Source organism: Sorex araneus, chromosome X (genome assembly GCF_027595985.1).
Source record: "Sorex araneus isolate mSorAra2 chromosome X, mSorAra2.pri, whole genome shotgun sequence".
Classification (NCBI taxonomy): domain Eukaryota; kingdom Metazoa; phylum Chordata; class Mammalia; order Eulipotyphla; family Soricidae; genus Sorex; species Sorex araneus.
The window spans coordinates 290,234,447-290,357,271 of NC_073313.1; the positions used below are offsets into that span (position 1 = coordinate 290,234,447).

Genomic DNA, 122,825 nt, shown 5'->3' on the forward strand with positions numbered 1-122,825 from the left:
CACTATACAAATTTAATGTGGTCCCTATCAGTATACTTATGACATTCTTCAAGAAATAGACAAAACACTCCTGAAATTCATATGGAACAATAAACCCCCAAGAATATCTATAGCAATCTTTGGAAAAAGAAGATGGGTGGAACCACCTCCCCCAACTTCAAACTCTACTACAAAGCAGTAGTAATTAAAACAGCATGGTATTGGGCTAGAAATAGACCTGCAGACCAATGAAACAGAGTTGAATATCATGTCACGACCCCCAAATATATGGCCACTTAATCTTTGACAAAGGAGCGAGAAATGTGAAGTGGAACAAGAAAACCCTCTTCAACAAGTGGTGCTGGGAAAACTGGATAGCTACCTGCAAAAAAATGAACTCTGACCTCTGTCTAATGCCAGGCACAAATGTTAGATCAAAGTGGATTAAAGACCTCAAGCACAGACATGAATCTATAAGGTACATATAGGAAAATGTAGGCAGAACTCTCCGTGACATTGAAGCTATAAGCATCTTTAAGGATGAAACAGCACTGACCATGCTAGTGGAATCAAACATAAACAGATGGGACTACATCAAACTAAGAACCTTCTGCACTTCAAAAGACACAGTGTCCAAAATAGAGAATGAGCCCACAGAGTGGTAAAGAATATTTACCCAATACCCATCTATTAAGGGATTAATATCCAGGATATACAAGACACTAGTAGAATTGTATAAGAAAAGAACCTCCAACCCCATCAGAAAATGGAGAGAAGAAATGAACAGAAGCTGACTCAAAACAGAAATGCAAATGGCCAAAAGGCACATGATAAAATACTCCACATCGTAGTCATCAGGAAGATGCAAATCAAAACAACAATGAAATATCATCTTACATCACAGAAAATGGCACACAATCAGAAGAACAGAAGCAACCAGTGCTGGTGTGGATGTGGGGAGAAAGGGACATTCTTTCATTGTTGGTGAGAATGCCAAGTGGTCCATAGTTTTTGGAAAACAATACGGACAGTCCTTCAAATACCCCGCAATGCCACTTCTGAGAATATATCCTGAGGATGTAAAAAAACACAGTCGAAATGACATCTGTACCTATATTTTCATTGGAGTACTGTTCACAGTAGCCAAAATCTGGAAACAACCCGAGTGCCCTAAGACAGATGACTGGTTAAAGAAACTTTGGTACATCTACACAATGAAATACTATGCAGCTGTTTGAGAGATGAAGTCATGAAATGTGCTTATAAATGGATAGACATGGAGAGTATCATGCTAAGTGAAATGAGTCAGAAAGAGAGGGACAGATATAGAAGGACAGCACTCATTTGTAGCGTATAAGATAGCATCACATGAGGCTGACACCCAAGGACAGTAGATGCAAGGGCCAGAAGGATTGTCCCATAGCTGGAAGACTGCTTCATGAGTGCAGGAAAGAAGGCAGATGGAATAGAGAAGGGATCACTAAGAATATGATGGCTGGAGGAATAAGTTGGGATGGGAGATATGTGCTGATGGTAGATTACAGACCAAACATGATGACCTCTCAGTATCTGTGTTGCAAGCCATAATGCCCAAAGTATAGAGTATGGGGAATATTATCTGCCATGGAGGCAAGGGGGACGGTGAGCAAGGGGTGTATACCGGTGATATTGGTGGTGGGTAATGTGCACTGGTGGAGGGATGTGTGTTTCATCATTGTGTAATCGTAACCCAAACATGAAAGCTTGCAACTTTCTAACAGTGATTCAATAAAATTAAAATATACACATATATTAATTTTCCCTACATCAGAGGTTTTACCTCTGGTTCTCATTTCTGTTCAGTCTGCCAATTTTTATTTTAGTGTTTTTTGTAGTTTAAGATCACCTGGGGAATAGAACCCCATATAATGCTTTTCCCTCAGGATTGCTTTGACTATCTGGGGAAGCAGTATTTATCATTCCATATAAATGGCGCATGTTTCAGGTCCTCAAAGAATACCATGAAATTCTTTATCCGGATGTTACTAAATCTGTTTGGTGTCTTTGATTATTTCAACAATGATAATTCTTTCTTTTCATGAACAGGAATATGTTTCCACTTTCTTGCATCTTCTACTTTTCTCTTTTTTGTTGTTTTTAGGGCCACACTTAGTAGTACTCAGGGAAACATCTTGGGTGCTAGGGTTCGAACTCAGGTTGGCTGCATGCAAGACAACTGTTATACCTACTGTACAAACTCAAGTCCTTCTTCCACTTCCTTTAAATGGTATATAGTATTCTTTGTATGTCTTTAACTTTCTTTGTTATGTTGATTCATAGGCACTTGACTTAGGAGGATGTAATTTCAGATAGTTTTTCGTATTTCTTTTTCTCCTACCCTATTTTTGAAACAGATTTCTACATATGGATTTTGAAGCCTGACATTTCACTGCATAGGTTGTTTCTAGGATATTTTTGTGGCATCTTTAGGGATTTCAGTTAGACTGTTATATGTTATGTGCTCTGAAAAGTATGATAGATTGACTTATTTTCCAATTTGAGTCCCTCTAAGATCACTTCCTTTCCTGATTGTTGTGTGAGATTTCCAACACTATGCTGAGTGGATATCTGAGCTTTGTGCCAGATCTTAGGAGAAAAGCTTTCATTTTTATCATTGAATATGATGTCAACTATATGTTTGGACCTGGTGCAGTTTCACAAGGCTCTCTTCTGGACCATCTGGATTCCCTTATATCATAAAACTAAATTCTCTCTCTCTAGTTGAGAGGAAAGGGAAACTGAAAAATACAATTTTATGTATTCTATCTTGAGAAATAACATCAATAGGTGGGAATGGAAATAGGATGGAAATAAGGTGGGAATTTTCAAAAGTATTTGGACATCCCTGAATGATAAATGATCATCATTCCTGCACCATATGTATATATAGATACATACATATCTATATATAAACATGTATATATATACATATATACATTTATCATAAAGGAAAAAAACAAATGCTAAGTATCCACTAGATTTTCATGTAGATTACAATTCTCATGAATTTTCTTGGGAAGTTCTAAATCAAACTTGATTTTTAAATTTTAAATTAAGGATGTTTACGTATTTGAGTTGTAGTGTTTGGTAATGTAATCAAAGTAGGCCTCTAAAATTATGCCCTTCAAAGAGACCAAGTGTCTCAGGAATTAGTTGAGTGAGTGGTTTTTTAAATAATGATATATGATCAGTTGTTCATGCCTCTTTCTTATGTTTTCAAAGAAGAGCTTTTGTTATATTTTTGGTACTTTCTTCAATATTATTTATTTTTATTTAATATAGGCTACTTAGACATCATGCGGAAGACCTGGGTTCAATTACTCCGTCCCTCTCAGAGAGCCTGGCAAGCTACCCATGGCATATTCAATATGCCAAAATCAGTAACAAGTCTCACAATGGAGTCGTTACTGGTGCCTGCTTGAGCGAACTGATGAACAATGGGACAACAGTGCTACAGTGCAGTGCTACTTAGATTTCACATTTTGTGATAAAACTTTATCAAAAATATTATCTGAAGGGTTTTTTAAACTGATACTTCATCAATAAAGAGATTGTCTTCACTAATTTAATATTATCTCTTTCATTTCCTACGTGTTAAGCTACATAAATTAAATAGTATGATAAAAGAGAGAACATTATATTTCAAATAATTTTAACCAAAGAATCATACCAGCTAGTATACTATGCAGTAGTTAGGAAAAATGAAGTCATGAAATTTGTTTATAAGCATGATACATGGAGAGTATCATGCTGAGTGAAATGAGTAAAAAGAAGAGTGTACAGAATGATTACACTCATTTGTGGGATGTAAATAAACATAATATGAGACTAATAACCAAGAACAGAAGAAAGAAGAGTTAGGAGGACTGGTCCATGATTGGAAGCCTGCTTCAAGTGCTTGGGGAAAAGGCAGTTTAGAGAAGGGACTACTACAACAAAGATAATTGGAAATTATTACTCTGGATATAAACTGTGTGCAGAAAGTAGGGAAAGGAACAAATACCTATGTTGCTGACCATAGCATCCATAAGGGGAGAGAGAGAGAGAGAGAAAGATAGAGAGAGAGAGAGAGAGAGAGAGCACAAAGAAAAGTGCCTCTCATAGAGTCATAGAGGCAGGTTGGGAGGGTAGGGTAGGTGGCAGGAGATTAACTGGGGTCTTTGGTGGTGATAAGTGTACACTGGTGGAGGAATGGTTATTGGAACATTGTATGACTGAGACCTGATTGTGAACAGCAGCTTTGTAACTGTGTATCTCACAGAAACTAAATAAAAAATAAATTAAAAATTAAATGAAAAAGAATAAAGACAATCATGCTGATAAAATATTGCTCTGCAATATGGTCTTTCCCATTCAAAAATGTTTAATTTCTGTTTTTCCCAATTATATGCTCACAAGTGTAACTTTGACCTTATCATTGATTTGTAACCTAAATAAGATTTTTTTGCAGGGGGAGGTGGTGGGAGCTACACCTAGCAGTGCTCAGGGCTTACTCCTGGCTCTGTGCTCAGGGATCCCTCTTGGTGGGCTCTGCGACCATTAAGTAGTAAAACAGATTTTTTTTCACTATGGCATAAAGTAAAACTGGTAACATGATTTTTGGTTCTGAAGAATATTGGTAAAATGGAATTGATAGCATCAATGCATGTCCTGTATTTTCTTCAAGAAACATGGCATAACTATTAAACTTTGCTAATTTTTGAGATGGAAAATTGCTATATTATTTTGTTTTTTAGCGCCCCATTTTTGGGGTCACAAACAGTGGTGCCAGGAGCAGGGTTGCGTGGGATTTGACTTCCAGCTCTGTGCTTAGGGATGGCTACAATGGTGGGGGTAGTAGTGATGGGACACATGTGGTATTGGGTGTCAATGCCAGGTGTACCCCATACAAAGCATTGCTTAGCCAACTGAGCTAGCTCTCTGTTCCAAGTTTCTTTTAACTCCTGTATTTTCCCTGTTAACTAGACAATAGTGTTCTTCTTGTAATCAGGGAAATCTGTCTGATTCACCTGTATGGTTCTATAGGCACTGCCAAAGATAGAGTGGCAATCACCATAAGCATATATTTAAGGCCAGTCTCATTACATTTTGTACTTCTCTGACTCTCCTTACTCTTACTTTTCGAAGATTTTGAGACATAATTAAAGCCGAGTCAGTAACTTTATGTTTCTGTGTGCTGAGACAGCTCTGACTCCAGGAAAATAGTTTCTCTAATTTTATCATACATCAAAATCACCTGGAGGTGACATATATTGAAGAAAGGCTGCCCCAATCTACAATTGCTGAGTCAGTAGGTGCTAGATGTGACCCTACAGTTTGCATTTCTAACATGTTTCCAAATGTTTCTGATGCTGTGAGTATAGCAACAACTAAGTCGAGACCAGCCTAAACCTCCAGTGACTGACTCCCTTGCTACGTGCAAAAAATATGCTCAGTTAACAAATGTCATGGAATGAAACCAAAGCTCAAAGAGATGGGAAGGGAGAGGAGTGATGCAGTTATGAGATAAAGAAAAATGATGCCACCATATAAGCTCTGCATATAGCTGCTACTGTCTGGCTTCATCTATTCCTCCCTCAGTTATATAAATCATAAAACGTTCTATCGAGTTTATTACAATTTGAAATGGCTTTCTATTTCAAATTTCTTACAAAAATAAGAGAAATTTAATTTGATAGCATCATGCAATAATTTCAACTTCATATAAGAACAATCTCAGTTAAATGCTATGGACAATGCCACATTTTATTTGATAAGGTGCCAGAAATATTTACATATAGTAATATTTTATATCGAGGTTGTTTGCAAAATAGCTTTACTCTTTTCATGTGTTAAAATCTGGAATATATTAGATAGCATGGATGATAAGTAACTTGGTGACTTTCTTAAGAGAATCACATCGTTATTTAAAATATCACTTAATATGATATTTAATTTGAGCCCAACTCTCTTCTAGCTGTCTTACTTCACTTAATTTTGTGTTTGTCAGCAAAGTTTAAATTATGAATAACATATAGGAACATCATAGTTTTTCACTTATAAACCTATTTAAGTATCTCCAGCTTGGAAAATACTCTCAATAAGGAAAGAACTTATTGTTTTTAGAGTATGACACTGTTTTATTAGTTCTTACAGAACCTGCTCACAAGTTTAAGTTCATTTCCAGAAACAAGAGTGAAAGGGCCTACGAGAGTAGAGCAGAAAAGGAGAAGAACCAGGTTAATCTTGCGAGGTAATTAACACAATAAGTAATGCTTTCTTTGCATGAGTCCTCAATTCCCCCGCGGAGACAAATCAATGTCTTTTTATCTTTTATTTATCCCCATTTTAAAAGGTCTTTTCTTTATAATTCACTGAAAAGTCCTTCATTTCTCATTAATACTTTAAGTACAAAGCTAGTTCTGGTGATGATATACTTTTCCCAAAGTCTAAATTAGATTTCATACTGAGCATTACAAAGTCAAAAGGCAGAACTCACGCTGTTCTGCTATTTTGCTTACTGTTTATATGAAGGAAAAAGCATGGAGTTTTGGAATTTTGATTTTTATTCCTTTCATTTTTTTTAAATATGTAGTTGACCTCATATTTGTTGAACCAAAAATAGAAGTTTTGATTATTTCTATCACTTGCCCAGGATTATTCTAATCCTTGCCCAGATTTCAAAAGGATGCAGCTTCACTCAATAGAGAAGATTCCTCATGTGATACACATGAGGTCCTACCAAACTCATCTCCCTGGTACTATAGAAACCCCAAAGTTTCATTGGTTTCTTGAGATATTGATTAATAAGAATCAAAATTATGACATGTTCTTGGATTCTTAGGGAGTCTTTATTTTTGTCATTTACATTATAAATCGCTCCAGCCTTCGAGCAAATCGATGTACAATGGGACAACAGTGTTACAGTGCTACATTATAAATAGATAATGCTTCAAGAGCCTGGTTTCCTATACATACTCTTCTCAGAGCCACTGGTATATTGTGTGCATAGTAGAAAACTGATTGGCGAAAATGATGTTAGGACCTCATCGCCTGTATCTGTCTGCACTGGTCTATGCTATTGTGGTGTACTGTCTGGATCTAGGCATTATTATTCCTCTATTCACTGAGATATCCTAGACACTATCAATCTCCAGTTCCTTCCTGTTTTTGTTTGACTCATAGAAAATTTACTTTTGCTATTTTTCTGTCTCTGCTTGGTAAATTGAAACCTTTCATTTGTGAATGTTACTCTAGTCTATGAGAGACAGTGTCATATCACTTAGCATGTATAAACATAAGCTCATGATTTCATCTCTTCATCGTCCATGTTTCAGAGAAGGAATTATACTACTATGAACCCAGCTGATCAAGGGGGAAAATAGAGCATGATTACAAATATACTTGCACATTTCGTGTCTTCTCATTTTTTAAAAATCTCCCACTCCTGTTATCACCCTAATCTCAGATCTCGTTAAATCTCCCCTGGGGTTGCTGTAATAGCTTGTATATTGATTCTCTCTCTTTTAGTTCTCCTCACACTATTTTTCAAATAATATTTCAGTGATAATAGTTGTTCAACTGTTAAATTATGAGCAAAATCCATGTTATTTACCAAGGCCTCCATAATCCACAAGGACTCTGGTATTTGGTCTCCGCTGCTTCTTCAAAATCACCTTGATTCAGTTCCCTATCAAATTCTATTCAAATCCATTTTGCTCTAGCCAGTTTATCAGTACTTTTTACAACATCAAAAATATTCTTGGATCAGAGATATACTACAGTAGTTAGACCACTTGCCTTCCACAAGCTGACCTGGTTTGATCCCTAGCATATGACCTGATCCTCTGAGCACTGCCAGGAGTGATTCCTGAATGCATCGCCTGGTGTGACCCCAAAAACAAGTTTAAAAAAAACAAAAAGAATATTCCATTCTTCCTTTTGGTAAAACTCTTTTATTTTCCTAAAATTTTCTTTCTTTCTTTGCCTGTCTGATTTTGTTATACTTTGTATTCTAGATGAGACCCCATTCCTCAGTATTCTTTGCTCACTTACTCTTTCAGTCTAGCCAGATTATTTTAATGATTTTTAAAAGTTTATTTTCTGTCAGTTTCTTTGTTCTTCTCATTAGGCTGATGATAGAAATTGTGTCATATTTTTTTATCCCTCTATGCCTATTAACTATTCTCAATCATCCTCAATAGGGAATACAGCTCAAAGATATATGTTAAATTAGATAACAAATAGAGACGAGCCCTCAACAAACTGACTTTTCTCTTCCAATATTTATTTCAAGGTCAACTTCAAGATGTACTGGAAATTCTTTCTGAAATTTTACTAGGTAAAAATCTTTAATTTTGTTTACAAAATCCAAAATCCAAACCCTAGAGTCATTCTATAATCCCCTCTCTAGCTCATTTATCATCATTGTTCCTCAGACACCCTAAAGATCTTGATAATTTTTGCTTTTACTTCCCTTATCTAAAATATTACCATCACTTAATTAAGATTAATAGCCAATGGCTGAGTAGTATCCTTCTTTGGTCTTGCCTTCCCCAAATCTAATCTCTAACCACTCACCAAGGTAACTTTTGCAATTATTTTACCATTTTTGCATTGCTTTTTGGATAATCAAATATCCTTAACCATATTCAATGCTTGCATTTTTATTATTCTTTCTGCCACACTTGCTCATTTAAAAAAGTTTCCACTTGAGAAAGTATTTTCTTTTAGACCTCCCTAACACATTATCACTCTCAACCTTACTTTATCTTCAGTATCTACCTAAAACTTCTCCTAGAAGTAGCCTTCATCAGCACAGAAATATATATATGTATATATGTATGTATGTATATACATATATATATTTACAACCACAGCTTTTAGTCCTGTACAAATTTCATTAAAATATATGTAATATATAGCAATTACTATTTAAAGTTTATTTGCTTTTATTCCAGGCTAAAAATATTTTTAAATATCCTCACATGGTACAGGGTCTAGTAAAGAGCAGGCCTTTCATAAATTTATATTTAAATATGAACTAAAAAGGATATAAAAAAGAAATTCTATTTCCAAAGTTTCAAATAGATGGTCTGTATACATCAGTGTACGTGTGCATAAATTTGTACAAAAATGTGTGTACATAAAACAGAAATCAAATACAAAGGAGTACCATTTAGATTTACAGCAGACCTGTCAGAAGAAACCCTCCAAGCCTGAAGACAATGGTGGGATATAGTGAAAAAAACTCAATGAAATGAACACTTCATCAAGAATACTTTATACAACTAACTCTCACTGAAACTCAAAGGAAAAATACACTATTTCATGGATAAACAGCAGCTCAGGAACTTCATATATTCAAAAGAAGGAATAAAGGGGCTGCTCTAAGACAAGAAAAAACCCTACAAGCATAACAAACCCTTACAGAAAGATGGCACAAAACCTCATGACAATAATGTCTCTCGATGTCAATGGTCTAAATGCACAAATCAAGAGAAACAGAGTGGCAAAACAGATTCAGAAACTGAACCCAACATTCTGCTGCCTGCAAGAAACACATCCGAACAGTAAAGGCAAACACAGACTCAAAGCCAAAGGATAGAAAACAATTCTGCAAGCAAACAAATCCCTCAAAAAAGCTGGCATCACCTCAATAGTATCTGACGACATAGATTTCAGGTTGAAAAAAGATTAGAAGGGACAGTGAAGGCCATTTTTTTATTATAAGGGATATGTACAGCAGGAAGATATCACACTCCAAAACATATACACATCCAAAGAGGTACCAGCTAAATATATACAACAACTGCTTACAGACCTTAAGGAGGACATTGCAAGGAACACACCAGTAGCTGGAGACTTCAACACCACCTTATCACCTCTGGATAGATCAACAAGATTTAAACTCAGCTAGGAAACACTGGCTTTGAAGGAAAAAATAGAAGAGAAAGGGCTAAGAGATCTATAGAGGACTTTACATCCCCCAAAAAACTATACACATTCTTTTCCAGTGCACATAGAACATTTTCCAGAATATACCATGTGTTGGGCCACAAAATGTACCTCAACAGAATCAGGAACACAGATATTGTATCAACTATCTTTTCAGACCATGATGAACTGAAGATAGAAGTTAATCATGTACAGATGCAGAAAACCAAATCAAACAGCTGGAGCTTAAACAACTCAATGTTGAACAATGAGTGGGTCAGGAAGGAAAAGATACCTGAAAACAAATTAGAATGAAGACAGGAGCTACCATAACATGTGGGACTCAGCTAAAGCCTTATTCAGGGGAAAATTTATAGCTGTGCAAGCATTTCCCAGGAAAGGAGAAAGGTTCCACCTAAATAAGTTGACTTCACAGCTCAAGATCTTAGAAAAGGACCAACAAAAGAAACCAAAACTTGGCAGAAGGAAAGAGATAATAAAAGTTAGAGCAGAAATCAACAACACAGAAATCAAAAAAAATTCCAAAAGATCAATGAAACCAAATGCTGGTTCTTTGAGAAAATAAACAAGATTGATAAACCACTAGCAGGACTCACAAAGAGAGAGAGAACCCTAATAAGCCAAATCAGAAATGAAAAGAAGGACATCATAACAGAAACCAAAGAAATTCAAAACATCATCAGAGACCATTTTGAAAGTCTGTATGCCACAAAACAAGAAAACCTAGAAGAAATGGATAAATTCCTGGATTCCTATAATCTCCCAAGGCCGAATCAAGAAATATTGAATCCCTGTATAGTCCTATTAATATCAAGGAAATTGAAACTATAATCAAAAGTCTTCCCCAAAACAAAAGCCCAAGTCCAGATGGATTCACTAGTGAAATTTTCCAAACATTTAAAGAGGATCTATTGCCAGTTCTTCTCAAAATTTTCCAGGAAATTGAAGAAACAGAAACTCTCCCAAACAGTTTCTATAAGGTTCATATCTCTCTAATACCAAAAGCAAACAAAGACACCACAAAAAAAGAAAACTACAGGCTGATATCCCTGATGAACATGAATGCAAAGATTCTCAACAAAATATTAGCAAACAGAATTCAAAAACTCATCAAAAAGATCATACACCATGACAAAGTGAGATTTATCCTAGGGATGCAAGGATGGTTTAACATTCAGAAATCAATCAACATAATCCATCATATCAACAAAAGAAAAGATAAAAACCACATGATCATATCAATAGATGCAGAGAAAGCGTTTAACAAGATCCAGGACCCGTTTATGATGAAAACTCTCACAAAAATGGGTATAGAAGGGACTTCCCTCAATATAGTCAAAGCCATCTACTACAAGCCTATGGTAAGCATCACCCTCAATGGGGAAAAACTAAGAGCATTTTCTCTAAGATCAATGAGACAAGGATACCCACTCTCACACCTCTGCTCAATATAATACTGGAAGTACTTGCAATAATGGTTAGGCAAGAAAAAGATATGAAGGGCATTCAGGTAAGAAAGGAAGAAAACAAGTTCTCACTATGTGCAGATGATACGATATTTAGAGAATCCTAAAACCTCTACAAAGAAACTCACCAAAAAAATAAACTCATATAGTAAAGTTTCAGGCTATAAAATAAATACCCAAAGGTCCATGGTTTTCCTATATACAATTAATGAGAGAGAAGAAAATGACATAAAAAAGCAATTCTATTCACAATCATGCCTCAGAAAATCCAGTACCTCAGAATCAGCTTAACTAAGGAGGTAAATGACCTATACAAAGAAAACTACAAAACGCTACTTCACAAAATAAAAGAGGAAACAAGGAAATGGAAAGATACCCCCTGCTCATGGATTGAGAGAATTAACATTGTCAAAATGGCAATACTCCCAAAAGCACTGTACAGATTCAATGCTATCCCTGTAAGGATGCCCATGAAATTCTTCAAAGAAATGGAGCAAACACTCCTGGAGTTCATATGGAAAAATAATCCCCCACAAATAGCTAAAAAAATTACTGGGAAAAAGAATTTGGAAGGCATCACCCTCCCTAACCTCAAACTCTACCACAAAGCAATAATAATTAAAACAGCATGGTAGGAACAAAGGCATATCCGCAGACCAATGGAACAGGGTTGAATATCCTGATACACACCCTCAAATACATGATCATCTAATCTTTGATAAAGAAGCAAGAAATGTGAAGTGGAGCAAGGAAAGTTTCTTTAACAAATGGTGCTTGCAAAACTGAACAACTACATGTAAAAACATGGGCTCAGATCTCTACCTAACACCATGTACAGAAGTTAAATAAAAAATGGATTAAAGATCTCAACATCAGACTAGAATCCATAAGAACATTGAAGACAAGGTTGGCAAAACCCTCCACGACATTGAAGCTAAATGTATCCTCAAAGATGACATGCCACTGATCAAGCAAATAGAAACAGAGTTAAACAAATGGGACTGTCTTAAAATAAGAATCTTCTGCACCTCAAAATAAACATTGACCAAAGTACAAAATACAGAATGGAAAAGGATATTCACCCAATACTCATCTGATAAGTGGTTGATATCAAGGATATACAACTCACTGGTTGAATTCTACAAGAAGAAAACATCCAACCTCATCAGAAAATGGGGCAATGAAATGAACAGAAACATTCTCAAAGAAGAAATCCAAATGGCTAAAAGGCACATGAGAAAATGGTCTATATTACTAATCATCATGGAGATGCAGATCAAAACAACCATGAGATATCATCTCATACCACAGTGACTGGCCCATATCCAAAAGAACAAAAGCAACTGGTATTGGCGCAGATGTGGAGAGAAAGGGACTCTTTCACTGCTGTAGGGAATGCTGATTGGAAAACCGTATGGACAATTCTCAAAAAATTAGAAATTGAGCTCCCATTTTATCCAGCAATCCCACTCCTGGGAATATATCCCACAGAGGCAAAAAAGTATAGTAGAAATGACATCTGCTCTTGTATGTTCATGGCAGCACTGTTTACAATAGTCAAAATCTGGAAAAAAATCCAAGTGCCCAAGAACAGATGACAGTTTAAAGAAACTTTGGTACATCTACATAGGAATACTATGCAGCACAATGGAATATTATGCAGATAAGATGAAGTCATGAAATTTTCATATATGTGGATCAACATGTGCAGTATCATGTTAAGTGAAATGAGTCAGAAAGAGAGGGATAGACATAGAAAGATCGACATAGAAAGATTGCATTCAAATGTGGAATATATATAGCAAACATAATGGGAAACTAACTGCCAAGAATACTATATATAAGTACCAGGAGTTCTGCTCCATGGCTTGGAAATTGGCCTCACATGCTGGAAGAAAAGGGATCTCAGATAGATAAGGGAACACCAAGTAAAGGATGTTGGGAGGACGCATTTGGGTTGAAAAATGCATGCTGAAAGTAGACTATAAACCAAACATGATGGCCACTCAATACCTCTATTACAAACCACAACACCCAAAAGGAGAGAAAGAGAATGAAATGGAATGCCCTGTCATAGAGGCCGGGTGGCTTGGTGAGGGATGGTGTGGTGATGGTGCAAGGGATACTGGGAACATTGTTGGAGGAGAATGGGCACTGGTGGCGGAATGTGTAAATGATCATTGCATGACTAAACTGAGGACATGAAAGTTTAAAGTTTGTAACTGTACCTCAGTGATTCACTAATAAATAAATAAATATTTTTTAAAAAAAGAAAAGGAACAACTAAGCACCATAAGTATAATTAAATTAAGAGCAAGGTCCTGGGACACACTCTGTCATCACCCAAAAGAAAGTAACAGAGTAAAGGCCCTGCCAGGGTTAGGAAAGATTAGCCCGGCCTGAGGACTGGGGTCTAGCGAGATGTCTCCAGGAAAAGCCAACCTTAAAGTTTAATATATCTCTCACTGTGTTCATACAAAATGACTAGAAATTTATAAGAAGTAAATTTACTATGATTGTTTAAATGGATTACTGGCTAAGGAAAGGATAAAACAATCCACCCTGAATAGAATCTTGCCCTTGAATGGAAGATGAGAACTAGAGGAGGACTACAAGGATGAGGATGATGGAACTATGATGACTGGGACTACAACCAAAACTATGACTACAATTCTGCTGTAAGGGAGAGATCAGACTACGAGGGGGAGGAGAGAGAAATAAACTGACTACCGACCAACCTGGGGCCCTGTTTCTCTCTCTTGCATCTGCATCTCACTTGTCCGTCTCTATTTCCTTGGTTCTATCTTCTCTGGAGAAGCCCATATTCTCTCTTGAACACCCAATTCTCTCTTTCTCTTTCCTCACATCTTTTTTTGTCTTTTTGGGTCACCTGGCAATGCTCAGGGGTTACACCTGACTCATGCCCTCAGGAATTACTCATGGCAGTGCTCAGGGGACCATAGGGGATGCTGTGCTATCGCTCCAGCCCCCTTCACATCCTTCTAAATATGTTTCTATAAAAGCTATCTTTTTATATTCCCACCCAAATCGCACATGTTTAGATAGCTTCTAAATTATATAGTTTGCATATCAATATATTAAATCACTTTACATTTAATTCGTAAACTTATTGAGTAGTAATAATCTAAGCATATACTAGAGCTGGAATTGACAAAACAAGTCTAGTGGTGGCTATTTAGAAAATGTGGGATTTGGCCGAGTAATTATAATCATAAATGGCCAATAAAGCTAACAGTTAAACTACGAATGATACTTAGAGTGCACAGTAGGAGAAAATGCTAAAATTGGAACAGAACAGCTCGAAAGTCATGAGCTAAGTTCCCAATTAACTGACATTCCTCTGGAAAAAAAAACAGACAAATGGCCTAAGAGCTTATGAAAAAGTGTTCCTTGTCACTTATTATAAGGAAAATAAAAATTAATATGACAATGAGATATCACCTCATACCAGTGAAAAAGGCATATAGCAAAAAAGAAGAGAAACAATGTTTGGTGTCAAAGATTTTCCATCAAAGAATCCTCATGAATTTCTGGTAGGTTTCAAACAAGTTAATTACAGCTATGAACTTTCTGGTTCATCCCAAGGAAATCAATATGGAAATTCATCAAAATTTTACACCTAGAGCTCCATGTGACTGTCCAATTCTGATTCTTGGTCTCTATCTGCAAGATATTAAAAAACATTCATTTGAAAAGACTTTTGCACATGTATGTTCATTGCAATGTTTCGTACAATAACCTGGATATGGAAGCAACCCAGCTGCCCAATGGTAGGTGAGTGAATAGTGAAACTGTGACTCTTATACTCAATGCTGTACTTATGTAGCCACAGGAACTATGAAATTGTGCAATGTGCTGTAACTTAGATGAAACTGGATTATCTGATGTTATGGGAAGTAAAGCAGAAGGACAAGAACAAATAGATGAGTGTTCTTATGAATCCGAGTATATAGAATATCATGATAAAGGAATGAAAGCTATACCAAAGGTCAGCATAAACTTGGCCCTAGATTACATAAACAAAAATGCCAGGAAAGGAGCACAAAGAAGGGGGAGGCAGGAGGAGAGATGTGGATTAACATAGGGCAAGGGTCAGGGGCTTGAACTCAATAGTGAGATGTCTGTCTATTTTAACCACTAATGCCATCAATAGCATAAGCATGAGGCCCAAACTGCAATGATTAGCCATGAATATGTGTCATTTGGTGGCTGGAGAGATAGTGCAGCAAGCTGGGTGCTTGTCTTGTATGTGCCCAACCTGGGTTTGATTCCCAACAGCTCTTATCACTCCCCCAGTCCTGCCAGCAGAGATCCCTGAGAGCAGAGCCAGGAGTAAGCTCTGAGCACTGCTAGGTGTGGCCCAAAAACTGAAGAAAAAAAAAATCAGTCAAGGAAACAAACCAGGGTGTGGGAAGAAAACTGGGGAAATTGGTGAAAAAATATGGGCACTGGTGTTAGGATTTCTGTCTTAAAATTGTGTGCCTGAAACTATGTCAAGGACTTTGGAAATCATAGTGCCTAAATAAACAAATAACCAGCAAAAAAAAGGTAAAAATTACCAGAATAAATGCAAAGAAGATAACAAAAATGAGAGGGATCCTTAAAAAAAAAACAAAGGTACAAAGAAAATATAAATACAGTCAAAAGATGTTTTCTTTTATTTTGAGGTCACACCCAGTGATACTAAGAAGATCCTCCTAGATAAAGGCCTGGTAGTGCTGGGGGGACATGCAGCGCTGGGGATTGAAACTTGGTCTCCCACTCAGCCAATTAAATTATTTCTCTGGCCCCAAAACATGTTTCAATAAAAAGAGAAGTGAAATGTTCATTTATCTAGTAAACTTCAAGAAATAGAATGCATAAATTAAAAAATAAATTATACCAAGAAAAAAATGTGAGATATAAATCTAAAAATATTTAAATGATTTTAGTTCTCTGACTTTATATAACATAAACCAATTATTCCTATAATAGGAATACATGAAATACTCTAAAGTTCTCTTTAGAGAGAACTTGTGGAGAGAATGTGTACAAGTATTTATATATACATATATGGAACTATATTTTCCTTTTTTGCTCATGTTCTCTGAGTTTTTAATAAAATTATCTAAATTTCATTTAGCAGATATTTCACAGTTAATGCTCCTGTACTTTATGAGCTTGAATTATATTTTTATAAATAATATGTTATATGTAAAAAACTTTATATGTTCTACAAAACTTATTTTATATAATTATGAAATTGATAATGCACATTGTATACCAATATCATTAAATATATAAATAATATGTAGATATATATACTATTAGAAAAGAATTATATAAAACAGGTATTGTTGCATTACATAACAGATATTCATATATAATAGTGGCATACACATATATAATTACAATATAAAGTTAATTTGTGGACAATATTAAAATGAACACATGTATATTTATATATAGGTATATATCTGTTAAAACCATATGTGTTTAATAAATTTTCCTACATGAAATTTAAAACACTATTCAAAGGCATAGTAAGGGAGATGAAAAGATAAAGCAGATGATGAGAAGATAGCTTATAAAAGTAGCAAAATTTTGACACTAGCATAGAAAAAGAATACCAGCAATGATTAAAAAAATGAGTAAAGTCTTGATAAAAATTAAATAGAAAACCACTAATAAGCATTTCTTAGAGCAATAACAAATGCTCATCATATGAAAATTTCAACTTTGTTAGAGTCAAGCAAATGCATATAAGAACATTATAGAATGTTATTTTGTATCTGGGAAATTGCACCAGGCTGTTTTCACTCGGGGCACCCCAGAGGGGGCTGGGTGAGAGCCCTCCCCCGCCAAGGGACCCAGCCCTGGCAGCCGACCTCTACAACCCAACCACTGCCACGGTCCAGGCTGCTTCCCACACGCTCAGACCGAGCTTCACATATGAGTGAACATATTCCTGGACTGAGCGGCTGTGACCACATCATAAGACACTCCCTACTCATTTTTCATACCTCTCGGAGAGCCTGGCAAGCTACCAAGGATATCCTGTCCACACGACAGAGCCTGGCAAGCTACCCGTGCCGTACTCAATATGCCAAAAACAGTAGCAATAACATGCTCTTCATGTTCCTGGAGCAAGCAGGCACCATTGGGCTACACTAGCTTGCAACAGAGACAAATGATGTTACCGGCACCCACTCAAGCAATCAATGAGCAATGGGATGACAGTGTTTCAGTGATACAGTGATTTTTGTATCTAAAATAATAGAGAACATTCAAAATTATATATATGCTTATTTAGTGTGAATAAAAATCAGTGATAACTTAAGTATTAATTGTGGGAATATAAAACTATGAACTGTAAACAATTTGTCATTGTAAGATAAACATTTCTTTTTTAACCCAGGGGTCTTACTTATATGTATCAGCAATTCTTAACACCGGTCATACACTAAAACCACCTGGAGGACTCATTACAAGTTTTTTTGGTTTTCCCTCAAAAATAGATTCAGTTGTCCAGGATGGGGTTCATGTATTTGCATTTATAACTAATTTATGTATGTTTGTTAGTGTTCCCAGAACAATCCTTTGAGAACGACTATACTTGAGAAACTTATTCATGTGCTTCAAGAGACATATTTATGTATGAATATTCCTGATAGTGATTTTATAACTGCAAAGAAAACTAGAATTAAACTAAAAATTTATTGGCATGAAATAGCATAATGCACTAAAAAGAGATAAAAAGTATAGTTGCATATCACAAGGGTAAATCTTAGAAAATTGTATATGATTGTGTACTGTAAGATTGTAATTTTGAAGCACTAGAAAGGTAGAATGAAGCTTTTTATTATCTAGGTGTTGAAAATAAGTAATAAAACTATGAGAATAACAAACATAAAATGGGGTATAATACTTCTTTCTGAAACAGGGCAAGGTAATTAAAATAAGTAGAGAGTGACAATAATGGTGAAAGGGGCACTCGCGATGGGAGATGTGGACTGAAAGTGGATAAAAGACCAAACATGATGGTCTCTCAGTATCTGTACTGCAAACCATAAGCCCAAAAGGAGAAAGAGCGAGAGTAAGTGAACAAGCAGTAAGCGAGCAAGCAAGCAAGAGAGAGAGAGAGAGACAGAGACAGATACAGAGACAGAAGAGGAGAGACACAGAGAGAGAGAGAAGGAGAGGGAGAGTGAGAGGAAGAGGGAGAGGGAGAGGGAGGGAGAGAAGGAGTAGTGAGGGAGGCAGAGAAGGAATGAGGGAGGAAAGCGCCTGCCATAGAAGCAGACTGAGGGAGGAGTGGGTGGGAGGGATGATATTGGGAACATTAGTGGTGGGAAATTTACACTGGAAGGAGGGGTGGATTTTGGAACACTGTATGACTAAAACCCGATCATGAATGCTTGTAATTTGTCTGTCTCATGGTGATCAAATAAAAAAAGATAAATAAGTAAAATAAAATAAGTAGAGAACCCAATTTGATTACATTTATCTTCAAAATGGTTTTACATTTCATTGGTATGGTATTTGCTATTGTGCTATTGTGGTATGGTATTTGATATTGAGTGCTGGCCATTATGTACTTATAAGTATTAGATTTGCATTATGATTTATATATACTCTACATTTCATAAAAAGTTTTGAAGTCTACTTCAAAAGATACTACAAAATATACTTAATATTGGCCAGTGTAAAGCTTTTCGTTTTTGTTTGTTTGTTTTTTTGCTTTTTTTCTTGGGTCACACCCGGCGATGCACAGGGGTCACTCCTGGCTCTGCACTCAGGAATCACCCCTGGCGGTGCTCAGGGGACCATATGGGATATTGGGATCCGAACCCTGGTCGGCCGCGTGCAAGGCAAACGCCCTACCCACTGTGCTATCACTCCAGCCCCAAGTGTAAAGCTTTTCAATCACATTACAAGAGATATGTTTTTGCAGTGAAAAATGAATCTTATTTAATGAGAAGGGGAATTGGAACCAATAGAAACAAACCTGGAACTTCATTTGACAAATCATCCATGTGGCTCACTAAAAGTTAGAATCACAATATCAAACCTATATCAAAATAAGATTCAGTTCTTCAGGTTATATATATATATCATTATATATTATATATTTTATATATATATACTCACACACATATATATGTGAGTCCAGAGACTAGGCAGAGAATGTCTTGGATTTATCAGAATCCCACCTGGGATTGAGAATTAGCTTTCTCTGAGATTTGAGATGTCTACTAGAGATACCATTCATTATCTCACTCCCTGGATGAATGCTTGCAAAAGTTCTAAGCCTGCAAATTTATCATTGTATACTCCAGATTGACTGCAATCTAGAAAAGTTGATGTGTGTTCCTATGTTTGGTTCTTTGTGTAAGATTATAAATTCAGATACCAAAATCTTCTCCTCACATATTTCTGCAAGTGTGAGAAAAGTTTGTTTGGAGCAGCTCTGACAGATGGTAAAATGAATGCATATCAAGAGAAACAAGATTGACCCCCCCAATACACACACACACAAACACACACGGAATATTATACAAGTTAGAATGAAATGGTTCGACATACACTTATTTTTATTTCACAATAGTGCAAAAAAGAGATACATACAGTTTTAGTGGAAACCTAATTATAAACTTGCTCTTTCATACTCCACAGATATGCTTCCCAGGTGCTGGAGAGCAACTGTGAGCCACAGCTCCTATCGTCTGACCAGGAGAGAGAACAGCTGATAAGCTACAAACTGTTTCTGTCAGTACAGCATTCACTAAATTACACCAAACACTCAATACTTTCTTGTAAAATAGGTTGTGTGTTAGATTGCTTTGTGCAACTATAAGCTAATATAATGCTCTCAGCATATTTAAGATAGGTTAAGCCACATTATACTGTTCAGTTTGTTACTCGTATTAAATGGAGTTTTGATCTATGATAGTGCCAACATATGATGGATTCATAGGAATGTGAACTTATCTTAGGTCAAAGAAGATCTTAATACTTCTAACAGTTTCTCTTGTGTCTAATAATTCCAAAGCCTACCTGAAGTTGGTTCACCGCCTAAGAAAACAGATTGCTAGGGTAAGGAGACACTGAGATACGAGGCTACAGGGTAGGTTGGTGTGGACAGGAGCTGAGTGGGGAATTGCAAGAAATAAGAACAGAGGGAGACTAGCATATATCTATATCTATATCTATATTTCAAGAAACTACTGAAGACAGAGGTTCCTGTAGAATCACTAAAAAGTAGTATTTCAGTGTCCAATGAATTAGCCAGCACTCAGATTTGTTATCAGTGGGCACTGGCTGAGCCAATTAAGAGACAACAAAACAGCTAAAATTATAAAATAATAGTCATTTTCTTTAATCTTTGTCCCTACCTTTATCCTTTTCCAATTTTACTGCCCCTGTCTTAACCCTGCAAGTGGAAAAAGCAATAAGTAAAGCCAGTAAGAGATATAGTGCAACAGGCAGACTGGGGTTCAATACCTGGTACCCTCCATAGGGTCCCTTGAGCACTTCCATGAGTAAGCCCTGAGCTCTGTTGGGTGTGACAAGGAAGGAAGGAAGGAAGGAAGGAAGGAAGGAAGGAAGGAAGGAAGGAAGGAAGGAAGGAAGGAAGGAAGGAAGGAAGGAAGGAAGGAAGGAAGGAAGGAAGGAAGGAAGGAAGGAAGGAAGGAAAGAAGGAAGGAAAGATGGAAGGATGGAAGACCGAGGCATCATTAAAGAAGGGAAGAATGGAAGCTGCCCAGCGTCCTGTGATACCTGCAGTCAGACCCCTGGGTCGTCATGGGTGAGGGAAGTTGGGTGTTCCTCTTTATGCTATTTAGCCATTGGTGGTTTGTTGTAGCATCTCAGCTTGATTTTGCCATAACAAATATAGAAAAATGTAGAAGGAGCTTTGTAACTAAGAAAGGGGAGGAGGTTGAAAGTATAGTGAATAAGGTGCTTCATGAAAAATACAAAACATATATTACAAGAAAAATACAAGGCATCTATTACAACACTTCACACTTTATTGGCTATTATCTTTATCAGCCCTAATGATCAGCAACAGGGATGATGCCCTTCAAACGAGAAGAATTAACATATGAGAGTTTGATATTAAAATAGAAGTTATAGGTCAATGGCTTGTACAGTTTTAATATTCTTGATGCAGTGATTTGAATACTGCCAAGTATGGACAGTGTCAGAGCAGACAGTTATTATACTGAAAAAAAAACCACCTATTAATGCTAGTCACTGAACTGAAGAAAAAAAAAGTGAGTGGTCTAGAAAGATAATAGCTTAGTCATTAAGTGAAAATTGTCTGTAACTTACACAGCAGAGGACTGGAATTAATAGTGGCTTAGACTCTTGCTAAGTACCCGGTTCCACCTTGATGATCACTAAGGGATTGCTGACATTTGTGCTGGTGATACGTAGAGCCTATAGTATGGCAGGTATCATACTAAACATCTTGCAGATGCCCACTCAAATACTACTCAGAAGAGCAGGAGCTATGAGGATTCATAACATATATAAACACGTTTAAAATTCAGAAGCTAAGTCTCCATGACTATAATTTGTTTACTTAAGACTTCCGGCAACTATCTTGCTGCCACTTAATAAGACCCACCTGGAAAGCGGCTATTTTCTTGGGGTGGAGATAAAGGTCCATTTTCCTTTTCATTATTTTTGACCATGCCCAGCTGTGTTCAAGGTTTACTAAACTTGCTGTGTGCTCATGGATCACTCCTGGCCAGTTCAGAGGACCATGTGAGGTGCATGGGCTGTAACCTGGGCCTGCTACATGCAAAGCAAATGCCTTACCCGCTGTACTATCTCTCCAGCTCTGGCGAAAGGTTATGTGGAATCAAACTGCTGAGACCTCCAGATAACGAGAAATTACTGACAGTAGCACTCAAACTCCTAGAATAAATTATGTCTAATGCTGTATCTCCTCTTTGTCATCTCTATCTTACAGCTCACTGCTATTCCCTTTGAGCTTAAGCTACTTCGACTTGGAGCTCTCCTCCATAATGGTCTAGTATTATCAGCTGGGTACTCACAATATTTTTTAGATGTGTCATTTACAGGTAATATTGTTTTTTGTCATTTGCTAAATTAATTCAGATGACTTTTGAAATAAAGATCACTGTAATCTTAGGCTTCTTAAAACACTGTTCACTGAAGCACGAAAATTTTTTTAACATTAGTGGAAATAATACACCAGAGTAATTGACTCTGTGCATCAGGGCACTTCTATAAGGCATGCCACACTGATGTAAGCTTAACTGAATTTAGTCTAAATTTAAAAAAGCACTCTCATAATGGCACCAAAGGGATGGATAGATAGACAATCTATCTATCTATGGATAGATAGACAATCCCCACTCTGTGTCAACTTCTCCCTATGAGATGATTATGGGGCTTATTCAAAATTGTATCTTGGGCAGTATATTCTAAAGTGAGTTTTTTATAGAGTTACTTGGGAAATAAAAGAGTGAGGACTAGACCGTATGTCGTGTTTGGTCTTGCACCATCCAGTAGCCAGTACAGCAGCCTGCACAGAGCAGGCATATAGTGAAGATGGACTGCTAGGTAATGTAATTCAGTGAAAGTCTTAGGAGGAAAGGGTTTCCTATATGCAACCATTGCATATAGTTTAGCATGTTTATTACAAAATTAACTAGTCAAGATGAGGGCTGAAAATCATATTTTTCTATTTTTACTTTAGGATTTCTAGTGGTCTAAATGATGAATCTTAACCATTATGATCATAATTCATGATATATCTTAAATTCTAGATAACCAAATGCCTTCCAATTTATAATGTTCATAAGACACAGAATTAAGCAGTTCATCTGAGAGAGGGAAGAAGTTGAATTGTTGATACGGAGAGAGTTGGTGCTATTCTCTGAGTTATGAGGCTCTTGCTCTAGTCTCAAAGGAGACATTCCACATCATTCAATTTACCTGTGATTTCTAAGTATCTCTATATGAATATGAAAGCAAAATTATGTATTGAAGAGCTCCTGGCTGAGAATAAAGGACCTTTTGACCTTCATTCAATCCCCTCATATAGAACAGTACCCAGTTTCTCCCCTTCTCATATTACCTTCTCAGGAGATAGATGTCTGTGTTTTTTAGGACTCAGTTTTGTTTTGTTTTGTTTTGTTATCCAGTGGCATGTACTGATGTTTTTCTCTCTTGAGACATGTGATTAAAACCATGGTTTGTGAGATACTACTCAGTTTTTCCTGTTTTTGGTTTGGGGACCACACCTGCCTGTGGTCCAGGCTTCCTCCAGGGTCCTTGCACTCAGGGATCACTCCTGGTGGACTGGTGCCCACATCAGCTCTGTGCATGTCTTACCCACCTTATTATTCTCTGGCCCTCTACTCATTGTTTGATTCTTTTGAAGATGCAACCTTCTTTCACACAAAGGAAACTAAATGTTCTGAGATCGGACTATCACAATCCTTCTGACAGGAAATGCTAATTAAAACATCATACAAAGTATGTTGAAGCCTTTCTGTGATAAAAGTGAGAAAAAATTAACCTATGTAGATTGTGATACATTTTCAATATGTATATTGAATTGAAATAACTTAAAAACCAAGCAATACAGTATGATGGTCCTCAGGTTTGCTTGAGTACAAACAGCACTAAGTCCTTCTTCTAATCAATCGCTGAGAAGTTTTTCCTTCATGTAGCCATAATTTTGAATATTTATATGAAACAAAGCAAAAATTTCCTTACTTTTTGTTTGTACTTTCATTCCTCATCCATATCCTACTTCCCTATGTGTCTAATAAAGGTACCCAGCAGCTTAATTTTGTTCTACAGTAAGCCAGCAGAGTCAACCACTGAGAACCACCAATGAGAGTTTGAGGGGAAAATCCTCATTGCCTCCTGCCTCAGTTGTCAAATTTGGCAGCACCTTATTTTCACAATATCAACTTCCACCAGACTTCAGGCTACCACAAGGAAAACAGCTACCCTGAGACAACAGTAACCCACATCTTCCCTTTGTCCTATCAGTCAAAAGATGATGCCAGATTATTTCTCCCTAATGCCTTCTCAGCAGATCTACTGGCTCAATACAGATTCAGTACAAGCTCTCTGCAGCAAGCATTTTCTCATATTAACCATATAACCAATTGACTGTAAAGCAATTTCGCCATTAAAAAAGATTTGTGAAAAATAAGAGGGACATCAACTTAAAGGATATAGTGAAATTATGTGTCTTTATTAAAAAGGTTCATCAATTTTTCAAGGTTCATTCCTTCATTACTTCCAAATTAAGGGTGCATATTTGCGACCGAGGTTTATTTTTGCACTGTGAATGCTTTCCTTCTATATTGTTTGATATATGCAGCTGACAGATGCTCCTACTCTCATTGTAAAGTACAGAACTGTAAGTACATATCTGGAACTGCCTTTAAATGGTCTATAATATGCATAGTGTTTACATTTTCTCATATCATCTCAGTAAGATGCTGTGCAAAATACAAAAACTCTGGGGCTACCCATGGGTCAAAAATGTCACCATCTTTAAGAAACTTATCTGCCATCATCTAACCACCTCACTGGGGCACTAGGAGGTGCTTGATTCTCCTTTTGCCTCCAAATTCTAATATTTGAAAATAAATTTGCTAAAGGCAGAGTTACATAACAAGTAGATACATCTAAATTAACTGATAATTGGTACTCTTAAAAACCACTGTTTCTCATCACCTCCATTATTTGCCTTAGATTGGTAAACTGGATTTTGATGGGTAGGAGAGGAAAGAATGTTCACAGGAACATTTGAAAACTGATCTGTTATCATTTTCTAATATAGCATGCCATCTGGCTTTAAACTATGCTATTTTCACTTTCAGTAAGTTTTATCATTTCATTTCCTATCTATCCAGTAAATGAATTTGTTCCTGTCCACTGTTTTAAGACTCCCACATCTATTTATCATTGGATAGACCAAATTCAAAATCAAACTGTCAAACTCCTCCATCAGTCAATCATTTTATCCTTTACACAAAATTGCCTTACGACCAGTTAGTTAAGTTGCATTCATGTTTTTGGAAAAAAAAAACACTTCAAGAAAATCCACCCAGGAGTATAGCAATAGTATGGTGGGTAGTGTGTTTACCTTGCATGGGGCTGACCCAAGTTCTAACCCCGGAAACCCTTATGGTTTCCCAAGCATACCAGAAGTGACCCCTGCATACCACTAGGTCTGATCCAAATAGAAAAAAAATAGTAAAGGAAAAAGAAAATTTACCAGGCATTTAAGCATGTCTCCATCACATATATAACCAATTCAACCAATTCAATCAATGCCTTCATTCCACTTTATGTAAATTCTTTAAGCTCTACGAACTGAACCTAGGATGTATCTCATACAAGCAAGGTGAGTGTTCAACCACTGAGCTATATTTCTCATCCCCTATTTTATAAATTTTAAAAGAAATATGTGACTATTCACTTTAGAAACTTAGGGAAGTACTTTCATTGTTTAGAGCAAAGTGACTAAGACATAAACATTCTGAAATAGAAATAATTCAAGTCTTTTCTACTCCTTCATTATATACATTTCCTAATCACATAGAGAGAGCATTGTTCAACTGAATTAAGTGACCTAATTTTAACTAAATATTCTATATCAGGATTACTATTTTGTCTTTTCCCAGGAAAAACATAGTAATTAGTTTAATGGTACAAAATAATAAGCTTCCACATATTCAGACAAAAAGTACTGAATACCAATGTACCAAATATATGGCCTTTCCATGGTTCAATCTGTACAGAGACAAGCAGGGCTTGGCTTCCTCCAAGGAAGCTGTGCTATAGAAAATTCTGTAGTCATCAATAAAACCAATTTTTTAAGTAGTTACTTGGTCCCTAGATGCTAATAAACTTTCTGAAATCTGATTCAAAGATTCTGTTAAGTTTTACAAAAGTTCTTTAAAGTCATAAAAATGAAAAAGAACATCATTCAAAGTGAACCACCAACTCAATAAATGTCAGGAATATATTTCTTATTGTATTGGCATATTTCTGTCCTAATTTGTTCTGCCTTGTCCTTTAAATTAGTGCTTCTCATTTTTTTCCTAACCTTGGCCAATTTTAGGGTTTATTTCTTCCTATGACCCTTTCCTACTAGTTGGCTCCCTTCTACTCTAGTTTGGCAGCCCCTCAATTATGCAATTTTCACCTATGGCCCCTTGAATACTGCAGAGACCCACAGGAGGACACATGACCCCAGTTAAGAAATGCTACTTTAGAGCTTAATCTATATTTGGAGGACAAAAGCATTTCTTCCTCTGAAACGTGCTATTGTAATTCCTTTTTGTTCACCTTCAGGATCAGTTTGTCATGAAATTAAAAAGAATAGGAAACTATAAAAGAACAGATTCTACATCCACAACCTAGACTCATAAACCAAAATCTGAAAATTAATCTCCCAAATTTAATCTATTAGCATAGCAACAACAAAACTGGATCAACTTAATTTCACAAATGTTTTTATAAGTTTTGCTACACCATTGATGATATATCTACATTATCTCACCTATACCGTTTCCAAGGATATTATCTTGAGATCCAACTTCCAGAAGCTGTATGTTGTTATCTGCCTTTGCTTATTTCTTGACACTGGAAATTGATTTTCTTCCCTATGCCAGTCCAGAACCATTAAGGAATTCAACAGACCCCCAAGAGAAGCCAATATATCTGAGACAAGTATTCTACTGGGTAGTGCTTGCTAAGTCACTCCTCTGCATCACTGTCTCACTCCCTTCTCTGTGTAATTTTCAATTCCTACATATTTACCCTCACATGGGCTGGAGCATAGCACAGTGGCTGGGCGTTTGCCTTTCACGAGGCCGACTGGAGTTTGATTCCTCTGCCCCTCTCGGAGAGCCCGACAAGCTAGCGAGAGTATTGAGCCCTCTCGGCAGAGCCTGGCAAGCTACCCATGCATATTGGATATGCCAAAAACAGTAACAATAAGTCTCTCAATGAGAGCCGTTACTGGTGCCCACTCGAACAAATCGATGAGCAACGGGATGACAGTGACAGTGACATATTTACCCTCAAACTCTTGTCTTGGAAGCTGCTTCTAGAGAACCCAAACTGAGATCTAACAAAATTATAAGCTTCTGGGGGACCTAATCTCAGCAGGGTGAATCATCCTTAGTTGTGTTTTTCTGGAACAGATCCAAGTATGTAGCTTCTTCTGGTGAAGCAGCAGTCATTCATGGGGGAAAGAAGGGCTGCAACTCTTCACCTTTTGTAACCTGCTTTCTCAAATCTTAAGCATTAGATTTTCCAGGTTATTTTAATAAGAGCATCTGTGGTCACAGCAACATAGAAAAAGCCAAATTTGGAAAATTAAGATAACAAAATGCCCAGAAATTAAGGCATGGATAAAGCCCCCGTTGGATTTATAACAGGTCAGATTCACATAATAACTACTCAGCTTTGCTTCTTCATTTGTTTGTGATTTAAGGTGCTAGTAAATAATTAAAAGAGTATATACAAGCTCTTTAATGATGGTACTTTTATTTCTCTGACCTCAGAGAACTAAAATAAAAATTAGATGCAAATTAATACCAAATTAGCTTTCTTGGAATCTCAAGCAGTGAACTGTAAAATGGTTGTGATAAAAGTATATTTATTCTTTCTGAATCAGATCATCAAAAAGATGGGGTACATGTGTTGTCTTTCCAAATACAGTGTGCAACTGATTTTAATAGATTTTACACACAGTGTATTGCCTTACAGAAATGGGGCTGTGTACATTTCAAGACTATATAGTTCTTGTAAGCTGCTAAGTTTTTCGCCTTGCTTGCTGTCTCTACATCCCAGACCATTACACAGTACCTAATAAGCAGTTTTTTCTGTGGAGAGTTACTCTCTTTTGTTTGCAGATTATGAGTTAAATTTAGGCATATAAAAAGAAAATGTTAACTTTTGAGAAAAGAAATTAATCATCTATTTTCATTGTTCTCTTGACAAGACATAAGCAAAGTTTAAATTAAAAAAGCATTAATTGGTTGAAAAAAAATCATACAGAGGGTAAACCGGTGAGTTGCTACTGCTTTTTCTTATTTAGAGTCCTCCTTACTAAAGGGAGAAACCATGTCATTTCTACACCCTAATATCAAGAAGATTTAATGCCAATCTTATCACACAACTGGTGACCAATCAAAATACAAAGATGTTGTCAAAATAAAAATTTTTAAAAATCAGGGAACTTTAAATTCATTTAGCTGCTCTACTGCCTTCTAATGTTTTTTTAAATGTACTCATAATATAAAGCAGAAGCAACAACACTGGGTGCAACAAGAAAACAAAGTCATTGAGATAGTAACAAGGTGAAGAGACAAATCTTCTCTGCTGCAGAGAACCTCATGATATCTTGTTTCAATTTAATGGATTACTTCAGTGCATGGCCTTGTAGAAATTTAATGCTATGTTATGGTACATCTGAACTTGTCAGTTGGCCCCAAGCTGCAATAATCAACTTTTCAATGTCAGATTCATTTACTCCTCGAAGAATCCTGAAATAGCCATTCTCTCCCCATGAATTTCCCCAGGAATTGGCAGCAATCTGCAGGAAAAAGAAATAAAAGAATTATGAATATCATACTTGGATATCTTAATTTTTCCCATTAAACCACAATAAGCTCATGTTTATCTTTGATTTGTTGGAGTTTGAAATTCTTAAGACCTAATTTGTTTGTTTGCTTGTTTGTTTTGGGGGAACACTTAGTGCTGCTCAGGGATCACCTCTGGCAAAACTTACTTGGGTCTTCTTAGGGGAACTTACTTGGGTCAGAGATCTAACCCAGGTAGGAAGTGTGCAGGATAAGCACTCGCCCACTCTAAGCCTCTGGCACAATAAATAAATATTTCCTACATATGAACAAAAATTATATTATTCATCAGTTAGTTTAACGTTCATGTATGCACATGTTGGTAACCACCAGAAGTAAAATAATACAGAGTCCCTCCAAACACCCAAAACACAGTTAACTTATGAGACTTTAGGATACCACATCAAAAGTAACCATAGCTATAAAGGGTGTATTCTTGAGACTGCCTCTATGAAAGGTACTAAAAGATACATAACATACAACCCTATCATCTTGGAGCTTAAGAAGATGACAACTACTAGGCAAATAAAGGGTAGAACTATGTACAGGATACAGTGGAAATTAATAGAGAGGCCTCTCTTTCATTTAGATGATTAAGGGAAGTTGCAGTACATATTATAGTCTGAGCATAAATTGACCAGGGATTTTAAAAAAGAAGAGAGGAAATTCAGGTAAAGGAAACTTATAAAAGCATAAACACTAAAGCATACTGCAGTATGCTGTAATGAAATGAAGCAATTAAATTGTAATTAGGTCATAAAACTGAAGCAGGTTGGTGCGTTGTAAGGCTAGAATGGAAGTAGCACTGTAGCACTGTCTTCCTGTTCTTTATCAATTTGCTAGAGCTGGCACCAGTAGTGTCTCCATTGTGAGACTTGTTGTTATTGTTTTTGGCATAACGAATATGCCACAGGTAGCTTGCCAGGCTCTGCTGTGCAAGCAGGATACTCTCGGTAGCTTGCCGGGTTCTCTGAGAGGGACAGAGGAATCAAACCCAGGTTGGCCATATGCAAGTCAAACACCCTACCTGCTATCTATCGCTCCAGTCTGCAGAATGGAAGTAAGGACTTCAATACTGAGAAAATGTCAGTGGAAATCATGGAAAATTATTGAGTTTCTACCGGCATGAGAAAAGAAAAAATTTATATTTTATTATGTAATTCTGCGTGAAAGGACGATGACAAAGATGGATGCAAAGGGCATATAGACTAGTAAACTAGAGTATGGGGGAAACAAAAACATTAACAGTTTGTCAAGAATATCAGGGAGGCAAAAATGTCATCCAGAATCAACTTTACTGGCCACCAAAAAGTGCATGCAGAAAATCTTAGTAGAATAATTATTTATAGTATTCACAAGACTTAGTGAGCTGGAGATATCACAATCACTTCTACAGTTGCTTTACCTTGTTCCTACTGAGGCCTGAGATGGAAACTTTCTCGGTCATGAGCTGCCCTGCCAGCCTCCAGCTGGACAGAGCTGCCTGACCGCTCACTGCTCGCAGAGTGAGCCAGATTCCTCTTAGCACTGAGCTGTAATACCACCAGCTTTGAAAATTAAGCATTTATTTTTGTTTTTCAGTCTTTTACCTCTCTCTTTTCCCCTTTTTATTGACATTATTGACACAGTACCTCAAATGATTTTACATGTGTTTTGTGGCTAAGAAACCAATTTTTTTTATTTGAGAAGAAATTATTATAGCACTTCCTTTGGCAGACTTCAAAAATCCAGATATGAAGAGGAGTCTCTCTCGGAAAAGCTAATGAGAATATTTTGGTGTGCATTTGAATTTAGATTTGTAAAAGGGTGTATCTTACACAGAAGAAAAAAATTGTCAGTCCAGCCAACCGCTGCTACAAATACAACTTCACTTTCTCAATTGAAATACAACGGTGTCATCACAGTTAAACGGTGACTAGACTCTGTGCCTCAAATATGGATTATATATTTTGTGACACCATTTATTTATGTTTCCTTAGGCTAACAAATGTAACATAAATTACTACAGCTTTATAAGAAGGCTTGCATATGTATTTTATATGGTAATCTGGACACAGGAGACCAGTGTTCTTCAACTACCAGTTCCCCATCCAGAGGCACAGAGAGGTGGTCCAGGACCACTATACAGGACAAGAGCCTGCTCTCCTGTGTCAAAAGGTTGAAAAGCAAAAGAATACTCTCTGAGCTGTACAAAGAATGATGAAGTTGCACCGCCCACACCAATGTGAGGTGACAGAGAGACACTCGACAGGTTATGGACACATTAAATATGGTGAGGTGAGTAACTCTGTACTTAAATGTCATAAATTTTAACACTACTTTAACAACCCTAAAATGAAACACTGAAAGTTTTTTTAAAGAGCAACAATGCTGTACAAGATTTTTTTTCATGTTCCTGTATAATGTTTAGAATCATCTTTTCAGTATAGCTCATTATGTCATCAAAAAACTCAGATAGAACTACATCTTATTTAATTTTTAGATAAACTTCAGAATGTTAACCCAAAGCCTTTATTATTATGAGTAAATTTCTCTCTTCCTTTTGCTAAGTCTTCTTTGATGTCTTTCAACAAAAAAAATCTAGTGCAACTTTCATTAAAATATTTTCTATGTATATTTTTCAACAGTTCAGTCATTTTATTTCATGCTTATTTTGTTTTTAGCTTGTCCCTTAAAATTTTTATTATATTTTAGGTAATATGGCTACAACAATGTTAAATTTATAGTAGCTATGCATAAAGTTATTGTATACCACCAGTCCCAACACTGTTCTTATGCCAATATTCTTGTTACTGTATAAACACAATTACTATATTTTATGTTTTTATTATAATTTTTAAAATTTTTATATTTGAAGGCACCATGATTTACAAAGTTGTTCCCACTGGAATCTCAGGCAAACAGTGTTTCAGCACCCAACCTACCCAAAGTAACCTTTCTCCCACCCACCAGTCAATTTCCTCCAATCCCAGCCCACCTCTCTGGCAGGCACATGTTTAACTTTGGTTATATAATTGATTTAATATGATCTAATATCTAGAAATGTCTCTACACATGATTCATATTTCTAATTGCATGTGTCTAGGCTTTTTTTCCCTTGATATAAACATATAACTTGTAAACATCCTGCTGCTTTTCTTTCTGTACTCCCCATTAATTTTCTTATTCATTGCAAGAGTTGAAAATCCATAAAATGTAAGACAAAGTGACGACAATGAATATTTAATTTTTCAATAAGGAAAAAATATTCACCATTTTACCATGAATATGAATTTAATTACCATTAACATAAAGTAAAGGTAACTCTTGAGGATAGACCTTACAAGCTAAAAGTATATAGCTTATATTTCTAAAGTATTAAGATTTTAGACCATATATGAGATCTGTGATTTAATAATGATCCCCATGGTCCCCAGCCCCAGCAAATCTGTTCTGTGTAATCTCTTCCACTTGTGCAGAATATGAGCATATAATGAAATGTTCATCAGAGGTTATGTTAACAGGATGAAATTAATGATTTTGAATATATGATTAAATATCTAACAAGACTGTGAATTAATCAAAAGGGAGATTATAATGCTAAGACTAAATAGGTGAGTCTTCTAATATTTGTGCTGGAAGTCAAACTGTACTTCCCAATCCTAGTACAGATATGCTTCAGATATGCTGTTTATGAGAAGATTTTGGAAAATGTTATTATGAGTATTCCAATTATTTGATTGCAACCTTCTGAGCTTGTCTCTGCATGATGAGCAGAGAGAACCAGATAAGTTCCTGGGCTCTTGATCTAAGAAAACTTTGAAATAATAAATTCAGCTGCAAAGTTTCTGGGTGGCAATGAACAACTAATTCAGGCATTAAGATATACAAATGTACTTTTGCATTAATTTAGATAATCATGGGATATTTTCCTTCCTTTATTCTGCTACCATGATGAACTTTTAAAATTTATTTTAATATTTAAAGCTACTTTCATGGTTTAAGGATAAAATTTCACTATATCATGATGGATTATTTTGTTAATTAGTTACTTAACTTTATTCTTTGATTTAGAATCCTATTTTATGAGGACAATTAGCCTGTAATTTAACTTTCTTTGTCAAGTGTTTGTAATGATGTTTTTGCCAATTTATAAAATGAGTTGAGAAAAGGTTCTGATTTCGCAGTTCCCCATCTGGATTTAATACAAAATTGATTTCACTTGTTCCTTAAATATTTAGATAAATTTAGGGCCAGTGAGAGAGTACAGTAGGTATGGCACTTTTGATGACCCAGGTTCAATCTCTGGTACTACACGTGGCCCCAAAACACTACCTATGGTCCCCTCAGCACCCCCAGAAATGGTCCATGAGCCTGAGAATAGAACTAGGAATAAGCCTAAGCACCACCAGGTATTCCCCCAGAAATTAAAAAAAAAAATAGATGAATTTATCAATGACATTATTTGAACCTGGTGTTTCTGTGAAATATTTTTTAATACAAAATCAACTTTTCAAGGAGCATCATAGTATCAGATTTTCTGTTTTCATCTTGTGTGAATTTAGTGTGTTTATTAATTTTGTTTTGTTCAGATCCAGTGATGCTCAGTTTACTTTCTGCCAGGTGTGATCAGGGGTCACTCCTGGAGAGACTCAGGGGATGCTATCTGGGGCCAGGGATTGAACCTGGGTCACTCGCAGGCAAAGCAAGTACCTCACCCACTGGGCCATCTCTTTATCTTATTGTGTGAATTTTAACAAGCTTTTCTCCTAAAAATTCCATAGACATACCTATAATTTCACATATATTGCCATGAAGCTTTTTATAAAGTTGTATTACCTACTTTATGTCTATGAAACTCTACCAACTTCTCTTATAAAATATCAATGCTTTATTTCTACTCTATTTTAAAAAATAAAACTTTCTACTTAAAGAATGAACTTTGTTCTATATTATTATCTGTTATATGTCTTTTTTGTTTATAATTTTTTTCTACTCTTTGTCATTGTCTTCTTTCTTTGCATGTATGAAGAAGGGAAAACAGCATTGTGTAACTGAGACTTAAGCCTGAAAGCTTTGTAACATTCCACATTCAATAAAAAATTAAAAAAATAAAAATAAATAAATAAAAATATTGTCATACTCCTCTCTCAAAAAAAAAAGAAGGGTAAACAATTCCTATACATTTTAATGGTTTACTTTACTACTTTCAACCTTTTAATTAAAACAATACATGGAAATATATTTAAATCAATTTTAATGTTTTTCTAATACACATATTTTCTACTTAATTCACAGTTTTTGTCAAATATTAAATTTATTACTAAGTTCTAGTCTTGTAAGAGCTGTGGGTTTGGCCTTATACATGGCACTCTGGGATTACTACTGCTGGCTCTGGGGCCAGCAATCACTCCTGGCAGAGATTTGGGACCAGATATGATGCCCAGGATACAACTGGGGTCAGCCACATTCAAGGCAAGTGCCTTAAGCCCTGTACTATCACTCCGTTCCCAGTTACCAACTTTTCTTAGCATAAGAAACAACACTTGTGCGTGTGTGTATGTGTGTGTGTGTGTGTACATTGTATCTTAGTTTTAATTAGTTATATCAGTTCTTTTCCTTTAAGGCATACTTTATAAAACTACAATTATTCCATTGTGTTAAATTCGTCTATGTCCCAGAATATAATAAACTTGGCAAATATTTCATATGAAGTAAAAAAGAATAGGTACCCATTAATAGCTTTGTAAATTAAAATTTAATATTTTTTAAAAATATTTTTCTATATCCATATATTTATATTTTAGCTTATTTTGTCCCCATTAAATGCTAAGAGGTGTTACAATACTAACACAATTTTATGTTTGTTTGTTTCTGTAATTTTTGCTTTTTTATATTTTGAACCTAATATTTGAATCATGTTATTGTGCTTTGTTTGATGAAAACTATGACCAGATATGAAATCAAGTCTGACATGCAATCACATCATTAGTATCATTAAATTCCAATTTTAGCAATATCTTTTTATTATCTCTGACTTTCCTTTTTTACTTGCTCTGGTAAAATTGGTCAATAATCCTTTTTCTCTCCAGCTTAATAGAGAGTAAATTGATATAAAATATCCTATTAGTTTAACACATACAAAATGATAATTCACATGGTTATATAGCAATACAATTACCAAAATAGCACATTCATCATCTCACCTAACAACATTTTTACATGTATTGAGAAACTTTTAGCAACTTCTAGGCATTTAGTATTATTGACTATAATTTCCATTTTATCTATGAAATTCCCAAAATACTATTCTTTTACTAGAAGTTTGCATGCTTTGTCTAATTTGCCCACATTTTCCCCAATACCACCCACAGTCCCTGGAAACAAATCTATTCTGTGAGTTTAACTCTTTTAGATTCCACGTATCGTTGAGATAATACAGTACTTATCTGAATTTTTCATTTGGTATTTTTGTCCTTGATTTATCTATAAGCAAAAAAAAAATTCTTTTCATAAAATGAATGAAAAAAATTCCATTGTGAATATGCATGTGTATATTATTTGCATGTGATATAAACATATATATTCCTATATAACTTTGTGATGGCGATATATTTTAAGAAATTTATTGTCAGGCAATTTAATCATTGTATAAATGTTATAGTCTATTTACAAAAGTTCAGGTGGTATAGCTCAGTACACACCTAGGGAATATGTATAGACTATTAAGACCACTGTCTTCTATGTGGCCCATTATTAAGAAAAGCATATTTAACAATAACTGTCACACAATTCCTTCTTATTGTGGTGGGAAGGTGTTTGGTGGTGGGATTGCTGTTTGAATATCATCTGTAATGAACTATTGTGAACTACTTTTATGAAAATAAAATATATAAAAGTTTCAAAAAAAAGAAAAACATATTTAAACAACATATGACAGCATGATAGTGATAGTAATAGTAATGACACTATCACCTTATATTATCCATTTTTCTGTTGAAATACTCTTATTTCCAGTTCTTGGCAGTAATTAATACTACTGAAATGCATATATAGATGCAGTAATCTTTAATTAATTATTTTGTTTCATCCATATGTAAAGAGAATAATATACTAGATCATATGGCAGTGCTATATTACTTTTTGTGGACGCAATCCCAATGAACATAGTAGTTATAAAAATTCTCATTTTCAACAACAGTATACAAATGTTTTATTTCTTTGCATTTTCTCTCATAGTTGTTAAAATGACTTTCTGACAATAGGTAAGTTATTCAGGTAAATACCTTTTTACATACTGATTGACAATTTGCAGAAAACAATTAGATCTTTTATTTTTAGCTGTGATGTTTTCCTACTTTGGTGTTTATATTCTTCAAAAATAAAATATTATTATTTGTATGTTCTTATATTTCTAGACTTTAGAAGAGAGTCTCTTGCCCACACGCCTGGCCCTCTTCCCCGGGGCCCCTAGGAGGGGATGGGCTCTAGCTTCTTTCCCTGCCCCAAGCAGAGCTCCCGACGGCCAAAGACCACCGGAATCTAGCCACAGCCATGTTCAAGGCCCCTCTCCACACATTCGGACAAGCCTCACACATGAAGGTACTGGCAGAGGAACCCCAGTGTGTGTGATCCCATCACATCTAACATCCAGAGACTTAAAAGCAAGCTCCCAGATATCTTATAACCTACTTCTCCCTCTGGGAGAAACTAGCAAGCTATTGAGAGTTTCCTGTCCATATAGGAGAGCCTCGAAAGCTTCCCATGGTGTATCCATATGCGAAAGCCAGTAACAAGCTGGATATCATTCCCCTGGTCCTGAAAGAGTCTCCAATGCGGCATCATTGGGAAGGCTGAGTAGAGAGAGGCTTCTAAAATCTCAGCGATAGGACGAATGGAGAGGTTACTGAGACCACTCGAGAAATTCGACGATCAACTGGAATTCGTGATTCGTGATATATGTGATATATAAAACATTTTATATTTCCATGTTTTTTGTATTTTCACCATTACATGAGTAATTTTTATGAGGTTTATTTTCCTCTGCAGAGGCCTTTTAGTTTTATGTAATCACAGTTGTTTCTCTTTTTGTTTTTCATGTGTTTAGTTTCATGTCAATGAAAGAAAAATCAATGCAAAGCTCAATATCAAGGGGAACTTTTTTTGCTTTATTCTAGATGGTTTATAGTTCAGGTCTTACATTTACACTTTTCAAAAGAAAAGTATATTTAAACCAAGAGCAAATTGTGTTAACATAAAATATTTTAATAGTTTAATATTTAATTTATGATTTAATTTTATTTTTTCTCTTCAACTATATAACTATAAAGTACTGTTATGAATTTTTTTATTTCTTCTACTGGGAGTTTAAATTGCTTCCTAAATTGCTGAGTTAATGTCTTTTAGTTTAGGAAGTATCTTTTTTATCATGTCTTTTGTCATATGATAACACAATTTTATGTCTATCAAAACATTTTATTGTTCCACCTGTCTCCATTGTTCTAGATGTTTTCTGTTATTTGATATTTTATGTGTTCTATAATGTTAATATATTCTGAGTCTTGACATTGCTAATTCTAATTATTGGACTAATACAATGAGTTCTTAGTTTCAACAGTGCCTTCAAGAATTTGTTTGTGGAGTTAGAGGGTTAGTGCATGTGTAGCTTGATCCCTTGTTGCTAAATTGGCTTCAATTCCCAGCACCCCATATGCTCTCCTGTAACCCACCAAGAATGACACCTGAGCACAGAGCTGGGAGTAGACCCTAAGCCAGCAGTTATGAAAAAAATGGAAAAGAATTCATTTATAGTATGTTGAAATTCTTTATAAAATTGTATGTTTTTATCAATATTTTTAATTGATTATTTTAAGTCTCACAATGTAGAGCAGTGTTCAGGTATTACTTCTGGGTCTGTACTCAGATCACTCCATGTAAGCTTAGGTGACTATAAGGGTGACAGGGACTGAATTGGGTCAGCCGCATAAAAAGCAAATACTCTTCTCACTGTATTGTCTCTCTGGCCTCTTCCTTTTCTTAGTCTTTTGAGAGTGGGGACTCTTCATACATACTGTGCTATGAGTAGCTTTTCCAAAAATACTTTAAAAGCCTAGAGTTACAAAGTCAGACAGGTAATACTTGTAAGAAAAAGGTCACTTAGCTTAACACTGAGCATTAAAGGAATTTAATTTTTAGATATGACAGAGCCTGGCAAGCTCCCTGTGGAGTGTTTGATATGACAAAAACAGTACCAATAATGAGTCTCATTCCCCTACCCCTGAAAGAGCCTCCAAAAAGGCGCCATTGGGAAGGACGAGTAAGGAGAGACTGCTAAAATCTCAGGGCTGAGAAAAATGGAGATGTTACTGGTGCCCGCTCAAGCAAATCAACGAACAATGGGATGACAGTGATACAGTGATTTTAAGTCTACATTTAAGTATAAGCTGTTGGTTCTATAGAAGCTATTTTTCCTTGTTATTGGCCACATTTTCTTGCTTTGTATGCCTTATAATTTTCATATTTTGTCATAATACTTGTAGAGGCTGACTTTGAGGCTATGTTTCAAAGATGGTTAACCTTTCATTTTCCCTCAGAGAGATACCATGAAAGATTAACCACCTTGGTTTTCTTTCAGCAACTGAGTTGTATCAGACTGGAGTTTTTGTTAAATTTAATTCCTACTTGATTTCACCCCCTAATTTATTTACTACCCCAGTGATCCACACTACTCATATTAGTCCACGCATACAAAGAAAAGAGACTGACTATGGGATGACGATTCCTCTAGAGGAAAATCTGACCAGATTCTCTTTCTCCTAGATATGTTTCTCTGCCTAATGCAAATCCCACAGTTCGCTTTTGCCAAGACCTAGTAAAAAGTCCCAAGACAAAAACAAAACAAAGCAAAACAAAACAAAAACTTTCTGGTTTGAAATCTCATTTATTTATTTATTTATTTATTTTTTAAGGGTGGGCAGAGAGATAAGGCCTGCACAGCTGATCCAGCACCTATAGTCCCTAAACTCCAGTTGGTGGCTGCCTGAAAGTCTCCGGGGTAGCCCAGATAACACAAAACCACAGCCCCAACAAAGTGGAACACTTACACAATGTTGGGCTGATGTGCATTTGTGGTCTTCTATAGAAAACAGTATGAAGATTCTTTAGCAAACTGAAAAATGAAAGTATATGAACTAGCAATATGAGACTAAGACATTTCCACAAAAGACAGAAAAAAAAAGACCTAATTCTATAGGATTTGTATCTCTTTTCCAAGCAATCAAGAAAAAATTCAAAGACATGGAATTAACCTTATTACTCACCGATAAGTGACATACTTGGGGGTGGGTAAATATATACTAAGTGAAATACAACTCAGCTATTAAGAAATGAAATTGCACCCTTTTAACAAAATGAACTTGAGGTTATTATGCTAAGTGAAAAAAGTTAGGAAGTGAAAAACAATTAACTGACAGTTTTAAACTTGGAACATAAATAACCAAAGCAAATAAATTGCTAAAATACAATAAAACTAACTTAGTTCTGTGAAAAAATAAGCTGATTACCAGAGGAAAAGAAAATGTGGGTAAGGGCTGCGTGAGAGAGAAATAGGGCAAAGGCATCATTTTGGTAGTGCAATAACAATAGGACACTGGGCAAATGCAATGAGGTGTATACAGTTATAGAGGTGAGAGGCTGTCCTCCCCAAACATTTTCTGTAAACAACAGAAAATCAGTAAAGTTTATTTTTCAAATTAAAAAATAAGAGGGCCAGAGAGAGAGAGAGAGACAGAGACAGAGAAAAGGACACAGAGAAAGAGAGAGAGAGAGAGAGAGAGAGAGAGAGAGAGAGAGAGAGAGAGAAAGAGAGAGAGAGAGGTATCTACCATAAAGACAGGGGGGACAACTGGGGGCATTGATGGTGGGGAATGTGCACTGGTGAAAGGATGGGTATTGAAGCATTTTCTGATTCCTCTTATCTAAAAAGAAAATTCTAAAAATAAATAATATGTTAAATTATACAAAACAAAAAAGTAAGAAACTGAGTACTGGAAATAATGTTCCAATTTCTTTAGGTTAATTTTTATATATGATTTTAGTATATTTTATGCTGAACATTGCCTCTTTATCAGTAAAGAAACACATATATGTGTGAGTGGAAATGACCAAAATATTATTGATAAAATTACATACCCAAAACTTTTCTTTCTGCCCTTGAGCTCCCTTCAGTGTTCCCCACCTAAAAATTAAAAAGATAGTAAATATTGATATAATTAACATTTGAATTGCACTTTGACAAAATTCAAATTCTTTCAGTACTATGTTTCCCTTCTATTTTCCTTTGTATCACACTATTTTATGATGGAACTCTCATTATTGCTGAACAGAAATATGATTGTATATGTATTTTCATTATGACCGTAGAGTTACTTATCTGTACAAAATATAGTCACCTATATCCATATGGCTTGAAATCATTATTCAAAGACAGTAGGTTTTGAGGGCAACTTTGGTACAAGGTTTTTGAAAGTTGCCTCTCCTCTTTATATAGATAGCTTTCTTAAACTACTTTAAATAACGTAAAATAAAAATCTCCAAGACTATCAAAACTAGGAAGCAAATATAGATATATGCTGAAGGTTACATAAAACCCACTGCTGTGTGTTATATAAAAATATATGTACACATTATTTTATAAAGTGGCTACATGTCTAACATTAAATTTCTATGCACATATATACATAAAAATCACTTTTTGTAATTTTTATTGTAGCACATAGATTTTTTTAATAACTTAAACCTACAATACTTTATTTTTTCTATTGAATAAAACCAATGAGGAAAATATGATAATATTTTATTCTATTTACTTATGAAAAATAAGATGTTTAAGATCATATATAGGATATCATTGGTTTGTCCTTTTCCCTTGCCACAAAGAGTTTAGGCATATCTGGTAATAATCTCTAAACATTTTAAGATAACATTGGTATGTCCTGTTCTCCTTGCTACAGGGAGCTTAGGTTTTTCGGGTCACACCCATCAAAGTGCTCCCGAGTCACTCCCATTCCTTTGTCTATCTGTAACCACTTCTATGCTCTCTTCCCCAACCAGTTAATCAGCTTTTCCCTTAATCAGACTCTGTTAATTTGTAAGGTCAGACCTTTCTAGGACGTATATGTGTGAGTGGAAACACATATATGAACTTGTATTGCAAGTTAATATTGCCTTTCTTCTCTCCTCGTGTCTTTTGAATAGTTTACTTTAAAGCAATGTCCTTTTTGTATGGACAAAGAAAGACAGTGTTAATATGCTTTGGTAACATGGGGTTTAATTGGCTTCGAATATTATTCACTCCCGGGCATCTGCTTTCTCGACTTAAGCCTCAGCTGCCCTTACTTCCTAGCACCCCCAAAAGCAGGGTCCCGATGAGGGATGGGACGGACCCAGGGCAATCGGTGAGTTATGTGCTACCCTGGCATCGAGATGGGCCTGGCCAAAGTGCCTAATGCTTAACTATATGTTAAAAGCTTGGTCATGGACATGTCATGTCATGATCCAAAAGTAACGATGAGACTAGGGCCCTGCTAGGGATAGGAAAGACTAATCTGGCCTGAGCACTGTAGTCTGAGATCGAGATGACTCCAGGAGAGCAATACCATAAGCTTAATGCATCTCTTGCTGTGTCCATACAAAATGATTGATATTATGAATGCTTATATGTTAGTTGGACAAGAAGAGGAGAAACACACTCATGGTATTCCGCTCTTTTGTGGGTGTCCTGCTGAAAGAGAATCTGTCCTAGAAGAAGCATCCCCTGAGGGAAAGAAATTTACCCTTATTGATTGTGACCACATCTATGTGTAAGCCCCAACCCCTCATGCTGGGGGATTTAACTAGGCTGTAAGAGTGGGCTGGGGGCCAGTTGCAGTGCTAGATCTAGAGAAGTTAGATCCAGATCCAGATCCAGATCCAGAGAAGAATGAAGTAGGATGGGGGAGGAAGAAGCAGGAGGAGAATCAGAAGAGAACGGAGATGGGAATGGAATAAACTGCAACTGAGACCAACCAGCCTGGCCCTCGTTCCTTCCTTCGCCTGCCTCATCATCGCCATCAACCTCCCCTGGGTGGGGGAAGCCGTTGGAGACTACCAAATGTGGGTGGCGGGAGAGATAGAGTGCTGCTGCCCTGTGCCCAGTGGGGTGCACCCCCCCTCTTTTGTGCGTGTTTACACAATCATAGAAAATGACATATTGAGATAAGTCCAAATTCTACTCCCTTCTCAATATATTATATTGTTTATCTCATATAAAAGCACAATTCACAAAGGTAGTATGTCCTGAACATTAGTTTTATATTCTAGAAAGCATGACTACAACTTTTACAATTTATAAGAAAAATAGCTTTGCCTATTTATTCCATCAAATCATCCCTGTCATCAGAGTTCCTTCAAACTAAATCATGACCTCCCATTACATAATGAACATTTCTTCAAAGAGATACAAATTTGTTGTTTAATTATGTTTAAAGTATCAATTTATAGAACGTTGTCATCAAATAGAATACAGAATATAATGATAGCATCAAAGTAGGAAGGTATCGTCTAGAGATGGCCAGCATCTGTGCCAGGGGCTTTGGGCATTCAAGAAAACGCATTAATACACTTGAATCTTCCAAAATGGAAGGAGAAAAGAAAAGTTGTTTGGAAGATACACGATGGAAAACAACTAATCCATTTTCTTCCTCTGGTTCCTGATAGAGGCTAAGAGTAATAATTTTGCTAATTTTCACTTCTCTTCTGCTGCATACTGGGGCATTATGAAATACTTTTAAGATTCTGAATAGTCCAAGAAGACTAATGTTTGAGTTTAAGATGGTATGATTTTTCAAATACTCTTGCGATTTTATAATTGCTTTTATATCGCTTCTCGGCCTTTTGGCTAAGATCAAGTGTATAATTGCTTTTATACCCATGTCACTTTTTATTTTAAAAATTCGTCTTTGAAAAAATGTACTAATCATAACATGTGACAAAAATATTAAAATGTAATATATACTTTCAATAGAAAATCACACCTGAAACTTTATGTCACTCACTTTTATCATGAGGAAATTGCATAACGATTTTTAAAATTCTTTACCACTCAATCAAATTTCCCTTCGGTTGGACTGGTACTGGTTACTTCTATCCATACATAAAATACAAAAGACTAAGAAGAATCTATGAAATCATCATTTCTCCAAAATCAAAGCAGAGGAACTTCATAACTTAGATTCCAGAAATGGTGGAAAAAATCTAGGTGATTACGCTTTACGGTGAAAAAAGGTGATTTTGTGACTATGCTTCAGACATACAAGAAAGAACCCTCAACCAAGAAAGAGGCAATGGGGGCTGGAGCGATAGCACAGCAGGTAGGGTGTTTGCCTTGCATGCAGCTGACCTGGGTTTGATTCCCAGCATACCATATGGTCCCTTGAGCACTGCTAGGAGTAATTCCTGAGTGCATGAGCCGGGAGTAAACCCTGTACATCGCTGGGTGTGACCCCAAAAGAAAAAAAGAAAGAAAGAGGCAATAGGTTGGCAGTTAGGATAGAGAAGGGACCAGTAAGACAGCAGTAATCGGAAATGATCACTCTGGAAAAGAACTGGGTGCTGAAAGTAGGTAAAGTGATATGCATAATAACTTCTCAATACCTGTATAATCTCCAGGGCAGCCAGGGAAAGCCCCAGTGACTCTCCCCCTCGCCGAGCGTGTTCACGTGGTCTCGGGCTGCTTGCCCAGCTGGGGCAGCCCGTGCCATGGGGCAGATGGAGGAAGAAATGAGAGCCAAGACTGTTGGTTGATCAATTGCACTTATTCCATTCTCCCCAAGTGCTTGTTCCAGTCTCTCTGAGCCCCCCACTCTAGCCTCACACTATTCCTCATTCCTGTCTCCTCTTGTATCTCCCGCTCATCTCTCCACACTCCATCTTGCTCCCTGCTCTGTCTCCTCTCCTCCAACTCTCTTTTCTCTCCTACTCTCTTTCCTCTCCACCCCCAGCACTCTGAGCCAACGCTACACCCAGTCCAGTAGCAAAATCAACATAAGAAAGCCTTTCCTAACTGCCCATCAGGCTCAAGGGCAGAAACACCACCTATGGGGTACTCCTCCTCAGTCCATAACTTAATTAACACCCTGATTAATATCTTAATTATACTTCTTAATATTAGTTATTTTGTATGGACACAGTAAGAGATACATTGAGGCTTGCAGGGCAGCTCTCTGGCAGCATCTTGCTATAGACTCAGACTACAGTGCTCAGGCCAAATTAATCATTCCTAACCCTAGTAGGGTCCGAATCTAGTTATTGCTTTTTGGATCATGACAGCATTTGTCCGTGACTAAGCTTTTAACTTAAAGTTAAGCATTATGGTACTTTGGCCAGGCCCTTTATTTGCCAGGGTAGCATATACTGCTTACCCTGGGTCCATCGAGTCCCTCGTCGGGACCCTGCTTTGAAGGGTTATAGGAATTAAGGGCAACTGAGGCTTAAGTTGAGAGAACAGATGCTCAGGAGGAAAATATCATTGAGAGTCAGTTAATTCCCATGTTACAAAAGCATAGCATTTACTCTCTTCCTATGCCCATGCAAAAAGGACATTGCTTTGAATTAACTAAGCCAAGGATTTAAGGAGAAGTGAAAAACAATATTTACAAGTCAACAGAGCACAAAGAAAAAAGTTACAAATAAACACAGGGGAATTGGAGCACTGTGATGGGAATAACCCAATATACTTAAGCTCTCTGTGGCAAGGTGGAAAGGACAAACCCATGTTATCCTACAAATACCTACTTTACAAACCATAATGCCCAGAATGAAAGAGGGAGAGAGGGAGAGAGAGAGAAAGAAGAAAAATGCCTGCCATAAAGGCCAGCTGGTTTTGGGGGAGGGCAGGTGGATAGGATGGATGGAAGGAAACTGGAGACACTGGTGGTGGGAAATGTAAAATAGTGGAGGAAAGGGTATTAGAACATTGTATGACTGAAACCCAGCCATGGGCAACTTTTTAACTCTGCATCTCATGGTGATTCATAAAAATTCAATAAAAAGATAAGTTAAAAAAATAAAGTGGTATCCAATATGACAAAGTTGATCCAATAGTGAAGCCTTGATGAAAAGATGATGAGTGATTAAAAGCATAATATGTTCACTGTCATTCATATCTGTCAAAGCTCAGCTATCACATTGGGCTCAACTAAATTTGAAGTTGGAAAAGAGGTTATACATGCATATTAGTAAAAGTGAAACAAATGCTCTCAAAGCTCTGCATAGGCTAGGTGTCAGGGAGTTGGCTCAAATAGTGGCAGACATGCCTGGGGTGGGGGAGGGGGAGTGAGCAAGGTTCTGAGTTTAATCTCCAGAACCTCAAGCTCCCCCAACTCCATAACTGATAACTGTAGACCTAGGATTACCTCTGCACTCCAAATTGTGCATATTCTATTAAAACATAAGTATACTCAAAGAAATCACTGTCACTGTCATCCCGTTGCTCTTTGATTTGCTCAAGCGTGCACCAATAATGTCTCCATTGTGGGAGTTGTTACTGTTTTGGGCATATGGAATACTCTAAGAGTAGCTTGCCAGGGTCTGCTGTGCGAGTGAGATACTTTTGGTAGCTTGCCAGGCTCTCTTAGAGGGGCAGAGGAATCAAACCCATGTCAGCCGCATGCAAGGCTAATCCCTACTTGCTGTGCTATTGTTCCAATACAAAGAAATCCCAATACTAATTAAATGAATAACAGTTTCTTTCCCACATAGCAAAATCTAACTTTGGGGCTCCAATATGTTGAGGATGGTGCATGGGGGGGACAAAAAAGCAGAGAACAGAAGGAATTCTAAAACATACAAGTATAATACCCAATGAAATAGTAACTAATACTTCACATATTAATATTATATTAGATACACCAAGAGATTCTCAGAAATTCTGAGCAATCATATGGTAACACAAAAGCCAACAAAGGCAAAGGAAGTTAGTCTTTAGCCAAATAATGGCTATTTATAAGCCCATTACTAACAGGAGAAGGTAATTCTGAGAAAATAAAACTTTTCCTCACATGGGAGAAGAGTCAGTTCAGAACACAGATGCATGTTTTGCTAATTTAGTATTATCAAATGAATTAAATATGAAATAAGATAGTTTAGAGACAAAATCAAACTTTTGTACAATTGCTTATGCTTTTCATATATTCTAATACAGCCTAAAATTTAGTAATATAATAGCAATAACTCTTACCTTGAAAATCTATCAAATCAATAAAATTACTATACATTTCTTTTCAGGCAGTATTATTGTTTATTATGATTTTAAGATGCATTTTGTAAAATGCCAGTTATTTTTAAACTGGAGAGAATGCTAGGCTTCACATTAATTAAATATTCTTGAAATGGAAAGAAATAAATTAATCAAGTCTTAGAGATAAGAGAGAAAAAGAACAAAGTCACTGAATTGGATAGTTTCGGTCTAATAATTCTGTGAAAGAAAAGTATAAATAAAGAACACTAACCTTTATACAAAATTCTGTTGGAAAGACAATATTACACCTCACCAAGGAGTTATTGTGCAGTTGCCTTGTGTTGCACTCTTTGAGTCAAAATAACAAGCACGGTGCATCTATCACAGGCTATAATGTTTGCTCTGTGACCTTCAGCTATTTTTCCTCTGTCTTTTTTAGACAGTTCCTGATGGTAATCAAATATCCCATAGAGTCACAATGGGGTGCTGTGAAGAAGACCTGTAGCTTGTTTTCTAAATATCTATGTTGTGAAAGACTGGTTGGAAATTCACTTTACCCCAGGTAATTTCCCATTGACATTATAGCAACTGATGTCACTTATTTAATTGGTGTAGTTAATTTTTGTATCAATGCCTTTATCAAAACAATTTAAATTATCTAGAACAAAATAAGAAAGCTAAAATAGTCTTCACATTTGTTTTTATTTTATTTTTTTATTTTTTATTTTTTTTACTTTAGAAACAATATCACTTTTATTGCTGTCATTGGAACTTCCTGAGTATTTCTTTTTTAAAGAAAATGCCAATCACAAAACTATCTTCTTTCCTACCCCACCATCCTTAGGAAAAGCATTTCAGACACAGTCCTTGGTGAAACTGCAAGGCATGCAAGGAGGTTTGTGGCTTTGTTCTGCTGGAGTCTGCAGTCTGCCACCCCATAGAATTCCCAGCTTTCTTGCTCTTCTCAGAGGCACTTTGCCCCTTAACTTATCCAGAACAAAAATAATTCCTCCTGAACTACTTTCCCCCATGCTTCCCCGTCCAGACTTCACTGAGTATTGCAGCTTGCTCTCTTGTTTATCCCAGTGTATACCCTCTTATCTTCCCCAGTCTTGCAGTCTCCACACATAGAATCACCTTGAAATCATTTTCTAAGAAACTTGGTGGCCTCCTTTGCATTCCTGAGAAAAACAGGCAGCAGGTCCACCCTTCTTAGCATACAGTCTGTAAATTATGCCCCTGGAGCTGTGCACATTGATCCCCAAGGATGAGGCTCACAGATCTGGAAAGTCCAGATTTTTCCTTCTTTGTTCTTACTGCTTTCAATATTCTATCTCTAGCTTTTATCATTACTATTATGATGTGTTTTGAAGTATTTTATTTTGATATCTTGAGTCTAGGTGCCTAAGTGCATATGCTTCTCAGTTCTAAGGACTTCTCAGCAATGATTTCTTTGATTAATTATTCTTTATGAGAATTGCCTCCCTGTTTCTCAGGGATTCCATTCACATTTGTTTTTAGATGAGGGTCCTCTTCTGAAACTATGAAGAACAATTTGTCCTATGTATGTTCAAGAATTGTGGTTCCAGATTTTGCTTGCCATTCCATCAGCTGGGAATGAGAGAAATATCTATTATTTATATTCTTCATTCCTCACAAAGCTTTTGCTTTTAAAGACTATATACAAGTATTTATTTAGAAAAAATATCCTTAACCTTACCTTTTTGAGATTCTTTCTTTAATCTTGCTAAAATTAATTTGGAGGCTTTTAATTGTGACTTTAGTTGCCTCAAGGGATTCCACTTTAGAATATTAGACTGTTTCTCTCTCTTCTAAGGTTGCATTAGATTTTTGTCACTAAGTTACCATATAATTCAGTGGTGGTCAATTTAGATAAGATAAATAAGAGAGATAGAGATAAAGCTTTCTAAATGTTTATATTTCAATAAACGTTACTTTTAAAAAGAAATCACTATATCTCTGGCCAGCGACACACCTTGCATAAGACTAATCCCGGTTTGATCCCTGGTATCACATGGTCCATCAAACATCTCCAGATATATCCACATAGGTCATTCCAGACTAGCCACTCATATACTGCATCCATTGGACCTTCACATTGTTCTACTGGTCCAGTTTGCCCAGAACTAGCAGGAGGGGCTCTGGGTTTCCTAAGAACTCTTTGGGAGATCCCTCCCCGTCAAAGAATAATTTCTAATTCATCTCTAATTCTTCCTTTATTGAGAAGTATTACTGTTTAGCATAAAACTACATGTTTTTTCCTTCAAGGCAACAATCTAACAGGAACAATGTTGTGAAATGAGAAACAGGCTCAAAGATAATTAAGCTCTTGAATGACTATTTTTATTAAAAATGTTTAAGATTGTCTGCGTGTTACTCTTGGAGAAATTAACTTATCTGCAGAGGATGAAGATAACACCCTTCACAGAGTTAAGTAGTAATTCTTCCAGTAGAGATGCAATGCGAAACATAAGGTACAATAAATAGGAAAAAAATCATATGAGAACTTTGGAATTCTATTTGTGGCCAATGTTAAGAGCCATACTCGGTACGGGACTCTGAAGAACGTGGATGCAAGTATCAGGAAAGACAAGAAAGAGCCAAATCTAGCATTTTACAAAGTTGGGAATTGACAGTCACATACAAGATTACAAGATATATTTGACCCTGATAGTCTTTCATGGCCACACTCAGTGTGGAGAACAGAAGAGAGAAACAGAAGCTCTATGGGGAAGAGGTTTAAGATATATGTTGTAGTTAAAGAAAGAAATAATAAAACTCTGATTATGAATTTAGACATGTAAGTCAAATAGTATTCATTTAATAGCTATACTCCTAACATCTTGAATGACTGTCATATACTGACTCGAAGTACAGGAGCAGTGACAATGCATATGAAAGCATACAGATTGGAGAGCTATTTGAAGAAAAAGAAAGTGATAGGATTTGTTGACCAGTTTATTTTGACAGGGTGGAAGAAGAGAGTGAAGGTTAACTCCAGTTCTTCAAGGTTGCATGAGTAACACATCAAACGTGCCTTTAGTTCAGGTGCACTTGACATACACAGAAATATGTTCCTATTTATCATTGCCAAAGATTATAATTACAGATTTGCTTCATCCATTTTTTTTAGTTCTATTTGAGAGTAGTAGTTCTGTACATTAACTTCAAATTCATGCCTTTTTAAGGTTTTTGACAGGTAAACACTTCCAGTTAAAGAAAGTTGATCATTAAAATAAAACTGTGAAGAATCTTTCTGCAGGGTGAGAAACTCTTCTCAGACAAGAATAATTATTTTCTAATTCATGTCAAGACACATTTGCTTGAAAATCAAGGTCCTTAAAAAGTGTCTCAGATCCATCTGAGAATATAGAATTAGAAGAAGAAAAAAAATGATTTTACACTGATAGATACACTACACTATAGCAGAATCACCTGGACTAACATGCTATAATTTTTCAGTTATTTTTATTTCTAGGGTTCCAACATGTGTCCAATATACTACAACTGGGATTCAGGAATGCAAACTCAAGTTTTCTGGACATACTAAACCTGTATTAGTAAATATAGATCCAGACAGATAAAACTAAGTTTCTAAAGTGAACATAAAAGGAATCTTATGCAGGACATCCTACCTGAACAGGAAATTTTGGAGGAAAACAGGAAACAAACATGTAAGAAATACTGATATGGAACACCAACTCTTGTTTTTAAGGAAATGAAAATCAGATAGCATGCAAGTATAAAGAAAGAGCAAGCTGAGTCTCAAGTCAATAAGAATGATAGGACTACTTTGAATATAGGACTTTTCTTTTAAAGGTGAGACTGCTGACAGACTGTGCTCCCCTTTCACAAAGATTTGAAAGATTATTGCAGTAAAAATGAGGAAAAGATGTGCAATATTTTGTGGCCTTATGAATGCACTACCAGAGGTATTCAATAACTTAATTAAAAAATGATATCCATACCTAGTCATTGTGGCCGTGTTGGATATGAAAGAATGCTACCAGATAGTGGAAATTAATGGCTGATCAAAGGCAAGTAACGATAGATTCCTTAGGAAAGTAAGAACAGAGGCCATTCCTATCTACTCTTCCTTTTCTGCTTAAGCAAAAATTGTAAATCAAACTTGGGCACCAAATCTAAGATTTAATACTTTTATTGACAATAATTTACCACAGAATGATAAATTTTTGTCACTGATAAAGAAGCAGATGGAGATTTCTTAATGAACATTTTCTATGTCACAGATAAATATGTACAGCTAATATAAATTAATTTTAACCTTACACTGTTAACCTTGTAGCATGTAACTTGTACTATTTAATTCTGATATTTTAGAAAGTGAAAAATATTCTAATTAAAATATCATAAAGACTTTTGACCTTAAAAAAAGAAGAGTAAAGAAAATAGATTACAAGACTGTATCCAATTTAAGTTTTCACCACAGCTATTTTCTGTAGAAGTGAAAGAGCTATGGTGTTGCATTTATTTCATTGACATAATACATGCTAAGATGTCTACAGCCATGTGAAATGTACTGGGTAGAGAGTATAAGAAGCTATTCATAATCATCAATAACTATTAGGATGATCTTTAAATAAGATACACCTTGAAGGAAAACTTCAGACTTCTAAAACAGAAATAAAAATAGTTTTTTTCCATAAAATAATAGAAACTGACTCAGAGCCTATAGCATACTGTAAAAATAATCCAACTTTGGCATCTAAGCAAAATTTGATCAACTGTCTATGCCAATAAGGTTTTTTTTACAAAATAGACAAATCGTTCATTTCTATATCTACCAATGGCAGAGCTGAGTTGTAAAAATCTAGTCCCCTAAATTAACCTGACTCTAATAAGATTTCTTTGCTTCCTAGATTAGGCAGCTAAGACCCAAAGATGTTGTTATATTTCAAAATGATATGGTAAGTGGTTAAAGTGATAATGGTGTCAAGGAACAATAAAAGGAAGTTTTATAAAAGGGCAGATGAGTGAAATCATTTGCAGCTGTATGAGAGAAGGTATTATATGGTTTTAAATAAAGCATAGACAAAGCCAAATCAAAATTTGGGCATGCCTGACAGAATGTGAAACAAAAAATGTCAGGAGATAACTTTATATATACAAAAGAAATAATAAAAGGTTTAATAGATAGCCACAAGACTCTAAAGCTAGTGTTGATAAAAAAATGTATTAAAATGGAAAAGCATGAGATTGGAAGCAGGAAAGCATAGCTTGGCTATTATAGAAATATTCTAATCAAGTAATTTCCCAATCATTCACACCTAATCATTCAATGATATGCAGAAGTAAAATAAAATACAATCATTATAATTATGGGTATGAAAAAGAATGATGTATGCAACTATTTTGAGAAGAAAAATAAATCCGAATTCTCAATATCAAAAGTAATACTCTTTCATCTGAAAGATTCATTTTCTGCAGAATTTTTTTAACTTAGCCTGACCTCTCTTTTTTCTTACTATAGTACTGTTGTCCTTCCTTCCTTCCTTCCTTCCTTCCTTCCTTCCTTCCTTCCTTCCTTCCTTCCTTCCTTCCTTCCTTCCTTCCTTCCTTCCTTCCTTCCTTCCTTCCTTCCTTCCTTCCTTCCTTCCTTCCTTCCTCTCTCTCTCTTTCTCTCTCTTTCTCTTTCTCTTTCTCTCTTTTTCTCTCTCTCTTTCTCTCTCTCTTTCTCTCTCTCTCTTTCTCTCTCCCTCTTTCTCTTTCTTATTGAATCACCATGTCACCATGAGATAGTCACAAAGCTTTAATGATTGAGTTTCAGTCATACAATGTTCCAGGAACCATCCCTCCACCAATGCACATTTCCCACCACCAGTGTCCCCAGTAGTACTCCTGATACCCACCCCCAGAAAAGAAAATGTCCAATGAACAGTATAGTAGTTGGGGGCACTCATACAGTTAAAAATCCATGTATAACTCTCAGCGGCCCTCTGCCAACTGTGTGAGCCTGATGTGGTTCAGTGTTTGTTGTGGTAACGGGCAGGGCTAAGGGGGTTGCTTCAGTCCAGGGGTGCTGGGTTGGACCATGCAATATCAAATATCTAAATAAACTATTGATAGTCCACTTTCAACCTCAATGTTAGCACAAATATTTTATCAACTCATATTTCATATATTATATATTACATATTGCATTGTTATAATAAAGTAAGCTAGATAAAGTAAACTGTTGTTTAGAATATTGTGAGGAACAAAGTCTATAACTGTACTGTGTTTACCAGTACTTTAAGTTTACATCATCTGTTTAAAACATAAATCATCAGTACCTATATCACTTTGACTTTATATGAATGTTATAAACACTGTATCACTGTCATCCTGTGACTCATCGATTTGCGCAAGCAGGCACCAGTAACATCTCGTGAGACTTGTTACTGTTTTAGGCATATCTAATACACCACAGGTAGCTTGCCAGGCTCTGCCATGCTGGCGAGATACTCTTGGTAGCTTGCCGGGTTCTCCGAGTGGGACAGAGGAATCGAACCTGGGTTGGCCATGTGCAAGGCAAACACCCTACCCACTGTGCTATTGCTCCAGCCCAATATAAACACTAGTCATGAAATATATATTATGAACAGTGGATATTATAAATGAAAACATAAACATAATGCAAAAAATAGCCATATTCATTTAAGATAAAAAACAATTCATGAACTAATATTTATTTCAATACATTAATAAATGGGCCTGCACAATTCAAACTCAGGCTGTTTAACATTTGCTTATAGCAATATCCTACAGGATTCTAATCAGAGAAGATATTGTAAATTGCCATAGCAACAAACAACTTTTTTTATCTATCTGGGTCACACCCAGCGATGCTCAGGGGTTACTCCTGGCTTTGCACTCAAGAATTGCTCCTGGCAGTGCTTGGGGGACCATATGGGATGCCGGGGATCGAACCTGGGTCAGCTGCATGCAAGGCAAACGCCCTACCCGCTGTGCTATCGCTCCGGCCCCCGAGCAACAAACAACTTTTAACCAAATCTCCTAGCTCAGTCATTAATGAGAATTGTCATATATCATAATATTAGAGCACAGAACAAATCATGATTCTGGATGCTAGTATGATTTACTTGCATTATTTGCAATATTATTTACAACATTGCCATTTCTGAAGATGTACAATGATTATTGTGGAAATGCTTTCTTTTTCAAGGGCTATCTACTCACACTCAGGTTAATAGAACTCCATTTTTCAAATGTCTCTCTTCCCACCACATATCTCTAGGACTTTTAAAACATATATTTTAGCCTAATCTTTATATTAATTCTATTATATTTAGAAGTTTTTGAGCAACATTGCCAAGCACATATTATAAAATGAAATTGCCAAAAAATATTCCAGCTAAATTTGAAAGAGAGTGCTACTACCAACGGTTATAAATATTTTGTCACGGGGGCACCCCAAATCTGAAGCAATCACAAACATTAAAACTCATTCAGTGAGAAAGTGTACTTAGTCATGACAATGCAATATATAAAGATATGACAATTATATGTTGTACATATATGTGTAACATAGATCAAACTACATATGTGAAATTATAATGCTATACACTTGACATATATTTAACATAAGCAATTGTATATGAGCTAAAAATATTAGCAAAGGTAAAGATACTTTGCATTGATTAAAACCATTCCAGTCTTGGCACCACCCTTTGCCCTCACTTCTCTTTAAATACAAAGAGATTTTGTATTTAAATACAAATAAATATAAAAAATTGTCTACAGTATCTTCCTAAATTTGACCATGTTTTCCATTCTCTCATCTTGACACTTCCCATCGAGGAAACTATTTCCAGCAGCATTTATCTATACAGACCACTAGGGTGAAAGTATATGTGATTAACTACATATATGGCTTTCTCAGTGCAAACAGAATCACACTATCTAATATCATGACAATTTAATGCATTTACCAAAGAAATTAATTGCTTCATCTTAGAGTCAAATACATCTTTTCCTTCTCATCCTTATCTATGTTTGTCTCCTCAGAATAAATCACAGCAAAAGTTAAATATAAATAAATAATTGAAATAACAAGTGCAAACATCTATCAAATTAGAGATAAGTATCCATGAATGTATTTAGAATGCGGTCCAAATAAAACCCTTAACAAATAATCCCAAAAGCAGGTTCAAAGTATACAGAAAAAATTAAAGGAAATGTGATATTTTAAATGAAATTAAACATCAATCTCATACTAGGTGATAGTCTCACTAAATCCTTATAAGATAGTGAAGAATCTATTATTATTTGACTCAAGATAGATGAGGCAATAGGGATAGAGATTAGTCTTTCTGAGATCATTCAAGGAGAAAAACAGAACTAACATTTAGACCTAAACTTACTCAAAAATTTATGCTATTTGTGCCTTAAAGCAGTATTTGTATCATCTAGATTAGTACTGCATTGTACTAAAATGAAAAAGCTCTTAGGCTTCATCAATCCCGGACACTGCAGTGGATCCGCAGGCATTACCAGGAGTGATCTCTGAGCAGAGTCAGGAGTGAGTTCTGAGCCTTGCTGGGTGTGGCCCCCAAACAAAATAACAAAATCTTAGAGTTCTTTTGTTCATGCACATAAGATGCTTATAGGTGCATGTGATTGTATGTTTATTATGACCCATTTTTCCCCAATGGACCTCAAGGCATTTTTCAAAGAATTATTTAAAAATCAAAACTTCATCCAAAAAACTAAGAATTTTTTCTTTTTTTGCTATGGGAACTGTTTCGTTTTGCCAAGACTGATTTACAATAACAAATAGCAATGATAAACTACAATGAACCTGGCCAAATCTGAGAGGACAAATCAAAGATGAGGTAACTTCAAACAAGAAAAACAAAGGACACAGAGTATTCTGTCACTTTCATTCTGTTCCAATGGACAGGCCCTGTGGTTCCATCTGCACTGAGAAAAGTAGCACCAGTGACCAGTTTTGCCCTCTCAGATGCCTCGCACCTCCACACTCTCATCAGGAAGCTAAATGGCAAAAGTCAGCGGGGCCTCTCCTGGCTTCATTAAACGATTGATGAATTGCTTTTCATAGTTGCCTCAATGGGACCTGGAAGCAGAGATCCTCTGCCTGCTATCCCCCAATGTGACCCAGGGATCACACCCATAAGCCACACCCTGCCACACCCTGCCAGCACCAGATAATCTCATTGGCCACCCTCCAGATCTCAAAGGCTGCTCCTCCCAGATGGGAGTATAAAATGAGGCCCCCATAGCCATGCCACTGGACTCCATGCCAGGCTGTTTTCACTCGGGGTGCCACAGAGGGGGACAGGTGAGAACCCTCCCTACCCCAAGGAACCCAGCCCTGGTAGCCGACCTCTACTACCCAACCACCCCCATGTTCCAGTCTGCTTTCACACACATTATAAGACACTTCCTACCCATTTTTCCATAATTACCACACCATATTTGATGGAGTTCAGGTAGTAGGCAACAAATCATAGAGAGTATATATATATATATATATATATATATATATATATATATATATATATAACTCAGAGAGCCTGGCAAGCTACCAAGAGTATCCTGCGCACACTCACGGGCAGAGCCTGGCAAGCTGCTCATGGCATATTCAATTTGCCAAAAACAGTAACAATAGGTCTCATTCCCCTGACCCTGAAAAAGCCTCCAATCATTGGGAAAGATGAGTAAGGAGAGGCTGCTAAAATCTCAGGGCTGGTAGGAATAGAGACATTACTGGTGCCCACTTGAATAAATTGATGAACAACGGGATGACAGTGACAGTTGCCTCAAATCAATGGGTCTTAATATTAATTAATATTTATTAAGTTTCTTGGGTTTTTCACCTTTCTATTCCCTGCATCCAGTACATCACTGTCACTGCATCAAATTTGTTAAAAATTTTAAGAATAATTTTTGAGGGTTACCTACATATTTTTATCTTTTTGTATACAGTTCATATATTTCTAAAAGTCGTTTACCACAAAGGATTCCCTTAGCCTTTCTATAATCTACATTAATTAGGTTCTTCTCATTAATTCCAACTTATACACATATGAAACATATGACTGTCAAGTAAATTTACATAAATCATTTTGACAGGTCATAAGATAAAAAAATTAAAATAGAATTAAAATGTAATTAGCCCCTATAATTTTAACAATGGATACAAATGCAAAACCTTAGCAAGGAGATTCAACTGTCTTTTTTTTTAAACCGCTATTGTAAGGCTCAAAGGACATTTCCCAGTATCTGTTTTGTGCTCACTGGAATCATTCCTTGCAACATGGGCATATCTTGTGACAGCAAACCCACTTCCCTCTCTATAATCGCATTAGAATGGAACATTAGGAAACCTATTAAAATTATGCTTATTTCAAAACATTACAATTTTCAAGTAAAATTTTAAAAGCCTCACTTGATCAGAACTTGTTAGAAGACTAAAATTAGGAGGATGATTATAAAGACAATCTATCTTGATTTATGAACCAATGCAGAGTTAAAAGTAAATTTTGTGGACATTCAGTTTACGGATGAAAAGAATAGAGACTCAATTTCAGTTAGAACACTCTAGAAGTTCTACCCAGGCCCCAGAGCAGTAGTCTATGATTGGGCAGGCCAGCCTTGAAAGCACATGGCATGAGTTGAGACGCCCAGTCTCACCAGGAACCTGAGGGAGATCCTGCCAGTTCAGCTGGTGGCTGTGCTTTCTTTACTTCCTGATGCTGAATCTCAGAACACACCATCAGGAAGATAGAAATACCATCAGGGCCTCAACCCTCATTGGATTGGCAATGGATGTGTCTCCCCCAGTTGGGTGGTCACAACTAAGAAGATGTAACCATCACGGCCAGAAAGTGCAACCCTAGCCAGTGTGTGAGCACAGCTGAGACCCTGGGTGAGCACTACTCCCATAGTCTATGAGTCTCAATGGAGAGCACAAGTCCCATACACACATGGACACACATCACAACTAACACAGCTCAGGCTCAGTGAACACCATAGGTCAGGGTGTAAGCACTGAAACCTCATGTGCAATTGTCTCCCATTTCAGCACCACAGTTTAAAGTGTGCAGGTTTTTTCAGCACAACCAGAACGTATGTGTGTGAGCGGCAGTTATCACAATAGCAGCAGCAACGGCAAGGGAAGGAGAGGGGTACTTGGACTCGGGATTCTTTAGAAAATCCTCTGTAAAGCAACAGGCCTGAATAAGCCTTTGTTTTGCCCTAGAGCTGTTCTGGTGTGTATAATAGAAGATCTCCTATGCATTTCAATACATCAAGGTTAATTTTATTTTTAATTTTTACTTACACAAGTATGTAATGTCAACTTTCACACAGAAAAAAACATTCATGGGTTGTTAAATACTTAAGGACAAATGAGAGAAATAAAGGTAGCAATGTTCATGAGGAGAAATTTTGTAGTGACCTTGCAAATATCAGCTCTAATAGCTCATAATTTATATTTAAGTTCTAGAAGCATTACCTATTATAATCAGTATGTATTATAAACGTATTATAAACATTATATATTGTAATTTTAAAGTAGGGTGAAAGAGAGGCCGGCCAGAGTGATCATAGTACAAGGCACTTGCCTTGCATTTGGCCAACCTGGGTTTAATCCCTGGTGCCCCATATGGTCCCTCAAGCCTGCCAGGAGTGATCCCTGAGCACAGAGCCAGAAGTAATGACTGGGCATCAATTGATTTGTCTCACCCAAGGGCCCTCCCTCCAAAAGATCCAGAGAAATAGTATATAGGTTAAGGTGCTTGCTTGGTACACTGCTGATGGCAGTTGATCCCTTACAGCACTTATGCTCCCCTGAACACCATCAGGAATAATCCTTGAGTACAGATCCAGGAATAAGTCCTGAGCATGCCATACGTAGCCTCAAACCAAGATGATAGGTAGATGTTACTGTATCTTTGACTAAAGAGATACCTGAAGGGGTGGGGCGCATGACTTGCATTCAGTGAGGTTCAGCGTTCTCCCCAACACTGTATGAACTAAGCCCTACCAAGAATAGTGCACTGGCCCTCAGAAAGCACATATTGGATGTGGTCCTCGTGGCCACCAAAATAACCACATATGGCCTTGATGTTTCCCAGCACCACCAGGCTGAGCATTGCTCAGCTGAGTATTGCCTAGTGTGATTACCAGGTCCCAAATATTGCTGAGATACCACTATGAAATGTATATTTACATGTAAATATGTTATACATAATAGATTATATTATGTGTTTGTATTTTAAATGTACTTCAAATTACGATGAAAATGTACAATTTTAAATCTATTTTGTGTTTGTATAAAGATATCTTTATTTGCTTTACTAAATTTTCTTTTGTATTTTCTGTGTCACTTCTGGCAATGCTCTAGGCATCACTGAAGATAAACTCTCTCGCACCCATATGCAAAGCATGCATTCCAGCCTTTGGGCCATGTCTTAAGTACTATTTATTTGTAACAGCTTTGTAGATATATGGTTGATACTTATTTGGCATAAACAATTTTACATATTTAGGCATATTTATATCTGTGAAACCATCACTACAGTCAAGGTAATAGATATATTTATTACTGCCAAATAATTGCCAAGTCCCTTTATTACTATTTTATATGTATATGTGAGTGTAGGGGAGGTCTCCATCCTCTTAACAGATTTTATTTTACAGTTCCATTTTATTGACAGCAGGTATAACCCTACAGATTCCTGTTTTGTTATTATAATAACATTAACATTTATAAATAATAATCTATTGAATTATTTTGATGTTGCAGTTATCTTGGTTCCACGTTTGGTGGTGCTCAGGGCTCACTCCTGCCTTTGAAATCAGGAATCACACCAGGTGGGGCTCAGGGGCCCACGTGTAGTGTCAGGTATAGAACCTGGATAGGCTATATGCAAGACAAGTGCCCTACCCACTGTACTATTGCTCCAGCCCCAACTTATTTAATTCTTACATCAAGCACACAGGTGCTATTTCTACATGATTCTATTTATTTAAAAAAAAATTATCCTTTATCCCAAATTACAGAAGACTAAACTTAGCTGAGTAAGCGGCAGCAACAGGTGTTTGATATGGAGTGGAGGTGTCTGAACCAATTCAGTACTCAGTGCTGTGTTGCATCTGAATGATTTGACAAACATGATAAGCACAGACATGGCTTGGGCTCAGTATTAGTTCTGCAACTGTCATGTAAAATTGTAAAATGTGACAAATCTCTAGCACTACATCCTCTTCTTTTAAGAATCGCTTTATTGGTACTTAAAAATTCTGTATCTTGGGCTGGAGAAAGAGTTCAATAGTTTGGTCCAGGGGCTTGGCCATCACGGGGCCTGCCTGCAGGCTGCCCAGCCACACGGGCCTTGAACATTCCCAAGGTGACCCTTGAGCAGAGAGCACCATGAGATATTCCCTTCCCCAAAGTAATCCTTCAAAATATCCTAGATTCAAAATATCTTGAAACATAAAGTATTTAACCAGTGTAATCAAATTGTCATTTTACACTTGGTTTATTTGTAATATTGTTTACTATTGAAATACTACTCCCTGCTAACATATGTGAAATAAGAACATAGCTAAAAACAGTTCTTTCTTTCATAAGGATCTTACAGAGAAAAGACAATTCATTGCATATTATAGAAATACAATCCTTGAAAAACATCATTTCTCTATTTTAAAAAAAGCATTACTGAGTATTTTTCAAAAAGTAAAAGCTGGGCGACAGAGGTAAAGTGGCTGCCAGGTTTGACTCCTAACAGAACGCCACATGCTAACATGCTAAGTGTGACCCAGGCAGTACTGGGAACCCTGACATCACAATAGAGAGTGCAGTCTCTAGCACACCACAGCCAAGTATGTGTAAGCACCAAGCAAAGAGTGTGTGAGCTCCAGTGGGCACACAACTAAAGTGTGTGACCTCCAGTCATCATAGCAACAGCAAAGGAAGATAAAGGGGGATATTTTTTAATGCATGATCTAATCTTCTTGGTTCTTGATTTTAAAAGTCTTTTGGGGAGAATATAACTAGAAAAAAATGTTGGAAATAACGATAGCAATTAAAAAAAATATAAATATCAGTAGAGCTGGCCGGGTGCTTGTCTGACCAGAGATCGATTCCCAACACTACACATGGTTCCTTGAGCCTTGCCAAGAGTGATCCTTGAGAACAGAGCCAAAAGTGATCCCTAAGCATCTCCAGGTGTGGCCAAAAGAAACAACAGCAAAAAATCTAAAGATTACCAGGAATTAAAGCTAAAAGCAGGAGTTACTGTCACTGTCATCCCATTACTCATCGATTTGCTTTAGCAGGCACCAGTACTTCTCCATTGTGAGACTTGTTTTTACTGTTTTGGGCATATCAAATACGCCATGGGTAGCTTGTTAGGCTTTGCCGTGCAGGCGAGATATTCTCTGTAGCTTGTCGGGCTCTCCAAGAGGGGTGGGGAAAATGAACCCAGGCCCGCCGCATGTAAGGCGAATGCCCTACCCACTGTGCTATCGCTTTAGCCCAGCAGGAGTTAAATAATAAGTAATATATATTTTTTAGGATTTTTTTATAATTTTTTTTTATTTTATTGAATCACTGTAGGGCCGGAGCAACAGTACAGTGGGAAGGGTACTTGCCCTCCACACAGCCAACCCAGCTTCAATTCCTGGCATAGCACTTGGTTCCCATACCACTGCCAGGAGTGATTCCGGAGTGGAGCCAGAATTTACCCTGAGCATTGTTGGATGTGGTCCCCAAACCCAAACTAAACAAAACAAAAGATAATTCTTAATGTGAACAGGATAGCCCAGAACCAAATCATAAAAGATGTACATGAGAAATCAATAAACATTGAAATGCAGTAAAAAAGGGAGGAATGTGTAGATTACTCAGTAGTTATCTTGGCAATTGCTCTATTTGAAAGGAGGAAAAAGAGGTCTTCACCACAAATTATTCTAAATGTTTCTCAGATTTTTAAAAATGACTTTAAATATAATTTTAAATATGTCATTGATTTATTTTGATTTGGGGACATACCCAGTGTCTCTAAGGCCTACTCCTTGCTTTGTGCACTAGGATGGCTCCTGGCAGTTTTAGGGGAACATATACGGTGCCAGAGGTTGAGCCCGGGTTGGAAGTGTGCAACACAAGCACCCTCTCTCCTGTGCTATAGTCCCAGGCCCAAATATAGGTACTTTTATAAATGCAAGTTAAAGTTAAAGTTTTGACCATGTAAGACCATTAAAATAAATTTAAAAATTACAAACATAATTGAAATTTTGTTAAGGAGGTAGTTGTATACCAGGTCTTTGAAGATTCAGATTTCTATCAAAATGAGTATAGGTGAAAAACTTAAAACAATACCACCATAAAGGAAACAGAGAAATACATAAAGAATGGAAACATTCTTTGCCCATGTATTGAAAAGATTAATGTCAAGTTGATCAGGCTGTCAACACTCTAACCATAAAAAATATCATGACAGGTTTTGGAGATAAAGACCAAATGCTAGTAAAATTTATACAAAGCAATAAGAATCACAAATAGCCAAAATAATCCTGGGGAAAAAAATAAGATAGGAAGCTTCTTCCCCAATTTTAAATTATACTATAAAGCTATAGTAATCAGAGAGAATGTGTTACCAGGATAGACAAGTTATCAGGCAAAGTAATTGAATTGAGAATCCAGACAGCACCTCAGGTAGACGACAAAGCAAATCTTCAACAAAGAAGCTGATATTTTGAAGTGGAATTAGGAAATTCTCTTCAACAATTGATGTTGGACAAAACTGGTCAGCGATATGTAAAAACATGAACACATACACGGATCTAACACCTACACAAAAGTCAATTCAAAATGAATTAAGACTATAATTATACCTCAATCAATAAATAAAATTGACAGGATCATTCCTACTCTTAAATCTAGTGGCATCTTTAATGATTCAATGCCATTGGTCCAGCAAAGAGAATGAAATAGAAACAAATGGGCCACAACAAATTAAGAATCCTTTGAAGTACAAAAGAAGGAACAATGAGGAGAATAAAAAGACACCCAAGCAGAAAGGTAGAAAATATTTTCTCTCCACTCATCTAAAAAAGGTTTAACATTCAAGATATCTTAAAACACTTGTAAATTAGCAAAAAAATAATAATAATGAGAAGAAAAGAGATGAACAGACACTCCCTTAAAGAAAACATAGATGGCCAACAGGTATTTGAAAAAATCTCTACCTCAGCTGCCATCAGAGAAATGTAAGTCAAAACAACAATGAGATATCACTTCATATTAGTGATACTGGCATAAAACAAAAAAGGATAAACACGGTCAATGATGACAGGGATGTAGGGAAAACAGAATAAGGATTACATGATAACATTATATTATTCTAAAGATAATTGTTACCATATATGTTTATATTTTTTTCAGTTTTGTAGGCTATGATTCTTTAACTTTTTAAATAAAGACTTTTTATAAGCACAGGGGAGTGAGATGATATATACACAGCTTCCTAGAAACTCAAAATGTATGTCTGTTTTTTCCCTTTATTACACGTAAAAATTTAGAATTAAACTCTAAGATGAAGATTTAATAATTCAGATATGGAAGTATTACTGCCAGATTTTTACATTTCCAACCATCTTTGCAGTTGGCTGGGGTGAAATATACAACATTCAGACCAAAGGAAGTATAAATAAAATGGTACAGGTCACTTCAATATAGAATTCCAAAGAAACTAATTTAAGAAATCCTTCTATACTCATATTCATTTTTCATAATCCAAATTAGATCATGTCATGTGACTCTAAGTTATGTCCGATCAACAAAGAAGAAACTTGGATATACCCAAAGTTAAAATCACCCATCTTGAGCTGTTATGTAAATAAGTAACAAATTTCCATTAATATTTTAAATGAATAACTATTTTGAGGCCCTTTGCTGCTACACCTATTTTTAATGAAAGTGCACCTCTTTCCACCAAAGAAAAACAAACTAAGCATTCAGTAGTTGAAAGCTATCCTACCACCCAAATTAAATGTCATGTTTTGTCTGTACTAATTATCACACATTTGTCTGTGTTTTCTAAATAAGTGTAAAACATATTTCTTCAACTGTCTTAGACTTTGTCATGTATTAAAATCTCTAATTAAAACATCTATTCAGAATTTATAAACTTTCCAAGAATTAAACAAAACATAGCATGGAAGTTAAGGCTTAATACCTAGATGTTATTCAGAAGAGTTAAAAATACTATGTTAGCTAGGCTGCTATAAACAAGTATTTATAAAGTCTTTATATGAGTAATGTGCAAAGGTAGTTTATAATGACTACTAGATTCTTGTTATTTATGTTATGTATAGAAAATATGAGAAGATATTTTTTAGAATTTTAACTCTAAATCATTATTTTAATAGTCATAGAGTGCATGTATTGTTAAATATATTCAATGGATGGGTATGTAAAATATTAAAAACATTAAAAATCCAACAAGACGAGGCAGAGAGATAGTAGAGATAGTACAGGTTGTGCTTTCCTTGCACACTGCTGACCTGGATTCAATTTTTGGCAAACCAAGTGGTCCATTGAGCCAACCAGGAGTGATTCCTGAATGCAGCCAGAAGTAAGCTGTTAGCACTGTCAGATGTGACCCCAAAACAAATGAAAAATAAAATAAAAAAGAAAAAAATCGAGCAATCATTTTCAACAAATATGGTCATAATGGATCCTCTTCTATCTTAACTACCCTCCATCTCCTACACCATTGACCAACCAATGAACAGTCCTCCTGGCTCTTTATTTCTGGCCTTGAATATTAAACTAATACTGTATTTTTTTAAATATCCACAAATAAATGCAGTCATTCTGTATCTTTCCCTTTCCTTTGGACTCATTTCACTTAATTTTGTTATGTTCTATCTCTCAGTGATTCAATAAAAATAAATAAATAAACAAATAAACAAATAAATAAAATGTAAAAAAAGTAAAAAAAATCTAATAAGAAAAAGAATATAGAAAATCATTCTGGTAACTTACTCTCCTAACTCTAGATGACCATCACAAGCCATCTTTATCTCTTCGAATTTAAATATACTGCTTTTACCACTTTTCCATTCTATAGAAAACCTTTTGTAGCATTTCTGAATATTTAAAAATCAAATTGCAACCTGATAAAAATTGTTCTTAGGGGATGGAATAAAGTACAGTTCATGAGACAATTGCCTTCATGTAGCCAACCTGGGGTGCACTGCCTGGAATATTCTTTCAATGCAGAATTGGGACCAAGCACCAAGCATAAGTGGGTGCAACAAAAACAGTCAGAAGCAAACAAAAACTTTGTTGTTCACAACTTACCACTTCTTCAGCTTCTAGAATGTTTTCATCTAATCTCTTAACCCTGCCTTCTCTTTACTACGGGTTGCCACAAAATATCTGTGAAATCTATACGTACACTGGATCCCATACCTACTTTCATATCTTTCTAGCTTGCTTAGAAGTGGTTATACTACACACTTGACACAGAAGGATTTCAGAGGTGGTAGTGAAACCCAGTGTCTCATGCATGCAAGGCCTTTTCAGTCTCACTAGCAATGTTTTTTCAAGCTTTGCTGATCTTAATAGATTCACTCATACCTAAACAGTCATTAAATATTAGATTTTCTCATGGTTCAGTTTCAATCACTTTTTCATATTTACTTACTCTCATTTATCTTAAATAACTACCTTTCCTATTACCCTGAGCTCCGTAAAACTCCCTCTGTGCTCTGATGTCTACATCAATGTTTTAATCTCACCATTATTAGTGAACTCCTCTGTTGCATTCTCCAACTGCATCGTGTCAGTCAGCATTTCTTCTTAAATATTTCTTTACCTATTAAAAGTTCCCTAATTTGTGCTTCATATTACTAAGCTCAGGCTGATGCTATTTACCTGGCTTTGCCTTTCCATAGCACATTCTTATATATCACTGTATCATTGTCATCCCGTTGTTTGTTGATTTACTCGAGCGGGCACAAGTAATGTCTCTATTACACTCATCCCTGTTTTTAGCATCCTCTCCTTACTCGTCTTTCCCAACAAATGGAGGCTCTTTCAGGGTCAGGGGAATGAGATCTAACATTATTGTTTTTGGCATAGTGAATCCTTATATATAGAAGAATTATTCTGAATGACAAATGAATATCATGACACTTTCCTCTTTCTAAAATTGTCACTTATTTTTGGCCCATAGATTATATACCAAAAAAGTATTTGACATATTCACTAAGTTCCATAAAAAAATGGCTGCTTTGGGCATTTTTTCCCAAGTGCCTTTTATTTCTTTGCTTTCTCCTAAACTGAGCAGGAGGTCGTTACCAAAAAAGCTGTTCTTTTTTGCTTATTTCAAAACAACTCATAACTCCTAGCTCACACTTTCCTTCTTTATGGAGATTTCTCAGCTCCCCAAGACTAGGACAAAGTCTATTGTTTATCTTACTGTTTGCCTTCTTGCCTTTACATATGTGCCTTGATTTTACATTTTATGCATTTTTGTTTAATATCTATTTCCACTATGAAATCAAGGACACTTTTGTTCTCTTGTTTTTGTTTTCCTCATCATGCTTCCTACTGCAAATTACCAGAAACCCCATGAGCTCTCTTCGATATTCTTTGCTGGATAAAAGTGAGATACTCAGGAATCACCCTAATTGTGATGGGTTGTACGACAAGTAACAAAACTGCATCAGATTTAGCAGGAATCTTAGACTTGGTATCTTGTTGATTAATTCAAACCAGATGTTCTCACAATAACCTACTGGAAAAGTGCCCAATTTCCATCACACTTTTTGTATATTATGATTTGAGGGATGGTGATTCAACTTAATTTTTAAAAGTTTGCAACTGTCGTGTCGGAGCGGATAGTACAGCATGTGGGGCATTTGCCTTGCATGTAGCTGACCTGGGTTCAATTCCCAACATCCCATATGGTTCCCCAGAGCACCTCCAGAAGTAATCCTGAGTGCAGAGCCAGCAGTTAGCCCCTGAGCATCATCGCTGGGTGTGACACCCCCCAAAAAAACAGGTTTCCAACTGCTCATAACTGATTTGAAAATATATTATTCTTCATATGTCCATAGACTCTTGGTGTTTGCTTTCACTTTACTGTCCATTTCACAGCCATGTTTGTCTCTCTGTTCTTATTTAATATTAATAAATTAAGGAGTTCATACTCTTGACCCCAGACACATATATGAAAAGTTAGTGCCAAAATTAAAACTCTTCTAAAAATTGTATTTGCCCAATGTATATTAGTTAATGTTTAATTTGTTTTCCTAACAGGGTGGTTAATTAAAATTTGATAAAACAAGCTTCATTGTTAAGTATGTTCACAGATATATCTTCATTTTGAAAACATGAGCACCTACAGGTACTCAATAATTAACTGTTAAATAAAGTTCTACGTAACACATTAATGGTAATTGGAAGACTCTTTCTGAGCCAAGGTGGGATAGAGGCTGTGGCTTGAATTGCTCCCAAGAGAACCTAGGGAGCCAGAGAACCCTGCACAGTAAGAGCCCTACAGCTCAGAATGATTCACGGCTCCCTGTTCCCCGAAAAGCCTGACACAAGCTGAAGAGGACATAGGCTCCAGACAGAGTTTTATAGTCCTGGAAATCTCTGACCACTAGGGCAGGACTTTGGGGGTGAGATGTGTCAGGTCAATGGGGAAAAGGACATACTTTATTGGACTGAAGTGAGACAGAGGCACGTGGAAGCTTGGGCTGTGGGGGAGTAGCCTGGAAACAGCAGCAAATGAAGCTGTGCGCAGCATCCATGCAGGTTCAGGTGAAGCCCATAAAAAGGAGGCAACTTACTTCACACATAGGAGAACCACACAGAAAAATACTCTAGGTGACATTTTCTTCCTGACCCTTCAAGAGAAACTTACTGAAGTACACCTACTGCACACCAGCTGCCTTGGAACAGCTCTGGTTTCCCAAAGAGGTAGAATATCAGTATTACCACAAACAAAAAACGGCTCCATCAGGATACTCTTGGCAGTGATTGAGTCCTTCTAGATCTCTCCTCTGACCTGCTGATATGGCAAACCTTTATTTCCATAGGAGCCAGCATATGCAGAAAATACAATTAAATCTAATCAAATTCAGTGTTATTTGATAGAAAATAAAAGTACTTCAACTTATTAATTACTAATGCAGAGAGATTAAAAATGAACTAATAGAAAAACAAAATAGTGAAAACAGGTAGACCAAAAATACACATGGAGACTTGAAAATTCAAGGTAATAATATGACATCATCATAGAAAACAACTCTCCAGAATCCAACCTCAGAGAAATGGCAGATTATAGCTCTGTATCAGATATAAAGTTCAGGACTCATAGTAAACTCAGTGAGGTATATGAAAATTCAGAAACATTAGTCAAATGATACAAAGAAACTCAGAAAAGTTCACAGAGATAAGACAAAAGTAAAAAAATTATTGATCTCAGAATTAAAATAAGCAGACTTAAAGCTAAAAAATAACGTAGCTTCAGTATGTGAAGATCTAAAAGAAATAAGTGGGCTAATAATCCAGATTAAAAAAAAAACACTATGAATACAGAGTCCTTAAATGATAAATTTAGTGACAGACTCAATAAATACAAAATATTCCACCCCCAAACACCTAAATACACATTATTCACAAGTGCTCATGGAACAGGTGAGGCCAACATTACCCAGAATTCACAACCAGATAAATTTATGGCAATTAAAAATTATAAAAATACCCAATAAATTGATGTGAAAATTCCCCTATAAAGACACTGTCAAAATGACTTCAACAGTACATGAAAATAATATACCACCATCAAGTAGAACTTAGTAAATGGATAGAAAGATGGCTCAAGAAAAGAAAATTAATGGAGCAAACACTCCTGAAATTCATATGGAACAATAAGCCCCCACGAATAGCTAAAGCAACTCTTGGGAAAAAGAATATGGGAGGAATAACCCTCCCCAACCTCAATGTCTACAACAAAGCAGTAATAATTAAAACAGCATGATACTGGAACAAAAGCAGAGCCACAGACCAATGGAACAGGGTTGAATATCCTGACACACACCCCCAAATATATGATCATCTAATCTTTGATAAGGGAGCAAAAAAATGTGAATTGGAGCAAGGAAAGCCTCTTCAACAAATGGTGCTGGCAAAACTGGACATCTACATGTGAAAAAATGGGCTTAGATCTCTACTTAACACCATGTACAAAAGTCGGGTCAAAGTGGATTAAAGATTTCAACATCAGACCAGAATCCATAAGGTACATGGAAGACAAGGTTGGCAAAACCCTCCATGACATTGAAGCTAAAGGTATTTTCAAAGATGACAGGCCACTAGCCAAGCAAGTGAAAACAGAGATAAACAAATGGGACTACCATAAACTAAGAAGCTTCTGCACCTCAAAATAAACAGTAACCAAAATACAAAGACAGTGTACAGAATGGGAAAGAATATTCACCCAATACCCATCTGATAAGGGGTTGATATCAAGGATATACAAGGCACTGGTTGAACTCTACAAGAAGAAAACTTCCAACCCCATCAAAAAATGGGGGATGGAAATGAACAGAAATTTTCTCAAAGAAGAAATCTGAATGGCTCAGAGGCACATGAGAAAACGCTCTAAGTCACTAATCATCAGGGAGATGCAGATCAAAACAAGAATGAGACTGGCCCATTTCACACCACAGAGACTGGCCCACATCCAAAAGAACAAAAGCAATTGGTACTGGCCCGGATGGGGAAAGAAAGGTACTCTCCTTCACTGCTGGTGGGAATGTCAATTGGTTCAGCCGTTTTGGAAAACAATATGGACGATTCTCAAAAAATTGGAAATTGAGTTCCCATTTGACCTAGCAATAACACTCCTGGGAATATATCCCAGAGATGCAAAAAAATATAGTAGAAATGACATCTGCATTTGTATGTTCATTGCAGTACTGTTTACAACAGCCAAAATCTGGGAAAAACTGGAGTGCCCAAAAACAGATGACTGGTTAAAGAAACTTTGGGACATCTACACAATGGAATATTTTGCAGCTGTTAGAAAAGATGAAGTCATGAAATTTGCATATAAGTGGATCAACATGGGAAGTATCATGTTAAGTGAAATGAGTCAGAAAGAGAGAGACAGACATAGAAAGATCGCACTCATCTGTGGAATTAAAATAACAGAGTGGGAGACTAACACCCAAGAGTAGTAGAGAGAAGGACCAGGAGGTCTGCCCCACGGCTTGGAAGCTGGCCTTTCATGCTGGGGGAAATGGCAGCTCAGATAGAGAAGGGAACACCAAGTAGAGGATGTTGGGAGGACCCATTCAGGTTGGAAGATGTGAACTGAAAGTAGACTATAGACCCAACATGAAGGCCACTCAATAGCTCTAATGCAGGCTACAACACCCAAAAGGAGAGAGAACAAAAGGGAATGTGCTGCCAAAGAGGCAGGGTGGAGTGGTGAGGGATATGGTGTGAGTGGTGAGAAGGATACTGGGATCATTGGTGGAGGTGAATGGGCACTGGTGGAGGGATGGGTAAACGATCATGAGTGAAATGCAAATAATAAAGTTCATAAATTTTTAACTGTACATCACAGTGATTTTCTAATAAAAAAATTTTAAAAAGAAATGAAAATTAATATAACACATAATGCATCATACCAAAAAGGAAAGGTAAAAAAAATCAAATGATCATCTCAGTACATACAGAAAAAAGTCTTTGGCAAGAGTCAACATACTTTTATTTTAAAAATCCATCAAAAAGTGGTGTAATGGAAAATGATAAATGCTACGTGTGACAAAACTATAGTCAGCATCATATTTAATGACAAATTTCTGAATGCATTTCTTTTAAATATCTGGAATAAAAAGCAAGTTTGTCCAATATAACCGGTAATATTCAGTTTTTCTTTTTTTTTAATTTGGGGGCCAAAACTATCAGTTCTCAGGGCTTATTCCTCAGGGATGACTCCTGGTGGGGGTTGGAGGACCATATAGGTTGTCTCTGATTAAACCCAGGTTTCCTTCATGCAAGGCAAGAGCTCTACCCACTTTACTATCTCTCTGGCCCCATCATTACTTTTCAGTACAATATTGAAAGTCCTAAAAAGAACAACAATAAAGAAAAGTATATGAAAGGAACCCAATCTAGGAAAGAAAAAACTTCTTAAAATTTAATCCCATTATTATGATGACATAATAATATACACAGAAAATTTCAGACTGTAGCAAAAAGTTGTTTTTAGGAATAATACACTATAAAGTTACTGGCTACAAAATAAATATTTAAGTATCTGTTGTACTTTAATATGCAGGGCTGTTGAGGCTGGACTGAGCTATCAGGGCGAGCCCATGTATACTGTACCGTACTATGGACAGGAACATAGGGACCCATGAAAATGGGGGAGATTTCTCGTGTGTCCTGACTGGTTTGGATGATCAAGCTGCCTTCAGAAAAATAATTTCAGAATACTGAAAAGAGCAGTTTTTCCTTCTCTCACAGAAGCCTGGCTGGTCTTTGACATGCAGATGGTGTTAGCCAGGCCTGACCTTTGATATTGTAAATTGTAGGCTCTGGCCCAGCATAGTCTTTGGGATGCAGATTCCAGGTGCCTGAAGAAGGTTTCAGTTTCTGTTTTGTATCTTTTCCTTTTCAGTTCTGTATTCTTTTCCCGAGGCTATAGGCCTACCCATACAAGGAAACAATATGTTTCCATTGTCTCAATGTTCTCCCTGTAACATTTTTTGATGCCTTTGATGACGTCACTATATTGCGTCCTTTAGAGGTACCATGATCAATAAAAGGAGGTCCATGAGGCCCTCTGCCTTGGCTAAGAGCCAGAGCGAGCCTTAGTCCTCCAATCAATGCATTTCTTCCGCGTTCCTATCTCAGCGCCTCCGATTGCAGGAACGTTCATGCAACACAGGGCATAAATCAGAAGTATAAATAATTTGAGCTTTGATATTGGTATATTGAGTAGTACAGACATATAAAGGCATAAACCTATACTACTAAAAATGTATAGTATAGCTAACCAATAATTTTTAAAAGTCATGGTAAGGGAAAGAGAAAGCAACAGTTAATCAAGATAATAATTATATCAAAGTAATTAATTTCAGTACATTGTACTAACCTTAACCAAAGAAGTGAAATTCCTAAAATCTAAAAACTTCATGTGTTGTTGAAAGAAATAGAAAGGAATCCAAAGAGATGAAAAGATGCTTTGTGCTCCTGGATTTGAATAATTATCATTTAAAAGACTGCATGACTAAAGGCAATTTATAGATTCAATGCAAATGTTATTAAAAATCCCAGTGGTATGGTTCTAAAGTGATAGAACAGTGGGCAAGGTGCTGGCTTTTTACGTGGCTGGCTCAGGTTAAATTCCAATACCCAACATGGTCTCCCAAGCCAACTAGGAGAGATTCTTGAGCTCAAAAATCCAAAATCAGATAGGGACAGAAGTTAAGGTACATGTTTTACAAGAGGCCAGACTAAGTTTGATCCTTGGCACTTCATGTGATCTCCTCAAATTCCACCATGACTGATTCCTGGGAGCAGAGCTACAATTAAGTTCTAAGCAACAAATGATCCAAAAATACAAAAAAAAAAAAAAAATCCCAGCCGCATTATTCATAAAAACAAAATAAACAAAAAACTCATTAAATGTATTTCGAACTTCAAGGACTGAGTTTTGTTCCTCAGAACAAAAGCGATTGCATAATCTTCCTTAACTTTAAGGGACACACCACAAAGCATTAGAAATTCCAGCTGAGGGGAGCTGGAGAGATAGTACAGAAGACAGAACAACCGTCTTGCATGTAGCCAGCCCACGGTTCACCCTGGCACCATATATGGTCCCTCAATCCCCAGCAGTGAACTCTGAGTATAGAACCAGGGATAAGATTTGAGTACCATTGAGTATTGCTCTAAAACAAGAAGAAAGGAAGGAAGGAAAGGAGAGAAGGATGGAGGGAGGAAGGAAGGGAGGAAGGAAGGGAGGAAGGAAGGGAGGGAGGAAGGGAGGGAGGAAGGAAGGAAGGAAGGAAGGAAGGAAGGAAGGAAGGAAGGAAGGAAGGAAGGAAGGAAGGAAGGAAGGAAGGAAGGAAGGAAGGAAGGAAGGAAGGAAGGAAGGAAGGAAGGAAGGAAGGGGGAGGGAAGAAAGAAAGGAAGAAAGGAAAGTAAAAGAAATTATAGCCGAATATACAGTTGAATAGTAATAGAACTTTTAAAAAGCCATAAAGATCAAAGTGCTAATAGTACAAAAATAAAAGTTCAAAACAAAATAAAATTAATTTATGGCAAAAGAGTATAAAGCCGACACCAAAGAAAAGTCTATTCAGTGTTTAGAAAACTGATATGCAATTGATCTGAGATTATTTGTACACCAGTTTTCTAAACAGTATTGAAGAAACTAGATAGCCACATGTAAGAGAATGAAGCAAGACTATGGCCTCACCAAACAACAACCACACATAAAATTTACAAAGGTCTTAGTGATGGAAGACCTGAAACCACAAAGTATGTGGAAGAAAACATAAGCAGTACACTTACGACTTATGCCTTGAATACTCAATCCTAAAGCAAGAAAATCAAAAGTAAAATTAAATGAGACATACCAAGCTGAAAAGTTTCTGCACAAAATTAAAAGTATCCTACTCTAAGGATGCATCAAAAGCTAATATCATGCTATTATTAGTTCACAAGGGGTTAACATCCAAAATATACAAGCATTCCTAAAACTCAACAATGACATGAAAAACTAAACCAAAATAAATAGAAGGTCTGAGTAAATACTTCTCCAAAGAAGTCATGCAGGTGAAATGATGGAATTAATTGCTCTTTTATTACTAAAAACATACCAATGAAAACAACAGTTGAAAGAGGAAGCTTCAGTTTCCCTTTGCCAGTGAGAAAGAAAGCCTCAGTTTCTTCTCTCCACGATTCATCTCTCGCCCATCAGCCAGACACACATGGCACACCAAGAATCATCTAAGCATCCCGGGGCTTCCCAGAAACATAAACTCTACCCTGGAGCCTAGGCTGATGGGAAAACTGAGATAATTGGCAGTTAGGCCTGGAAGATTTGTTTCCCTTGCCAGTGAAGAAGGAAGCCACAGTTGCCCCTTGCCACCTTTCCCCCTTTGACCTGACACATTTCCCCCCCAAAGTCCTGATCTAGTGGTCAGAGATTTCCAGGACCGTAAAACTCTGCCTGGAGCCTAGACGACAGGGGGACTTAGATAAAAGGCAGAAATGCCCAGAGAGATTTAGACCAGCTACATCATTGCGATATTCTTTTCTAAATCCTCATCAACAGATAAAGAATGCCAAGGAGCCTTTAACAGAGCATACTCAAAAGCCCTTTTAACTTAATCCTACACTAAGCTCCTCCCCTCTCAGGGAGCTTCCTCTTTTCCACTTTCCAATAAACATTTCTACTTTCCAGCTCTGGACTGGAGCGATAGCACAGTGGGTAGGGCATTTGCCTTGAGTCCAGCTGACCCAGGCTCAATTCCACCCTCCCTCTCGGTTAGCCCAACAAGCTACCGAGAGTATCCCTCCCCACACAGCAGAGCCTGGCAAGCTACCCGTGGAGTATTCGATACACCAAAAACAATAACAAACAAGTCTCACAATGGAGACATTACTGGTGCCCGATCAAGCAAATCGATGAACAACAGGACAGTGCTACAGTGCTACTTTCCAACTCTGAGTCTGAGCATCTTTATTACTCAATACTGAAGAGCCTGGGAATCGCCGACAAACAGACCAGCCAAGACCATTTCTAACTCACCTCCTTCCCAGTGAGGTACCATCTCACACCTGTAAGAACGCCTGTGAGCCAAGACAGGAAACAAGTGCTGGTGAGGATGCAGAGGTAAGGTGATCCTCCTTATCCCGTGGTGGGAATGGAAATGGTGCCGCCATGATGGAAAACATCAATGAGATTCTCAAAAAAGTAAAAATATAAATTCCACAGGAACCACATAACCTACTCCCAGGTATTTACTGGGAGATTTAAAATAGTAATTAATATTTAATAATAAACACACTTGCTAATTGGGGCTATATTTACAGCAGCCAAGAACTGTAAACAATTCAAGTGCCCATCAACCGACAAGGGGATGATAATGACATCCCATATATAGATAATGAAATATTATTCACCTATACATAAAGATAATATCCTGGAGAAGATAAAGATAAACTCAGGGAATACGATGATAAAAGAAATAGGCAGAAAGAGAAAAATAAATACCATTGATTTCATTTATATAAGATATATTCAAAAACTCTATGAACTAAAAATAAAATAAGATGTTTAATAGAAGACTAATTTGTTGTTACTTGAAGGGAAAGGAGAACAAGATGGAAGATAGGTAAGATATTGGAAAGAGGTTAAATTAGATCAGAAAAACACATGCTGATTTTCAATGACACAAACCTGAAACATGTAATGTAATAATGCAATGTTAGTTCAATTATAAAACTAATTATAAAAAGAATTATTGGGCCTGAGGGATAGGATTAGCCTTAAGGTACTTGCCTTGTAGCGGCTGATTTTGGTTTAATTCCCCTCCTGCGTATGGTGCTGTAGCACAGCCAGGAGTGATTCCCAGATGCAAAGGCAGAAGTAAACTAGCCATGGCCCGCAAACAAAAACAAATAATAATCAAATAATTGCAAAAACGAATCCTAAAATATGCCCTTTTGGTGATATAATAATCACCATTTATATAGCCTCAATAAATTCTGTCCCATGAATAAGAATAACTGATGTAAAGAATATTTTCCTTAAAATGAAAATACCAAATATTTATCTTATTTTTCTTTTTTTTTTTCAGATCCACAAATTTCATTTATTTTCACATGGAGGTCCATTTACAAGGAGTAACCGCCTGCTCGTTCACCAACCTGTTAAAACACATGCGTCTCTCCGTTCCAAATTTTTATTGTCCAACACAAGATAAATACCAAGCCATCCTTTTGTCAAAGAGCAGTAACTAGAGAAATGATCTGACCCAGTTTGGGCCCAGTAAAGACCACTGCCAGCAAAGGTCCTGCGGTTTTTATCTTATTTTTCTAATGTTTCTATTGCTATAGTTTTTTAGATTTTTCATCCTAAGCATAATTTCTAAGTATCATATGCAAAAGTAAATGAATGCTATTGCACAACTTTGATTCTAGGAATTAAGAAAACTCAGAGCCTTTGGCAGATGGCAATGTAGATAAACTGAAACAGGTGTGAGGACATGGATACCACTATAATATAGAGAACTTTGGCTAGGTTGCAAATATCAAATGCCATACTTTTTCAGCTGTAAAGCTATTGTCCAAGATATTTCAACAACTCTAAAATTGAATATTGTTGTAGATTCAGTGGGGGTTCTTAGTTTACTTGGCAGTGTTTTCTTACTAGCAGTATATATAAACATAGATGATGTGGGTGGAGGGCGTGAAGATAGTGCCTTGCATGCAGCCAACCCGGGTAAAACCCCAAGCATCCCATCTGGCATCCCCACACCTCACCAGGACTAATCCCTGAACACATTGGAAAGAAAAACAAGGCAGTAAAATAAGATATTAGTAGGATAGAAAGATATGGCTGGTTTCAACTACTTACAAAAACTCTTGTGTTTTACATGGGAATATACACAGTTTTGTCACTTTCTGCTAGAATAATTGTGAATATAATTCTCATTCCCTAAACTCCTTAAAGGGTTCTGACCCTGAAAGAACCTCCAATGTGGTACTATTGGGAAGGACGAGTAAAGAGAGGCTGATAAAATCTCAGGGCTAGGATGAATGGAGACGTTGCCCAAGCAAATCGATGAACAATGGGATACAGTGAAACTCCTTAAGAGTAAAACTATGTATTAATCTCACTTATATTCTGTAGGATAACGTTGGTTTGCTCTTCCTCCCTGGCTGCTGGGAGCTGGTGTTTGTTGATTGCCCCCAACCTGTCAATTACCTTTGTCTCCTGATTAGACGCTGACTTATAAATATTGTCTTTCTCTTCTCCTTAATGTCCTTTGCATGGTTAGTTATTTCAGAGCAATTGTTTTTTGTATGGAGACAGGAAGACAGTTAAAAAGACAAGCCTGTGTCTTGGGAGTTGATTGACTCTAGATAATATTCACTCCTGAACATCTGCTCTCTCGTCTTAAGCCCCAGTTGCCCTTACTTCCTAGATTCCCAAAAGCAGGGTTCTGACGAGGGACTGGATGGACCCAGGGCAAGCGGTGAGCTATGAGCTACCCTGGCATCGAAATGGGCCTGGCCAAAGTGCCCTAACGCTTAACTATAATTAAGGAGCTGGGTCATGGACAAATTCTGTCATAATCCAAAAAGTAATTATCTAGATTTGGACCCAGCTGGGGTTAAAGAGGATTGATCTGGCCTGAGCATAGTAGTCTGAGTATGTAGTGGTGAGATGTCCCCAGGAGAGTCACCCTACAAACGTAAAAGTGTCTATTACTCTGTCCATACGGAATGGTAAACATTAGGAAGGAGAATTAAAGATGTTAATAAAGTTGCCAGTCTAAAGAGAGGAGAAACACACCTTAAGGGATGTTATGCCCTCATGGGCTTCAAGTGGTCAGAAAGACTGGAAAAAACGTTTTGATCATGCTTCCCGTGGAGAGGTGTGGTTGGGGAGGCAAGGGGAGAGAAGAAAAAGATTGGCTGAGAGGAGGCGGGGGGTAGAAGAGGAGAGGAGAGATAGAGGAGATGGGGACAGCAGGGAAAATTCCCAAAACAAAAGTATTGTGGGATTAGAGAGAGACAGATGGTTAAGGAGACACAGAGACAGAAGAGGACAGGAGAAGAGAGAAGGAGACACAGAGAGAGACAGAAAGAGGATTAGATTGAATGAGACAGAGTTCGAGAAAGATTGAGGGAGAGTCAGGGACAGAAGAGATAGTCAGAGAGAAGGCTGCGAGTTAGAGAGAAGGCTAAGAGATGAGAGTAAGAGTGGCTGGGGAGATTGGAGAGGAGTCACAGAGAGCGAGTTAGAAAGAGGATTGGAGAGAGCTGGGAGAGATGAGAGATTGAATAAATGACAACTAATCAGCAACCAACTTGGCCCTCGCTCGTTCTTCCTTTGTCCGCCCAAAGCAACAGCCTTCCCGGGTAGAGAAGCGGCTCGAGAGCACTGAACGGGCAGCAAGAGAGAGCCACTTGGAGAGCTTGAGAATATGCTTTCACATGTAATCCCCACGTGAAGGTCTTCACACAGCTTCTCATGGAAGGGGATTTCACAGCTCCCCATGGGAGGGGTTTGCAATATTCCCCAGGGCTAATCACTTGATAGAAGTTTGAATTCATTTGTTCAAGTAAGTTAGGTCTAATAGCTTTGTCTCCTAGAGAAAGGGCAACAGATAAAACTTGCTGCAGTAAATTTGTATGGCACTTTAGAGAAGTATATTGAACTCTCTGATAAGGAACATTAACTGGGACTATTTGATTACTCTCATTGATGCATTAATTTCTGACTGCAGCAATTACTAAATCAAGAATTACTAATGGAGGAATGAATTAAAATCTGTTGCTCCAAGGCACATAATAATGCCCTGAGTGACTTAAAATATTTCTGAAAAATAAACATCTTCTCCAAAAGTAATTGTGCCTATTAGCAGAATTAGTGTTGTTAATTGTCACACATATGAGGTAAGTTTATAGAGGTCTCAATTTTCTAGGACTTTACCAAAATGAACACACTACTACAAGCGACACATGAAACATATAAAACACACATAGTGGCAGAATGATTAAATGTAGGGCCTGAGAGAGAGCTCAAAGGGCTGAGTGCATGCTCTACATGCAGGAGACCGGTATATGATTGTCAGTACCGTGTGGGTCCTTGAGCATCACTGGAAGAAATTCCCAGTCAATGAGCTGGGAGTAGCCCCTGAGTACCACCAGGTGTGGCCCCAAAATAAAAAATAAAATTGTAATGCAATCATATTTACTCATGTTCAACTCTAGCATGAACAAATTGAAGTGTAGTGTGAATTTAAACTTAAGTGCGGCTAAATAGGTGGGATAGGTGCTAAATGATCAGTTCTGACAAACCAAAAACAGTTGCACTATGACTCCGGCATTTACAGAGCTCTCCAAATGACAGAAAAAATTGATTTCAATTGCTGAGTACATAGTGGAAACATTAGTTTAGAATCAAAACAGCACTGGAAAAAACAAAAATAGATAAAGAAAACCACGTTTATAAGACAGGAAACTTTCAAACGGAATCTTAAGAAACAGCAACTAAAATAGAAACAAATTCCCAGTTACAGTATGTAGTGATGTTTATTTTGTTTTCATTGTTAAAATTTACAAAGCCGAGCTAATAAAGCGGTAGAAATCTGGACTTGTGTTCCTGAGAAGTTCTCCCCGGGACATCATGTGCTCCACAAACCCACAACACCACACACATAAGTCCCAGCTCAGTATCCCAAGGAGTGGGCATGGGGTCCTCAGCCCTCCTGAGGAAACTTCTCAAAATTCACTAGATAAGAATGAAAAGAAGCTCATTTTAAAACTACCATGCCTTATTTTTATTTATAGTGAGGCATGCAAATAGCTATAAAGTCAAATATCAACATGAACAATGGAGAATGTTGTTCTGTACCCAAGTAAGACTGCCAGCTGAGAAATTCTCTCCAATCCTTTCTCATACATGCCGTGAACTGATAGGAAAATATTCCCTTTTAAAGATAGTAGTGGAGTTCATGCCCAATTCAGTCAGCTTAATCAATAGCTGAATAAATAGCAGAACTCCTACAGTAATATAAAAAAATAAGTAAATAAAGACAGTAGTATGAATAACTTTGTAATTCACAGTGATTTACTAAAGTAAAATTCTGAAAAAAAAAAAAAACTTGAAAAAAAAATAAAGTAACATATTATAGAAACACCCGTCAGGATCTTTGTGATGAGTTTCATGAGGAAGCTGTAGTTACTTGACTGCCATGCTTTCCCATCACCTCAGCAAGGGAAAAAAAAATCAGCAGTGTTGTCCATTGGGCTGCCAAAATCCTGACAACCACCAGAGACAAAAGCTGAAAGAAGAAGCAAGGTTTATTTTAAAAGGGAGACGAAGAATAACACACAATATTGAAAATATTTGCAAGGAATTTATTGAGCCTCACCAAACTCCTGTACTATGAACTAAAAGCAAAGTTGATTTGGGAAGTGTGGGTGCAAGAATTACAATTCCATGCCCTGCCACAGAGGCAGGGTGGGGTGGTGGGGGATGGGGTGGGGGTGGTGAGAGGGATACTGGGATCATTGGTGGAGGTGAATGGGAACTGCTGGAGGGATGGGTAAACGATCACTCTATGAGTGAAATGCAAACACAAAAGTTCATAAACTTGTAACTGTACATCACAGTGATTCTCTAATAAAAATTTTTTAAAAAATTACAATTCCAATCAAAGTGAAAGAATTCCTCTGGTTTTCCCTTTCACTTTTCTACTCCATTTTAAAAACAAATAATTGCTCCATTTCAACATAATATTTGTCTGGAGTCATATTACAATGGGTAAGGTATTTGCTTTGTATGCAGCTGACCGTGGTTGGATCTCAAGCACCACACAATAATTCCTGAGTCAGGAGTGATCCCTAAGATTTAAGAGTCAGACCTGAGCCCAGCTGCCTGTGGTCCCTATCTCCATGCAGAGTGATAGATGGATAGTGATAGATAGATCTATCCACCCAAGCATGGATCATAAACAGGCATTTGTATTATGTCAAATCCAGAGTACAATATTTTAATTGAGGTAGTAGGCAGTCTATTGGTAGTCAAACTCTGAAAAGACAAAAAAACACCAAACAACTAAGAAATGTATAGAGAAACAAGATAATTTCTAAAGAGGAGTAAGGACCCTTCTGCCAGCTCAGGACAAAACTTGACCGTCTTTGGAACCACTGATGGCCAGAACGATACTTTGACAAGACGGAGAGGACTAAACAAACAACTACAGCATAAAACAACCAAACATCTAAAATCAGCTTCCCAAAGCGAGTTCCCAGAGTTACCATCAACCCACCCCTAAGTGTGTCATTTTCCCACTCTGAAATAGCTGTGCCCTCTGTTAGGAGATTACTTCCCTTTACTTCTGGGGCTTCTCTTCTTCCTCTCTCCTCTCTCATATTTCCAAAATAAACTGATTTTATGTGACCTAGAGACAAGAGCCTGAAGCAGAGTTTGGATCAGGACTGACATCTCTTACCAGTCCTGGTCTCTCGGTATCACACACATAGTACATTTTCTTCTTGGTAATTCTTAGGATGCAGTAACAAATGAGAGAGATGAAATGATCTCACTTATATATTTAGTAGCCCTTTGGCTGGAAATTAAGATAATGATTAAATTGTGCCTAAGTTTAGGAAATGTTTCATATATATCAAAGTCTTATACACAATAGAGAATTCTGGCAGCTAAATGCACTGAATATACTTGTACTCACATTCATTTTCCCAACACTGTCAAAATTTTAAGAAATCACCTTACCCAGTGAGTTTGACTGCATGCGTTCTCAGCTTTTGGTATTTTTCTACTCCTCCACTGGTTTGGGGAACATGTCTGTATATCCCTGTTTTATAATGGAAGAAATCTTCGTGGACTTGAATTATGGCTAAAATAAAACCCAATGAGATAAGTGACATTGTTTTAAAAAATTATTCTTAAAAGACTCCAGAAAATCTGAAAAAACAATCAAGAGTAAATTGTCCATACAATACAAGGAGGATTTTGCCATTCAATCCTAATTTACATTCCTACTTAATTTAACATGTTGCAACATTATCTACACTTAGGACACTTAAGCAGTATTTACACATTTAAACAACTGCCATTATCTCTCTGAAAAGCCATCTGTTTATTGTTGACAGGAATGCCACTCCCTGTGCCCCAAACACTTGGTTGATGATCCTTATTTCTCCATTAACCTCATGCTTCACAGGGAAACTTCGAATGAAGCCTGAAGCAAAGCATGAGTCTATCAAACTGGGGGAATTCCTGTTCCTTAATCTTTGGGAGCAAATACAAAGCTTTCCTGGGCAATTTTGAGTAAAAAGAAAACCCTTGGTATAAGGATATTCTAACACGATTTCATCCCTCCAAAGCTAAGCCAGGTTGAGTTCTTTAGAAAGTAAGAGCTTATACTTAATAAAAGCTCTCCTTCACTCCCTCACTGCATTGCTTCCTTATTCTGTGCTTCTTTGTGGAAAGACTTAGGCTACTCAAGGTGGAGAATTTAAACTTATCCCTTCTAAAAGACATGAATTCAAACTAGTTGACCTGTATAAATGTGTACAATGCTTGTCTGTATTAGTTGAACATGCATTTTAGATAAAACAGGAACTAAGGTGATTAGCATTTGATAGCTGGTTAAAGGAAGCTTGTCCTCCAAAGTCAAATGTAACCTTTTTTTTATGTTCTGCTTGTATTGTTCAACATTCTACATCTTTTCTAATGCTGTTTAGCTACTCTGAAGAGAGATTAATTTTTCCCTATCTGTTTTTTCCCATAAAATTTTAAGAATTTATATAATTGGATTCTATGCAGATATCTGCTTTTGTTCCCTTTCTATGAGCTAGATTTATTTTTAATTTAGGATTTTGAAAGGATGTACACAGTGTTATGTAGTCAGCATTCCATCGCCTTTGACTTTCCTTTGTTCTGAGGTATGAGAAATGCCACATTCTCCCAGGCAACCACACTGCATCTACAGCAGGATGAGTATGCCAGCATATATAAAATGTTAAGATATTGCAAATTTATTTTTCTCTCCACAGATCCATTGACTTCTTAAGGTCTACTCAAATCTCTCAAAGTACCGTAAATCAAATTTTTCTTAACTGCTAAAAAACTAGAGAAAAATGGATGAGAGGCCAATCTCAGTGCCTGGCAACAAATCCTTCCTTTAGGGTCTGACACCAAAATAGACTCAACGAACCCATAAACAGAAGCTGCTGTAATACTGTTTTTACTTTGGGAAACTGGAACAAACTTATACAGAATCACAGCATGTATGAAACTTGCTCCTGACTCAGGTAGGTATATTTTCAATAAAACTTAGTGAGATCAATGTTGAGTAATCTGATTTGCAACTTTATTATTTTGAAACTGTATCTGTTTTTAATTCATTGTGTGAAATTAGTGAACATTTTCTGTGACCTAGATGTAACCCTAAGGTGTTTTCTAATTTTTGTTTTGCATTCAGGCAACACATGGCGGTGCTCAGGACTGACTCCTGACTCTATGCTCAAAGACCATGTCTGGCAGTGCTCAGGGGACTCTTAGGGGGTTTGGGCAGTCAAAACTGGGTCAGCTGTGTGCAAGGACAGGGCCCTAATCTCTGTATGATCGTTTCTGCCCCAGGTTTTCTGTTTTATATAATAGTGACCCAATTTTTTTTGACTGATTAAAAAAGAGAATAAACTTGAGAGTAACACAATTTCAAGATTCAGAGTGGTTGAATAACTGCCCAATTGTATATATTAGTGTTCTTCAACCCCTGATCCGAATGTAGAAGGGTAGAAACCACTGCTCTGCCTCTTAAGTTCTAATGGCCAGTTTAAGGACCAGTATGCAGGACAAGTAACGGTTTTCAGGTGTAAAATAGTTGAAGAATACCTTTTAAGTTGCAAGTGTCAAAGTTACAATTTTCAATTGTGCTTTGATTTCAAATGCCTATGACCCTTCACCATTATTACACAAGTTTCTTCAATGAAGCAAATGCTGAATATAAACACAAATGCCATTACTATTGATTTGTGTTTTGGTTTGTTTTGGGTTTTCCAGGTTTTTGGTTTTCTTTTTTGTTTGTTTGTTTTTGGTTTGGGGGCCACCCTGCTTGTGCTCAGGGATTACTTCTGGCTCTGTGCTCAGGGATCGCTCTTGGTGACCCTGTGTGACTATACGGGGTGGGGGTGCAGGGATTAAGCTGGGAAGCTGGGATAGGCCGTATTCAAGTCAAGCAGACTGCTTGCTATTCTATCAATTCAAATTCCTTACTCTTAATAGTCAACAAAAATCATACAACTATAAAAAGAAAACTAGTTTTGATTTGTTTTTACCTTTTTTGAAAGATGTCCTAACTTTTAAAATTAAATATCAAGTTGATAGGTATGAGGTTTGGTTTCTCAATTGCATGCTGATAAATATCAATAAAAATTCTTTAAACACAATTTTAAAACCTACTTTTCCTGACAGACCTACAGTAAATATTAACTCTATGTTAAAAAAAAATGTCAATAGTTTCTTATATATATATTAAATTTTCAACATTTAATCTTGTTTGACTTTATATTTCACTAAATTGATAATATACATGTGTTTTTATGCTGTTTATTTTAGGCTTCACTATATTTACTCTTCTATGCATTTTAAGGCAATAGAACAGGGAATATACACTGTGAATTTAGCCCTTGTCTATTGGCAAATAGGTGAACAAAAAATTATAAGAGATGATCTTAAAACTAAAATATAGCAAATCATTAATATATTATGCACTCTTTGATTATTATGCATAACAAAATTCATAAATTTGTGAAAACATAACTATTTTTATAAAACACAAAAACCACACTAAGATTACTTTATTTTGAGCTGTAGTAAAAGATAGCATTTATAACCTTTCTCTATTAATCCTGGTTTGTTGTCAATATATTACTAATCTATTTAAAAGAGTATTTCAGATATTATATATAATTCTCATATATATGATTCAACCTCTCAGAGAGCCTGACAAGCTACCGAGAGTATCTCGCCTGCACGGCAGAGCCTGGCAAGCTACCCGTGGCGTATTCGATGTGCCAAAAAGAGTAACAAGTATCACAATGAAGATATTACTGGTGCCTGCTGGAACAAATCGATGAGCAATGGGATGACAGTGATACAGTGGTATATGAATATAGCCAGTTGCATTATTTGGCATTTTATGTTTGACAATTTGATTCATGATTACTTTGGAAAAACTTAGTAATATTATCAAAATATAATATTAAATTTAAGAATTGTATGCCAAAAACAGTAATAAGGAGTCTCACAATGGAGACATTACTGGTGCCCATTCGAATAAATTGATGAGCAACAGGATAACAGTGATACAGTGATTTTAATTGATATTTTATTAAAGTGACAGCTTATAAAGTTAGTAGATAGGCATATCTCCCAGAGCTGTGCTGATCTTAGGACAGTTAGACCCTCACAAGTACTCTAAAGGAAAAAAAATTATTAATTTCCTTGACTTGTTTCTTAAAGGAATAAATAATATATATTTCATCCAAGATTACCTTGAACTGGTCCATTTTGCAATATTTCTTTCATTATCTCAGTTTCCTAGAAGAAAAATTTTTAGTGAGTATAGTATTTATCAAACATGCTACTGTTTGATAAATAATATTAGGTATAGAATAATCAATTTGGTTGATATAAAAGTGACTTTCTTATGTGTAATTTAATCATGCTTTAAAATGGCATGTTAAATGCCACATGTGATTGTGATGAAGTTTTTAAAGACAAGATGTACCCATTTGTAACATTGACTTTTGTCACCAATTTGGAATGGAGTGAAAAAATCATAAATTTTTATTTATGATTATTATAACTTAGGCAACAAGGTTACAATAGTGTTAAAGTTTATGATACTGATCTACAAAGTTATGGTTAAAAGGGATAAAAACAATTAAAAGCCTGCCTTTTGTTTTGCGGATTTGGAGGGTGAGGGGTGCTTTCTATCAGTGCTCCTGGGGCCCAGAGTGCCCCCTCGTGCTGTTCAGCCAATGGCTGGGTAGGTCAGTGACCTGCCTGGTAATGCCACACTGCTTGGCCTGGCAGTGCCAGAGGCCTCCCAGACTATTCTTAGTGGTGCTGGGACGGGGAGCTCCAGGGATGCTGGGATTCAATGCAGCATGTGCTGCTAAACTATCTCCACTACCCTACAAGCAAGTGGGATCAATGGAACTTCTTTTCATCTTCACTTGGGAGCAGGGGTAGCTTTGAGATCTACACCCACTTGTCACTTGTCACTTGTCATCCCATTGATCTTCGATTTGCTCGAGCGGTCACCAGTAACATCTCCATTTGTCCCTGTCGAGTGCTAGTGTAGCCCAATGGTATCTGCTCACTCCAGGAACACGAAGAGCCTCAAAACATTCATTCGGAGTTTTGATGAAGAAGTCTGACCATCTCGTTGGTGGGCGGCCATACGGTCTTTTGACGTCCTGTAAGATCCAGTTGGTATAACAGCTCTAGTCCAGTGGTTGTCTCTGAATCGCATTATGTGTCCAGTCCATGTGATTTTTGACCTCTTGGCAAACGAGACAGTGTCACATCCCTAATTCTTGACCGTCTACAGAGGTCAGAACTCTGGATCCCTTCTCTCACTTGAGTGAAGCATGTTGCTCCACGCATAGCTCTTTTGATTCATCTTTGGGATACCCGAATAACGTTCTTATCCTGTTTTCATAGGGCCCAGGTCTCTGAGGCATATGTTAGTGCAGGAAGAATGGTGGAGTCAAAAAGATGTGCCCAAAGCCAGAGGTTCTTTGTCCTCTTAACCTCTTCTTCGATGCTCTTGAAGGCATTCCACGCTGCTCTCTTCCTCCTGTGCAGTTCTGGCACCAAGTCGTTCCTCATGTTGAGGTCTCGACCCAGGTACACATAGTTGCTGCATTTGGAGATGTTCATTTCGTTGAGAGCAAATGGAACATCAGGGACTAGTTTGTTTTTCATGAACAAGGTCTACACCCAATTGTACTTAAAAATTATTCTTGATCTGTACTCATGGATCACACCTAGAGGTTCTTGAGAGACCAACCACAGGTAGTGCTGGCTATCAAAACTGAGGTAAGCTGCCTGAAAGGCGGTTGCCTAACCCCAGGAACTATCTCCTGGTCCCTCATCTCCTTTCTTTAGATCCTAAGAGCTAGCCCAGATGATTCTTCAATATGATTCTTAAGTGCAACTTCAGCAAATTTCTATGAGACTATCCAATGTATAGTGTACTTCTTATTTAAAATAATCAATCATATTACAGAATTGCGAAAATCAAACCCCAAATTTGAATAAATATTTAATGGAAAATGAATTTCAAAATGTATAGGTGGAAATAGCATTGTTTTTTTACAGTAGATTTTGTAACACAAACTCTTTTTGAGAGAAGAAATCATTATTAGCTCTGCCCTACAGACTTACATTGGAAGAGATTCTGTATGGAGGAGAACATTGGTAGATCTGATTGGACTTCTCGAAGTTGTTGGGACATGGCTTTGTGGCATGTCTTTTCCCACGCCCATCAGATCTACTTGCCATGGCACAAATGTTATTAGTAGCACTTTGGTTCTTGAAAAGTGGATAACAGGCATGGGATACCAGTCTATGAGGGAAAATGAAAAAGTTAAAAGTAATATTTAGTGATTGTATGCAATATTTAGTAATATAAAATAAATGTCATTGTATCCCATTTACATGCAATTTACTGTATCAAACATTCACACATTATTTGGCTATTTAAATGTAACTTTCAAACGTTGAATGATCCCAACACAATAATCTTATATTGGTCTACTCCCTGTTCCCTATTTCTTATAGTTAAAAAATAATCTTGCTTCAGTCCCTTTTAATAAATAATTCCACCTATAATATAGAATTTCCTTTAGATGAAAAGTACCCTTTAATAAAAAATTTATGACATCAATAGAGGGAAAGTTCCTTCACTGAATGAATATCTACAATTTTCCTCTACAGATTTAATATGGATAAGGTAATGAATTTTATTATACACAGATGAGATACTCTAATAAATAGTGTTGAGTTTTAGAGTTAAGTTTGTTTTTATATCTTCATTAAGTTATAAATGGAATATTTTAAGTTTCAATTATCATGTGGCTGCAATCATGATACTTTGGAAGAAATAATATGTCAATATAATTTTAAAAGTTTGGGATACATACATTATACAAAAAACAAAATAATTTTGATTTCTGAATTTAAAACTGAAAATAGGAAAATAAATATTATTTGACTCAAATATTATCACTGTGTCACTGTTATCTCATTGCTCATCTATTTGCTCCAGCGGGCACCAGTAACATCTTTATTGTGAGACTTGTTGTTACTGGGTTTTGGCATATCGAATACACCATGGGTAGCTTTCCAGGCTCTGCCGTGAAGGCGAGATACTCTCGGTAGCTTGCCGGGCTCTCCGAGAGGGGTGAAAAAATCGAACCCGGGTCGGCCGCATGCAAGGCGAACACCCTACCCATTGTATTATCTGTATTATCGCTCCAGCCCCCAAATATTATATGATTATTAAAAATACAAGCAGATTGTTAAGAGGACTAAACAATGTATTTGGTTTTATAGATGTTTAACATATATATCTGATCTTTCTATAGATAAGACCAAAAATACTGCTTTAAGAAAATGAACAGTATATCTCAAGAGTGAAAGAGTCATTCAAAAAATATGATAAAAGAAAAACTGTTATCAAGAGATAAATGCTTAAAAGTTTTATTAAATGTATTACTTTGGAATAATATATGCTATAAATTGAACTGTGATCCACACCTCTCACCTGCACTCCAATTCATATGTTTAAGCCCTAAAGACCAAAGTTAGGTTATGTTATTTGGAGATGAGACCATTTAAAGATAATTAACTTTAAGTGAGCTCAAGACTAGGACCTTCACACTAGCATTAGTGCCCTTATTAGAAGAGGGAAAGATGCCAAATATCTACTATGTTAGAATAACAAAAAGCACCGCCCCCATCTCAAAGAGGACTTTCATTAGGAAATAAAACATTTAACATTTTGGGCACATCTTGATCTTGGGTTTTTCAGCCTTCAGAATTATGAGAAATAAATTCCTGTTGTACCACTCAGTCTGTGGTAATCTGTTGTTAGCTTGATAAGACTAACAATGGTGTGCACTTGAATCTTATTAATAAATCATATTTTAAGCCCCTAGAAGACTTTATGTTTATCCCAGAGTATAAAACTGAGACTAATCAAACACTGTTATTGCAACTTGATTCTAAGTAAATTCATTCTAAGTAACTCCACTCTAAGTAACTTATTCAGCAAAACTCTTGGGAAAAAATTAAGAACTGCATTGTCATCCATAAATTTCAGACATTCCCCTCTTACACAGTACCCAAGTCTTCTATAGCAGACCTTGAGAACTTAGTGAAGAAGGAAGGAACATGTTAGCAGTCTTCAGGTACAACTAGTTTTCAGCTGAATTACTCAATTCATTAAGAGATCAGCTCTTACAGTAGACATGAGACATTATGTAGGTATCGGATCACAGGAGAATAAGGAAACACAATCTGACTTTTTCTTTAAATGGAATGGTGACATTATTGATATCTTGATTCAATTATTTGCCTCCTCTTTATTTTAAATCTGAGTCCTACTCTAAGTCTTATTTATATCTATTCATCTGGCCACCTGATTCAAACACTCAAAAGTATCAGCAGTGTCAATTACTCTGCTCCCCCCAGTGGGACTCAGCAGAATAATTTGGCTTAGAACAACTAAACAATGCTTCCTTGAGTCTTCTTATTTAGTTAAGAATGTATACATATTTCAATAGCTTATACTCAGCATCTCTAATTGATAATTATATCAGAGACAAAAATTATGGTGTATATTTAAATGTAATGCACACATCCAGATCTACAAATGCATGCATTATATTTAAATATAGAGCTTATATTTAAGTATAAAGCATTTATTTTAATATCACTTTTGTAAAAATCTTTTAAATATATTTTTCCATATTTCATCCCATGATACACGTAATAGAATTCTGAAAACACATGTTGGGCATCTATTTACCCACGTTTTCTCAGGTACCACCAAGCTCTATCAATGCTTCCACTGTTGCATCCATGACGATTCTTGGGACAACAAGAGATCAAATTCTGAGGGGATAAATTGGCTGTATATCGACCCTGGGACTGAATTGCTATTCGATCAGCTGCCACACCTGTTTCAAACAGAATATTGATTAATGTGGAAATAGGCCATGTTCCCAATAATTTACATACATTTTGGGGTCTGAACCCTAAGTCAGTCATCAAAATATTATATAACTTAAAATGAAAACATAATGTTATTATTAACTATGCATTCCAGCTTTAGATATGTCTTTATTGTAGTCATCATTTTTGTTAAATGTTGGTATGGTTCCTGATGGTTTTATACATATATGTATGGATATGTGTGTATGTATGTATGTGTGTATGTGTGTGTGTGTGTATAAAACCAATGTCACTAAACTGAGAATTCACACACACAAATAAATCATAGATACAGGATCAGAGAGACAACTAGGGTTCTTGTCTTGCACACGGCCAAGCCAAGTTTGATTCTTAGCATCCCATAAGGTCCCCCAAGGCTTGAGGAGAGATTCTTAAGCGCAGAGCCACAACTAAGCGCTGAGCACTGTCAGGGGTGGCCCTCAAATCAAAGGGGAAAAAAATCATAGATATATTACTTGGAAATTCATGCATATCTATCTGATATACTGAAATAATGCAAATCTTTCATTTTTAAACTATTATATAATCTACTCATGAGAAAGTTTATAAACTTATCCAGGCTAATAGAAATTTATCTTATAAAATATCTAAATACTATATAATGTGTTTGGTACTCAAAACATTTTTAAATTATTATAGTCTTTCAGTAGTCAGATATCTCTTCATATAGAATTATTGATAATTTAATAAATTGAATATTAATTTTGTATAATCTGAAAATATTTTTTCCTTAGTCTTATCCAGAAACACAGGAATCCTAAACTAAGAGTTTTAGACTAAAAATAACAATTTTCCTTATGATTATCTAACTTATTATTATTGAGCTTATATTCTTCTATTTAGATAATACTGTACCATGGTTATTAATTAGTTTATTCCTTACCCTCCAGCTGATATGCACTAAAAATTATAATTATGGACAAAAGGCAAGAGTCTTAATTCTGCCTTCATAGAACTATATAATAGAGAAACTAAGTTACTAGTGGAAAACTATATGCTATCAATTTATCATTATATCAAATTAAACTAATATGAGTGATAAAAATTGAGGTAGGTGAACATTTGACATAGATATCTTATTGCTGTTGTACATATGTGGGATTGTCTCATTCTTAACATGTAATTTTCCATTTGCATTTAAAGAAAACAAAATCATAGCCTTTATTTTATTTATCCAATTTTATCAGAATTTATACTTTTTGTTCACCAAAATTGCATACTAGAACAGTTAATTTAGTATCATTCTGAAATAACTCAGTTGCAAGTGCATTAATATATTAACAGCTATTTTGTAACTAAAACATATACAGAATTTCAAAGTGTAATTTCTGCTGCCTCATTTTAGAAGCTCAATACTTGTTGAATCTATCATTTCCACTTTATTCTCTATATCCTTCTGTTATTGTGCCATTATACAGTTCACAGGAAAATATTACATTATACCTCTGCCTCAGATATACTCAAGAAAATGATTTCCTATATTACAGGACTGGATTAAAGCACAGTGGGTAGGGCATTTGCCTTGCATGTGGCCAACCCGGGTTCGATTCCTCCGTCTCTCTTGGAGAGTCTGGCAAGATACTGAGAGTATCCTGCCCCACAGCAGAGCCTAGCAAACTACCTGTGGCGTATTCGATATGCCAAAAACAGTAACAATAAGTCTCACAATGGAGACATTGATTGCGCCCGCTAGAGCAAATTGATGAACAAGGGACAACAGTGCAGTGCAGTGCTACAATAGAAAATATAAATTCTTTGATGCTTTTATGAGTATTAAAAATTACATGTAAAGTTTTTTAATGTTACTGTTACTATGCTTTAGGATATTACATTACATCACTATACTTGACATTAAACCATTACCTTGACTATTGTCAAGATAAGATTTCCCTGTTTAAAAAATAAAAAATAATAATTCTTTTTATTCTTTTTTTAATATAAAATTTGTAAATGTTAGTGTTACTGTGCTTTGGTTTTAAAATATTTTTGCAATGTAGAAACAGCAGTACTAAAGAAGCCTGAAGCTTGTCATTTAAAATCATTTCTAAAGTAGCTCAAATTTTGGCATGGGGTAAGTCACAACAGCTAGCTGTGCCTCTTAAGTAAAACCAAACCCATGACCTCTATGTTCCTTCCATCCCCGTGAGTCTGCCGATTTTAACTGTAATTTAGTATTTCAGATTTTTATAGTTGGGAATATTTTGCTCTTGTAAAGACAATTCTGAATCTCAGGGAAGGTTTAATCCACATTCACATGAAATTCTAAGAAAAGGTCAAAGATTTAAGAATAATTTAGTTCAGTTTTCCAGTCTCTCTTTGAAAACATTTACTGGGCTTTACCTCTGAGACATACTCTATTATTTCTCTGCTTGTTCTGGTCTATTTTAAATGAGCTTATCACACCCCCACCATTTTAACCTTCGGCACCTCTCAACTTCTGACATCTTGCTTGAATTTATTTGGCTACACAACTATTTTTTTTATGTCCTTTAAGGATTTACTAATGTCATTTTATAGAGTTTAGCTTCTTTCAAAAACCTATTTTCCTATTTTACCTACCATTTCCGAATGTAATTTTTCAGAAAACCTATATTATCTTTTATTTACATAACATACTTAAAAATATGAATCATAAGGCTTAGTTGCAGTGTTGAATATACAAGGTAAAAAGCTAAGTTTTCTAAAATGGAAAAAGTGTTGAAAGCCCTATCTAGTGTTTTGATGAGTTAGGTAAGGGGAGAAAGCCAGACTTAGCCCCATGCTGAGGCCAATGCATGATTGAAAATGCAAAAATATACCCGTAAGGACCCAGAGTGAGAGTCCAGCCTCTAGAGTGCTTGCCTTTAACACGACTGACCTGGGTTCAATTCCCTGTATCCTATATGGTCCACTGAGCACTGCCAGGAGTTATTCCTAAACACAGAGTCAACAGAAAGCCTTGAAAACAGCCAGATGCATCCCAAAAACAAAACAAACAAACACAAAAATAATATGCCATTAAAATTGGGCTAGCAAGTTCTCAACATTTCACTGTCTGTTTTCCCTAAGACATTTTCAGAAATACTGGACAAACTTAAATTTAAAACAAACTTCATTGTTTCTTCCTTTCTCTCCCATTTTGGTTTTGAGGTCGCAATTGTTGGTAATTGGGAGTTTTCTCTTGGTGGTGACCAGGATGGCACATGGGGTGCCATAGATCAAACATGGAGAACCAGCCTGCCAGGCCTGTACTCCAGATCTGCAAGTGATCTCCCCAGCCTGAAAGCAAAATTTTTAAATCTCACCTCCAAAGGTGTAACTCACTAATGACAAGAGTACCAGATAATAAATGTTGTATCTTACTATATCTTTTCCCATCCATAGGAGCAAGGCTAAAAGAAGTTCACGTGCCAAGCTCTAACACTGTCCGAACAAATACCAGGCAAAGAGCACTGATGCTGCCAAGGGCAAAGCTGAGGAAGGAATTCCCCACTGAGGTGAGTTTGGCTGCCACTATTGTTCTGCCAGAGGCATCTGCTTCCAAGAACAAACTAGCTATCTTATGAACTGATATTTATTATCAGTTTAGTTTGATTTGGGAGCCATCCCCTATAGTGCTCAGGGTTTACTCTTGGCTCTGTGCTCAGGGATCACTCCTCGAGGTGCTCTGGACTATCCGAGTACTGGGAATGGAGCCAGGCATGCATCTTACCCACTGTATCTTGCTGGTTCTGATGTGATGATATTTGCATGGAGATAGAAGCATTTTTCTGTCCAAAATAGGCCTCATCATAGTTGGCGTCTCTAAGATCCTCTGTACTTATTTTATGTTTCAACAGTTTGAGGATACTTTTTAATTACCCTAAAGTCTAGATTGTCACTGTCACTGTCATCCCATTGCTCATCGATTTGCTCGAGTGGGCACCAGTAACATCTCCATTGTGAGAATTCTTGTTACTGTTTTTGGCAGATTGAATATGCCACAGGTAGCTTGCCAGGCTCTGCCATGCGGGCGACATACTCTTGGTAGCTTGCTAGGCTCTCCGAGAGGGGCAGCTGGAGTCTAGATTGTGCTTTCAACAAACTCTTTGGTATTAGCAACCACCATTATGTTAAGGTTTTACTTGATTTATGAACTTTGGAATACACATAATAGTCCTCTGAGAATTTAGAGGTTGAGAATTTAGAGGTTAAATTGACCTTACCATGAATACTTATTTATTGGTCTTATGAAGTTAAGTAAAATCAGTTATCAGAGGTTTCATATTTTTGATGTAATAGCCAACAAATTGGAAACATCCTACTATAAGATAAGTGATTTATGATTATAAGTCAGAATCTATTAATATGTGTATATTATATATAGCAATATAGTAGAGAATATGAAGATGAACCTTTTATTCTTTATAATATTTGGTATTAACTCTCACAGAACAAATTTGGCACCTTTTCTTTGTTACGTTTTAATTCACTCTAGATTTAAAATTAACCCTAAAAATAAAGATCATTTTCCAATAAATATTTTCACATAATTGAGAATATTTGAAATAAGTTTCAAATATTTTTAATTTTTTCAGGTTGCTTTCTCTAGTCAGAATACAAAGTTTAATTGGAAAAATATTAATATGTTCTAATTAATGTTCTAAGACTTCAAGACATTTTACTTACTGTACCAGACACTAGAGTAAAATGAGGAATGTATAAGAAAATAATTTTATGACTTTATTACTTGCAGTAGAAAATGCCCATGATGCAGCACAATTCTTCTGATCTAGTGGGCCATGAGTCCATCCAGGCCACTTATAAGAAGCAACAAAAAACTCTGGAAGAACAGTTGTGGCAGGCAGAGAAGCCTAAATAAGAAAAAGTAAATGTGTCAGATACATTCAAATGTGTCCCAATAACTGTTAGAAGAAAATGTCATGTGAATTTTATAACATCTATATTATTTTTTAACTATACTGTATATTCAAGTTATCTGAATGACATTCCCTGAGAAAAACATTAGTTACAGAAGATTTTCATTTCACTCCATGTAAAAATGACAGTTCAATATGAAAAATCTTTAACATAGTACTAAATAATAAGAAAAATCAGTGGATGATTTTTCTGAATTGCTCTATAATACAATAATTTTAGCCAATACTTCTGTCATCTTGGACCAGAGATTTGCTCATCTGTGAAAGATCACATGATATTATTTAAATTTATATCACAAATAATGCCTACTTTAATGTCATATTTGATTCTAATATAAATTAATTTTGATATGACCCGTCTATAGTAACACACTTGGAACTCTAAGGCACACCAAACTCTAAGGCACATAAAATTGGGAAGAATTGCTTGATATTTTTAAAACCCTTGAAGATTAAAAAAAAAACACTTTAGGAAGTATGCCAAATATACAATAGCATGAGGTCTTTAAAAACATGTTAAAGTTCTAAGTCCTTTTTAGCTGCTATCTTTCTAAGAAGGCAAATTAAATGTTATGGACCTTTCTCTATTCATGACACTCAATAAAGATCTAAAACGTAACACCTTATGTTTTTGCTTCCCAAGTTTTTGAAAGTTCAATAATTTCGCTTCAATAAATAACAGGATTCAAATTTTTTTCTTCCTCCCTTGAACCGCTCTTTCCTTCCTTTCTTTATAATTTATGCTTCCACACACTATCATTTTGAAACATTATTTTTGATTGCTTTAAAGTTTTCAGTGTTTTATCTTTTTAACATTTCTATAATATGATTAAAATAGAGCACTCTATCTCATGAATGAGGAAAGAGACTCCTATAAGTTAAACAATATTCCAAAGTCTCTCGGTTACATGAGACAACCCTAAAAAATAGATCCAGGTTTTAGAATTCTTAACACTATTCTCCTTTTGTCATTTCTATATTTTATCAAAAAAATATCTTATATAATTTTCAAGAAAATAGATGTCTGCAAAATCTAGCAGTTTACCTATTTCAAAGTCTTACATTTAGCCTAAACATTAGACTACTGAATAGCTTGCAAGAAATAATTACTGTGACATATAACAGGTTTAAAACAAAAAGGAAAACATAGAATTTATATGTCTACTTGAAAAGGAATCTGTCCAAAATATTTGAAATTTTAAAGCTATGGAAGGGTTCACTTTCTATTTTAAAATATATAATTTGACAAGAATGTTATTGAACCCTAGGTTCTATTACTAAAACGACTACTGTTTAAATGAAGGAAGACCCATACTCCAAACATCAAGCAAATCACCATTGAGTGTTTGTACAATCATGTGGAGAGCTGCAACCTTAAACTCCTATGCCATTAGATTGATCAGACTGCAGAAAATTAAGAATGTAATAGAATAGACTGCTCTGAGTAGGTAGTCAGAGAGCTATAAACTCACCACGGATTCTAATAAGAATAGAAATGCATATGTACATTATCCATACCTCCCAGTTTTATTATATTGGAGTAAGAGAATGCTTTTAATGTAACATGCCTTCAAGCATGCAAAAAAACAAGTGGAATGTCAATTATTCTTATAACTTGCAAGTTACCTTTGCTATTCAAAACCAGAGCACTTCTAGGAAACCTCTTATAAGAGCATAAAGCTAAAAGAAGTTACCATTAATTTACATGAGCACATTTCTGAGCAATCCTAGATCTCAAAAACAATCTACCAAAACCATATCAAGCAATATATAAACTAAGACTACATTAACAAAGATAAAAGGAAGTTGGATATGATGAGTAAACAGCTTTGATAGTTCTGCACAGTTAACAGTCTGTATAGTTAATAGTCTGTAGAGTTCCTGCAGAGAGCTTGGAGCCACACTTGTTACTGGATGCCAACCATCCTTGTAATTGTGGCTGCAAAATCAACAGCATATAGGTCAGAAAGAGGTGAGGGTATTCGCCTTGCAAGTAGCTGATCCCAGTTCAGTCCCTAATATTGAAGAGTGTTCCCAAGAACAAGAGAATAGGATCCCAAACAGAAGTTAAAAAGAAAAAAGAAAAAAAAAACACTCACGCTATTTTCACTTTTTTTTTTTTTTTGCTTTTTGGGTCACACCCAGCAATGCACAGGGGTTACTCCTGGCTCTGCACTCAGAAATTACTCCTGGCGGTGCTTGGGGGACCATATGGGATGCCGGGGATCGAACCCAGGTCAGCCGTGTGCAAGGCAAACACCCTACCCGCTGTGCTATCACTCCGGCCCCTATTTTCACTTTTCACCTTTTGTAAATGTGAAAATCCTTGGGGACATAGTAGGTAAAGCACTTTCTTTCTATGTGACTGACCTGGGTACAATCCCCACCATCCCATATGGTCACCTGAGCACTGCCAGGAGTGATTCATGAGTGCAGAGCCAGGAGTAACCCCTTAGCATCACTGGATGTGACCCACCCCACCACCTACCACCCCAAAAAGAGATTTATATTTCTTTCAATTAACAGAAATACACATAAAATTGTAGGTCTTTTATAGGAACAAAGTGGCATAATGCAAACTTTCAAAAAATGTGACTTTGGATCACTTTATAATTCTAATGTAATGACATAGTCATGATATTTCTCTTCTGCTCTGTTGAAGCAATAAATATATAACTATTACTTCAAGCACATTTCTGCAGGCTCAAGTTATTTAGAATTTGTTCTCCACATTCCAAAACTTATAAGAATATTTTGCACAGAGGAGCTATTCAATAAATCTCATTAGAATGAAGAGATATATATCTATCAGTACGTTTCATCTCTTATGAAAAAATCAGTTTATCTTTCAGGTACATTACATTAAATTATAATACCAGTGAGCATTTGTAGCTTTATAGATTGGTTTTTTTAAATAATATATATAAATGACTAATCTTTTTCAGTAATACAATAGAGAAACTACAAGAAAATTACATTTTTATTGAAAACATATTCACTAACCCATTAAACCAGATCAATTCTTGAAGCTTGCCTTTTGGATCTTTTGAATTTTTTACCACTTACTTAATATCTGTTTTCTAAAATTAGGCTCATAGATGTGAATTCAAATAGGCACATATTACCAGGCATTTTTATTTGCTTATGATAATATACAGTATGAAAAAATGATCAGTAAATAATGAGTAAATCTATGCCCTATTATCCTATAATTATTACATTCTGTCTGTAGTTAGAGCAATTTAAATAGCATCTAAGTAAAAATGAGTATCATATAAAAATTTCTTTGTAATTGCTGACAGACATCAGTTTTCCATAATAGATTGTCATTGTTGTCAAATAAAGAAAAAGTAAAATATACACATATATGTGCATAATATATGTATGATCTTTAAAAACAAGAGGATTTAAATAAAGCAAAATAATAAAAATCTGGTTGAGGACCTAGTTCAAAGATCTACAGTACATTCTGACACTTGGAGGCCCTGGTTCTATCCCCAGATATTCCCCACAAATGACACAGGAGAAATCCCCAAGCACTGAGCCAGGAGAAGCTCCTGAACACTGCCTGGTCCAAATCAAAAGAGAAAGTACCAAAAGTGTTATCTCCGCAGCCATGTTACAGAAATCCTAAATGACAATGGCTTGATCGTACAAATTTATTGTAAAATATCTTGCTGTAATATTTAATTGCAATTTTGAAAATATTTTAGTCATGATTCAATATTTTTAAATTATCATAAGTCAAATTTATGGGAAATATTTCAGTCTCATTTTAAAATACTTTCATTTAAAAACTGGTGATTAACGATATTGTGAGCAGGACCAGAGAGAGTATAGGAGGGAATCCTTGCATGTGGCTAACCCAGATTTCACCCCACAAAACAAAGGGTCCTCTGACCACTGCCGGGAGTGATTTCCGAGTGCAAAGCCAGGAGAAAACTCTGAGCACCATCGAGTCTGGCCCACAAACTGAAAGGATACTCTGAGCAAATGAAAGAACTAAATTTGATGGAGAATTACACTCACTGGCAAATATTTGACAACAGCTCCAGTTTTAACAAAATCAAATTATCTAACATAATGAAAATTGTCTCAGCTTAAAAATATACTAAGAAACTTCAGGACATTATTCTGATCTAGAAGTTCAAAGCTATACAATAACCACTTTGTGAGTCTTTATCTCTAGTTCTACTTCCCCACCTACATTTAGATATTTGATAACTGAGATGCAAAAGTAGGCAACAGAGAATATCATTCTGTTCTGACCTGTACCACTGACACCCTTGACTTTGAATGTTAAAGAAAATCTTCTAAATTACTTGAGTAGATGGAGCAATACACTAATTTTAAGGAAAATAAGAGCAAAATAAAATTATCATCTTTAACAGATTTGTCTGCATAATTATTTCTGAAGGAGTTATACTTTGGCATGTTGCTAGTTGCTAATCTATATGGTGATATATGCTTCATTTTATTTTTTGTTGTTGTTGGGTCTCTTTTCTTGCTGGTAAAAATCTGGTCATTACAGATAGATATGGAACAACCACTCTTTGAATTATCATATGGTTTGGCACATAAAGGTACTGGGAAATGAACAAGATGAACTCCCTGGGGAACTAAGAGCAGGAAGTATAGAGTGTCATCAAATAAACAAAACTTTTTCAATGCTATTCTTATTCTGTCCTCATTTTTTTCTCTTCAAAATATGAGTCTCTAGGGTTAAGAATACAAAAACAGGGGCTGGAGCAATAGTACAGTGGGTAGGGCGTTTGCCTTGCATGCGGCCGACCCGGATTCTATTCCCAGCATCCCATATGGTCCTCTGAGCACCACCAAAGTGATTCCTGAGTGCAGAACCAGGAGTAACCCCCGTGCATTGCCAGGTGTGACCCATAAAGAAAAAAAATACAAAAACAGATTTGCCCAAAAGTTATAACCTGGAGGCAATGATAACCCCTGTCGATAACAGTTACATTTTTATTCATTGAAGCAAGCAATTTAGAGTTTTACAAATTCATACCTTGATACTGAGAAGGATAAAGCTGGTCCATAAAGACTGTGCAATGGAACTAGCCTGAAACTACGGTCCCCTATCTTCTATGGTCATCCTAAACAGCCAGCTATTTTGCTGCCACATTCTGTATATCTAGTATACGACTCTGTATGCCCAACTGTGCATGAGCACCTTTCTCCTATTAACTAGACATGAATTTCATAAAAGCTCCTAAATTGTTATAAACATATATCCATCTAGCTCTTCTTGACATAGAACCAATGCCCTCTTCTTCTTTTGGAACGAGCTGACTCTAAGCCGTGTCAGGTAAGGCCCTCAATTCAGATAAGTTGCCTCTTCACCAATAAAGACAACCTTGCTTTTTTTTTTGCATTTTTGGGCCACACCTCATTGTATTTAGGGCTTACTCTTAGCTCAACACTCAGAGATCACTCTTGGTGGGCACAATGGACCATATGAGATGCTGGGGATTGAACCTGGGTCAGTCTTGTTCAAGGCACTATACTATCTCTCTAGCCCTCGCTATACTTGTATCATTAATACTTCCTATGAATCCTAGGAATCTCAATCCTGCAGCTGAATCTCAACAAGACGATGCTCATGAAAAACAAACTCGTCCCCAATGCTCCATTTGCTCTCAATGGAATGAACATCTTCAAATGCAGCAGCTATTACCTGGGTCGAGAACTCAACATGAGGAATAATTTGATGCCAGAACTGCGCAGGAGGAAGAGAGCAGCGTGGACTGCCTTCCAGAGTGTCAAAGAAGTGGTTAAGAGGACAAAGAACCTCTGGCTTCAGGCACATCTTTTCGACTCCACCATTCTTCCTGCACTAACATATGCCTCAGAGACCTGGGCCCTATGCAAACAGGATGAGAATGCTATTAGGGTATCCCAAAGAGGAATTGAAAGAGCTATGCTAGGAGTATCACGTCTCACTTAAGTGAGAGAAGGAATCCAGAGTTCTGACCTCCATCGACAGTCAAGAATCATGGATGCTATGTCATTTGCCAAGGCATCAAAAATCAGATGGGCTGGACATGTAATGAGATTCAGAGACGACTGCTATACTAGAGATGTCACTGACTAGATTCCACGGGATGTCAAAAGACCACGTGGCCGCTCACCAACGAGATGGTCAGACCTCTTCGTCAAAACCCTGCATAAATGGTTTGAGGCTCTTCATGTTCCTGGAGTGAGCAGATATCATTGAGTTACACTAGCACTCGACAGGGACAAATGGAGACATTACTGGTGCCCGCTCAAGCAAATCAAAGATCAATGGGATGACAAGTGACAAGTGACATGAATCCTAGATTATATAACCAACCAATCCTAATTTAGCAGGTGTCAAAAAAAAATTATGCTATTTAAGCATACAATTTTGGTTTTTTATCACTCTCGGTTGAGCCAAATCCTTACATTAAAATACTGCCTTTAAATCTACTCAGTCAATATAATATTTCACTGAAGACCAGATTAGCATCAAATAGAAAAAGCACTGCAATTTCAGAGGTGTAACACATAAAAAATTGTGCATTTGGAAATTGATGAATCATGAAATTTTCTAAAATGAATTCCTCAGAATTCTAGTTCTAAGGCATAATAATAGATAATTACAAGAGGAGTAGGTTAATCAAATAGTTGTGAGAAACACTGGTTTTGAAAATTGAATAGATTTTATTCTCACTCACTGCAATGTATTTTATAAAATGTGTTGTGAGATTCTTAAGAAATGGAAATAAAGTTCATAATTTTAAATCTTCATAAGCCAATGCAAAGCATTTTGTTTCATATCATTTTTATTTGAGGCATCAAAGGAATGCTATGTTCTGGAACATACTTTTGAAAGAACCATCTGGAATGGACAGAACTAAGTTTGGAGAAGCCAGAAACACCACATTTATTTTTGAAGATTTTCCCTGAGGTGAACATTTAGGTTCCATCATGCTGTTCAGGTCATGTTCAATTATATCACAGTCTGAGGATCCAACTCTGACTAGTTCAGAAAAACAAAGCTGAAAAAGCAATAGTAATTTGAGAGATAAGACATACTGTTGCAATGTCTTATAGCTGAATACTGAAAGCGATTGGGTATAGATTTTCTCAAATCTACTGAAGGACTTGCATTTCTACCCTGAGAAAACAGGAGAGAAGAAAAAGAAGAAAGGACCTCAGGATATACATGATGATGCTTTGTTGGTCTTTGAATTTTAAGACTCTTGGTTCAAAGATAGCTAAAATACTGAGGGCTTTTAATCCCCCTAGATGAGAAGGATGAAGATGAGCCAATAGAAATCTATACTTGAACAGACTCCACCATACTAACTGGCTATGTCTTTGTGCCATTGCGTCACCAGAATTTGAGGAGACTAATGCCATTCAACCCAGTTCATGTATGTGAAAGTAAAACATTAATTTTATAAAGAAAAAGCTATTTTTGTTCAATATTAAAGAACATAACTATGTAAGTCTATTGTGCACTTTTATAGTTATTGCTCTTGTTTCTAAAACTTCCATTTATAAAAGTAATATAGTCTATAATATTCAAGTAGAAGGCATTTTTCTAATCAAACTAAAAATATCTTAATCCCTTTTTCCTTTAACCAAAGTTATTTCGTCTTTTTTGAGGGGTGGGGGTAGGCAGTGGGTTGGCCCCCTCTGATGCTTCTCAGGAACTATTCCCAGACTGGGATTGGGTTTGTTTCTAGAAATATTCAGTTGACATGTAGTGCCAAGATGGTACACAGAGCTCCTGTATATAAAGCACATACTCTTAGACCTCTGACCTATCTACACTGCACAATAATTAACATTATTTAGGTTAAAAGCTATTGAGATATATATATTGGAAGAGGAAACCCTGTTTTGAGACACTTTTGTAGTGAGACATACACCTTATAACAATTCAGAAAAACCCAAGCACTGTGCATAATAATGGCTGTGCACTATCATAAAACGCAAAATACATATTTGATACCAGAAATATTATATATTTACACATATTATATAATATAAACTTAAGTTACCATATATCTGGTGAAAAAATAATCTGGATAACTAAATACATTTTATTTCTCATCTCAATGATGGGTGATATTTATTTATTTATTTATTTATTTTGCTTTTTGAGTCACACCCGGCAATGCATAGGGTTTACTCCTGGCTCTGTACTCAAGAATTACTCCCGGTGGTGCTCAGGGAACCATATGGGATACTGGGAATCGAACCTAGGTCAGCCACATGCAAGGCAAATGCCCTATCCGCTCCAGCCCCAATGATGGGTGATTTTTAAAGTTATCATTCAATAAATAAAATGTTCTTTAACTAATCATAGGAAAAAGAACACATTTACTTATTACTTACAATTCCAATTAAAACACATAAAAATTTGCATTAAGCAAGTAAGAGAAATACTAGTAAACTATGAATTGAATGCAGCCTTCTGTGCTGACTGTAAGATTGACAGTAAACATCTGTACTGATGAAGATTAGAAGAAGGTATGTTCTGACCCTTAGTGGGGTAAAGGATCATTTTTTACCCCATGTGAAATGTATCTTGCTCTCTCTTTTGATGTATGGATGCGATTGTACCTTGTTTTCCTTATGTCTCATTAGGATGTGAGGAAATCACTTTGGTTTTGATAAAAAAAGAAAAAAAATAAGTAAAACCTGTAGTTAAGCTTGCAGAATTTTAATCGACACTTTGGATTGTACTTTGGAGTATAAATGCAGCCTCAATTTTGGAAGCATCTGTTAAATGGTTTAGAACCCCACTACATGTTACTAGGGCATATTGTGAGGAAATAACCTTCTGTCCTGCTTCCAGTCTGTGTCTCAGCTATTTTGTTACAAACTTGGCTATGACAAGACTAAAGTTATATTTTTATTCCAGTCTGAACAAAGCAGTAGAACACCTTTATTCTAAGTTTATAATGTTTCTGGTCCACGGGGACCAGAGAGATAGTACAGAGAATAGGGAGTTCGCCTTGCATGAGACTAACCCAGGTTCCATTCCCTGCATCCCATATGATCCCCAGAGCTCTCCCAGGACTGATTTCTGAACACAGAGCCAGGAGTAACTCCTAAACATCTCTGTGGGTGATCAAAAAACCTAATTAAAAAAAAGGATTTCAGGTCCTTGGAAAAAATATTTGATATATTGAAATAAGGCTTAGACCATGCAATGACCTATTTTGTACCATAAGGAGACAAAGGCACAGTGATCAGCATTTATGTTCTTAAGCAGGATTATTACCCTTCTAAAAGCCAGCTTCTAACCTAGTCCATACAACATAAAGTTTTAGTGGACTTACAGAAATGGTTCACTCATCTAAGCACTCTAAAATATTTTAGCATAGAACAATTTGAAACACAACCGTCTAACCAAAATATAGCTTTGAAGAATTACAGGTTCAGGGAAAAGTTAGGAGTGGATTGATTGGGCAGCACATGACATAATTCTGACATGGGTGAAGTGAGTCTTCATACAAAAGATGCTCTATGGTCTAGGGTATCTCTGGCAACCCCCATTATGCAATTTACCTGTTTACTTCCTTTCATTCACTGTACTTGAATACAAAAAGAAAAAGTAAATTGTTACATTCTCTTTTCTGTTCTCTCTTAGGACTGTCCACCAGAAAAGGCCTTCAAAATCCTAAATTATTTTGTCCCAATGTCCCACTCTCATTTTTCCTTTTCTTCATTGTTACTGATCACACTTCATTTAAAAAAATTATTTGAATTGACCTAATTTGTATTTAATAAACATATTTTCATATTTATGTGATTATGAAACTGGAACAACTAATATTCCTCTAACTCCTGCTTAGCAGACACTTCTAGGAAGAGTGATTTTAACTGAAACATGAAGCCAGGAATCCAGCTAGGAAAGAGATGAGCTTTCCCAGAAAGCAAGAATGACTCATGACTCGTATTTCCATTCATAATAAAAAAAAAATGAACTCTAATTTTCATTTGTGTGGTGAAGGAAAGGGAGATGTTTTGGAGGAAAGAGATGGTCAGTCTCTCAGCAAACCATTTTAACACGGAGTTCATCCTGTGTTAAAATTGTTTTTCAAACAAAGTAGTGAAAAATATGCTATTCAGAAATTTATCCACAAAAGAACATTCATTCTGCTGTCCTCAGAAGTAATTTGGCACATTGGGGTCCTTTCTATGTAGTCACCAGACTAAGATTAAACTAATTTTAGCTTTCCTGTAGTTACTAGTTCAACTCAGTTCATGTTGACTTTATCTTCTTCCTAGAAGTACGTGTATTTCTGATTTTCTCATAGTTTCTCATATTAGGACAAGACAAAACTTGGATGTGTTTCTCAAGCTGCTGTACCCTGGAAATAAACTACTTCCTGGCCTTACATCAGAAGCAGGTAATTGGAACCGTAACAGGCTAGTTGAAAAATTTTTATTCCTTTTCCAGGAGTACTTGGCAGTTTTATTACATTAATCCATAGCACTAGGTAATCCAATTATCTCAAAGTACTAATCATTATGATTCTTCCTTCAAACATCGCCACAAATACCACCACAGCAAATTTTATGCAAAATAAAAAAAAACCCTCATCAGTCAGTAGATGATTCAAACCTAGATATCCTTTTCTGTGTGATGATAAACACAAATTCAAGAGAAAAAAATAGACTTTATTATTTTCTAAAGATATATAAAATTACAAATTGCAAAATATTGAAATTTAAACTGAGATGTTAAAATAATGTAATCGATATTCTACACCCAAAAGAGAATTTGGTTGACTGAGGCTCCCAATAAAAGCAAAGGAAAGAACAACACAATTCTTATAAAGAGTTGATTTCTTTACTTAAGTGATCCTATCTCCTTTTTCTCCTCAGGTTAAGACAGAATGAAAAAGTAAACAGGAGGGGTAAAAACAATAACTACCTTTTTGGCTGGTTGAACCTAGAGTTAGGACACTAACAATCATTTATCTGAACCATACCTCTAAAGATTTTATGCACTATTAACTGTAAGAAAGATTCAAAACCATAGTCAAGTTTAGATTTTCCAAAAATTCATTCTTATACAAAATGAGACTTTTTTCCCTTCTTTTGAACTTGGATCAGTCAAAACTTCCAGAAAACTACTAACTATTTGGAAGAGAGGTCATTTAAATTGTCCAGATTTTGCAATTTTAGTAATTTTGTGGTGGTTTTTCAGATTTCTTAAACTCAAAAGTATGTGACTTATCTCAGTCTCAACTTTGTGTGTTTGTGTTTAAAAGTACAAGACAATGGAGAACACTCTGAGGTAGAAGAGTATTAGCATGAAAATGCTTTTAAGAGTGCTTCCTTAGCTCACATCTACTCAGTAAACAGCAGCTACTATTATCCTTTTACAAGCCACTTATAATTTAGCCTGTTCCTACTACTGGAATTTGAATTAGAATGATAACTCAGGGAATTATATCTAAAGCAAAGAACTAAACATCTAATAAGAAACCTGTGGGTTTCTAACTCATCCAACTGCAAACAGCCCTGCTTCCTCCAGACGCTGAGAGCACAGAGGCAGCAGACTGATGTCTTCATTGCGGTGAAGCACTCCAGTAGTGGTGAGGCTGCTCTGCCTCTGCCTTTGAGAACCGGAGTTGAATCCAGTCAACATCTCAACTGGAAAATTTAAGTGCTTAAGGTATCACAGGGGCAGGAGGTAAAACTGCCCCTCAAGCTGTTGAGAAGACTAGAGTGTCAGAAGTCTTTTTATACAACATTTCTATTATGACAAGATAACCCTTCTTAATTTTTTTTTATTGGGAAAAAAAACAATGCAATAGTGCAAAGCACAAGAGCATTAAGAAAAATGGGAAATTTTACAAGGAGTTTGTTAGGTAATTTGAAGACATACTTTTAATGGAAATCCTGATGATATGGGAGGATACACCTTACTGATCATTATAGCTCAGTCTGAAATTGCTGGCATTTATTCCATGTGATAATGAGACAAGATAGAAATATTTCATTCTAATGAATTCACAAAATAATGGAAAAAGACAATTGTTTTTTGCGTATATGAACACTCATATACAAACACACAACACACACACACACACACACACACACACACATGCAAAGTCAAAGAAGCACTTACTGTTACTTCATTCATACTTAGAAGCTTGGGGCTAGGTGGCAAGGTACCAAGACGATTTTTGAGACCTTCTTCTAAAGTCATTCCCCAGAATTGGCTGTAGTTCTGAGCTGTCCATCTGCCTTACAAATGAAAGAGAAAAAATATGTATAGGCTATGTAATATCACTTTTATAAAAATGTGTTCATTTTAACTTCTGAGATTATGCAGATACTTTCTTCACAAAAATGGGAACCATGACTGGGAACCAGATATTCCTTAATATTTGGTTCATTATGGATTACTCTAATAGTGAAGTATATGAGACACTCTTCTTAAATTAGGTCCATTTCAATTATGTTAATGACTCACAGAAGAGATCAAAGCTATATCAAAATAGACTAAATTTTAGAGTATCATCTACATAAAGGCATAAGTAGTAATAAGGTCACTATATGCACTTTCTTTTAAATGTCATTAAATATGTTTTGGAAATTTAAATGCACAAAAATGTACTTTCAGATTAAGTTGGTAATGTTTTATTTATCATTTAGATCCAATCTGAAAAGAAGTTAGCCTTGTTAAAAGATGATTCCATAAAAAAAGAGATTATACCAGTGCTAATTTATTTTATTCAATGTTATTAAACTGTTTTATTAAGATACTGAGATACTATATCATATTAAATGATGTAATTTATGTTAATGCTCAATAATCTCTTCTTAATAACATTACAAAATAGGGGTCAGAGATATGCTACAGCAGGCAGGCACTTGCCTTGCATGAAGTTGAACAGGATTTGATCCCAGGCACTCTATGTGGCCCCCTGAGCACTGCCAGGAGTGATCCCTAAATCCAGAGCCAGGAGTAAACCTTGAGCACAAATGAATATGGCCCCAAACCCCAAAATAAAATTTATAGAAATTAGATAATAAACAGTGCACAATTTGTGTGTTTCCATATTAGAAATTAAAAACAACATTCCTTAGGTGATGATGGGAGGTAAAAAATGAGAATGATAAAAGTATATAATATAACTTAACCAATAGATTTATCTACAATTTAAGGACAATATATTTTCAGTACTTAAATTTAAAGTTTCTCCCATTGTATTTATTGCCAAAATTACTTATAATGTTATAGACATGAATTATTTACTATATAGCATGATTTTCTATATTATGTCTAGCAAGCCAACCTACTTCTACAGATTTGTTCTTTTATAAAAACTTAAGCAACTCTCAGCTATAATCTTAAAGTGTAATCTCCACAATCTAAAGAATTTTATTTAGGAAAGCTCTAAACATATATATTAAAGTATTATTTATGTCATCACTAAGATCATAGAAATAAATTCCTCTGTATTTATAGGCATATACCTTAAAAACACTGAAAGATATAAATAACCTCATTTTGTGAAATTTCATTAATGGTAAATCAGAGTACAAAAAAATCAAACATAAGTCTACCAAAAGGAACTGATACATTTTATAAAAAAGAAAGTGATTTCTATGCTCAGCCCAGAAGAATGAAAATGAGTTTGATGGACAGATGTGGAAAAAAAGAGAGCATTTATTTGAAATAAATCTAATTCTAGAGCAAAGTTTGCAGACTTGAAATAGGATAGTGTATTTAAAAAGAAACATATAAGTTAGATGTTTCCACTACAAGAACAACTGGGAAATAGGATTTAAAAAATGTAAAAGATGAGTGGGTAATGAAGCATTTATACCAGATTGTTATTTATGGTAAGAAATAAAATTCTATAATTGGATATGCCAAGCCAATAGAGTATCACTAAGGATTTTAACATGAGTGGCAGAATCACAGCTTTGTTTTAGAAAAATAATCATAAGAGTGTGACTGATAAGACTGAATCTTGGTGAAATTGAAAAAAGAAAGAAAAACGTACTATTTCAAACTTGACCTGATAAAGAAATTAAAGTGAGTATAGCTTAAAAGAAATAACAAATAAATATCTGAAACTTTTATTTTTAACATTTTAAGAGCTTATTGATAGAGAACAGAAGATGAATGCTAACATCTTATTTTCTAGTGTGAATAACAAGATAGAAGGGGGGGTGTGATAATAACCTAAAATGGGTTAAAGAGATCAGTTCTTTCAAATGGGGAAGATTGATGATGTTGAAGAGAATATGAGAAATTAAGAGCAACATGTATAGTAAACTATACTTTGAATTCATAAGCAATACAAAATTCATAAATGTGATGGATTAAAAATGACCAAGAATTATTTGTATCAAGATGAGGTCAATTTAGGTTAGAGCAGATAGGAAGTTTGATCCACACAAGACTGGTCTAGGTTCACTCCCCAACACTCATTATTGCCCATAACCCCCACCTGGAACTGTCTCTGAGCACAGACATGAGTAAATCCTGAGCACTATCAAATATGCCCCATTCCCCAAAGAAGTTCCCCCAAAATGAGTTCAATTTTCAGAATTTTCTGAATGGCCTAATGGCTTGCTTTTTCTCAGTTGAGAACAATATTACTTTCCACCAGGAATCTCGAGAAAGACTTCATGACTTTCATCCAGTCCCACTATTGTCCTGTCACTACATGAAGTCACTTAGGCTAGTCTACTACAGGTAGGTAGGCTACCAATACCCAACCCAACTGCAGACATGAGAGGAATCCCATGTCAGTTCTGCCTTGGCTCTGGAGGTCTACAGATGCAGAAAAACCCTAGATTAGTCTCAGCCAAATTCATTCCAAACTGCTGATGTGAATAAATGAAAATCACATGGTGATTTTCTGGACCTATAGAAGATAACTGAAACATATATCTAGTTCTTCTTCTAATGTGTTGATTTATTTAAACATGTGTATGTGAAATATATATTTCACAAGGATTTTTACAAAGATCATATGGTCACTATATAGGTAAATGGTAGGCTGTTTTAAGACAGAAATTAGTTATTTGTGTTGTCAGTAAGTCAACAGTGAAAGCATGTTTTGTTAGCAATGATGGAATCAAAATAATGCAAAGAATAAATGAGTACTGAGTAGATTTCATATGATGACTGAGAATTTGGATCTAAAACAGGAGCAAAATATGAGAAAGAAACATAAAGCAAAGGTTATACATATTTATAAATAGGTTAAGTTGAAAAGTGCTTTAATAATATTGTATTGATTATTCTATTTTCACACAATTTGAACCTTAGGAATAAAAAGTAAGAATTAGAATTCTAATTGCATTGGAGAACTTTCCCTGTCTTCTTTTTTTAAAAAATTTTATTGAATCACCGTGAGACAGTTACAAGCCTTCGCGTTTGGGTTACAATCACACAATGATCAAACACCCCGGCTCTGTGCTCAGAGACCACTCCCAGTGATGCCTGAGGATCACGTGGGGTGCCAGTATCAGGTCAGTTGCACAAATCAAGTGCTCTACCTGTATATTACTTTTCTAGCCTCTGAGAAGAAAATTCTTTCTTTCAAGGAAATCAGCATTTCTGAGAACTTCTGTACTCACATGATTTTCATTCTTTTCACACTTCTTTAGACTACAGTTTCTTATAGATTTTATGATACAAAAAGACAGCTTGATTAGGGTTTCTTGCAAGTGTGTGCTTGTTAGGTCAAGCATTTGAATGCTTTTAGGAACCTGTTTCAGACCATTTCTCATGATGATGCATATTTTTATCTTCTTTTAGTGATTTATAACTTACCAACAGAAAACTATAAATAGTATTTCCTAAAAAATACTGAAATTATTATCATGGTATCTGAAATACTGGTTAAGTATACATACAAAAATTAAGAATAGTTTAAAAATATTGTCGTCAAGTGTAACTTCTAGATTTTATGTGATCTAAGAAAATCAATGGTACATTAACATTTAATGCCTTCATTGTTCTAGTAAAAATACATCTCATGTATAGGAAGAAATTATATTTCTAATTTTTAAAAACATGCATTCATGATTACCTCACTTATAGTGCTGGCAGCAGATAATCTCAAACAAAGGTCTTCCTAGAACACAGAAAATGTTCTCCAAAAGATAAGACAATCTGATTAAGAGCAGAGAAAAAACTCTGTATCAGATACCAGTGAGCCTAACTCTCTTTTTTGTAGTTAAGAAAGCCAATGTATGTACATACCTACAGCACTATTCACCTCTATATCATTGGAATAGTGATTAATGCACTACACAATGGTTTAATCTCTTAGAGATCATGAGTTTTTTCCAGCATTTTAGTGTTAATAATTGCTATCTTTAATTTACTAGAAAACTGAGTGGCTTGGCCTGTCTTTTGACTCAACTGTAAATAAAATTGGTTAGGTATCAGTCAGGTTAAGAAAACTGCCTAGGTGGACTGGTTAGTAAAAAAATTATAAAGATAACCCTTTTAAGGTCAGGTTCTAATCAGAATAGCAAACTCTGTGATTGACTGGGTCAAGGCAACAGCAAAAGGAAGCTATTAAACCAAATCCATTAATTTGCATGCTTCTTAATTTTGCATGAATACTTATCTAATGTAAAGCTCCCTTCATTCAATTTACTCCCACTATGACAAGATCCTTCCTGTCATATATCTTCTTTCTGATTTTTGAATTTTAATATGTGTTACTTAATGTGAATCTTTGTTTATCTCACTTTTGCAGTCCATTTCTCTCTTTTAACTTCTTGCCCACTCTTCTTCTGATATTATGACCATGTTAAGAAATCATCATCATCATCATCATCATCATCATCATCATCATCATCATCATCATCATCATCATCATCCTGTTGATCGTCGAATTTCTCGAGTGGTTTCAGTAACGTCTCCATTTGTCCTAGCCCTGAGATTTTAGAAGCCTCTCTCTACTCGTCCTTCCCAATGCTGCATTAGAGGCTCTTTCAGGGTCAGGAGAATGAGACCCAGCTTGTTACTGGTTTTGGCATATTAATGCACCATGGGGACCTTGTGAAACTCTCCCATGTTGGCAGAAAACTTCCGGTAGTTTGCCAGGTTCTCCAAGAGGAGAAGTAGGCTATAAGATATATGTTAAGAAATAACTATAGGAAATATGTTATTTAAAACCTGGGCATGCTAAGAAGTCTACAAAGCAAGATTTTCTCACCCATAGTCTCCTTTATTGATATGTTCGATTAATTCTGGTTGAACAAGGCATACATTCTGGGAACATCTCCACTGTTGTCCTGAGCATGTGCTGTAAATATATACAAGTAAGAAAAACATTCAGCTTTTATGGAGTACATTTCCAAAATTATTGCCCAGAGTTTCACACCAATAAGGTATAAAACATATTTTGATTGATATTTGTCATATGACTATTTGATTTTTGACCAAAGTAAATTGTGAGACATGCACTAGCTACCAATTTACATTCTCTCATTTTCTAATCCAAGCAATTGACAAATAAAATTACCACAGATTGATTGAGGTTTGAAAATATAGTATCATTTAGATTATTTTTATTTGTAAATTTTCAGCAAGATAATTCCCTCATAGCAACCTGCTTTTGTGGATACAAATACATTCTTAGAAGAAGAAACATAATTTGCAAGTAGATCAGAATGTTCCCAATTTAGAGATAAATGTATGTATGTTTGCTGTGTGATGAATTTCACTATTATGAACATTAAACTCAGTCACTAAAGATATGGATACCCATGATCATATTTTTTAACATTTATTAAAATAAAGTTGTAATAAATGGTTAAAGAATTACAGATTTATGCTATCTTATTATTGCTGATTATATCTGTATATTGAAATACAAGCTTTGTTTTACAAAGTCTTTTTTATTGGAAAAAAGCATAGATAGTAAAATTCTGTTTGGTGTCACTTAAATTCATTACCAGGAATTACAGTTTTCTTTAATAACCGATCCTTCTTTATAATGTTGTCCATTTCTGAGGCAACCTGTCAATACAAAAAATAAACAAATAAAAATAATTTCATTAAGATAACCTATTTTTACTATTAAGATAAAAAGAAAACCTATTTAAATAACGAGTAATCTAAAACTGTGTTTTGCTTTTCAACTATGCATAAATATTGCTTCTGATCCAACTGAAAATCTGATGTGTCAAAATTTATATGTTAAATACTTCTGTGTGTTTTCCATGAACTTTTGTTTTTAAATCCCTTATTAAATTCCAACACAGAGGATTAATAACACATGAGAATAGCATAACAAGAAATTAATTACTAGCAACCCTTAAAATTATGTGTTTAGAGACTAGAGAGATAATACAACCAACTGGTTTGCTCCCCAGAATGACATCTGATCTCAAAGCACTGCCAGAGTGACTCCTAAGCACAAAGCTAGAAGTAAGCCCTGGGCATTATCAGGTTTGGCCCAAAAGTAAACAGGAAACAATGTGTTTATATAGGTAAGCAATTAAATGGTACATCTATGTAAGTCATTTCACATTCAGAAATGTTTTATAATAGCTAGTCCAATCCCGTTCTCATCGATTTGTTCGAGTGGGCACCAGTAACGTCTCTCATTCTGAGACTTATTGTTACTGTTTTTGGCATATCCAATATGTACGGGTAGCTTGCCAGGCTCTGCCCTTCGGCTCCATACTCTTGGTAGCATGCCAGGCTCTCCGGGAGGGGCGGAGGAATTGAACTCAGGTTAGCCATGTGAAAGGCAAAAGCCCAACCGCTGTGCTATTGCTCCAGCCCAATAATAAAAATAATTACATTTGACTAGGACAAATAGCTCAAGTTTTGAAAAAAATAATCATTAAGCATTCATTTTCATTGAATTCACATTACAAAGCTATATCTTACTTTTTCTTCAGAATTGTAACAGGAGGAAAATTCATAAGTCCTTTGTGTTTTTCAACTACTAATAAACCAATTGCTAACTAATCTGCCAGGTTATTTAACTATTCTAGAGCTCAATAATGAATCATTATGAAAAACATTAGTAAGATCATGTGTAGCTCCCTGATCACAAACTAAACCCCTTTCAGAAAATCATTTATGCAAAAATGAAATTCATACTGAATTAGTAAAATGGCAAATTTCATTACTTTATCAAGTTAAAATCTTTTATTGACATAAACATGTAATTCATATATCACAATGAAGCCTAATGAATTCTAACTTTTACTCAAAAAATTCTAAGAGGAAATATATACATGTAGGATATTTTGCAAGGAGTCTGTTTAATGTCAAAAAGCAACTTAAGATATTCATTATCTTTTATTTTTTACAAATATTGGTATATAAGGACAGGAGCCAAACCCAGGGGTTAGGAACATATGTCCACATGCAAAAGAACTTGAATTTGATCCCCAGCACTACATGGCCCTCTCTCTACTGGAACTCTGGAGGGAAGACCATTCAGCACTGCCAGGTAAAGAGCCGCTGCCCCTGCCAGGGGCCTAGCATTGAGCATCTTGGCCCGTTGGCCAGGTATTCCTGGGAAGGCCTCTGGGTCCCTGAGAAGTTCTTAGGGCACCCCCACCCAAATAAATGATTTCATATAAAATATATTAAAAGTACCATGCAAAAAATTATATTTTTGCAGTTTAGGAGTCTGATAAATGAAATCTAAAATTTGTTCAATAGCATGTATCCACCTCTTTCCCAAGTATTTTTGACATTCCACAATTATGGAAAAGAAAATAAAAACACTTTGTCCTAGGTCACAGGCTTTTTGATGGAGCAAATTCAAGGGGAGAAGTAGATTTAATTTCTGTGCTTGGGGTGGGAGCACCCAAGTTGTGAACAGGAGGTACGGGGGCCCCACTGGCAATTCTCAGCTAATCTGGCAACTAGTTAATTGAATATTCGAGGCTGGGTGTGCTACTCGGGCACTGTGGTGCCAAGTATAAAGCAATGCTCTGATGACCAGGTACTATCTCTCAGTCTCAGGACTTAAATTTGCACCAAACTCAGAGTTCAACTTACTGTCCAGGGTTGTACAACTTTAATAACTGAATCTACACTTTCTATGTAACTTAAAGAGATATAAAAATTCTTTGTTCCCTAAGAGCACCATAAAATTTATGAAATTTAAGTTTTCATTCAACTTGGAGTCCAGGGAAGAACTCCTCTGGCTATTTTTAAAGACAGAGTGAGAGACAATAATCAAAGCCAATGTAGTCAAAGCAATGAACCTTATTTGTCCAATGTACCAATCTAATAGACCCAAAGGAAGAAAGGCTTCCTTTCTGTGGGCTTCTCCCACAGAACCTTCAGCTGATAATTGTGGTCAAGAGAATTCCATCAATTCCATCATCAGACCTAGCTTATAGCTAGTACTAAATACAGTTTAGAGTAGTTTTATTCATTGGTCTTCCTTCCATAATGTCAAGTCAAAGTTCTCTATGACAAACCATGTTCTCTGTAGTCTCTCTTGAGAGTTAACCTCTGAAACAAAAGCCATAATCACATGGTTAAAGGAGTCACAATCTGTGGGCTTCTAGACAAAACAGAACACTCCTGTCCTGCAGACCCTCCCAAAAGACAATCCCTAGTCCCCACACAGCTCTTAGAGGTCTAAGCTCTGTCAGGGTCCTGGCCAGTCAACCCTGACATATGGGTAAGATCCCCCAGCCACCGGACTTACTCCCTATTAGGAGAGGGAGTGGGAGAGGGAGAAGCCTCTGCCCTGCCCCTCATTGCACCGCGGTCACCCGCACTGCCAACACTGAGAAAGAACCACGCAGAGAGGGGAGAGCTGGAGGTCAGACAACTCTCATTTTTATTAAGCTCACATACCAATATTTAAAGAAGAAATTTTAGGGAGGAGTGGGCAGGATGAACACCTGGTTATCAGCTCTGGAGTAAACATTTTGCTAGGCCCTTTACAGATGTTAATTAATGATTTATGTTCCCTCCTTTCAAGGCTAGGTATGCTTAGCTCAGACAAGTGGTGACTTTCAAGTTTCATCCCACTATCTCCTCGACCAGGGAGCTCTTCTGGGTGGAGTGCTGGCACAGGGCCTTCGGGCCCTGTTTGAAGAGAGCCTGTTTCTGTCTCTAAGGGCAGGGGATTTGGCCAGGGTCTCAGGCTAGCTGCTAAGACCCCAACAAAGCTCTACGTTACATGGCTCCCGCTTCAAATCCTCAAAAACTAATCCCCATAAAATTTATAATAAAATAATTTTAAGGCCTTATCATAACTCTAAGGCCTTTCCCTATCATACTATTAATTTGGGGGAATCCTCTAGTCTTTTAGTATAAATTCAGTTATTGGTGTTGTCAGGGTTCCCAGAAAAATGAAGACGTGCATAATAGTTTTGAGGATAAAGCAAAGTGAATGGACAAAATATGGAAGTAGAGCTAATCACCTTTATTTCATCCATGGATTGAATTAGGACGGTACTGAATTTGGGGAGTAAGGAAACAGAAGAATTAAAGTTGTCACCAGGATTTTGGTTTGAGCAATAAATAGGTGGTGAAGCTATACTTGAAATAAGTAATAGCGTCTAGGAAGAATTCAAATTAGTTCTGCTTTATCTACTTTTGATTAACTCTAAATTAGACAACCTTTAAAAGATGTCAAATTAAATTTGCAAAATTCCAAGTCAAGACTGATGTGTGAATTTGAGAGAAGGAAGCACACACTCTTTTACTTTCAAGCCTTGAGACTTGATTCCTTTTCAGTGAGCATACCTAGGTAGGAACTGTCATTCAAGACTGAACGCATATGCAAGGTGAATGGAAAAAGAATGCTCTCTGCTGTGAAGAGAAAGGGCACTCAGGAATGATGGGTCTTGGAAAGTAAGAGAGGAATATTTCAGAAGATTAGGGATGGTCAACTGTAAAGTATACTGAGAGATCAAGAAAAGAAGGTCATCTAAATATTGAAATCGGTGCACCAAACTAAATACCCAGCTAAGACATATTTTCTAGAGGACCAGTATGACAGGAAACAAAAAATGTTCCTTCTGACATTTTATTCTTGGAGGCAAAAGCAAATGATACAGTAGATGGCTACAGACATGGGGTCAATGGAAAACTTCTTGACAATAAGGGGGCTCAAAACACAAAGTAAGACAGAAACAGAGAAGGGAAATAAGAGAGATGAGGAGACAAAGAGAGGAAGGAGAAAAGGAGGAAAATGACTGAAGTGGATGAATTAACTCAGTTGGTGAGGAGAATACAGAATTCCTAGTGGCTTAATAGTTTCTCATTGATGTCTGAAGAATCTCAAAGTAACTTAGTCAAGTTACACATATACAATCTTGACTGAAAATAAAGGTAATGATAGTTTACGGAGTAAACTAGTAGGCCTATTAGTTTTATAAAAATGATAATATGTCTTTAATTTATGTTAATTGTTGTGGGGGCACTGCTGGAGGTGCTCAGGTTGGGGCTATGGGGTACACACAGTTTCAGGGATCAAGCTCAAGACCTCATACATGCAAGGTATGTGCTCTAAAACTTGAGCTATGTGCTGCTTGTTATTTTCCTTTGCAGGATCACTGGGCAGTGCCCCAGACATGCTTCTGGCTCTATGCTAAGGGATCTCTTCTGGAAAGGCCCAAGGGAATATATACTGGTGGTGGGGATTCAAGCCCATCAGTTGCACGAAAGGAAAACACTTTATTCTCTGTCATATCTTTCTAACCCTAATGTGTTAAAAATATTTGTGCTGGTCTAAACTTCACTTTAGGGAAGGCAGTTCATTGCGCTCTTCAGGAATGTACTTTCCAGTGCTGTTTGGTTCTATTCCTTTGAAAGATCAGACTCCAGGTTGACACCTACCAGAGCTTACCGTGTTTGTCTTTTGAAAACTACTACAATATCAGTATAATTAATGTCAGAAATGGAATAATCAGCAAAATTAATAGGTTTAAAATTAGCAGAATGAATATGTGATCAATTCATATTGGTTAAATTAATAGTCTATGTAGATAAATCTAGTACAGAGGTTCAGGTCTTTCATATTGGCAGTTCTGAAATGATCCTGGGATCACTTAAAGTCCATGAGCATCACCACGATTGAGCCCTTACCACAGAGCCAAGAGTAAGCCCTGAGCATGACCAGGTGTGCCTCCTCAAAAAAAATGAAATAAAATAGTGTAGAATGTATATTCAATGTTATTAGCTAAAATTTTAGTATTACACCTCCATTATTAGACCCCATAACTGTATGTACTCTTCAATTCAAAAGCCTTTACTCTTAGATCTGTGTACCAGGATTCGCCTTCTCTGTTAGAGAAGGGCCCATATTCAGAGCACTAGTACAGCAAGTAGGCTGTTTGCCTGGCATGAGGCTGACCCAGATTCAATCCCAGGCACCATCTATGGTTCCAAAGGCCACCACGAATGATTCCTGAGTGTGGATCCAGGAATCAACCCCAAGAACCACTGGGTGTGGTCCTTAAATATAGCAAAACATAAATACATAAACAAACAGGTCCATGTACAGCCACTAGGTAAAATTTCTCATTCTCTGTGATCTATTGAAAGGGTAACATAATTATAGCTTTGTAGAATTTCCAATGAATCTTTTATACAAGGGGATTTAGACACATCTACAAGAACAGGGACTTGAGACTTCAAGACTCTACATAGGTTGCATGAATTGGTTTGTATCATCTTACTGAAATAACTATTGTTGTAAGTATCAGTATGTAAGGCAGAATTTGGATGGTGATGTATCTTCATTATAATGGAGTTAAGGAGGTTGTAAAGGAATAAGGCCCATCTAATTCAATTATGTCAGCCATTTACAGACATTTTGTAATCAATGCAAACATAAGAATAATCAAATTAGCTTAGGTTTGTTGACAACAGATGGTGTACTACATTCTACACTAAAATCTGCTAAGCCCAAAGATTCTGTCTAGAAAATCCACGCTAATTTTGTTTCAGACTCTGTTTTACACATATGACTCTGGACATTCTTTAATCACCAGAAGTTAAATCAGGATGGAAGAAACATAGCACTGTAGCACTGTCGTCCCATTGTTCATTGATTTGCTCGAGTGGGCACCAGTAACATCTCCATTGTGAGACTTGTTGCTGTTTTGGGCATATCAAATACGCCATGGGTAGCTTGCCACGCTCTGCCATGCAGGCAGGATATTCTCGGTAGCTCGCTGGGCTCTCTGAAGAATTGAACCCAGGTTGGCCGCGTGCAAGAAAAACACCTTACCCACCGTGCTATCGCTCCAGCCCAGAAGAAACATAAAAGACAGAGATTTACCAATGTTCTACTTCAAGTTTATACAAGATTATTAAGGATTAAAAAACTAATATAATACACAGAGTCAATGGCTAAAGGAGCTTCTGGGTAGATGCAGTTAAAAAGAAGTACAAATTACCATGGAACTAGATATCTTAAAATATTTAATAGACCAATGAATGAATAAATTACAGAATCTCATAGAAGTGTTGTCTGATGCATTCAAAGAAATAGTATGAATTGCTATTTATTTCTCTTCACATTCTCATGATGATCTTTTATTATTCAATTTTGCAAACTTTTAAAATAATAAAATACACTCTTTTTTAACTACTTACTATCATAAGCAGATAAAAATATTCATTTAGAGTACTAGTAGTCTAATGTGACTTTTGACTATTAAATAAAATGATGAATTTCTTGCCTCCATAATTAATATAATAAAAATTACACTGGTAACATAATTTCTAACTAAAACATGACCCTACATTAAAGACTTAGAAAAATTCTAGTTTTCAAGCAAAAAAGGACATTGTAGAAACAGTAATTACTTTTCTTAATGGATTATCTCAAAAGAAAAGTCCAAATATATTTTAGCTCATCAAAGCATAGCAGATTTTATAAAAATATAACTCAACACTATTAAGTCAACTCTATTCCAACTTTCCTTGGCCAGTTCTGATCATAGAGTGAAAACTCTATACTGAACTTGCACATGTGAGGCCCTGGGTTTGATCCCCAGTACCAAAAATCTTTTAATTTATATCCATCTACTCAGCTTAGACTTTAAAAATTATTATATATGATACCTTCTTCTGCCTTTACAATTTAATAAACCCAAACTAGCAAAAGAAAACAAAATAACTGCAATAATTTTTTGGATAATGAGCAGTGAAGGAGACTAATTTATTTTGCTTCTGTAGTACTTTGCAGGCAGTTCTATGCCACAAATCCTAAAATGCACTTCAGCCCATGAAATAAGTAAAAAAATGTCACATGAATTGAAATATTACCAGAAAAATGACTCTCATGAGATTCTCAAAGACAGTTTTTTATTTTCAGCTGCCTTGGTCATAGACTGCTACCAGTGCACAGATGTAGGAAGGCTGAATCAGGGAGGATCCATTTAAAACCAGCTTGAGCCTCCTGATATTCTTGCATTTTTGCAAAGGAAATAGAGAAAGACTTAAACTATTTCTTATATGACTGTTCAAACAGTATCTACAGCCTAATATTCATGGTTATCAGACAAAAAATTTCTTGATGGTTTTCATCTAATGCATCTAAATCAATTATTTAGCAATCCAAAGAAATTAATCTACAACCACAATATTCAGTATTCATTTCTTGAGAATGAAAGAGGGAAAGAAAGAGGAATAGGAGGGAAGGAAGGAAAGATAGAAAATAAGACCTTGTTATGAACAAGGATAATGCTGAACACATCCCCAAATCCTACCTTCTGGATACCAAGGGTTTGTGTGAGGAGGCCATTCTTTCTCTTCATGACAAAAGGACTTGTAATCAGGACAGCAATCAGAATTTTCCCTCTCACAGAATTTATCACAGTAACACACTGCGTTCATCTCATAGAACTGAGCAACACAGCCATCATCTCTGTCTTCACAACAACCAAAACTTCTACAGTATTGACCTCTGAAAATGGCTCTTTTGAATCGTGTACCTTCGGAAATGGTGCGGTTCCTACTGAAATCAGCTCCTAGGTCTGCGGCTCTTCCAGATAAATGGTGCTTCTCTGTACAAATTCCCATGGTCAGGTAGTAAAAGATTAAGACCTTATATCCAGACCACATTTTCTAAATATCTAGTATGGCTTCCACTTGCTGTTATATGCAGTATCCTTGGCCTCAATGGCTTTCCTTTGAGCCTGAATTCTAATCAGAAGACAAGCAAGCCTGAATCATGATTCTTTACCTGAACAGAGTATACTTCAAGCAGTTAAACATTAATCAAGAATTCCAATGTTTGACCAAGATAAGTGTTCGAAATACAGTGTTATCATTCCTCCAAAGTTAAAAATGTATATTTCATAGAAAAAAAGTCATCACCATAAACTCAGAAAATGTTATGCAAAGAAAGTGTATTGAGTATTTCTTGCCTTTACAAAAATCCATATTCTAAAATCCAAAATCTCACGGGAATACACATAGCCCAAATTATGGCTTCAGTAGGCATTGGCAGGTATATGAAATTCAAAAGTCAAAGTCACAATTATTCATGTATGTCTCTGCAGCTGAAATCCAAGCTCTTGTGAAGCTGGCTGCTGGTATGTCACATCTTTAACAGTTGCTTTAAATCATGCCCAGTCACATGCTGGCTTGATTTCCCATCTTTACCCCATTTACCTACCAGAAGCATTTTGAATTCAAGGCTTAGTGGGGCTTAGTTTGCCTTGAAATTCCCTGAGGGGGACCTTAGTTCTCTTCACCTGGGTCCCTGTTTTGCCTCTGTGTGAGAACTTCAGCATCAGAAAGGCAGCCAATGTCATAGCTCTGTGTGGAACAGGAGAAGGGGTTGGGAGCTGGGGAGGTGGGGTGGAATTGTGAAGGAAACTCAAAGGTCAAGACGTCTTTCCTGTGTCTGTAGAGCCGTGTGTTTACATTGGATTTCGCTGCACCGCATTTATTCATTAACTACAATAACTCCCTTTGGCTTGGGATAAATAACCAGCAGACGGTGATTCAGCAAAAGTGGCTGAGGCACCTGGTGGTAAGGGCTCTTCTTAACAACCTGAAAACCTGGACTCTGGTTCTTCAGTGACTGCTCAGTCCCCTTGATGACCTGAGCTCATATTTCCTTTTCGAGTAACCAGCTCTTTTCTTTGAAGAGGATCATTTTCTCCAGGAATACTTTATAATTCAACCCTTTACATATTTTCTGGACTTTGCTCTGAAATTATGATGGGATTTTATAGTCAATATCTTTTTTTCACTTTCTGTGGCATCTTTTGCTCAGTCTGTAAGCCAGTATGAATCTATTTTATCATGCTTAATATTACATCATCATATTGCCATTCTTCATAATCCTCTTTCTCCCCAATCCAAAAATTTTCTGCTGCCATGAGTATATACCAAAGAGATAGGAAAGTGGGTTCCATCTCCAGCATCCCATGTGGTCCCTCAAACCCAAACAGGAATGATCCCCATGTGCAGAGCCAGGAGTAAGCCCTGAGCATTGCTTGTGTGGCCCCAAAACAATCAACAACAACAAAATCCTGTTCTTTTGTCCTATCTACTCTGTCAAAACTTCCTGGCATCCAACTCTCATAGACCAGTGGCCATCTGAATTATCACAAATTTTCTGCAGCATTTAGCTGTGTGGCAAACTGGTTAGGAACAGGAATCTAAAAGTCTAATCTAAAATCTAATGGAGTTCAAATCCTAGTCTGATCACTGCCAGAGAGCAGGACATTGGGAAAGAGACCCAACTATGCCTCCATTTCCTCATGTTCAAAATTTAGATAATAACACCAATTACCCCATTAGAACATCTGCTACCACATCAAGAGTGTAGGAAATTTAAAGGGAATAATACTCAAAGTAATCACCCCATGGAATAGGCTAAATCTGTGTTAGACACCATTAGTAAGCATCCTCTCCACCTAGAAATTCTTGCTCTGCTTTCTGTACTTTCTTCCAATTCTCTCCTAATTCTTAAAAAAAAAAAAAAAAAAAAAAAAAACACTTCACCTTCTTACACTAAGATCCACTTCCTTTCTCAGCAGTCATTTGAAAAGCTTTTTTCCACCAATGTTTTCATCCTTCCTTTTACCTCCCTCATTTTCTCACCTCATATTCCCTCTAAATTTTTTCAGCTCAGAAACAATCTAAAACTTTGAGACTTACATAAAGTAAAACTTATTACCTTTGTGTGTCAACTATAACTACCCCTGTTCTTATTAGTCATCAGCTCCCTGGCTTATTAGTCCCCAGACATACCAGACACATTTGAGTCTTAGGATCTTTTTACTTACTGTTCCCTCAGCCTGAAACATACTCTCCCAGATAGTTACAGAGTATAATTTTTCAATTTTTCAAATTATTTTTTTCCAAGTAAATGCTTCTCAGGAAAATACTGCTTACATCTCCCTATTTTAAAATAGCAGTCCTTAGGTCAAGGAGATGAGTCAAAAAGAATGTGCTTTGCATGTGGCAACTCCAGGTTATAGTACCAATTCCACATGGTCCA

At 36.2% G+C, this 122,825-nt stretch overlaps 1 protein-coding gene across 1 annotated transcript; it reads right to left on the minus strand.

Annotated features, from left to right (window-relative positions):
- Positions 1-28,899: 28,899 nt before the first annotated feature.
- On the minus strand, positions 28,900-120,430 carry TINAG (tubulointerstitial nephritis antigen). The gene is made up of 11 exons (XM_004615789.2): positions 120,076-120,430; positions 112,318-112,381; positions 111,576-111,665; positions 106,505-106,619; positions 94,176-94,299; positions 89,262-89,412; positions 86,615-86,795; positions 84,712-84,757; positions 80,924-81,047; positions 40,250-40,295; positions 28,900-29,034 (listed from the first exon to the last, which is right to left on the minus strand). The coding sequence occupies exons 1-11, from the start codon at positions 120,428-120,430 to the stop codon at positions 28,900-28,902; spliced, it is 1,431 nt and encodes a 476-aa protein (XP_004615846.2).
- Positions 120,431-122,825: the final 2,395 nt, after the last annotated feature.

What these genes read in the sequence shown, in the direction of transcription:
- TINAG (XM_004615789.2), bottom strand. Translation starts at nt 120,430, where the DNA reads ATGTGGTCTGGATATAAGGTCTTAATCTTTTACTACCTGACCATGGGA. An exon ending in AAACCCTTGGTATCCAGAAG is followed by an intron (nt 112,382 to 120,075) that starts GTAGGATTTGGG and finishes TTGTATTGACAG; the next exon opens with GTTGCCTCAGAAATGGACAA. An exon ending in ATGGGCATTTTCTACTGCAA is followed by an intron (nt 89,413 to 94,175) that starts GTAATAAAGTCA and finishes TGTTTGAAACAG; the next exon opens with GTGTGGCAGCTGATCGAATA.